The sequence below is a fragment of the Thalassophryne amazonica genome, chromosome 8, assembly GCF_902500255.1.
Source record: "Thalassophryne amazonica chromosome 8, fThaAma1.1, whole genome shotgun sequence".
Taxonomy (NCBI): Eukaryota; Metazoa; Chordata; class Actinopteri; order Batrachoidiformes; family Batrachoididae; genus Thalassophryne; species Thalassophryne amazonica.
Genome location: NC_047110.1, coordinates 26,517,406 through 26,661,584, shown reverse-complemented (window position 1 = coordinate 26,661,584; position 144,179 = coordinate 26,517,406). Strand labels below are relative to the sequence as shown.

General features: G+C 41.4%; 1 protein-coding gene and 1 non-coding gene across 2 annotated transcripts; both read left to right on the top strand.

Moving 5' to 3' along the window:
* The first annotated feature begins 67,735 nt into the window (after positions 1–67,735).
* eif4g2b (eukaryotic translation initiation factor 4, gamma 2b) lies at positions 67,736–143,659 on the top strand. The gene is given in 20 exon segments (XM_034175901.1): positions 67,736–67,843; positions 79,405–79,530; positions 82,604–82,706; positions 83,207–83,338; positions 89,939–90,005; positions 90,110–90,261; positions 90,460–90,570; positions 101,271–101,453; positions 101,845–101,986; positions 107,360–107,523; positions 111,218–111,331; positions 111,755–111,883; positions 111,997–112,086; positions 112,088–112,102; positions 117,203–117,418; positions 138,343–138,601; positions 140,821–141,025; positions 141,151–141,359; positions 141,517–141,638; positions 142,039–143,659. Coding segments are annotated over 15 exon segments (2,109 nt in total). The 5' UTR covers positions 67,736–67,843; positions 79,405–79,530; positions 82,604–82,706; positions 83,207–83,338; positions 89,939–90,005; positions 90,110–90,177; the 3' UTR covers positions 142,105–143,659.
* LOC117516437 lies at positions 111,484–111,665 on the top strand. The gene has a single exon (XR_004562414.1). It is a non-coding gene; the product is annotated as a small nucleolar RNA SNORD97 (small nucleolar RNA).
* Positions 143,660–144,179: the final 520 nt, after the last annotated feature.

Genomic DNA, 144,179 nt, shown 5'->3' with positions numbered 1-144,179 from the left:
AGACTGAAGTGCACAGTGTGCATTTGCCAGAGACTCGACCTTGTGACCAGACGGGTGAGATCGTCGTCTTGGGAGCCATCTCATCAGCAGCGGACGCTGAGAATGTCCAGGTTTGATGCACGGTCTGTGAAAGAGGAGAGGGTGAGGTCTCACGCTCGTCAGCACACTTCCTGAGGTACGTTGGATTTTGTGACTAACAGTTATACAGTCAGTAAATGTGGTGTCCCTCACACCTTATTGTATTGAGCTGTATGTTAGTCATGTATCAGCTTCCACTGCGGTGGTGATTTGTGAACAGGATGTTCCATGCCTGCAGGTTGGAAGCTGATCAGTAATCAAGCCAGGAAGTGTTTGCTGTTTGTACACCTTTAAGTGTTCTGTGTGTAGAGTGTGGACTCACATAATGGTTCCTTCTTTCACAGACTCGGTTGTTGCGGCCACCTGGGGGGTGTCGGCGGGGTCCTTGGGTCCGAAACAGCTTCTGGCTCCGGACCATTAGCGCTGCTGGGAGCGCACCACGCCAGACCGCACCTTTTATTATTATTATGATCACTGTTATGTATTAAATTCAGTTAGCCTTTGTACCGTGCTCTGCTTATTTCATACTGGGTCCTTCAAACGCTGGTCGGTTCTCCGAGCTGCGTCCGACACATAACAGTGTAACTTTCTCCAGTGGACAGATGCCACATGGTTTGACAGGACTTTTTGTGACAACTTTTGGCTGAGTGGAAGTAGAATCTCTCTCTCTCACACACACACATATACAGTGGGGCCAAAAAATGTTTAGTCAGCCCCTGATTGTGCAAGTTCTCCTACTTAGAAAGATGAGAGAGGTCTGTCATTTTCATCATAGGTACACTTCAACTATGAGAGACGAAATGAGAAAAAAAAATCCAGGAAATCACACTGTAGGATTTTTAAAGAATTTATTTGTAAATTATGGTGGAAAATAAGTATTTGGTCACCCACAAACAAGCAAGATTTCTGGCTCTCACAGACCTGTAACTTCTTCTTCAAGAAGCTCTTCTGTCCTCCACCTGTTACCTGTATTAATGGCACCTGTTGGAACTCGTTATCTGTATAAAAGACACCTATCCACAGCCTCAAACAGTCAGACTCCAAACTCAACCATGGCCAAGACCAAAGAGCTGTCAAAGGACACCAGGAAGAAAAATGTAGATGTGCACCAGGCTGGGAAGAGTGAATCTACAATAGTCAAGCAGGTTGGTGTGAATAAATCAAATTTGGGAGCAATTGTAAGAAAATGGAAGACATACAAGACCATTGATAATCTCCCTCGACCTGGGGCTCCATGCAAGATGTCATCCCGTGGGGTCAAAATGATCATGAGAACAGTGAACAAAAATCCCAGAACTACACGGAGGGACCTGATGCTGCAGCTTCTCTCCCCCTGCCATCCCCTCATCAAGTCCCAAAAAACAGTTTTATTTGTTATTATCTATCGTCCTCCTGGTCGTTACTGTGAGTTTCTCTGTGAATTTTCAGACCTTTTGTCTGACTTAGTGCTTAGCTCAGATAAGATAATTATAGTGGGCAATTTTAACATCCACACAGATGCTGAGAATGACAGCCTCAACACTGCATTTAATCTATTAATAGACTCTATTGGCTTTGCTCAAAAAGTAAATGAGTCCACCCACCACTTTAATCATATCTTAGATCTTGTTCTGACTTATGGTATGGAAATAGAAGACTTAACAGTATTCCCTGAAAACTCCCTTCTGTCTGATCATTTTTTAATAACATTTACATTTACTCTGATGGACTACCCAGCAGTGGGGAATAAGTTTCATTACACTAGAAGTCTTTCAGAAAGCACTGTAACTAGGTTTAAGGATATGATTCCTTCTTTATGTTCTCTAATGCCATATACCAACACAGTGCAGAGTAGCTACCTAAACTCTGTAAGGGAGATAGAGTATCTCGTCAATAGTTTTACATCCTCATTGAAGACAACTTTGGATGCTGTAGCTCCTCTGAAAAAGAGAGCTTTAAATCAGAAGTGTCTGACTCCGTGGTATAACTCACAAACTCGTAGCTTAAAGCAGATAACCCGTAAGTTGGAGAGGAAATGGCGTCTCACTAATTTAGAAGATCTTCACTTAGCCTGGAAAAAGAGTCTGTTGCTCTATAAAAAAGCCCTCCGTAAAGCTAGGACATCTTTCTACTCATCACTAATTGAAGAAAATAAGAACAACCCCAGGTTTCTTTTCAGCACTGTAGCCAGGCTGACAAAGAGTCAGAGCTCTATTGAGCTGAGTATTCCATTAACTTTAACTAGTAATGACTTCATGACTTTCTTTGCTAACAAAATTTTAACTATTAGAGAAAAAATTACTCATAACCATCCCAAAGACGTATCGTTATCTTTGGCTGCTTTCAGTGATGCCGGTATTTGGGTAGACTCTTTCTCTCCGATTGTTCTGTCTGAGTTATTTTCATTAGTTACTTCATCCAAACCATCAACATGTTTATTAGACCCCATTCCTACCAGGCTGCTCAAGGAAGCCCTACCATTATTTAATGCTTCGATCTTAAATATGATCAATCTATCTTTGTTAGTTGGCTATGTACCACAGGCTTTTAAGGTGGCAGCAATTAAACCATTACTTAAAAAGCCATCACTTGACCCAGCTATCTTAGCTAATTATAGGCCAATCTCCAACCTTCCTTTTCTCTCAAAAATTCTTGAAAGGGTAGTTGTAAAACAGCTAACTGATCATCTGCAGAGGAATGGTCTATTTGAAGAGTTTCAGTCAGGTTTTAGAATTCATCATAGTACAGAAACAGCATTAGTGAAGGTTACAAATTATCTTCTTATGGCCTCGGACAGTGGACTCATCTCTGTGCTTGTTCTGTTAGACCTCAGTGCTGCTTTTGATACTGTTGACCATAAAATTTTATTACAGAGATTAGAGCATGCCATAGGTATTAAAGGCACTGCGCTGCGGTGGTTTGAATCATATTTGTCTAATAGATTACAATTTGTTCATGTAAATGGGGAATCTTCTTCACAGACTAAAGTTAATTATGGAGTTCCACAAGGTTCTGTGCTAGGACCAATTTTATTCACTTTATACATGCTTCCCTTAGGCAGTATTATTAGATGGTATTGCTTAAATTTTCATTGTTACACAGATGATACCCAGCTTTATCTATCCATGAAGCCGGAGGACACACACCAATTAGCTAAACTGCAGGATTGTCTTACAGACATAAAGACATGGATGACCTCTAATTTCCTGCTTTTAAACTCAGATAAAACTGAAGTTATTGTACTTGGCCCCACAAATCTTAGAAACATGGTGTCTAACCAGATCCTTACTCTGGATAGCATTACCCTGACCTCTAGTAATACTGTGAGAAATCTTGGAGTCATTTTTGATCAGGATATGTCATTCAAAGTGCATATTAAACAAATATGTAGGACTGCTTTTTTGCATTTACGCAATATCTTTAAAATCAGAAAGGTCTTGTCTCAGAGTGATGCTGAAAAACTAATTCATGCATTTATTTCCTCTAGGCTGGACTATTGTAATTCATTATTATCAGGTTGTCCTAAAAGTTCCCTAAAAAGCCTTCAGTTAATTCAAAATGCTGCAGCTAGAGTACTGACGGGGACTAGAAGGAGAGAGCATATCTCACCCATATTGGCCTCTCTTCATTGGCTTCCTGTTAATTCTAGAATAGAATTTAAAATTCTTCTTCTTACTTATAAGGTTTTGAATAATCAGGTCCCATCTTATCTTATGGACCTCGTAGTACCATATCACCCCAATAGAGCGCTTCGCTCTCAGACTGCAGGCTTACTTGTAGTTCCTAGGGTTTGTAAGAGTAGAATGGGAGGCAGAGCCTTCAGCTTTCAGGCTCCTCTCCTCTCCCAATTCAGATCAGGGAGACAGACACCCTCTCTACTTTTAAGATTAGGCTTAAAACTTTCCTTTTTGCTAAAGCTTATAGTTAGGGCTGGATCAGGTGACCCTGAACCATCCCTTAGTTATGCTGCTATAGACGTAGACTGCTAGGGGGTTCCCATGATGCACTGTTTCTTTCTCTTTTTGCTCTGTATGCACCACTCTGCATTTAATCATTAGTGATCGATCTCTGCTCCCCTCCACAGCATGTCTTTTTCCTGGTTCTCTCCCTCAGCCCCAACCAGTCCCAGCAGAAGACTGCCCCTCCCTGAGCCTGGTTCTGCTGGAGGTTTCTTCCTGTTAAAAGGGAGTTTTTCCTTCCCACTGTAGCCAAGTGCTTGCTCACAGGGGGTCGTTTTGACCGTTGGGGTTTTACATAATTATTGTATGGCCTTGCCTTACAATATAAAGCGCCTTGGGGCAACTGTTTGTTGTGATTTGGCGCTATATAAAAAAATTGATTGATTGATTGATTGATTGATGAAGGACCTGCAGAGAGCTGGGACCAAAGTAACACAGGCTACAGACTACTCAGAGAGGGACTCAAATCCTGCAGTACCAGGCGTGTCCCCATGCTTAAGCCAGTACGTGTCCAGGCCCGTCTGAAGTTTGCCAGAGAACATATGGATGATCCAGAAGAGGATTGGGAGAATATCATGTGGTCAGATGAAACCAAAATAGAACTTTTTGGTAAAAACTCATATCGTCGTGTTTGGAGGAAGAAGAATGCTGAGTTGCATCCAAATAACACCATATCTACTGTGAAGCATGGGGGTGGAAACATCATGGGGCTGTTTTTCTGCAAAGGGGACAGGACGGCTGATCAGTGTTAAGGGAAGAATGAACGGGGCCATGTATCATGAGATTTTAAGCCAAAACCTCCTTCCATCAGTGAGAGCATTGAAGATGCAACATGGTTGGGTCTTCCAGCATGACAATGATCCCAAACACAACGCCCGGGCAACGAAGGAGCATTTCAATGCCGTGGAGTGGCCTAGCCAGTCTCCAGACGTCAACCCCATGGAAAATTTGTTGAGGGAGTTGAAAGTCCGTCTTGCCCAGCGACAGCCCCAAAACATCACTGCTCTAGAGGAGATCTGCATGGAGGAATGGGCCAAAATACCAGCTACAGTGTGTGCAAACCTGGTGAAGACCTACAGGAAATGTCTGACATCTGTCATTGCCAACAAAGATTATTTTACAAAGTAGTGAGTTGAACTTTTGTTATTGACCAAATACTTATTTTCCACCATAATTTACAAATAAATTCTTTAAAAATCCTACAATGTGATTTCCTGGATTTTTTTTTTTCCTCATTTTGTCTCTCAAAGTGTACCTATGATGAAAATTACAGACCTCTCTCATCTTTCTAAGTAGGAGAACTTGCACAATCAGGAGTTGACTAAATACTTTTTGGCCCCACTGTACGTATATATAAATCTCCCTCTTAGGCGCTTCTATGTTGTGGAGAGATTGGCCGGTAGTTTGAAGGTTTCATACCCTTGTGGGTGTTCTGCATGATCAGGATTGTCCGGTCCTGTGTTTGTAGTTTGTGTGTGTGTGTGTGTGTGTGTGTGTGTGTGTGTGTGTATATATATATATATATATATATATATATATATATATATATATATATATATATATATATATATATATATATATATATATATATATATATATATATATATATATGATACGTTTCCCCCTTTTCTCTTTGGTTCATCTGATAAAAAACATATTAAAATATTCTACTTAGTTTTCGTTGTCAAGAAAGTGTTTTATGACTTTATTTAATAGGTAAACTTTTAATTTTCAAAACCTCAGACCAGACAAAACCTTGGGTGCCCCCTGTGATCGGAAACCAGGTTGGAAACCACCATTTGTCAACACTTCAAAATAATCATCAGGTACTTTGATAAATCACTAATCAAGCCATTTAATGAATTTAAAAAAATGGTAATCATGAACTTTGACTTGTTCTCGTTTCTGAAATATGATGATTTGTTTGTATTTCAGCTCTTTATTTGTTTTGGCTGGTTTGAAACTAAACTACGAGGTCTGTTAGAAAAGTAACGGACCTTTTTATTTTTTGCAAAAACTATATGGATTTGAATCATGTGTGATTGCATCAGCCAAGCTTGAACCTTCGTGTGCATGCATGAGTTTTTTCACGCCTGTCGGTTGCGTCATTCACCTGTGAGCACGCCTTGTGGGAGGAGTGGTCCTTGCCCCCTCGTCGGATTTTCATTGTCAGGAAATTGGCTGATCGACTGCCGCTTTGCTTCATCAAAATTTTTTCAGAAAGTGTGAGAGACAGCCAAGTGGAAACCATTTGGAAAATTCAGATGGCTTTCGGTGAAGACCTAATGGGGATCACACAGCTTAAGGACAATTACAACTGGATTAAAGACGGCCCACAGCGGCGGATGGCGCGCCATGCACTGAGCGGAGAAATTCGCCACGGAGCCACTCATGGTGTGGGATGAAAGCACCTTCATGTTGGTCTCACAGGACAAGCCCTAACATACCCAGCTCTTGCACCATTCGGAAGAATCATACAGCTTTCAGTGGCTTTTCAGTCGTGTGACTATCCGAGAAATTGTGGACGACCTGGATATGCCACAACATGTCCTGTGAGGCTTCATCACGGCGTTGCTTTTTGTTGTGTGCCCTGCGCCTCCGTCCCGACGCACAAAGTCCTCCGCACGTCTTTTCTTGACAAAAAACTCCTGTAACAGTGGAATGTGCCGTTCATTTCCAAAGTAAATGCTTTGTTGATCCGGGACGTCGTCTTACTACCACAGAAATGGCAGAAGAGTTTGACATCAGCACTTTTTCGGCATGAAAAGAGGTCCTGAGCGGCCCACAGCACCATCCGCCGCTGTGGGCCGTCTTTAATCCAGTTGTAATTGTTGTGTGGGCCGCTGAAGAGGAGGTACTGCTGGCCCACCACCACCAGAGGGCGCTGCCGCCTCACGTGAGCAGCCAGGGTGACAGCTGTCACCCATCACTGGACACAGCTGTTCCACTCAGCACGGAGGTATATCAGCAGGACAGCATCTCCACCTCAGTGCCGAGATATCGCCTTGAGATAGAGGTAACCTTCTCTGCAGCATATTCTGTGTTATCTGATAATACTTGTTAAACCTTTCAGGACAGCTGACTACCGAAAGCCGATTGCTTGGATAAGTACTCACCTTCCTGCTTTATTGTGACGAGAGGTGGAGGCAGCTTCTCCCCTCTCCGTGTTACTGGGTGCAGCCGCATCCACACCTGTGTGTTTGTTGCTCTCTCTTGCCAGCAGTACCGGATCCGACGAGCGGAGGCAGTGGCCACCTGGGAATTCGGGACTTGGCGGTTCCAGTACTTCCAGGGTTCGGTGGCAGAGGAGATCTGGGTGGTTCCGGTTCGACTTGGACGGACGTCTCCTACCTTCGAGCCTGCCCACACGACACCAGCAGAATTCGGCTTAACCCCAAATTGTTGATTGTTGTATTGGTTGTGCTCGTTTCACAACAGTAAAACTTGTTATTTACCTTCTCCATTGTCCGTTCATTTGCGCCCCCTGTTGTGGGTCCGTGTTCCTACACTTTCACAACAGTAATTGTCCTTAATCTGTGTGATCCCCATTAGATCTTTACCGAAAGCCATCTGAATTTTCCAAATGGTTTCCACTTGGCTGTCTCTCACACTTTCTGAAAAATTTTGATGAAGCAAAGCGGCAGTCGATCAGCCAATTTCCTGACAATGAAAATCCGACGAGGGGGCTGGACCATTCCTCCCACAAGGCGTGCTCACAGGCGAATGATGCAACCAACAGGCGTGAAAGGTTCAAGCTTGGATGATGCAATCACACATGATTCAAATCCATATAGTTTTTGCAAAAAATAAAAAGGTCCGTTACTTTTCTAACAGACCTCGTATGCCAACAATGTAACAATGCATTTCTTAATGTCAATGGCACTATTAAACATTCAGACTCCAAAAGACACAAAAAGGAAAAACACGTCTTCACTTCTATAAAGTTGCTTTGTGTATGTCAGCATTACCTATTGGCCTCGTTTCCCACTAAACCCTTCAGTAACTATTACATCTGCAGTCTGCAGCTGTGTGGGTGGTGACAGATACAAAAGACCAGAGGTTTTACAGTCATATTTATTTTATCTTACATATCTTAACCAGTCTGAAGTTGCTGCAAAGTCCTTATGTAGTGACCATGTATAAAAATACCTCAAATGTGCTGAACAGACTATGTGCCAACTTACAGTAGTGTTCAGAATAATAGTAGTGCTATGTGACTAAAAAGATTAATCCAGGTTTTGAGTATATTTCTTAGTGTTACATGGGAAACAAGGTACCAGTAGATTCAGTAGATTCTCACAAATCCAACAAGGCCAAGCATTCATGATATGCACACTCTTAAGGCTATGAAATTGGGCTATTAGTTAAAAAAAGTAGGAAAGGGGGTGTTCACAATAATAGTAGCATCTGCTGTTGATGCTACAAACTCAAAACTATTATGCTTTTTTAGCAATCCTGTGAATCACTAAACTAGTATTTAGTTGTATAACCACAGTTTTTCATGATTTCTTCACATCTGCGAGACATTAATTTTGTTGGTTCTGAACCAAGATTTTGCTCGTTTACTAGTGTGCTTGGGGTCATTGTCTTGTTGAAACACCCATTTCAAGGGCATGTCCTCTTCAGCATAAGGCAACATGACCTCTTCAAGTATTTTGACATATCCAAACTGATCCATGATACCTGGTATGCAATATATAGGCCCAACACCATAGTAGGAGAAACATGCCCATATCATGATGTTTGCACCACCATGCTTCACTGTCTTCACTGTGAACTGTGGCTTGAATTCAGAGTTTGGGGGTCGTCTCACAAACTGTCTGTGGCCCTTGGACCCAAAAATAACAATTTTACTCTCATCAGTCCACAAACTATTCCTCCATTTCTCTTTTGGCCAGATGATGTGTTCTTTGGCAAATTGTAACCTCTTCTGCACGTCTTTTATTTAACAGAGGGACTTTGCGTGGGATTCTTGCAAATAAATTAGCTTTACACAGGCGTCTTCTAATTGTCACAGCACTTACAGGTAACTCCAGACTGTCTTTGATCATCCTGGAGCTGATCAATGGGTGAGCCTTTGCCATTCTGGTTATTCTTCTATCCATTTTGATGGCTGTTTTCCGTTTTCTTCCACGCATCTCAGGTTTTTTTGTCCATTTTAAAGCATTGGAGATCATTGTAGATTTATAGCCTATAATTTTTTGCACCTACGTATAAGTTTTCCCCTCTCCAATCAACTTTTTAATCAAACTATGCTGTTCTTCTGAACAATGTCTTGAACGTCCCATTTTCCTCAGGCTTTCAAAGAGAAAAGCATGTTCAACAGGTGCTGGCTTCATCCTTAAATAGGGGACACCTGATTCACACCTGTTTGTTCCACAAAATTTACGAACTCACTGACTGAATGCCACACTACTATTATTGTGAACACCCCCTTTTCTACTTTTTTTACTAATAGCCCAATTTCATAGCCTTAAGAGTGTGCATATCATGAATGCTTGGTCTTGTTGGATTTGTGAGAATCTACTGAATCTACTGGTACCTTGTTTCCCATGTAACAATAAGAAATATACTCAAAACTTGGATTAATCTTTTTAGTCACATAGCACTACTATTATTCTGAACACTACTGTAACTTTGGTGCTCGTTGTGATGCTCACCATCTGATAGAAAACTGGAGCTGCAGCAGGCATGTGAAGTTTGAATAAATATTTAGCCGAATAACAGGCAAGCATCCATAGGTGACCCTTCATGGATAAATGAAAGCTCTGAAACGCATGACAAAAGGTCTGACAGATCTCAGGAGGAGACTAAAAGAGTGTGCCATTCATATTTATTATTTTCTCTGAAGGCCGAGGATAATGCTGATAGGAAAGTGTGAGTGACCTTCATGTTTCTGAATTTTTCCCAAGATGTTTACACAACCACACATAATTCAGCTTCAGTTATCAGCAGTCGTCTTTTAGAAAGACATTTCTAAATTTTCCGAGTGATTTTATGAGTGAATATTGGAAAAAATATTCATTGTGAAAGAAGTTTGGATAAATGTTTGGAACACTGCAAGGTGGTCTTGGACAGCTCGATCTGGCAGAATGACCTCAAAGGGAAAAGTTTCCCAAAATGTTGCAGAATATTCCCTATTGTATAGAGTCACACCCAGATCACTAGGGGCGGGGGGTGCACATAATTATTGTTTAACGTACTTTGAGGAGATTTACAGTCAGTCAGCTTTTTAATTCTGTTCAAACTGGCGCAGCCAGCATTAAAGGGGAACTATGCAACATTTTTACCTCAATTTTACAGTACGGGAGTAATTATAATCAATAAATTACTTGTTACAGGGAGAATGGAGCCCCACCCACAAACCCAACACCAGGCGACTCATTGCAGAAAACCAGCCTTACAACTTCCTTTGAATGAGATCCTCAGAACCATGAATTTCTTTATGGTACTACAACACACTTGTCCCCATTCAAGACACCGACTAGCTAGCAGTAATAAGAACAAGCCAATGAAGACTTTATTTTTTTACATGTTCAATGTCGTGGCAGACCCAGCAAAAAAGAAAAAAATACACCATTGAAGGAAGCGAGGAAGAGAAAAAGAGCATGTAACCAAGCAAGGGGGCACACACAAGTCACCCTCGGTCAGGCTTTCTCTGAATGATGAGAGCTAAAAGAGAAAAGAGAAAAGTGTGAAACAGATGCAGACCTGTTCTTGCTGTTGAACTTGTAAGTGTATTGAGATAAACTATCTCTTCTCTGTTTGTTGTTGCATTCTTGACTGAACTCCACAGACAGTATTCGCTGACTCCATTAAAAACAAATGCATGCAGTTGTTTTAGACACTGTGCCCTTGTTTTACTAAATTGTGCATTAATTTTACATTGCTTAAAATGAGTGCACATTATCATAAAATGAGAACACAATATAGTAAATTGTGCACACATTATAGTAAATAGACCACAATTTCGTGAAACAGCACACAGTTAGCAAAATGGGTGCACATTTTATCAAAATGAGTGCACAGTGTAGGAAAAATGAGTGCACATTCTCTCAATATGCAAAACATTTTGCGATGACACTTCTAGGGCTCCATACAGAGTAATACATTCTGGTTTGATTTTTGCAGGCCATGTATTACAGTTTCTTTAAATTGCTAAAACACATTTCACAAAACTCTCCCCCATTTTCTCAAAACGCTAAACACAACACACTTTTCTAAAGCTACATACACAAAACCACACCTTCTCTTTTCAAAACACAAACTGTCACACCAAAACAGCTGCTCAAAGCCTGCAAACATGTAAACACTATATGCATCATTACACACTACAACAAAACAACTGAAAACACAATGTTCAGTGTGTGAGAATGTCCTTTTTACGTTTGTTCGCAACTGTCAAAGCATAGTATCTGTATCTGAACAGTATCTGTTCTCAAAATATACAGTTTTTTTAAATTACTAAAACACAAAACCCAATTCTCTAAACCAAATGACCAGTTCTCTAAACACATTTAATAAAACTAGACTCCATTTGCCAAAACCATAAACACATTTCACATGAAGACACAGTTCACAAAACGCAGTCCTCCTTTTCTCATAAATCTAAACACATTTTGCCTTGCTAAAACACAAGTTGCATAAAACTCTGCTCAGATTCTGAATTTAAAGCTCAAGTGATGCAAAATGCTTGCCACAGTCAGCAAAACCTGAACACAATGTACACACCTGGCTTCATTCATTAAACATAACGACCCAGAATTGTAGACACTTGTTGCAAATGATGTGACCACACCTATAGAAGCCAGTTCAGAGTGCACAGTTTGCTGAAGGTTCCAAATGTATACAGTACAGTACCACAATGGACAAAGGCAGAATCAGAGGAAGAGGAGTTAGAGTCAGAGGATGGAGAGGAGCAGGCCAAGGAGGGAGAGCAAGGCAAACTCGCACCATCATGCCTACGACGTAGATGAGGTCCTGTGGCCTGACCCAACTCAGTTAATATTACAGAAGTACTTTAATTTTGTGGACAAAGGACTCAGGTAAGGACTCATGTTTTATTTATTCCACATCATGCTGCTTTTGTGGAATAAATAAAACATAAAAGACAGCTGGTACCTGTGGAACCACACTGCGCCACTTATATGGAATAAATAAAACATAAATCCAGCTGGTACCTGTAGAATCACATTGCGCCGCTGATGTGGAATAAATTAATAAAAAAAAAACATACCACCCACGGGATTCATACCCGCACTAAACTTTACCACTGAGCTACCGTCGCTGGCCTGTAAATGATGCGGGGAAAATGCCTGAAATCAACAAAGAGATGGATGTATTAAAAAAATTAATAAAACCATACGCTATAAAAAAAAACACAGCATCTTATACTGAATCCCTCTTATCAAGCAGGCAATACAAATATGATCCGTCTGTTCCCATGACCCATGGTCACAGACATACAGTCATGAAATGACATGAATGAGAAGCAGTTCGCTCTTCTCATGTCCACATTTGCTGCAGCGTGTCCAGCTGGCCTGTGCGCGTGTCCTGCCTCTTGTGGACGGCGCACCAGAACTGACACCGTGTCATATGGAACAAAGCTCACGTGGGTGATGTGAAAGTCAGATCGCCCGCTGTGTGTTCTGATCTGATGGTCTGTTTCAGCCTGGGGGCAGCCTGACAATGGGCTGCAGCGAGGGAGCGCGTGCATGCTCGCTGCAGCCCACAGCTTATATCACTGTGGCGATATATGCTGTACATAAATAAAAACATATATCGCTGTGGCGATATATGTTTTTATTTATGTCCACATGATGACAGCAAACAGACACAAGTACGTCACAGTGGGCAGTTGTTGGTCCATGTCTGTCCAAACACACTATGTGTTTTCCAGCTGGGATGTCCAGATCAACAGATCTCCACAGCTGCTTCTGTCAATGCTCACACCTCCTGTCAGTTCAGCGCACACACCAAAGCCACACTCAAGGGGAACTTAGACAAATTTCACTGCCAGCATGACAGTGATTGTCTGCTGACTGTTGTCGTGCCAAGAGTGCGAATGGCCACACATTTTCTAAGTGCCAAATGAGTGGTGTTAGATGTTCGTGCGTGTCACTTGGAATTTGGCCAACACCTGCCGCGAGAGAGATTGATGGGTTTGCACAGCGCACACTGTGTCTTTCAGCCGCTGGTGGGCGCAAATACAACAAGCATATGAGGCGTTCAAGGCAGGTACGATTTTACATGTTTTGCACATGATTCCTGCTTTATGTACACTTCGTGTGCACTTCGACCAAACTTCGCACTATGTGTGAACAGGACTTTACCTGAGTCCTTTGTCCACAAAATTAAAATACTTCTGTAATATTAACTGAAAAATTTGTTTTCGCCAGGGGCATTGCTGCAGTATGGCAGGTTTTGTGACTAAACAAGGTAAATCAACACTCGAAACCAGCCCAAAGGCCAAAATAAATAAATAACCCACTACAAAATGCAGTTCAACATCAGAACTCAAATTATGCCCTCACACACACATACAAACAGAGGACATCAAACTTTCTCACTATTCTCGTGTGCCCACAGCGTCCTCTCCACCGTGGCAACACTCAGTGGCAGTGTAACAGCAAAGACATCAAATAACCTCCTTTCTCTGCACCACCTTCTTGCCAAGAAAATCCACTGGGTGCATTCCCTTCCACATGTCACACACGCCCGCGCTCCTCTGTCCAGAGCCACACACACACACACACACATTACCACACTCTTACTTCCAGACACATCACTTTGGCTCATGTCAGACTGAGTTTGGACACGTGTGTAGAATGAGCCAGATTTGAAAAACGGGTGTGAATGCTATCCAGATTGAGTCTGGCGTCAGTTGGACTGCGAATCCCAGTGTGAATGGGGCCTGTAACACAACGATATGGACGGACAGGAATTTGTAATCCCAGTCTGAAAGGGGTCGACAGAGTTTTTTTTAATTATTATTGTTTGTATTTTTTGTATTATTTTTAACTCACCTCTTAAAATGTACTTCCAGTTAATGGCAGCAGAGGAAGCTGAAGAGTCCATGAAAATGTCCTGTCTTCAGTCAAAATAATAATAATAACCTTTATTAAAAAGCCCACGGAGATCAAAACCTCTTTTTCAAGGATGACCTGGCCAAGAAAGGCAGCAGCACACATCATAATGGTCAGATTAACATCATCATGAGAACATTAATGACAAATAAAATACAAAAATACAATCATCTTGGTCATAGTAAATAGTAATGATGGATAATCCAACACAAATTAGAATTTTGTAACATGGGTGTTGTGCAAAAGAATTTCGTTTGCCATCTCTTAAGATGGAGAGGAAGGTGTTCAATGAAGTCAACCCAGTTTCAAATCGGATTGGAGAACATTCCAATCAGATGGAGCAGAAAAACTAAAAGGTTTCTTTCTCACTTCAGTGCGAACATGAGGTACACGAAAGCATAACATGTCACTCGAGCGCAGAGCATAATGGCTTTCAGATCTCTGAAGTAAACTAGATAAATACATCGGAACCAGTCCGATTAGAGTCTTGTAAACCAGAGGCATCCAATGTGTATACCGCCTAACAGTCAAAGAGGGCATGCCAGCTTTGGCATACAACTCACAGTGGTGGGTGAGGCGGTTACAACCAGTGATAAATTTCAAGACACAATGTTACAGCAGGGTCAAGGACAGGTAGACAACTGGTAGAAGCCCACATATACATGGCATTGCCATAGTCCAACAAGGGCAGGAAGGCGGCAGTTATTAGGAGCTTCAGAACTCAAGAAAAACCATGACTTATTTCTACAAGCCCAGCTTCATCCTTAATTTGGAGATCAAGTGTTTAAAGTGAACTTTGAAAGAAAGCTCTGTGTCAATAGTTAATTCCAAATACTTGTAACTGCTGACTAGTTTGAGAGTATTACCTCGAGTAGTTTTAATTGATCGTATATTCTCCAGGGAGCGGGTGATTTTGAGAAAAACATTATTTTGGATTTTTCTACATTCAAGACTAGTTTGAATTTCTCCTGACGGTTTTGCACTACATCAAAAGCAGACTGCAAAAATTCAAATGCCTGTGACACTGAGTTTGAACAGCAATAGATGACGATGTTGTCAGCATAAAGATGATAGAAGCCATTTGATAGGTTTGCACATGTCAGTAGTATAAATTGTGAACAACATAGGGCCTAAAACTGAGCCTTCAGAAACACCTTTTGTTATCTCAGTTAAGGTGGCATTAGCACCATTTGTATGCATTGTGATCTACTTGTCAAATAGTCTGCTAACCAAGAGAGCATGTGTAGAGACACCATTTTTGTAAAGAATTTCTAACAAGAGACCACAGTCCACAACACCACATTCACTTTCAAATTTACATATTGTGTTTTCCACCCCTAAAAATAGAAAATGCAAGTGTTGCAGCTTCACCAGAGGTTTGCTGAACTTTGTTTCATTCATGGTATCCCGAGCACTCACCTTGAATGTGTTGCAAGTGCACCTGTGTGACCTTCTCAGGTTTTCTCTTTAGTCAAATATCCACCTAGGGCTGAGCAAAAAAATCAGTTTTAAATAAAAATTGATTTTGATTTTAGAAAATCGATTTTATTAGATTTTTTTTCTGTACAACATTATATTTGCATTTGCCACCAGTCACTTTCCTCCACGCTTCCATAGTGACTGCTGCTCAGGCAGTCATTGGGGTACACTTAGATGATTGGACACGATTTGGAAAGGCGCACACCTGTCTACATATAAGGTCCCACAGTTGACAGTGCATGTCAGAACACAAACCAAGCATGAAGTCAAAGGAATTGTCTGTAGACCTCCGAGACAGGACTGTCTCGAGGCACAAATCTGGGGAAGGGTACAGAAACATTTCTGCTGCTTTGAAGGTCCCAATGAGCACAGTGGCCTCCATCATCCAAAAATGGAAGTAGTTCAGATCCACTAGGGCTCTTTCTAGAGCTGGCCGTCTGTCTAAACTGAGTGATCGGGGGAGAAGGGCCTTATTCAGGGAGATGTTCCTCTTTGGAGAGAGGATAACCTTCTATAAGTACAACCATCTCTGCATCTACCAATCAGGCATGTATGGTAGAGTGGCCAGACGGAATCCACTCCTTAGTAAAAGGCACATGGCAGCCCAGATGGAGTTTGCCAAAAGGCACCTGAAGGACCCTCAGAACATGAGAAACAAAATTCTTTGGTCTGATGAGAACGATTGAACTCTCTGGTGTGAATGTCAGGTGTCATGTTTAGAGGAAACCAGGCACCATCCCTACAGTGAAGCATGATGGTTGCAGCATCATGCTGTGGGGATGATTTTCATCAGCAGGAACTGGGAGACTAGTCAGGATTGAGGGAAAGATGAATGCAGCAATGTACAGAGAAATCCTGGATGAAAACCTGCTCCAGAGCAGTCTTGACCTCAGAGTGTGGCAACATTTCATTCTTCAGCAGGACAAAGACCTTAAACACACAGCCAAGATATCAAAGGAGTGGCTTCAGGACAACTCTATGAATGTTCTTCAGTGGTCCAGCCAGAGCCCAGACCTGAATCTGACTGAATATTGCTCCCCATCCAACCTTTTGGATCTTGAGAGGTGCTGTAAAGAGGAATGGGCAAAACTGCCCAAAGATAGATGCGCCAAGCTTGTGGCATCATTTTCAAGAATTGAGGCTGTAGTTGCTGCCAAAGATGCATCAATAAATTATTGAGCAAAGGGTGTGAATATTAATGTACATGTGATTTTTAATTTTATATATATATATATATATATATATATATATATATATATATATATATATATATATATATATATAAATTTGCAAAGATTTCAACAACAAAAAAACTTTTTCACATTGTCATTATGGGGTGTTGTGAATAAAATTTTGAGGGGAAATTAATTTACTACATTTTGGAATAAGGCCGTAACATAGAATGTGGAAAAAGTGAAGCACTGTGAATACACATCTAGAAGACAAAGTGCATTAAATCAGCTACTAATGAGTGAACACTACAAAATATCTGAACGCGTTTTTAATCGCCATGTCACTAAGAGCTGAAAAAGATGTGACTTTACTAATCAAACTGCCTCTTGGAGTGTTGAGGAGATTTGAAAATTGCCAAATTTTCAAGAAACAAAAACATTTGCCTAAAACATCTGGTATCTCTCTGACTGTGACAGCTCCCCCAGTCTCATATATTTGTTGTAACCAATGTACGTACATGTTTTTAAAAAAAAAAAAAAAAAAAAAAATATATATATATATATATATATATATATATATATTCTCATTCAGAGTAACTGAGTACTGACAATTTGTCAGAGTCTATGATATCATAAGAGGGACAAATAGGATATCCATCTGCCCCCACATAGAGCCATAGCGATGCCTTGAAATAGCAGACCATTCAGCAGTGTGGGAGTTGTAGTATGGGGTCGAAATTGTGAAGCCCCATTACCACATATGCAATTTTTTGAGTACAACAGCAAACCAATTACAACCCCAATTCCAATGAAGTTGGGACTTTGTGTTAAATGTAAATAAAAACAGAATACAATGATTTGCAAATCCTCTTCAACCTATATTCAATTGAATGTAACAAAGACAAGATATTTAATGTTCAAACTGATAAACTTTGTTGTTTTTGTGCAAATATTTGCTCATTTTGAAATAGATGCCTGCAATACGTTTCAAAAAAGTTGGGACGGGGCAACAAAAGACTGGGAAAATTGATGAATGCTCAAAGAACACCTAATTAGAAACAGGTGAGTGCCATGATTGGGTATAAAAGGAGCATCCCCAAAAGGCTCAGCCATTCACAAGCAAAGATGGGGTGAGGATCATCACTTTGTGAACAACTGCATGAAAAAAAATAGTCCAACAGTTTAAGAACAATGTTTCTCAACATTCAATTGCAAGGAATTTAGGGATTCCATCATCTACAGTCCATAATATAATCAGAAGATTCAGAGAATCTGGAGAACTTTCTACACATCAGCGGCAAGGCCGAAAACCAACATTGAATGCCCGTGACCTTCGATCCCTCAGGCGGCACTGCATTATCAAACATCATTGTGTAAAGGATATTACAGCGTGGGCTCAAGAACACTTCAGAAAACCATTGTCAGTTAACACAGTTCGTCGCTACATCTACAAGTGCAAGTTAAAACTCTACCATGCAAAGCGAAAGCCATACATCAACAACATCCAGAAACGTCGCCACCTTCTCTGGGCCCAAGCTCATTTGAAATGGACAGATGCAAAGTGTGCTGTGGTCTGATGATTCCACATTAAAAAATTGTTTTTGGAATTCATGGACGTTTTGTCCTCCGGACAAAAGAGGAAACAGACCATCCAGACTGTTACCAGCACAAAGTTCAAAAGCTAGCATCTGTGATGGTATGGGGGTGTGTTAGTGCCCATGGCATGGGCAACTTACACATCTGTGATGGCACCATCAATGCTGAAAGGTACATCCAGGTTTTGGAGCAACACATGCTGACATCCAAGCAACGTCTTTTTCAGGGACATCCCTGCTTATATCAGCAAGACAATGCCAAGCCACATTCTGCACTTGTTACAGCAGCGTGGCTTCGTAGTAAAAGAGTAAAAACTAGACTGGCCTGCATGCAGTCCAGACATGTTGCCCATTGAAAATGTGTGGCACATTATGAGGCGCAAAATACAACAACAGAGACCCCGGACTGCTGAACAACTGAAGTCGTACATCAAGCAAGAATGGGAAAGAATTCCATGTACAAAGCTTCAACAATTAGTTCCCAAATGCTTATTGAGTGTTGTTAGAAGGAAAAATGATGTAAGACAGTGGTAAACATACCACTGTCCCAGCTTTTTTTAAAAGTGTTGCAGGCATCCATTTCAAAATGAGCAAATATTTACACAAAAACAATAAAGTTTATCAGTTTGAACATTAAATATCTTGTCTTTGTGGTGTATTCCATTGAATATAGGTTGAAGAGGATTTGCAGATCATTGTATTCTGTTTTTATTTACATTTTTCACAACATCCCAACTTCATTGGAATTGGGGTTGTATCAAATTTTGGTGGATTTTTGGGGTAGTCTTGATAGAGAACTGATGTGTAAATATCACAGATCTACCATGTGGTTTGGTAGCATAATATGTTGGTATTGTACTATGGGATGTATACAAACACAATAGTACAACCCTAATAAAACTTGAGCACAGCTGTGGGCTCCACAAAAAAGACCTCCTGTTAATGTTATATTGTAATGAAAAAAATGAGGTGGGCTTCATAGATAATTGGCAAAGCTTCTGGGGAAAACCTGGTCTTGTTAGGAGAGACAAAGAGTCAACTTTAACTAGTAATGACTTCATGACTTTCTTTGCTAATAAAATTTTAACTATTAGAGAAAAAATTACTCAAAACCATCCCAAAGACGTATCGTTATCTTTGGCTGCTTTCAGTAATGCTGGTATTTGGTTAGACTCTTTCTCTCCGATTGTTCTGTCTGAGTTATTTTCATTAGTTACTTCCTCCAAACCATCAACATGTCTATTAGACCCCATTCCTACCAGGCTGCTCAAGGAAGCCCTACCATTATTTAATGCTTCGATCTTAAATATGATCAATCTATCTTTATTAGTTGGCTATGTACCACAGGCTTTTAAGGTGGCAGTAATTAAACCATTACTTAAAAAGCCATCACTTGACCCAGCTATCTTAGCTAATTATAGGCCAATCTCCAACCTTCCTTTTCTCTCAAAAATTCTTGAAAGGGTAGTTGTAAAACAGCTAACTGATCATCTGCAGAGGAATGGTCTATTTGAAGAGTTTCAGTCAGGTTTCAGAATTCATCATAGTACAGAAACAGCATTAGTGAAGGTTACAAATGATCTTCTTATGGCCTCAGACAGTGGACTCATCTCTGTGCTTGTCCTGTTAGACCTCAGTGCTGCTTTTGATACTGTTGACCATAAAATTTTATTACAGAGATTAGAGCACGCCATAGGTATTAAAGGCACTGCGCTGCGGTGGTTTGAATCATATTTATCTAATAGATTACAATTTTTTCATGTAAATGGGGAATCTTCTTCACAGACTAAGGTTAATTATGGAGTTCCACAAGGTTCTGTGCTAGGACCAATTTTATTCACTTTATACATGCTTCCCTTAGGCAGTATTATTAGAAAGCATTGCTTAAATTTTCATTGTTACGCAGATGATACCCAGCTTTATCTATCCATGAAGCCAGAGGACACACAACAACTGCAGGAATGTCTTACAGATGATGACCTCTAATTTCCTGCTTTTAAATTCAGATAAAACTGAAGTTATTGTACTTGGCCCCACAAATCTTAGAAACATGGTGTCTAACCAGATCCTTACTCTGGATGGCATTACCCTGACCTCTAGTAATACTGTGAGAAATCTTGGAGTAATTTTTGATCAGGATATGTCCTTCAATGCGCATATTAAGCAAATATGTAGGACTGCTTTTTTACATGTGCGCAATATCTCTAAAATTAGAAAGGTCTTGTCTCAGAGTGATGCTGAAAAACTAATTCATGCATTTATTTCCTCTAGGCTGGACTATTGTAATTCATTATTATCAGGTTGTCCTAAAAGTTCCCTGAAAAGCCTTCAGTTAATTCAAAATGCTGCAGCTAGAGTACTGACGGGGAGTACTGACGGGTCATTTTCCTGATTCTCTCCCCTCAGCACCAACCAGTCCCAGCAGAAGACTGCCCCTCCCTGAGCCTGGTTCTGCTGGAGGTTTCTTCCTGTTAAAAGGGAGTTTTTCCTTCCCACTGTCGCCAAGTGCTTGCTCATAGGGGGTCGTTTTGACTGTTGGTGTTTTTCTGTAATTATTGTATGGCTTTTGCCTTGCAATATAATGCACCTTGGGGCAACTGTTGTTGTGATTTGGCGCTATATAAATAAAATTGATTTGATTTGATTTATTGTTACAGACATTACAGACTCCGTGGTATTACCAAAGGATGTCAAAGATCACAACAAAGAAAAAAGTGTGGCATGAGACAGAATATTTTGTCTCACCACAAACAGCCTCCTAGACTGACTAAGGAAAAGTAATACAACTGTGCACTTGCAGGATGGACATACATGAACGCAACATGACTTCAGTCATGATGGTACCATGCCGGTTGTAAATTGTTTAAAACTGTGTCAAATAATCTTAGAAATTTTACAAATCCTCTTGCTGTTGTTCAGCAGTCATTTGTTGCTGCCACCTTCAAGACAGTCTTGGATATTCTTAGATATGCATGTCAAGTCTGAGTTCTGGACCCACTGAAATGCTACCTCTATACCAAAGCATGTGGCATTTTGAACATTCTTATATGAAACATGGCAGTGGTTGTGCCATATCTTGGGCTGGCTTGGCTACTTCTGGAATAGGCTCACAAATCTTTATTGATGATGCAACTCATGACGGTAGTAACAGAATGAATTTGGAAACCTGTAACAGATGAATACAAGTGTGACCCCAGTGGAGAGAACAAACTAGATGGTTTAATTACAAAGTTCTTCAATTCAGAAACGCAGGGACAGTCTAAGGTCATTCACAGGTAATCAGTCCACAAGCAGGTGTCCGAGAGGCATCAGGCTGATGGACAAACACAGAACGATGGCAGTTCCATTAGCACAGAGATCAGTCCAACCAAGTTGTCCTGTCCCCCAAAATTGATGTTTCCACCCCCATGATTCAGGGTTAGGACGGTGTTCTTGGGGTTGTTGTCATCCTCCAAACACGGTGAGTGGAGCTGATACCAGAAAGCTCTATTTTGGTCTCATCTGACCACATGAACTTCTCCCATGCCTCCTCTGGATCATCCACATGGTCACTGGCGAATGTCAAACGGGCCTGGACATGTGCTGGCTTAAGCATGGGAACCTTGCATGCCCTGCAGGATTTTAAACCATGACAGCGTAGTGTGTTACTAATGTAATCTTTGCAACTGTAGTCCCAGCTCTCTTCAGGTCATTGACCAGGTCCTCCCATGTAGTTCTGGGCTTTCTCAGAATCATCCTTACCCCATGAAGTGAGATCTTGCATGGACAGGGCCGGCCCAAGCCTTTATGGGGCCTTAAGCAGAATTTCATTTGGGGGCCCCCCTACCATCACCTCAGCACCAGATGTCTCATTATTCCATAGGCTACACTGTTATGCGTGTAACGTACCCACAGTCATTAGCATTATTTGTAATTATCTTACATCATACAGGTGTCATTCTTGTTTTTAACCTTAAAGGGGTAGCAAACTCATAAATATGTTTTAATTAACTTCTACATACAGAGTGATGTATAAATATGGCTCATTCATTTAACTATTTGAAAGTAACATCAGCAGGCAGGAGACTGCATTTATAGTAAACACGTTAAATATTTTAATTTCTTTCAGATGTGCAATGGTGTGCAAAATGTTCAATATCCAAATACAAAATAGAATCAAATGACATTCACATTACCTTACAGAAAAATAAAGTTGTAATCAAAATTAAATACTTAAATAATAAATACAATACTCAAATAATCTCCAAAATGAACATAGAAATCCACAACATAACAGCAGTCAAAAATTTAGAATTAACAATGAAAACTATTTACAAAGTGCAAAATACACTGCCTCCACTGACATAACAGTCAGAATCTTTGTTTCCTTGCTTTCTTAGAGGCGAAGTCATTTATGACATCATCGTAATTGATGTCTTGGCCAATTTTGTGGTTGACACTTATAAGTGCAACCCCACTGAGTCTTTCCTGTGCCATGGTAGATCTCAAATAGCTTTTTATCAATTTAAGTTTGGAAAAGCTCCGTTCTGCTGAAGCAACTGTTACAGGAAGCGTGCAGACTATCCTGAGAGCTATCCAAAGATTTGGGAACAGCTCGCAAATGTCATTTTGAGAGAGGTAAGTAAGAAGCTCAAATACTGTCATCTTTGCTTGGGGAAGATCTGGAAGACTCCCAATCTCTGCAGCCAGTGCATTACCATCTATATCTGACTCTCCTCCACAGGTAAGTTTGTCCTCAAGCACATTACACTGGTCCCTCAATGTCTGTGCATCAAGATCTCTGAAGTTATGAAGCACACCAAAGTTGTCTCTAACTTCCCCTAGAGACTGAAAGCGGTCCTCCAAAGACTGAATGCCACAGTCTACCATTACATTGAAAAATGACACTTCCAGTCTCTTCATTGTATCGGCTATTGGCTCATCTGGTGCCTCATAGGCAAAGTGCCTTTTTGTGGACCTTAACCTCTTCTCCTTCAGCACTGGCTCCGTATTCATTTGTTCACAAATCTCTTTTGCAGAGACCTCTGCGTCATTGAAGCCAGTGGTCCTGTAAGTGATTAAATTATCCTTACTTTTCTGGATGAGGCTAACTGCAACATCAAGTTGCATGTTTACTGACTGAAGAAGCTTGCTTGTAATGTTAATTCTGGAAAGAATGTCATACCAGACCACACAGCATATTTGAAATCTAAATGACCCTACTTCTTCAGCAAGAGAATGGGCCGCAACTTCCACCATGGGGTCATTAGCATTTTCCCTGACTTCCAACAAGGCTTCTCTCACTTTGTCTGCCTGATGGCGTAAAGGTTCCACATTCTTGATGCGACTTTCCCATCGTGTCTCACTCCAGGACTTTAGGGTGATGTGAACATATTTTTGTAAAATGGCCCACCGTTGGGTAGAACCTGAGAAGAGATTATACAGCTTCTCAACATTGCCAAAAAACAGGTGGCATCTTTTGATGCTTTAGCTGCATCTGAAACTGTCAGATTTAGGGTATGTGCGATGCAAGGCACATAAAAAGCTTGTGGATTCTTTGCCAATAACCTAGCCTGCACACCTTTGTTCTTTCCTTTTATGTTTGCTCCGTTATCATAGGCCTGTCCCCTGCAGTCCTGAAAAGGGATGTTCAATTCCTCAAGCCTGTTAAGGATGAGGGTTGACAAACCCAGGCCTGTAGATTGAGGAGCTATCAAAAATCCCAAGAAGTACTCCTTTATCTCAAGTGTCCTAAGACTCACTGTACGCACAATCACAGACATCTGTTGTTTGTGGCTAATGTCGGAGTGCAATCCAATATTATCGCATAATATTTAGACTCCTTAATTTCTGCTACCATTTTCTCCAAAATCTTATCACTGATACAAGCTATCAGTTCATTTTGGATGGTTTTCCCCAAATATGTAACATGTTGTGCTCCACTCTCTATTCGTCTTATGTGTTCTTTCAAAATTGGGTCAAATTTTCCCATCAATTCCACTTCTTTCAAAAAGTTTCCATTATTATTCTCATGCAATGTGTCTACAGACCCCCTGAATGCCAGATTCCTCTCTGCCAGAGACTGAATGATGCTGATTAAACGGGTGAGAACATCTCTCCACCGATTTTTTTCAGCCTCTAAGAGGGCCATTTCTGACACATCAATCGTCTTTCCCTTAGAAAGACACAGTGCAAATTCTTTCCATTTCACCATATTATTACAGTGGTCAGAGGCATTCTCATATTGTTTGAGAAGTGCACCTATATTGACCCAGTCACATTGTCCCTCCATTGCCAGTTTTGATGATTTTCTGGAGAACAGTTTACAACAGAAGCAGTAGACTGCATCCTTTTGTCTGGAATAGATCAGCCAACTTCGTTTAATTTTTTTCCCCATTTACCAACTGCCTATAGGTGTAGTGGTAGTGAAAAGTCTAGAGAAACATGATTTATCCACGGAAGTAATTTCTTGTCAGTACTCATTTGCTCCGTCATCATCAATTGAAGAGGCACTGGCACTTGGTTGGGCAGAGGGAGTATTTTTGGCACCAAAATACTTCAACAGTGCTCCTGCAAATGTTTACACAAGTACATAGATCTAGTTGATCAATGATTTTAATATTCTTTACTTTACTCATTCTTGCAGGGAGCTGCACACCTTTCTGGTGACCAACAATTGAGTTATATTAGCCTATCCTATCAGGTGCAATATGCCTGCCTCATTTACACAATATTGATTACAGTGTTATATTTACAAATTTATAAGTACAAAGTAACAAACCATCAACTCGTGTCCTATAACTAGTAGTAAACTCATATCAGACATGCTTGAACCCTTGTGCGCATGCGTGAGTTTTTCCACGCCTGTCGGTGACGTCATTCGCCTGTGAGCACTCCTTGTGGGAGGAGTCGTCCAGCCCCTCGTCGGAATTCCTTTGTCTGAGAAGTTGCTGAGAGACTGGCGCTTTGTTTGATCAAAATTTTTTCTAAACCTGTGAGGCACATCGAAGTGGACACGGTTCGAAAAATTAAGCTGGTTTTCGGTGAAACTTTTAACGGCTGATGAGAGATTTTGAGGTGATACTGTCGCTTTAAGGACTTCCCACGCTGTGAGACGTCGCGCAGTGCTCCCAGGCGCCGTCGTCAGCCTGTTTCAAGCTGAAAACCTCCACATTTCAGGCTCTATTGATCCAGGACGTCGTGAGAGAACAGAGAAGTTTCAGAAGAAGTCGGTTTCAGCATTTTATCCGGATATTCCACTGTTAAAGGAGATTTTTTTTATTAAAAGACGTGCGGACGGATTGCAGCGTAGGCTCGCAGCCGTTGCGACGCTCCGCCACAGGATAAACACCTCTGTTGGAAGCCTTAAGGACAAGTTGGAACATGCCCAACTGTTAAACAATTTCTCAGATACTCACTCCATGTCTGAAAGCCATCAAAAGCCGCCTGGATTTTACAAATGGTTATCAACACGGAGGTGTTTTTCCTGTGCCGTCCACACGTCTTTGATGAACTCAAAGATCTAAAACTTTTTCCACATACAAAATATCACCATTTCCCTCAAATATTGTTCACAAACCAGTCGAAATCTGTGATAGTGAGCACTTCTCCTTTGCTGAGATAATCCATCCCACCTCACAGGTGTGCCATATCAAGATGCTGATTAGATACCATGATTAGTGCACAGGTGTGCCTTAGACTGCCAACAATAAAAGGCCACTCTGAAAGGTGCAGTTTTGTTTTATTGGGGGGGGATACCAGTCAGTATCTGGTGTGACCACCATTTGCCTCATGCAGTGCAACACATCTCCTTCGCATCATCCGTGAAGAGAACACCTCTCCAACGTGCCAAACACCAGCAAATGTGAGCATTTGCCCACTCAAGTCGGTTACGACGACGAACTGGAGTCAGGTCGAGACCCCGATGAGGACGATGAGCATGCAGATGAGCTTCCCTGAGACGGTTTCTGACAGTTTGTGCAGAAATTCTTTGGTTATGCAAACCGATTGTTCCAGCAGCTGTCCGAGTGGCTGGTCTCAGACGATCTTGGAGGTAAACATGCTGGATGTGGAGGTCCTGGGCTGGTGTGGTTACACGTGGTCTGCGGTTGTGAGGCTGGTTGGATGTACTGCCAAATTCTCTGAAACGCCTTTGGAGACGGCTTATGGTAGAGACATGAACATTCAATACAAGAGCAACAGCTCTGGTCGACATTCCTGCTGTCAGTATGCCAACTGCACGCTCCCTCAAATCTTGCAACATCTGTGGCATTGTGCTGTGTGATAAAACTGCACCTTTCAGAGTGGCCTTTTATTGTGGGCAGTCTAAGGCACACCTGTGCACTAATCATGGTGTCTAATCAGCATCTTGGTATGGCACACCTGTGAGGTGGGATGGATTATCTCAGCAAAGGAGAAGTGCTCACTATCACAGATTTAGACTGGTTTGTGAACAATATTTGAGGGAAATGGTGATATTGTGTATCTGGAAAAAGTTTTAGATCTTTGAGTTCATCTCATACAAAATGGGAGCAAAATCAAAAGTGTTGCGTTTATATTTTTGTTGAGTGTATTTTAGGCTACAACTTTACATTTCTACAGCACTTTAAGACATCTAAAGCACTTTACACTAGAGGTGCACCGATCAGGATTTTTTAGGCCGATCCCCGATCACTGAAATTTTGATCTGCCGATACCGATCAAGTACATATTTGGATCATGCCCAAAATAAGAATATAGGTCTAATGTATAGGACTATTTTTGCATTAAAACTTAATGATGAAAACAAAAAACATGCATTCAAATAAAGACACTAGAATAAACTGCCAACTTTTGTTTTATTACACTGACTTTGTTCTACCAGCAAGCTTTTTTTTTCCATGTTTCATGTTGCTCAGGTTACAGCCTACAGAGAATACATTGAGAATGTAAAATGCAGCCCTCATTCTATGGGGTTAAAATGGTCTCATTAATATTTATAAATGCACACAGGGTGATCTACAAATAATCATTAATTTGCAAATGTGTTCAGATATCCACAAATGCAAATTTCATATTTATAAATTGTAAATTGGTCTTTGCAAATATAAAACTTAATTTGTAAAAAAAAAAAAAAATTGACATTTGTAAAACTGGAAATTGTATTTGTGAATTGAGTTTCAGCATTTGTGGATCACCAATTACTTGCATTCATCGCTTTCCTCTGTGAAGTAATTTTGAGACATTCTTTTCGCGAAATCCACAGATCCACAAGCAAATCAATCAGTCAATTCAATCAATTTTTTTTTTATTTCGAACTTAGTTGTCAACTCCAGTATCATGGCAGTTCACAATATAAGCAAATCAAATAAACAAAGCTTCTTTGTACTCTCTGTACCTCTACATTCATATGAAAAAATAAAATCAAAATGCCTACTGATTCACAAATACACACTCGCGCACACTGGATATCCACTAGATGGCAGTGTGGTTCCATTCATTACACAGCAGTCGATTTAGATCTCTCAGAGCCATTTGACTCATTTTGACTTCTGATATGAGCTGGACGGACATGGACTACATTAGATGATGGTGACTGCTCTCCTTGTCCATCCAGCTCATATCAGAAGTCAATATTAGTTTACGTCACAGAGGAAAGCGTGTCATGACAGGACCAAGCGCTCCCTGCGCTACTGCCTGCACTGTTGTGATCGCGGTCCTTTTGATCGGCGCATTTTGCCAATCACCGATCAAGGTGTGATCGGCCGATAATGATCGGTGCCCGATCGATCGGTGCACCTCTACTTTACACTAAACGAACGGAGCATTTCGCCAATAATGACAACAAAAATTGTAATATTGGACACGTAAACTTACCTTTGTCTTGTTGTTTTTTCTCATCTTCCAACTTCTTTTTTCTTTTCTCCGCTCCAGAGGGATAATTTCTTTTCTGAGACATGACTTGCACTCACTTCATTTCTCACGATTAGTCATCGACCACCTGACCCAAGCGGTGCATCTAAATTTGCCCAACGGTGGCAGCAGCCAACAGGAGGCATCAGTTAACCTAGTATTGGTATTTTGTCAAAATTAATTCATTTTTTTCGGGTGTAATACAATTTCATTTAAATTATTCAATATTATTTTAATTTCATGTATATATTTACTTTTTTATCACAAAGTCTCGGTGCTCTCAGGGCCCCTTGGTGGCGTGGAGGCCCTAAGCGACCGCGTAGTTGGCGTATGCCTTGGGCCGGCTCTATGCATGGAGCCCCAGACCGAGGAAGACTGACAGTCACCTTGTGTTTCTTCCACTTTCTAATAAATATGTTGTGTGGGCCGCCAGAAGAGGAGGTACTGCTGGCCCACCACCAGAGGGCGCCCTGCCTGAAGTGCGGGCTTCAGGCACGAGAGGGCGCAGCCGCCTCACAGGAGCAGCCAGGGTGACAGCTGTCACGCATCACCTGCAACAGCTGTTACCCATCATCTGATCAACAGGGGAATATCAGCAGGACGACGCCTCCACCTCATTGCCGAGATATCGTTCTACCTGGAAGGTAACGTACCTCAGCTGACTGTTTTGACAGTATTTTTTGTGACTTGTGCGTTGTTAGTGTGGACTACTTTTCCAATGAGAGGTGGAGGTAGCTTTCCTGCTATACGGATTCCTGGGTGCAAACGCGCCCTCATTTAATTGCTTTTTGTTCCTCGCCAGCAGTACCAGGTCCGACACGCGGAGGCAGTGGCCACCTGGGAGTTCGGGACTTGGCGGTTCCAGTATTCCTGGGGTCTGGTGGCGGAGGAAATCGTGTGGTTCCGGTTCTGCTTTGGACAGGCGTCTCCTATCTTCGAGCCTGCCCACACGACACCTTTGTGAATTGACTTTTGTCCATTGTTGTAATCTGTTGTATTTGTTGTGCACATTCACAACAGTAAAGTGTTGTTATTTGACCTACTCCATTGTCCGTTCATTTGCGCCCCCTGTTGTGGGTCCGTGTACCTACACTTTCCCAACAAAATAATCATAACAGTTGTTGTCTTCTACCAAGCTGCTTGCCTGTTGTCCTGTAGTCCATCCCAGCCTTGTGCAGGTCTACAGTTTTGTCCCTGGTGTCCTTAGACAGCTCTTTGGTCTTGGCTATGGTGGACAGGTTGGAGTGTGATTGACTGAGTGTGTGAACAGGTGTCTTTTATACAGGTAACAAGTTCAAATAGGTGCAATTAACACAGGTAATGAGTGCAGAATAGGAAGGCTTCTTAAAGAAAAATTAACAGGTCTGTGTGAGCCAGAATTCTTGCTGGTTGGTAGGGGGTCAAATACTTATTTCATGCATTAAAATGCAAATTAATAATTTAAAAATCATATATGATTTTTTTTTTTCTCACAGTTGAAGTGCACCTACGATAAAAATTACAGACCTCTACATTCTTTGTAGGTAGAAAAACTTTCAAAATCGACTGGATCAAATACTTATTTTCCCCATTGTAAATAAACAGATGATTTTATTACATCCTTGGCGGTCATAATAAGTTATGGCTGCCATCCTATATCTCCAGTTGTCACATAAGCACATGGCAGGTTACCCTTGACATGGTTAAAAGACACCACTATGGTTGATAAAGTGTGACAATTTTTTTTCTCCAGTTATTTATGGGACCAGAAACATTTCTGTATTGACAACAAGGATCAAATATCATCCAAACAGTGATTGCGGCCATGCCTGTGCATAATGCTTTGGCATCATCTGGCATTAGATAGATTAGATTGTGAAAATCAAACAGGAGGGGCTGAAAGTTCGATTGCAAGTTCTTTTTTTTACAGCATCGCTGCACCATTTCAGCCTTAAGCTGTCATTACACAGTGGAGCCTTTATGTCTGAGCTTCACACAAATAAACACACGGAAGGTCTTCAGCTAATTATTCATGTAATCACTGTGCATTTTAAAAACATAAAAGAAGCTGTTCAGGCTGAGTCAAGGGGATAGTGAGTGGTTTCAGCTGAGGATAGTGGGAGTGAGTTTTAATAATGTTGGCTAATTGGGTCAGAGATCGTTACGTTCATCAAGCCCTGCAGGCCTGCAAGATGAAAGTTAAAGTGATCCTGGAGGAAGACTGAAGAAAAATAACGAGAGATTAGAGAGAGAATAATACAACAGTGCTGTCAAACATGCAGGTATTTTATTTTGTCTGTGGGGTTTGAAATCAGTTGAGAAAGTAACAGGACTTGGAAGAGAGCCACAGTGAAAGTGCATCCTTATGGAGGATGGAGTCAGAGCAACACAATTGGTTTCATCTCAATTAGAGGGCTGAGTCTACCCTCTAGTGGGCAAGATAGTGCACTGACTTTCAAAACTTGATTTTACAAGCATCTCTGCATGGATCGGCATCAGCACAGTGCTGAGCAAAAAGAAATGTTTCATCTACTGAAGTACACCAATTGGACTTCATTCCCATCCTATGTAATAAAACATCTACATTTTACAGGTTTTTTTTTGTTTGTTTGTTTGTTTGTTTTTGCCTCCTTCCACCAGGTTACATCTATTATTTTAAACAACGTATGCACTTAAAAACAAATGGCAAAGAATCACATTTTTCACTTGTGTTGTGTAATACTCCAAAGAAGTCTGTGGCTGATGCAGATACACACACACACACACACACACTGACCCAAAATAATTATGGTATTGTTTTATGCTCTGATGGTGTATGCACATCTGGACTTGCATCGGGAAGTGCATCTGGGGTATAGAAGGTCTGTTAGAAAAGTATCCGACCTTTTTTTTTTTTTTTTTTGCAAAAACCTGATAGATTTGAATCACGTGTGCTTGCATGAGCAAACCTTGAACCTTCATGCGCATGCGTGAATTTTTTCACGCCTGTTGATTGCGTCATTTGCTGGCAAGCAGCCTTTGTGTGAGGTCGTGTGTAGTGCTCTCGGCGGATTTTCATTGCAAGGAAAATGACGGAACGACTGGAGCAGCGCCGCATCAAATTTTGCCAGAAACTGGGCGACAGCCAGGTGGAAACCATTCGGAAGATTCAGACGGCTTTCAGTGGCTTTTCAGTCGTGTGACTATCCGAGAAATTGTGGAAGAGGTGGGCATGTCACAGCATGTCCTGTGAGACTTCAACACGAAGGTGCTTTTGCTCCGCCGTCAGCAGCTTCGGCATGAATTTCGCCACCACTCTTTTCATGGCCAAATCTCCTGTCACAATGGAATGTGCCGAAAAAGTGTATGTCCACCTCTTCTACAATTTCTTGGATAGTCACACAACGGTCCCGCATCACCACAGCGTTCACTTTGCAAATGATCTGGTCATTTCAGCATGTTGATGGCTGACCAGAGCGTAGCTCGCTCTCCACCGCTGTGCGGACGTCTTTAAACCGGTTGTACCGCTCCTTAACCTGTGTGATGCCCAAAGCATCGTCACCGAAAGACGTCTGAATCTTCCAAATGGTTTCCACCTGGCTGTCGCCCAGTTTCTGGCAAAATTTGATGCAGTAGCGCTGCTGCAGTCATTCTACCATTTTCCTTGCAATGAAAATCTGCCGAGAGCACTACACACGTTCTCACACAAAGGCTGCTTGCCAGCAAATGACGCAATCGACAGGCGTGAATAAATTCACGCATGTGCACGAAGGTTCAAGGTTGGCTCATGCAAGCATGCCTGATTCAAATCTATCAGGTTTTTGCAAAAAAAAAAAAAAGGTCGGATACTTTTCTAACAGACCTCGTATACTAGGGGAGCTACGGCCACTACCTTTGCACCCCTAAATCAAACCAACTGTTTTAGGTTCCTTAGATGACCCCAAACACAATCAGGATGTTCCCAAAAATAAAAACTGGCCTCAAGCCAGTTATCCAAGATGGCCGCCAAAATAGGGTTTTTCACTAAAACACCTTTAAACAACATATAAACAACTAAAATATCACAAAGATTCAATGGGAAGACCATTACAGGTCACAGCAAACTCATTTGTGCCTAAACTAAATTCATTCATGGGTTTAAGATTCATTCCTTCACATCTGCAGTGACAATGCCAATCAAAGAGGGAGAAGCCAAAAGAAGTTAGTAATGTTTTTGCCACTCTGGTCTGCAACATATAAGTACTAGAAATCTTCAAATGGTTCAAATTACTTCTATTAGAGTTCAACCCAGTGGTGTAATGAGCCAACACTGGGCCCTAATGCAAGATTGTCACAGTAGGCCGAACTAACCGGAGCACATGGTGTCATAATCTCAGTAGTGATCACAGGCATCACACCAAATAAAACATCATAAACATTGTGTTGAAAAGTAAAAAGCATGTGTGAGCAGTGATCTGACAACTTATGTTTTAAAATGTGAGGCATAAATAATCATTTTGATCTAGTGTAGTGTAGAGAAATTTTTAAATGCCACAAATCAGATGCAGTATTTGATTGAGATGTATGTAGAGTTGATAAGTCCTTCTTATCCTTTAATGACTTGATTGATGTGTTACAATTATGGGTAGCAGGTACATTTGTGATGCTGCTTCAGGGCGTGCCGACCCTGCCCACGTGAGACCCAGGCTCAGCTGGCAATGGCTGCCAGTACCGGGTTTGGGCCCCTACTCAGGGACACGAGTGCCACTGTCTTGTAGCTTGCCATTGGTTTGGGAAAGGTTAAGGGAGACAATCCTAAGGGCCCCATCACACTTAGAAAGAATGAGCAGGAATCAAGCAGAATCAGCCGGAATCGGGGGAAAAAAAAGCCTACCATCATTTGGGACAACTCTTGGAAATGATGGAGAGGGAATGACAAAATTTTAAATAATGGCTTGACTCTAATAAATTGTCACTTCATTTTGGTAAGACAAAGTGTATTATAGAAGATGTTACAAAGTATTGAGTTGAACTTTTGTTATTGACCAAATACTTATTTTCTTATTTTCTACCATAATTTACAAATAAATTCTTTAAAAATCCTACAATGTGATTTCCTGGATTTTTTTTTTTTTTTTCTCATTTTGTCTCTCACAGTTGAAGTGTACCTATGATGAAAATTACAGACCTCTCTCATCTTTCTAAGTAGGAGAACTTGCACAATCAGGGACTGACTAAATACTTTTTATCCCACTGTAAGTCACAGCTCAACTGAGAGCTGAGAGCTCGGTGTCAGGGGTCGTTCCTGACAGTGGGAGAAGTTCTACAGCTTCAGTGGACAGCTACCACCCGCCTTAAGTTGAGCAGCCCTCAGTCAGTAAGGTGCTGTCCCTCTGGCCATCTGCTCTACCTGGTGCGTAGGGCTTAGGATTCCTCCAACAACTGGACAGAATCATCTTCACCAAAGATAATGTTCAGAAAAACCAAGAAACCAGCACTTATGCTCAGATGCTGAATGTTAGGACTATGCTGACCGGCTTATGGAACAACATCCAATCCAACTCAGAGATACACAACACTGCAGTTATCAACAAAGAGCTACTATGCCTTCAAGTAGACACTGCAGCATTACAAGAGACTTGTCTTGCTGATTCAGGGAGTCTTAAAGAGTGTAACTATACTTTCTTCTGGCAAGGCAAGAAAGAAGACAAACCACGTGAGTATGGTGTGGGTTTTTCCATACATAACACACTTTTGGACAAAGTGCAGCTGGGTCATACAGCAACAGACCGCTTCATGTCTCTAATTATCAACACCACAGATGGACCAATCAACCTACTTTGTGTCTATGCACCAACCCTCACAGCTTCTGAAGAAACAAAAGATGCTTTCTATAGCAAGCTAGAATCACTTATTCAAGGTTTCAAAAGTCAAGAAAACCTCATAATCCTCAGTGGTTTCGCCACACAGGTTGACAATAACAATAAATTATGGCCAAACTGCTTTGGTCACTTTGGAGTGGGGAAATGTAATGACAACGTTCAAATGCTACTGGAGCTATTTTCATTTCACAAACTGTGTTATAAACACTTTCTTCTGCACCAGGCAACATCAGTGAGTGTCATGGAGACATCCAAGCTTAAAACATTGGCATCATCTCGACCTCATACTCATCAGGTGTAGGATTTTGCAAAACTTCATCATCACTGGAACTTACCACATTGCTGACTGTGAGACCGACCACTCACTCGTATGCTCCAGAGTCAAACTCCTGCCAAAGAGGTTCTGTTGTACCAAACAATCTGGTAAATCAAGGGTTGACATTCAGTAACACCAGACACCCAGACAGAATTGCAGACTTCAGCATTCACCTCAGCTTCATAGTTGAGTCGAGCGGAGAAAGACATTCTTTCAGGCTTGCATCTCAGATGTACCTTCTGGAAATTTGTGGCTAAACTTTCAGGTCTTCTTTTTAAGAAAATCCTCCTCTATACCAATTCATCATGAAGATGGATAACTAATACAAAATGTAAAAATTGCACTGTACACAGCCACATAAGCCTATAACTTCTTCTGGATTATCTGGGTGTCTTGGTGGCTTTCCTCACTCTTCTCCTTCTTGCACAGTCACTCACTTTTTGAGAACTGTCTGTTGTGGCCAGCCTTTTGGCCACAATAGACCGTTTTTGGCCCTTCCCTTTGTCTCCTCTTGTGTGTTGTCTATTTTTCTCCCAGATGGCGCACTCAAAGCTGAGGAACACCTGCTGCTCATCAGCTACTCGCACCTGAGGCTCATCTGCGGCTCATCAGGAGTGTGTTACTTAAACCCTGGCTTTGAGTTCAATCACTGCCAGATTCTACACATGTCTCTCCATGAGAAATCCATGAACTTGTCTATGCTGACACTTGCGCTCTGACATCTGTGCTTTCCACAGCTCATCTCAAGGTAACCTGATCACTCTCTGCACTACATTACTTTATAACTCTCTGGCTCTCAGCTACAGAGCACTTCGCTCTGCCACACTTCATTTAACTTCCTGCATATCTGTAAGATCCCGTTCTCAAGCTGCTCCTGTTTGTGACTGTGCAGAACTAAGAAGTGTTTACAAGAACTGTCTCAAGAACTGTTTCCAAGAACTAGTACCAAGAACTATTCCCAAGAACTGTTTTCCAAGAACTGTATGAACTCTGATATTGAACCACTAAGAATTTTCCAAGTCCTTTCTAAAAGTCAAGTCATGAACTGTGAACGATTCTTGAACAGCAAACCTCATTTCCAGAACTGATAACATTCCTGTTGTAAGTCTTCAGTGAACTGTCTTTTGTTAAAGGCTTCAGTGTTATGAGTGCAGTCTCTCACCTCTGCTCTCCTCCATTCTCCTAGTTCCTGTTCTCAGCTCTGTGCATCCCACCTGGCCCCGGCTCCAGTTCCATATACTCCAGGATTTCAGTTCTTTTATGAGACTGGCTTGGGAACCTGCAGCTCCCTAATTTCCATCACTAGAAGCGGGCTGATTCTCCACTCTTTTGTATTATCATTCCTATTCTCGTAAAAATGGCCAAAAAAATCTAAAATTCTGCCAGGGTATGTAAACGTTTGAGCACAACTGTACCTCAAGACATGAGGGATGTTACTGCATATATTGTTGCCATGAGGACATATGGCATGTTCAAAGGAACTAGCACATAATGGCGCCGGCACATATTGTCCCAAGCGACAATATATACTGACAATCAAGGTACCTATTGTCGCTGGTCATCAGAGCAAGAAGTAAAACTTGATGTTTCATTATGAATTTTTCTCTCTCTCTGTCTCATGCACATGCGCACACTCGTTTGCTCTCATTACATCCACCAAGAACGTAATGAAATCGTCGGCATTTATTTGTTTATTTATTTAATATGCTGCTTAAATTCAGCGGGTAGTGTCATCTGATCTGAGGTCGTAGCCCAAAGGTGTTTTTTTGTTTGTTTGTTTGTTTGTTTTTTGACAAATATCTTTATTACCTTTTTTTTTCAATTGCTACATTAAAGACATACAGAAACAACACATACAAGTACAACAGAACAAAAAGGCACATCCATTATTACTCTAAAGCACACAATATTACAAACTGGAAAGGAAACAATAAGTGACATGGTTTAATTATTTTAGCAGATGCTTATCATGAAAAACAACGTTCAAAAAGAGATGGGGGGAAAGCAGCAGACAGGCACAATGTGTATGCACAGAAACAGCAGACTACAGGGCTACAGTAAAATCACCACCTTCCAGAAATTCTATAAATGATCCCCAAATTGTCACAAAAGTCTCATATTTCCCCTTAACTATGTAAGTCAGTTTTTCCATAGCAACAAACTGCAATACCCCCTCAACCCAACTTTGCTTACTTGGTCTATGAACTGATTTCCATGACAGTGTAATTTTATGTTTGGCTTCAAGGAGACACAGGCTACATTTACATGCTGTTAATATTTGGGATAAGGTCAACATTCCGGTTTCTGAATCATTAGGAATAACCCATTTACATGCTTAAGCAGACAGAGTTACTCCTGTATACATGATCATTGGTATCATTTGGAATATCCCCATCTAAACAGCGACGCACGTCTTCCACTGGTGCTTGATTTGGTCTGCGTTCATGCAAATCCTGCTTCGCATAACTTTTCGGCCACCTTCTTGTAAATGTCGTTATCTCTGTACTTTCTACCGTCAATAAAAGACATTATATTCATGTCATGCGGAGAACACAAAATAATGTTCCTTTCTATGAAATGCGCGTTTATATGACCTGATATTCGGGTTAGAAAAGGAGTAACCCTGGGGTAATATTCGGGTTTTTAAAAAACGGAATATGAGCATATTCAGGTTTTTGCGGGCCGTGCGCAACCGGGTTATTGCTAATATTCCGGTTATGAAAGGGTTATTAGCTGCATGTAAACACAGTATGACCATCATTTTCCAAAACTTCCTAAGTGCACAGTTTTCTGGAAAAAGTCCAAATACTGTATACAGTTTAGGACACAGAGGAAGAGGTTCATTTGCTACCTTCGGTAGGATTGTAATAATCTCCTTCCAAAACTATTGAATGGTGGAACATTCCCAAATACAATGATATAAATTACCTTTATGAGTGCCACATTTGACATATGTATCGGGCGTGTTAGGGTAAATACGATGGAGTGCCTCAGGGGTAGTGTACATTCTCATCAACCATTTATACTGTAATAACTTGAACTGTGTGTTTATTGTTCGAACCTGATCTGTAAACATATATCCTTCCATTCCAGTAATTTCCTCATTAAGATCTACACACCATGCAAGTCTTTTATACTCTGAGGATTCTTTACTTTACAGCTACAACCCCTGGCAAAAATTATGGAATCACCGGCCTCGGAGGATGTTCATTCTGTTGTTTAATTTTGTAGAAAAAAAGCAGATCACAGACATGACACAAAACTAAAGTCATTTCAAATGGCAACTTTCTGGCTTTAAGAAACACTATAAGAAATCAAGAAAAAAAGATTGTGGCAGTCAGTAACGGTTACTTTTTTAGACCAAGCAGAGGAAAAAAATATGGAATCACTAAATTCTGAGGAATAAATTATGGAATCACCCTGTAAATTTCCATCCCCAAAACTAACACCTGCATCAAATCACATCTGCTCGTTGACATTGACCCTATGCCATGAAATTGACCCTATGTGTCTTTTTGCAAGGAATGTTTTCACAGTTTTTGCTCTATGGCAAGATGCATTATCTTCTTGAAAAATGATTTCATCATCCTCAAACATCAGAAAAGTGTCCAAAATATCAATGTAAACTTGTGCATTTATTGATGATGTAATGACAGCCATCTCCCCAGTGCCTTTACATGACATGCAGCCCCATATCATCAATGACTGTGGAAATTTACATGTTGTCTTCAGGCAGTCATCTTTATAAATCTCATTGGAACGGCACCAAACAAACGTTCCAGCATCATCACCTTGCCCAATGCAGATTCGAGATTCATCACTGAATATGACTTTCATCCAGTCATCCACAGTCCACGATTGCTTTTCTTTAGCCCATTGTAACCTTGTTTTTTTCTGTTTAGGTGTTAATGATGGCTTTCGTTTAGCTTTTCTGTATGTAAATCCCATTTCCTTTAGGCGGTTTCTTACAGTTCGGTCACAGACGTTGACTCCAGTTTCCTCCCATTCGTTCCTCATTTGTTTTGTTGTGCATTTTCGTTTTTTGAGACATATTGCTTTAAGTTTTCTGTCTTGACACTTTGATGTCTTCCTTGGTCTACCAGTATGTTTGCCTTTAACAACCTTCCCATGTTGTTTGTATTTGGTCCAGAGTTTAGACACAGCTGACTGTGAACAACCAGCATCTTTTGCAACATTGCATGATGATTTACCCTCTTTTAAGAGTTTGATAATCCTCTCCTTTGTTTCAATTGACATCTCTTGTGTTGGAGCCATGATTCATGTCAGTCCACTTGGTGCAACAGCTCTCCAAGGTGTGATCACTTCTTTTTAGATGCAGACTAACAAGCAGATGTGATTTGATGCAGGTGTTAGTTTTGGGGATGAAAATTTACAGGGTGATTCCATAATTTATTCCTCAGAATTGAGTGAGTCCATATTTTTTTCATCTGCTTGGTCTAAAAAGTAACCGTTACTGACTGCCACAATCTTTTTTTCTTGATTTCTTATAGTGTTTCTTAAAGCCAGAAAGTTGCCATTTGAAATTACTTTAGTTTTGTGTCATGTCTATGATCTGCTTTTTTCTACAAAATTAAACAACTGAATGAACATCCTCCGAGGCCGGTGATTCCATAATTTTTGCCAGGGGTTGTATAATGACTTGGTCAAATCTGGAGATAAGTCTTGCTGCTCCATATTCACAGCTGTCAATTCCAAAGAGTTCTGAGTGGGGAGAGCTAGGGAATTTTGAGTCTTTGATATATAGTTTCTTATCTGAAGAAATTTGAAAAAGTGTTTTGAGTTCATGTTAAACTTCTCCTTGGTTTCATTGAAACTTAAAAGAATGCCATTGTTGTATTGATCTGATGCTTTACTGATACCTTTATCCACCCATACTTAAATCCAAGATCATTGGTGCCTGGAGTAAAATTCCTATTCCCCCAAATAGGGGTGAATTTGTTGTGTGGGCCGCTGAAGAGGAGGTACTGCTGGCCCACCACCACCAGATGGCGCCCTGCTTGAAGTGCGGGCTTCATAGCAACCGGGAGTGACAGCTGTCACTCGTCATCAGCATCAGCTGTCACTCATCCACATCACATCACCATCACCATAAAGGCCGGACTGCAACTCCACCTCCCCGCCGAGAAATCAGCTACCTTAGAGGTAATTCTCTGCTGTACTGAAAACTGTGTCATAGTCTGAACTCTTTTTGCAGCCGCTTTCCTGTGGTGTGCCTTATCTGCTGGATTGGCGTTTGGTGTGAACAGCGACGGCTTCCCTTCACACCCCAACCAGATAAGTGGTTAGACAGGAGCTGCACGAGTGTGTTATTGGAGATGGAGGTGCTCCCTCCCTAAGGAACACAGACTGTGGGATTACTGAGTGTGCGTACTCACACTCACCTGTGCTGTTTTTGTTCTCTGCCAGCAGTGCCAGGTCTGACAGCTGGAGACGGTGGCCACCTGGGGACCCAGGACTTGGCGACTCCGGTGTTCTTCAGATCCGTTGGCGGTGAAGGCCTGTGGGATCCGGCTCGGTTCTGGACGGGCGTCTCCTATCCTCAAGCCTGCCCACACGTCACTCAACGTATAATTGACTGTAGTTCCAAACCTGTTATTGTCTGTATTCCGTTGTGCACAATTTACATTAAATTGTTACTGTTGGGCTTATCCATTGCCCGTTCATTTGCGCCCCCTGTTGTGGGTCCGTGTTCCAACTCTTTCACAACAGAATTGGGATAAAGAAGCACTTTCTTTGAGGTAATTTAACACCTCATGCCATATTATTACAGTATTTCTAACAAAAGTGTTTTGAGTGATTTTTTTATGGAAACATTTGCAGAGTAGAGATATAAATGTAAGGGAACTTTAGAGGTTGTTATTTCCTCTATTATCACCCACTGTAATGCTGTTTTAGGCCCAAACCAATATGAGGCTGCTCTTAATTGTACCAGTCATCCAGTCATGGATAATGGTAATGACTTCCATCTGTTAATAAATTCTACTACATAGTTCACCACAGGGTTATAATTAGCTGTTACCATAGCGTCTATTGTAGTTAAAAACAAGATATGTAAACCTTTCCAAAACATTTCAAAAAGGTGTATAGAGTGGTGGGGCTAATATTTCAGAATTTTTCAAGAACATGTTGCTAAATTTAGCTGAATTAATTTTATATCCTGAAAAACTGCCAAATATTCCTATTGTCTTTAATAAGGTAGGTATAAATCTTTTAAGATCAGTCAAAAAGAGAACATCGTCATCAGCGTATTATCCTATCCTAAACGCCCACATACACACACACACGCACCAGACTCAGATATTCACAGACTCACACACATAAACGGGACATCCATTGCAGACAGACGCTGGAGGAACCACACACACACGCATACAGACAATAGGATGACAGGTGCACCCACAGACAACAGAAGGAACACATACACACACAACTGAGAGGCGTGCCCACGCACATTTGCACGCAACAGACAGATGACACAGACCCAGATCGTAGAATGACAGGGGTGAACACATACATTCAGGGCCAACTGGACACATACCACAGACACTGGGGACAGACAGGACAGGTGACAGGACTCACATAAAAGACACAGAGGTCAATCAGTAACCCAAGCCCAAAACGAAACCCCAACACAGATTTCCCGTAGGAAACACACACAAGCTGCCCTAGTACACAAAAATAACAGAGATGATCTGAGAGAGAGACAGTGCTTCTGGAAGCGGCTGAGGGAGTAGCAGCAGCTCAACTGCAGACCCATGTGCATTACGGGCAGAAGGCTTGACACACCTGTCCACCTCAGCTAGGTTTTTCGTTAATATTTATATAGAGGGCCACATAAAGAGGTCTTCAGCACAGCAGTGCACGGGATAATGGTCATTCCCGAGAACCAAGGAGGCCATGTGTCCACAGGTGGACATCATGTGCTATCCACGTGTGATGGTGACAGCCATCTCTACCCTCAATGAAAGAATTATTCATCATTTCAAACAGACTTACAGATAAACATTTGCAAATAAGTTTTCACTTTTCACTTGATTATGCTGAACACACACACGGCTTGAATTTGGCTTAAGCCCCATTGAGTTTGGATACGTGTAGGATGAGCCGGATTCGGAAAAAAAAAGGTCTGAATGCTATCCAGCTAGAAAAGAATCCTGATTGAATCTGGGTTGAGTTGGATTAAATCATGGTATATCAATGCTATATTTCAGATATTGGCTATTTGTATGCTTGTTGTAGGTGAAAAATGGCTGCTAATAAATCCTTTGCAAGATCACAGGCCAAAAAGACACTTTGTGGTGTAGATTACATAGAGAAGGCTTCGTTTCCAAGTGGGATGCTGCTGCAATTGTTGTGATTCGGGCGTGAGTGGAAGACGAACCCAGAAGCAGAGAGCAGAAACTAAGTGGTAACAAAGGATTTATTGAACAGAATAAATGTGACTGGCTGCCTAGCCAAGTGGAGACCGGCCCACTGAGCGGTGGAACCAGGGAGTCCGCAGTCCAGAATGGTTTCAGTCCCAGCAGATGGATCCGGAGCCAGGTGGCTGCCACAAGCTGTCGAAGAGGCTGGAGAGAGAGATACAGATGGTGAATGCTGAGCCAGTCACTTCCAGAAGCGATTCACAGTCAATCAGTGACAACTTATCACAGCTGGTCCAGATAAGCAGGCAGTTAGGCAGAAAGATTCTGTTCAGTTTCTTCAAATCATTCTTAATCAGGAAAAGTTCTGTTCAGTTTGAATCTGTGATAATTGATCACAGCTGGTCCTGGTAAACAGGCAATTAGACAAAAAATGATTCAGTGCTGTTTCTTCCAGTTGCCCCTCTTCAGGAAAAGTTCACAGTTCAACTTGTATTACGTTTTAAGCAGAGTCCAGTATGCAGCAGCTTGTAAAAGCAAAAGAGAGCAAACACTTAACTTGGCTGATGTGGAGCGTGGGAGCTCCGTCACAGGCTGCAGGAAAGTCTTGGTTTGCTTCAGCGACAAGCTGCGTCAGTTCAGGCTGGTGTGTGGAAACACAGAGAGAAAAAATATTAGAGCAAGAAAAAAATGACCAGTCTTACCTTGGGAGGTTTTCAGAGTTTCTGGCGAGGATGGAGTGAAGAGCCAGGGTTCATATACTGTTGATGAGATGTGGAACAGGTGTGTCGATCAGCTTGCGGCGTGCCACCTGTGCAAAAAAAAAAGAGGAGCAGCAGACAGAGCAGGCAGCCCACAACAGTAATTAAAGAATATGTAGCTGCCACTGACATAGATGAACGCATCAAGGTAGGACATCTCTGCCTGGAGGTTCGCTATGCTCGAGATACCTCGCTTTCCCTCCCGAAATTGACTGACCTCTTTCGCCACATGAAGGACCACAAGAATGTTCCCATTAACACGGATGCAGTGACTCTGAAGCTCTACCTCAACAGCATTACCTCATATGCAGACGTCACTTTGGATAACTTTAGACAAGTCATGGATACAATTCCGACTGACCAATACTAGCTGTGGGCTGAGGGGCTCCTCTTTCCATGGACTATGACTGACATGTTCAGAAACAGACCATTATGGACATAACTGCTCACATTATTCAAACCTCAGAATATCTACAATATTCCTGTAATATTTTTGTGCGTGATAAAAGAAAATGCTATAAATAGCTTTCTTCATTGGTTTACAGGCTCTTTGTCATTGCCGAGCAGCATTTTGGAGTGAAAAATGTATAATTTGGGGGGTTTCAACTTGGGGGTATGCACAGGGGGGGTTAGACTCGATCATTTGGTCAATTATTTGCATTTTCTTGTTCATGATAACCGTCTCCATATTTTTAAGGTGGTATTTCAAAATATTTGTGCTAACACCAACCCCTACCATCTGTCATCCATGTTTTTCCTGGGCATAGCCTGTTACCAGCAATCAATACAGGTTAGAGTGTCAGTGTGGACACACAGATCAGATCTAGTCACTTGCTATAATGTGCACAGTCAATCACGGAGATCTGATTTGAATCAGATTTGCAACAAATCCAATTTGAACTGGCAGTGTAAACAAGGTCTAAATGACTCCTGTCTGAACTGATGAGACACCAGTTAGTAAGTTGGTTAGCTGCACAGAATATGTATCCATGGTAACTAATGCACCACTGTTTTCATTAATCTTAGTCATGGCTAAATTCAGACAGGATAACTAGAAAATCCTGGCTTAATCTGCTATCTAGGTTTGATTAAATAGCACTCAGAACACATTCCTGACACACCCCAAAATTCACTGTGAAGAAATCAGACAATGCCGCTACACACACACACACACACAGAGCACCTGTGTGTACTCCATGTTATGGTTAGGGGTTCGAGTGGAACCAAACTGTTTCAGGCTATGGACCCAAACGCAGGGAGCTGGACAGAGAAGAGTTCAAAAGGAAAATAATATTTATTATGAACAAAAAATTAGGAATGCTGTACTGGGGTTCTGCAGTATGGAGAGTGGCTGCAGTAGGTAGCCGCAGTTGAAGGAATAATGGCACAAAGATGTCAGTGACCAGGGCCAGGAGGGATGCTGCTTCAGCAGCCAGGAACTATGGAAGAAGACACACAGGGTGAGTGGAATGCACATGTAACGCTGAGCCCCAGTCTCTGTTCATAAAAGGGTTTAACAAAGGATGTCACACAGTTCATAAAAATAATGTTCTTTACTGTTCAGCAATTTTTCACAAGTGGTCTCCAAGGTCAAAGGTCAAGTGCTGCAGGTTGAAGCACAGCTGCAATCAAGCAGGACTTGATACAGCTGGGGGTTCTCAATTGTTTGATATCACAGTTTATGCAGGTCAAAAACAGAGTTCTTGAATAGTTCTTTATCAAAGCACAGCCACAAGCTGGGGTTAGTGAGAGTGGGATCCCACAAAGAAGGAGGAGAACTTAACTGGCGTATGGTCGAGGCGCGCTCCACGCCAGGAGTTGACGAGTTTCCAAAGTGACGTAGGGGTGTAGGTAGCCAGTACCAGGGTCCAGGTTCTGGAACGCAAGGAGAAGACAGTTTGTTCTAATGCGGGAACTAGAAGGCAAGGCCAGCGTTACCTCAGCTTAAGCTGCAGGGTGCTTCAGCGTCTGAGCGCACAGCTGGAGATGCGTTCAAGGTCACAGTGCACCAGTCAGGTAAAACCCTCTGATCTCCATCCGGAGCGTGGACAAGGCTTGGAGGCTGGCAAGGCAAACAGTTAAGCAAGGCAACAGAAAACAGATGTGGAAGTCTACAGTAGTATCTGGCCATTAAAGAACCTAAAGTCTGGGTTTAAATAGTCTCTCAATAATCAGTCACAATTCGAACCTGGTGTGCAGTACAACTTAAGGCTGCCATCTAGTGGAGAACAGAATATAATACCAGAACAGAACAAAGGCCACCATCTAGTGGAGAGAAAAATTCATTACACAGGTCCCGGCAGGGGAAATCCTGACACTCCATCTATGATGATTTGTGCATGCATGCATGCTGCTGTTCTGCATTCCTGAACAGCTGCCTCTGTGCTCCTTCTCACTGGCTTCCTTTCCATCGTGGCTTGCTAGCTTTATTTTTTCCCTGGCTTTAAACACAGTCATTTTCACACCCTGATCCCACTTTTAACTTTGTGTTCGTCCATTTATTTCTGCAAAATCGTTCTTTTGCGCGCATGCTGCCATTCTGCATACACAATGAGGTGGCCAATTTAATTATATACACCTGCTGCCGCAACTCATGTGGATCACTTTCAAAAAAAAAATTCTTTATTTCTTCCGCAGCTTACAAGTCACCGTGATACAACTTTTAACTTTGTGTTATGTCTTCAAAATCAGTCTTTTGTGCGTTCTCCTTCTGTGTTGCTGCACAGCTCTGTGCTGCTTCACTGGAGTTATTTCTTTTGTGGCTTTAAACACAGTCACTTCCACGCAGTCATCCAAATTTTAACTTTGTCTTCATCCATTATTGACTGAAAAAGCACTCTTTTGCGACCTGGCTTCTGCCTAAATACTCCTTTGAAGCGTGATGAATCACTGCCTCAGTGCACAGTGCGCACACACAGTGGAGCTCATGCGATCCATTAACAAGATATGAAAATCAACCATAGACATACTTTTATAGCTAGAAACTGTTTTATCAAGCTATAAAAACATTAAAAATAGTTACCATAAGCTGCTCAAAATACATTCCACATGGAGCAAGAAAGAGAGGAAAAAAAGCATCCAGATGAAACACTCCTCTGTGATTCCAGAAGCGATTAGAGGTGTTTTCAGCATCCAAGATTTGGCAAAAAATGATTAATCCACTACAAAATAATTATTTTACATACAGCATCCAGCGCACAGAGCAGGTGGAATTGTGTGCGCAAGAGGGCAGCCGCTCCTAAAATAGCCTATCAGGTCCTGCGCAGCTGCCAAGCGCATGGATAATAGGCTTTTAGCAGCCTTGTAAGCACCATGCACATGGCTCTAAGTTGCCGTAGTAACTCGTACACAAACTGCCCCACGCTGTTGTTGCTCAATTTTGAACATCTTCAAATTAGCGCCACGCTCAGAAAGGAGCCTCGTTAACTGAAGAAAATGCCTCTAAGAGCCACTCAAAGCCACCATTCTCTGACGATAGTAGAAGAAACCCTCTCGTAGCAAAGAAAACATGTTGCGTGGCTCATTATTCATCCTTCATTATTTGGTGGGACCAGGGCTTAAGTCATACATATCTCTTCCCATCTCAGGAAATCAGCACTTCAAAGTTTGTGCAGATCTGAATAAGGAGGGACTCTTTTATAGTTAAATGCACTTTGAGACAGAGGTATAGTTACAGTGGTATGTAAAAGTTTGGGCACCCATCATGATTTCCATGATTTTCCTTTATAAATCATTGGTTGTTTAGATCAGCAATTTCAGTTAAATATATCATATAGCAGACAAACACACTGATATTTGAGAAGTGAAATTAAGTTTCTAGTATTTACAGAAAGTGTGCAATAATTATTTAAACAGAATTAAGTAGGTGCATAAATTTGGGCACCCTTTTCATTTTATTGATTTGAATACATTTAGCACTAATTACTGGAACACAAACTTGGTTTGGTAAGCTCAATGACCCGTGACCTCCCTACACAGGTGAATCCAATCATAAGAAAGGGTATTTAACGTGGCCATTTGCAAATGTTTACCCTCCTTGCATCTCTTCTAATGAGTGGCAATATGGGAGCCTCTAAACAACTCTCAAATGACCTGAAAACAAAGATTGCTCAACATCATGGCTTAGGGGAAGGATACAAAAAGCTATCTCAGAGATTTCAGCTGTCAGTTTCCACTGTGATGAACATAGTGAGGAAATGGAAGACCGCAGGCACAGTACTAGTTAAGGCCCAAAGTGGCAGGCCAAGAAAAGTCTCAGATAAGCTGAAGCGAAGGATGGTGAGAACAGTCACAGTCAACCCACAGACCTGTTCCAAAGACCTACAACATGATCTTGCTGCAGATAATGTCTCTGTGCATTGTTCAACTATACAGCGCACTTTGCACAAGGAAATGCTGTATGGGAGAGTAATACAGAGAAAGCCTTTTCTGCGTACATGCCACAAACAGAGTCACTTCAGGTATTTTAACGCACATTTGGACAAGCCAGATTAATTTTGGAATTAGATGTTGTGGACTGATGAAACTAAAACTGAGGTAATTGGACATAACAAGGGGCAGAAAAAGAGCACAGCATTCTAAGAAAAACACTTGCTACCTACAGTAAAATTTAGAGGTGGTTCCATCATGCTGTGTGGCTGTGTGGCCAGTGCAGGTACTGGGAATCTTGTTAAAGTTGAGGGTCATATGGATTCCAGTCAATATCAGCAGATTCTTGGGAACAATGTTCAAGAATCATTGACAAAGTTGAAGTTGTGCCTGAGCTGGATCTTTCAACAAGACAATGACTCTAAACACTGCTCAAAATCTACTAAGGCATTCATGCAGAGGAACAAGCACAATGTTCTGGAAGGGCCATCTCAGTCCCCAGACCTGAATATTATTGAAAATATGTGGTGTGATTTTAAGTGGGCTGTCCATGCTCAGAAAACAACGAACCTGACTGAAATGGAGATGTTTTGTAAAGAAGAATGGTCCAAAATACCTTCAACCAGAATTCAGATTATATAGGAAGCATTTATAGGCTGTTATTTCTGCAAAAGAAGGATCTACTAAATATTGATGTATTTGTTCTGTTGGGGTGTCCAAATTTATGCACCTGCCTAATTTTGTTTAAATAATTATTGCACACTTTCTGTAAATACTAGAAACTTCATTTCACTTCTCAAATATCACTGTGTTTGTCTGGTATATGATATATTTAACTGAAATTGCTGATCCAAAGAACCAATGATTTATAAAGGAAAATCATGGAAAACATCAGGGGTGGCCAAACTTTTACATACCACTGTATGTATATTACAACAATGTACAATGCTTCAAATTCATTTAATCTGCATCCTTATCCAGGACCAGGTTACGGTGGCAGGAGACCAAGAAGCTCATCTCTCACGTCCCTGTCCTTGGCTAAATTCTATAACTTTTCCTGAATAATCCCAAAGTGGTCCCTAGGCATCTGGAAAATATAATCCACCCAGCATGTCCTGGGTCTTCTCTGGGGCCTCGTTCCAATTGGATATGCCCAGAAGACCTGCCCAGGGAGATTACCATAGGGGCTATCCTCACTAGAAGCCTCAACCACCTCAGGGGCACTACTTAGAGTCTCTCTTGGATATACAACCTTCTCACCCCTTCCTGGAGGATAAGCCCCAGATACCCAAATGTGGAATCTCATGACTGAAAAAAGTTGCACATTAAAAAAAAAAGATATATTTTTTAAAATAATTCTGATGTTGTTTACATCCACAGTCTTCACATTTTTCTTAATGTCTGTTTTACCCTCACAGTGTTTTTCTTTTCATGCTGACTTTCTTTCATGCTGTCAGTTTCTCTTCAGTGTTGTGGTTTTCAATTTCAATTCTCCATCGCCATTTTAGCATGGAGGAGAGGGCTTGAGGGGAGGTGCTGCAAAACCCAATTTCCATATGATCTGCATGTAATTTGCATGATGTGATGCCCCATTCACTTGAATCCACTGACTTCGAACATGACCGTAACACCTCGGCAATGGCTTTGTGGCAGCCATTTGTGGAAGTAGCCTAAAGCGTTAGGCCGATCAGGAAAAGGGTTAAAATGTTCATTCAAACTCAGTGCAGCAGCAGTGAGGGGTTAGAAGTAGAATAGTTCAAATTTACAACATAGTGCGAAAAACATAATAATACATTATAGTGGAGCGGAATAGCTAAAGTTAAAGTTGCTCCAGTTTTGGTACAAAGTGATCCAAATTATTGGTTTTAATAAAAGGATTAATAAATGGAATAGTTTTGACTGTTTTGAATGCTTGGTCTCCAAAGTAAAGGTAAAAAAAGGTCAATGTCCATTGGATTCTATGACATATGTCACCTCATAACATAATAACTAAGCATGACAGACGGTGCAAACTATTCCTTTTTAAAATGCCATTAAGTCAACCAATAATTTGCATATTTTTTAACAAAATTAGAGCAACTTTAACTTTTGACCCCTCTACAAACTGAAACTGGCCTGGAATTGTTATGATCAGACAAAAAACATGCTCCAATCATGTTGAAAACTATATGAAGAATTCAGATGCAAAACCCAGTATCTCCAACACCATAAATTTTTAGTTGAGGCCAACATGTACTTGGCTGTCAAGGGGATGCCAATGAATTATGTCTTTATTTCACAATAAAAATGAATTGTTTTAAGGATTTTTAATAACCTTTTTTTAATGAGCTGCTTATTTTAAAATTAAATGAACTATATTAAATGAACTATATTAAAAGAAGGGTTTTAATATTACAGAGATGTCATTTTTACACCTGGGCTACACTTGTATAGAAAATGAATGAATGAATAAATAATAACAAACTATATCTATGAAAATATATTACCTGCAACAGTAATATAACTCCTCCTCCTGGCATCCATCTGTCTGTGGGAGACAATGGTGTAGCTTCCTGTTTTTTTTTTTTTGTTTTTTTTTGTTTGTTTGTTTTTTACACCTTTTCAATTCAATTTTAATTTATTTTATTTATATAGTGCCAAGTCAGAACAGCTGCCACAAGTAAGGTGTAACCTTATCAACCTATTAAAGCAAGCACACAGGAAAAACTGCTAAGGAAAAACTCCGTCTGAAGATTTGAGGAAGAAACCTCAAGCAGACCAAATTCAGAGGGGTGACCCTCTGCTTGGGTATTGCTACCAACACAGTTGACAGTACAAATATACAGGAAATTTTTGTCTTTTGTTTAAATCTGCACCTGCACAAATGACTTATCAGTCAAATGCATGAGTGACAATCTCTGATGCATTTGTTGCACATGTACTGTAATGCCTGCTGAGGCTGCTGCTGTCGCTCCTTCCTCCTAGCTCATTGTTCAGCAAGATCTTGGTTCCTCTCCTGCTCAACCCTCTGTGCACCTGTTCTGACACAGCTACACGGTCCTCTGTACACTGATATTGTACATGATATTATATATATATGTCGGGTTTAGAATACTGTATCTTTGATAAGAGGAAGAGACAACCAGGCAATAAAACAAGTGAGAGATAGAATTCAATTTAAGCTCGCGAGGAGTGCAGTCAGGCTGTACACCAAAGCTACACTAAAGTCTGGCCTGCGCTCCCGCTCTTTTTATTTAGGACTTCCCTACATACATGGGCGGTACAGCTCCTGAGGGGAAGAGTGATAGCGCGTGAGCTGTTGCCGCAGAACTGCTGATTGCACAATACATTCAGGATGTTCAGAACCTTTTTAATCTTGGGCTCGATTAAGATGTGTTTAAGACATCTAACGATTAATCACACTTCTTCTGACAAAAGGACTGATGTATCACAATCACACTGTGGTTGGAACATTCAATTCTCTATTCTTTATCTCACTGCTCAGCTTCGGCTGCATCCTGCATGAGTCATCTTCACATGTCCTAAAAAAGAGCTTAGCGTGCACACAGAAATACCACAACTTGCAGAAACACGTCATGTCACATATCTTAAGTAACCTTCACCCATCACATCAGTACAATACACTTTATCAGAGCAGAGAGAACACAAAACATGCATGATAAAATAAAACAGTGTATCCACAGAATAACTCCAACAATATATATATACAGTATATAGTGCTGTGAAAACGTTATTGCCCCCTTGAGCTTTTACACGTTTGAATTTTTTTTTTTAAGGACATCAAAAAAACAAAACAAAAATTCAAGCTTGTTATCTTAAAATTTCTAAAATTTGCCCTTTAAATAGGTACGTGATCTAAAAAAAAATTAAAGTTAAAGGAATGGTGTGGTTGGAAAGAGCCTATAGAGACCTTCAAAATGGTGTTTAAATATTTGTTCTATGTCACATATGAAGAAAGGTATGAGCATATGAAGGTCAGAAGATCTTGGTAACTTATGTCAGTGTGCTTAAGGGAAAAATACTAGAAAGCTGTGACCAGTGTCTCATTGTTTACATTTCAGAATGATGGTACTCTGTCAAACCTAATTATTATCACATTTACATGTGTGATTTGAATGAACGAATGAATGAATTTATTCGGCACACAGAATAGCAACACAGACAATAACTCACTCATTAAAAAAAACAACATGCAATAAACTCATGTGGCTGAAAGGGTGACGGCAGAAGCAAAGCTTATAGATAACCTCCCCTTACCATAAAAAATGAAGAAAGTAAAAAATGTATACATATATAAATATACAGTAGTGTCCAGAATAATAGTAGTGTTCACAATAATAGTAGCATCTGCTGTTGATGCTACAAACTCAAAACTATTATGTTCAAACTGCTTTTTTAGCAATCCTGTGAATCACTAAACTAGTATTTAGTTGTATAAAAAGTAGAAAAGGGGGTGTTCATAATAATAGTAGTGTGGCATTCAGTCAGTGAGTTCGTCAATTTTGTGGAACAAACAGGTGTGAATCAGGTGTCCCCAATTTAAGGATGAAGCCAGCACCTGTTGAACATGCTTTTCTCTTTGAAAGCCTGAGAAAAATTGAACATTCAAGACATTGTACAGAAGAACAGCGTAGTTTGATTAAAAAGTTGATTGGAGAGGGGAAAACGTATACACAGGTGCAAAAAATTATAGGCTGTTCATCTACAATGATCTCCAAAGCTTTAAAATGGACAAAAAAAAAAACAGAGATGCGTGGAAGAAAACAGAAAACAACCATCAAAATGGATAGAATAACCAGAATGGCTCAGAACGGCTGATGAGAGATTATGGGGTGGTTCTGTCGCTGTAAGGACTTCCCACGGACCGGGACGTCGTGCAGCGCTTCCAGGCGCCGCCGTCGGCCTGTTTCGACCTGAAAACATCCTAATTTAAGGCTTAATTCACCCAGGACGTCGTGAGAGAACAAAGAAGATTCAGAAGAGGCCGGCATGAGGACTTTATGCGGACATTTCACTGTTTAAGGACATTTTTTAATGAAAGACGTGCGCGCAAATTCGCCAAGTCGTTTCCGTGACGACTCGGCAAATCTGTGTGCGCTGCGACAGGAAAAACACCTCCGTGTTGAAAACCATTTGTGAAATTCAGGCGGCTTTTGATGGCTTTCAACAAGTGAGTAACTGAGAAATTGTTTAACAGCTTGGGCATGTTCCAACTTGCCCGTTAATGTTTCCAACGGAGGTGTTTTTCCTGTCGCGACCCCCCGCGGTCGGGTCTGGCCCGACATGCGACTCTGCCCGCACGTTCTTTCATTACAAAATGTCCGTTAACAATGGAATGTCCGAATAAACTCCTCATGCTGACTTCTTCTGAAAGTTCTCTGTTCTCTGATGACTTACTGGGTCAACAGAGCCTGAAATGTGGAAGTTTTCAACTTGAAACAGCGAGACGCTGCCGCCTCGAAGCGCAGATTGCCGTCAGGCGCCGTGGGCCGTCCTTACGGCGACACTACCAGACCAAAATTTCTCATCAGCCGTTAAAATTTTTACCGAAAACCAGCTGAATTTATCGAATGGTGTCCACTCAGTTGTGCCTTACAGTTTTTGAAAAAAATTTTATCAAACAAAGCAGCAGTCTCTGAGCCATTCCTAAACAATGAAAAAATCGACGAGAGGGTGGGCCACTCCTCACTCAAAGACTGCCCACAGGCGGATGACGTAACCGACAGGCGTGAAAAAACTCTTGCATGCCCACGAGGGTTCAAGCATGTCTGATGTAATCACACGTGATTCAAATCCATATGGTTTTTGAAAAAATAATAAGGTTGGATACTTTTCTAATAGACCTCGTATATCATTAATGTACAAAAGAAATGATAATGGCCCAAGGATTGAACCCTGGGGTACCCCACATGTAATCCTCAAAAAACTCAGAATTTGTCCCATCAATGTGGACACACTGATACCTGTTGTGCAAGTAGCTCGCTCGATTTGCAATGATCCACTGTATAAACACTGTTTTCTGATAACATTTTGATTATTGGTGACTTTAACATTCATATAAATAAGCCCCCTGATCCCCTTTGCAAATCATTTGTGGAACATGTGGATGCATTAGGATACCAGCAAGGCAAAAGCTATTCACCCAACCCTTGGGCAGATAAGTAATACATTGAACATTACACACCCAACCGTTGGGCAGATAAATATAATGTCTCACCTTATTCGTCCAACCGTTGGGCAGATAAGTCATACACTGAACATTACACGCCCAACCGTTAGGCAGATAAATATAATCTCTTACCTTATTCGCCAACTGTTGGGCAGATAAGTCATACACTGAACATTACACGCCCAACCGTTAGGCAGATAAATATAATCTCTTACCTTATTCGCCAACTGTTGGGCAGATAAGTCATACATTGAACATTACATGCCCAACCGCAACTGTGCAACGTGGGGCGATCGCTCCATGCCAGGCTCTGCTATACTCTGGAGGACACCCACATGCAGCCACAAATAGCTTGGAAGGTGGTCAGAAGTCACCCGCAACACTAACTTGATAGAATAGTAAATATTTTATTCTTTAATTACCAGGTATTTGCAGGTCGGTCCGAGTCAGCCAAAGGGCCGGATACGGCCCGCAGGCTGTAAAATGCCCAGGTGTGGCCTAGATAAATGAGTTTGAAGACATTCAGGTTAAAAAAAAACACTCATGATTTTATATGTACAGTAGGTCTTACACACATGAATTCTGAGCCCAAAACGTTCCATACACACAGGAGAGATGCACAGCAGTGCACTTTCCATTCACAAGCACCAGGCTCATTGGCTATAAATCAAGATTTTTAGGATTTACCTCTGATTCAGCCAATGTCCCCTCCCTGTTCTCCAGGCTGTTCCAGAGTGCTTGCAGACTTAGTGCACAAATGCGTATTTGTATTTGGCATCATAGCGAGGTGCCGTTTGGCAAATTTTCTTATTTGTGGTATCTATGGTTTTGCCGTTCTTCAGAACAAATAACAAGTTGTTGGCTGTACTGTATTCCTGGAGGGCATACTCAAAATCATCAAAATCGTCAAACGTTGCCCCTTACACAATCATTTTACTTTAACGAGGAGAAAATACATATTTCTCCGCATTGAAACTGGAAGTGAACTTACAAGCGCGCTCATTGGTCAGTTGTGGTTGCGTATATATGCTCACGTATTTACTTTATTGAACCAGCGGTTGGGCGTATAGCCGCTCCGTACCGGCAATGCACTCAGGACTCGATGGACATTAGTGGAAATACCCTGGATTTGGTTCTCGCACGTGGCCTTGATGTCACAAACATCGACATCTTGTCTCTTGCATCAGTGGTCTCTGACCACTCCCTTATTAGGTTTACATTTGCGTTGCTGCATTTAGTGGAGCAACAACCAGGTCTACTGCTACGGCTATGCATTAAACCTTCAACTGTGACTGAACTCGAAGCTAGACTGCCTGAAATTTTAACTTCAAGTTTGGAGAATGCTCAATCAGTAGACAGTCTTGTGGATAGCTTAAATTCAGCCCTCAAAACTACACTTGATAAGATTGCGCCTCCTCTATTAAAGCCATGCCTTCCCAAGGCACAGTCGCCTTGGTTCAACAGTTACTTGTGTGAGGCTAGAGGTTTGGAACAGAAATGGCATAGTTCCAAATTAGAGGTGTTCCATCTTGCGTGGCATGATGCTATTTTAGATTATAAGCATGCAGTACTGGCATGCTAATAATAAGTGTGCCTATTCTGATTTGATCAATAAAAACATGCATAACTCGAAGTTTTTATTTGACACGGTAGCATTTGTCATTCATGGACAGCCCCTTTAGTTGTTCTCCTTTTTCAGCACAGGACTTCTTGGTTGAGCATATCTCAGCACGCCTTGGCCCAGCCATTAAACCCTGCTATGGAACTGGGTGCTACCACTGAGGTGTTAACTAGATTTACAGAATTTAATAGTATTTCACTAGGCGCACTGACGAAACTCGTGATGCCTACAAAAAGCACAACCTCTTCATTTGATCCTATACCAACAAAACTGTTTAAGGACCTGTGGCCTATTCTTGGGCCGACTGTGCTGGAAATTGTTAATCTCTCACTAACTTCTGGAACTGTTCCTACATGTTTTAAATCTGCAGTGATTAAACCATTACTTAAGAAATCTAATCTTGACCCTAGTATGTTGAAAAATTATAGGCCGATATCAAATCTATCATTCTGTTCCAAAATTCTGGAAAAAGTGGTTTCATAGCAGCTTGTGGACCACCTCACTGAGAATGATCTTTTTGAGCCGTTGCAGTCTGCTTTTAGAAAATATCACTCCACAGAGACAGTGCTCACTAAAGTAGTGAATGACCTTCTGCGAGCAATGGACTCAAACACTACTACAGTTTTGGTGCTGTTAGATCTTAGTGCTGTGTTTAATACCGTGGATCATCATATTTTGCTCAAAAGGCTGGAGAATCTTTTTGGGATTACTGGAAGTGCCCTTGTGTGGTTGATGTCATACCTGTAAAGTCGTCTCAATGTGTTTCGTATAAAAACACTACCTCTAACCTAAGTCACATGAAATTTGGGGTTCCACAGGGATACGTTTTAGGCCCCCTTCTTTTCTCCCTTTATGTACCACCCCATGGGCATATACTGTGGTGTTTTGGGATTGCCTTTCACTGTTATGCTGATGATACTCAGTTGTACATGCCGATAACTGCAGGAAATCTCATTCCCATAAAATCTCTGGAGGACTGTCTTGCATCACTGAGAGGCTGGATGTCTAGTAACTTCTTACTTTTAAACTCTGGCAAGACCGAAGTGATGGTTCTCGGTCCAGCAAGACATCGGCATCAAGTTGACCAGCTGGCGCTCAGCCTGGGTTCGTGTGTCATACAGAATATGGACAAAGTAAGGAACCTTGGGGTAATTTTTGATCCCACATTGTCCTTTGACCTCTATTTTAGGGATATTGCTAGGATCTGGTTCTTTCCGTCTCCGAAATATAGTGAGGATTCTCCCTGTCCTGTCTATGGCTGATACTGAGACCCTGATTCATGCTTTTGTTTCTTCTCGATTGGTTTATTGTAATGTCCTATTTTCAGGGTTACTGTTGTCCAACATTAGGGGTCTCCAGCTGGTTCAGAACGCTGCTACCAGACTTTTTACACGAAGGAGAAGGTTTAAACATATTACACCCATTCTGGCTTCTTTGCACTGGCTTCCTGTCTCTGTAAGAGCAGTTTTCAAGGTCTTGCTGTTAACCTATAAAATTGTTAATGGACTCATGCCTTCTTACCTGGCCGATTTGGTGAAGCCCTACGTATCAGCCCAGGTTCTGCGGTCACAGGATGCAGGACTACTGTGTGTTCCTAGGGTGAAGAAGAAGTCAATGGGTTAAAGAGCCTTCTTTTACTCTGCACCCACTCTATGGAACAGTCTCCTTAGGACCGTGAGGCACTCAGATTTTGTGGACATTTTTATGTCAAGACTAAAAACATATTTTTACTCCCTTTCTTATGAATAGTTTTTATTTTTTGTATCTGTTTTATTCTTTTACTTGTGTCTTTTAATTGTGTATTTCAATCTTTTAATTTACATACTTATTTTAAATTTGATTTTGAACTGTTTTGTGTAAGGCACCTTGAGGCAACTTTTGTTGTGATTTGGCGCATTATAAATTGATTAAATTGAATTGAAAAATTGACTTGAGACTTGACTTGGGACTTGCTAGTTCATGACTTGAGAGTGACTTGATAGTGATTTTGTCCCACCTCTGGCGGACGTCATATTTAGGTCATACATGCATACCTACTTTTAAACTCACAGTGAAAAGTAATCACTACATCATGAATTAAAAAAGAGATAAAAAAATCTAAAAGCCAAAATGATGGTGTGAATAAATTAGTGTCCCCTTTACTATAACACATACAAACCATCACTTTTACATCCAATCTTCGTCAAACAAGTCAGGGGATGGATACTTCAACATTTGTAAGACACTAAATATGTCTTGGTTTTTATTTACATCAATTATATAGAAATACAAACAGTATGACACGCTATGGTAAATCTGTGGAGTAGACAGTTCTCAAAAACTAAGGGACTGTGCAAGAAGGAGATGAGTGAGCATAGTCATCAACACACTCAGATTATCCTGAGCAAGTTATAGGCTTCTGTGGCTGTGACAAGTGAAAATATAACACATATCTTTTAATTTAAAAATAATGCACTAATTCTGAAGGTTTAAATATTAAAACACAGATACCAAAAGGCATTATGGCAAAATCAGCCTCTGCTCATCACTGATTGGTTGATTTATTATATGTAAAAACCGACACACGTTACCGTAATGTGTAAGAAAACTGTTTTGTGTGAAAGCCTCAGGACGACCAAAAACAAAGCTCCAAGGCACTCTGTGAAAATTAAATTAAAAAGCCTTTATTGTGGCATGGCTATATAATTAAAATACGCACCAACGCGTTTCGGCCCAGCATGGCCTTCTTCAGGATGTCAAACAGGTTTTACACAGGTGTCACAAGCCTCCTTTAAAAAGGAGGGAGGAGGAAATCACTTGAGCGATTGTATTGCATATACTTTAATCCAGTGATTTTCAACCTTTTTTGAGCCGCGGCACCCTTTTTATATTTACAAAATCCAGCGGCACACCACCAACCAAAATAATATTATAATGCTATTACCTCTGGTTTTGCGCAAAACCCAAATATCATTATTATTATTATTATTAATAGAAAATCGATACAGAAAACACCGCATTTCGAAAATCCTCAAGCATTTTGCGCTCTGATCTCAAGTAGGGCTGTCACGATTAGGAATTTCTGGAGACGATTAATTGTCAGACAAATACTTGCAATTGACGATATTGTCTATTTTTTTTTCTTTTTTTCCCCTTCTTTATATTCTACTATTGTAGTATAATTACACAACTCTGGAAGAACGTTTGGCTTCTGTGAGTGGAGAAACTGGGAATGGTGCAACATTTTTATTTTTATCTTCATTTTACATACAGTCCCAACTTTTTCTGAATTGTGGTTGTTTCTGCTGCATTTCTGAAATTGTTTCTCCTTATCAGTCACGTTTTGTGCTTAAACACTGCATTAAGCTCAAGATTGAACAAATAAATACCTTTGGAAAATAACAGCTGTTAAAGTTCAGAGTTCTCACCTGCTTTTTGTGATCTGTGCGTCTGAGCATTGTTTTTTTTTTTGTTTTTTTGTGGCTCAGTTCATTCATATATTCTCATTTTTTAAATATGTTTTTAAAGCTATTTTACCATTTATTTCATCTCATGATCTCATAAATTCAGCATACGACGCGCACATGGTGTGAACAGGACGGTAACGGCAGAATCACACCTTTAGAGAAAGTTCAGAGAGAAGTAAAGGCAGCTTCACGTTTCCGTTTTGTTAACGTTCACTCGGGTTAAAATCCTCTCTCTGCTCCGCGCTCGCTGCGCACTGAACCTGCATTCAGGAATCTCCCTCACCCCCCCCCCCTCCCTCACAGTCTGTAGCCTGTTAACTCTGCGCGCGCGCACACACAGGCACAGACACACACACCAACAGCTCCGCATTTTAGACGGCTTTTGAAGAAGACGGCACTGTTTTAATTGGCTGTCAGCCTCCTTGTTATTGTCCCGCCTTAAGACGAGAGCGAGCCTGCAGCACGTTTGACGTCAGATTCTGTCGTTTTATGCTTTGTGGATAAAATAAATAATTCACGGTAATCGCGAATATGAAAAATAATCACGAATATGAAAAATACCCACGGCACCCCTGACGATCGATCATGGCACCCTAGGGTGCCGCGGCACCCCGGTTGAGAATCACTGCTTTAATCAACTGTATTATATTGTACATAGACTATACTGTGTTTTTTGTGTGTGTGTGTTTTGTCTTTCCATTGTTCGTTGTTCTAAAAATGCACTTCTAATGTCAATCTCCTTCAGTTATTTGAGTGCAGGCATGTACTAATTTCCTCCTTTTTAAAGGAGGCTTGTGACACCTGTGTAAAACCTGTTTGACATCCTGAAGAAGGCCATGCTGGGCCGAAACGCGTTGGTGCATATTTTAATTATATAGCCATGCCACAATAAAGGCTTTTTAATTTAGCACCCCCACCTCCAATTGAGCACCTGTGTATTAAGATTTTTTAAATATTTTTTGATTTACAATTTGTGGACCCACGTAGCACTCCTTTTTCAATTTTATCTTTATCGTAATGTGTGTTAGTTTTTACAAATAATTGTGTATTTGTAAAATATGTCAATTTTTTCATTTATAAAAAAAGGCATTTGCAAAACTGAACATTCTGTTTGTAGTGTGATTCAGGTCAACGGCCGTGTGATATTTGTCCGGGTGTGATTCACACTGCCATCCAGTAGACTGCAGTGTTCTATGCATTTTGACCCATCTACTGGATGCCAGTGTGAATACCAGCTGCCACTTATGCGCTATACGTGCTGAATCACACTTAACAAACAGAATTTTCAGTTTTCAAACTGCCTTTTTTTACAAATGAAAAAAAATGACACATTTACAAATACAGATTTACTTGTAAAAAACCAACACACACGTTACAGTAACTTATGTGTTGGTTTTTACAAATAAATAAACCATCCAACCACCGATTGGACATGGCTCATTTTCCCATAATGCCTTTTGGCATGTGTGTCTGTAAAAGCTCAAATGTTCAGAATGAGTCCATTACTTTAAAACTAAAACATATAGCTGATATCTTCACTTTCTAAAAATAACAGAGGTGATTATGGTGATTGAGGTTAATTTCGATAACCTGTGCAGAATGAGTTTGTTTAAGATTTTAACCATAAGTCAAAACTGCCTTGCTTTGGATGTCTTCTGTGAGATGTCTGCAAGACTGTATAGCTGGGAAAATAAATTATCTTTTTTCCTTCTTTCTCTTCTTTGCTTTCTCTCTGGTTGCCAGGTATCCTTTGCTGAGAGAAGGCTGATCTCAGACAGAAGCACTGGCTCATTGTTGTTTGTGAATGCTTTTGCTTGTACTCAGAAGTATCTGTAGCTGCCAGTGTATTTGTGTCAATACTTGCGCAAACTTTTTTAGAGGTTTATTGCTTTAGCTTTATAAAATTAACTTTTCAGTTAGTGTATTAACAGTTGTCAAAGCTAACTTTTTGGTTAGCTGTGCCCACCACTGCACATAGAGCATCTGAACAATTATGATGAAATGTTACATCTATAATAAATATAACTTTACAGATACAACATCTAACTCATGATAAGGCATGAAAATGCAACTGTTTTACCAATCCAAGCAGGACAAAGTGGGACACATTGGCATGACTAATTGTGTGGCAGTGTGGGGATCAAAGTCATGCAAGTGTCATGGTGCAATGCAGCCACTCTTGCCTGCCCCGCTCCAGCTGAATTTCAGACCATTCTGCAACGTGCACAAATTTGATCCCCACACTGCTGCACAATTCATTGTGCCAGTACTTCCCACTTTGTCCCGCTTGATACCATGTTATATAAAACAAATTTTTACAAATTGTGATCATGGTAGCCTGCGATTTTTTTATTATTATATTTTATTTGTGCTTGGCAGGTGACTGACAGTCTCGTTCATCCAGGGCGGACCCAACTGACTCTGAGGGTGGGCAAGGCACCCTAAGGCCCACCCATGATACCGGGTATGGCTCGGCCCTGACAATGAACCTCACGGGACTCCTGCCAGGAAAAGCACTAAAGAGGGGTGCATTCCAAATTGGCAGGCCGGTTTGGAATGTACTGAGAGATGTTCCTGTGGATTGGAATGTAACAATCCAATGAATAAAAAGGAAAGGAAAGATGAAGGATGTAGGTTTTTCACCATAACTAACTGTGTGGCTTGGACAGACTTCATGTACCACGTTACACTGAAAGGAGGGATCAGAGAATTCTGATTAAAGTTGAGCAATTTCTGATGCAAACAAAAGTGATAGTAAAGTGATAATAATATTGAATAACTAATATTTAGCTATATTTTCCAGTATTTCTTCTTCTTTCTTTTTATTTTTATTTCTTTGATAACTCTCACATCTGAGGGGGCGGGATTGATGATGTGAGGGGGCGTCGCCCCCAAACGCCCCCTCGTGGCACCAGGTCCAGGTACACACACATTTCAACATCAAATTTATGGCAAATAATGGGTTAATCATCACTTATCACTACCAAATATATCCATTGCAGAATGTGATTGGCATTTATTGCTTTCTTTCATCATTTGTCATGAAAATCTAATTTGATGTGGTAAATGACATTTTCTGTCATTTTTGTATTTTCAACTGCTCTGGAAGGAAAATGGTTAATACACCCTTCTAATAGTAGATTTCACAAGTATATGTCAGGACTCGAGGATGCATGGCACAGAATATGGGAGGGTACAAAATGCAGACTCTAGGACAAGGTGTTATAAGCAGTGAAGTAGAGGTACAGATAAGTGCTAGGCAAAAATGTGGTCGAGAGACAGGCTGGGTTCAAAAACATTGTGAGATACTGTATCATAGGCTGAGGCAAAAACTGGGTCCGGTAAACAAAGCAAGGTCAAAATACACTGAGGCAGAAACAAGACAAAATCAAGAGGCTGGAATGTGGATACTTGGATCGCGATGAACTGGCAGGGGAGTGGAGAAAGTGAAGGCCTTAAATACATAGGTGGGGTAATTAGGTGCACATGTGGAAGAAAGTTCTAGAAGGGAGGTGTGGTCGGGTGAATCCAAGAGGAGGGAAGAGATGCAAGAGAGTGAGGGAGTGATCAAGGCAGACAGACAAAGATGATACAGGCAGGTGCAACAGTGTAAGTGAACACACGGGGAAAACAGACACAAATGAAACAGGTAGGGTGCAAGAGTGTGAGTGAACACATGGGGGAAAATAGACAAAGATGAAACAGTCAGGTGCAAGAGTGTAAGTGAAAGACATACAAACTGAGAACAAAATCAGTGACTACTAAGGTAACAAACTAAACACATGGCTGAAGTCTAAAAGATAATAAGCATAACAAAGTAACCTATAGATAAACAGCATAATTGCGTAACAGAAAACAAAACCCAAGATAACTGTTACTTAATTCGCCGTACTGAGATATTCCATAATCCCTTGCACGCCAGACAGTCACTGTAGTCTAAACAACATAGAGAATCTGTTGGGAAAGTGTCAGTACACGGACCCACAACAGGGGGCGCAAATGAACGGACAATGAAGAAAGTCAAATAACAAAGCTTTACTGTTGTGAACACGCACAACAAACACAACAAATTACAATTTTGGTCACAACTCGAATTCCAACGGTGTCGTGTGGGCAGGCTCGACGATAGGAGACGTCTGTCCAAGTCGAACCGGAACCACCCGATTTCCTCTGCCACCGAACCCCGGGAATACTGGAGCCGCCAAGTCCCGAACTCCCAGGTGATCACTGCCTCCGCTCGTCGGATCCGGTACTGCTGGCGAGGAACAGAAAACAGTCAGATTTGGGTGCGGCTGCACCCAACAACACGTGGGGTGGAAAACACCACCTCCACCTCTACTCAGAAACAACGCTGTAATGTGGGAATAAGAGTATTTATCCAATTACGTCCTTTTCAGTCTTCAGTCGTTTTACACACAAGCAACAATGGATTAATCCGTATGGCTGGCTGAGTTCGTTACCTCCTTGGTAGAGTGATATCTCGGCAATGAGGTGGAGATGCCGTCCTGCTGATATACCTCCCTGTTGAGTGATATCAGCTGTCTCAGGTGATGGGTGACAGCTGTCACCCTGGCTGCTCCTGTGAGGCGGCAGCGCCCTCCGGTGCCTGGAGCCCGCACTCCAGGCAGGGGCGCCCTCTGGTGGTGGTGGGCCAGCAGTACCTCCTCTTCAGCGGCCCACACAACAGAATCCACATGACGGCAACTGCAAATGAACATTATACTACGGAAATGTAAATTTTTTTTTTATGCTTTTCATCACGTTAATAAGACACTGCATTCATGAGACTGAAAACTTGCTAAAACAAATATTCCAAATAATCCGTGTCTGCTACATTTAATTTGCGTGGATCTTCATAAATGCAAACTGAATTTCAGACATTGTATATGTATTACTCTGGAACAAACAGGACAAACAGTGTTGTAAAGGACAATAACAGGACGTTAAAGAGCAAACTTCACTTTCCCCCAGAATGACATGAGCAGGAAGCATTCTCAGCTCACAGCGATTCCCATTGAAAATAATGGATGGTCAACCTTAGCGTCTCTCATGTTTACATAAAACAAACACAATAACAACGTCTATAAACCCAGATAATATATTCACAAGAGTTTTATGCACAGTATACAAAGAGGTTTATGTTGCGATGTTTATGCTGTTGTCCGTGTGCAGCCGTTAAAGTGAAGCCTGATCAGAGCGTCTCAATGCAATTCTCAGTGTTAATGACATCTCGCAGAGTGGCGACCTCTTCAAAGTTTTACGAGATTTTGCGGGATTTGAAACCTCAATAGTGCAAATAGAAATCAACAGTTGTGTAGCTGGGGCAGTACGGTGGCTTAGTGGTTAGCAATGTTGCCTCACAGAAAGAACGTTCATGGGACTGATTCCCACCTGGGGCCTTTCTGTGTTAAGTTTGCATGTTCTCCCCATGTTTGCGTGGCTTCCTCTCACATCCAAACACATGCAGGTTTAGTGAACTAGAAACTTTAAATTATGCGTGCGGCTGTGAATGTGTTTGTCTATATGTGGCCCTGCAATAGACTCACGTCTTGTCCAGGGTGTACCTCGCCTCATGCTCTATGACTGCTGGGATAGGCTCCAGCCTCCCCATGGCCCTTAATCTGAGTAAGGGCCCGGTCCCACTGGGGAGAGGATTAATTGCGCATGAATTGAGTATACAAATTTCGGGCGTTCGTTGTCATCCGCAACAAAGTTGGCCTGAATTGACAAATCCTCAGTATGCAATACGGATATATTAATAATGTACGAGGCCTATTAGACAATAAACCGACCCTTTTATTTTTTTTTAACTATATGGATTTGAATGACGTGCGATTCCACCAATCATGCTTGAACCCTCGTGCGCATGCGTGAGTTTTTTCACGCGTGTCGGTGATGTCATTTCCCTGTGGGCAGGCCTTGAGTGAGATGTGGTCCCGCCCTCTCGGCTGAATTCCTTTGTTTCACACGCTGCTCGAGACGGCGCGCGTTGCTTTATCAAAAAATTTTCTGGACCAGTGAGGAATATCCGAGTGGATACTATTCGAGAAATTAAGCTGGTTTTCGGTGAAAAGTTTAACGGCTGATGAGAGATTATGGGGTGTTTCTGTCAGTGTAAGGACTTCCCACAAAGCGGGACGTCCTGCAGCGCTTCCAGGCGCCGTTGTTGGCCTGTTTTGACCTGAAAACATCCTAATTTAAGGCTTAATTCACCCAGGACGTCGTGAGAGAACAGAGAAGATTCAGAAGAGGCCGGCATGAGGACTTTATGCGGACATTCCACTGTTTAAGGACATTTTTTAATGAAAGGCGTACGCGCAAATTCGCCGAGTCGTTTCCGTGATGACTCGGCGAATCTGTGTGCGCCGCGACAGGAAAAACACCTCCGTGTTGAAAACCATTTGTAAAATTCAGGTGGCTTTTGATGGCTTTCAACAAGTGAGTAACTGAGAAATTGTTTAACAGCTTGGGCATGTTCCAACTTGCCCGTTAAGGTTTCCAACGGAGGTGATTTTCCTGTCACGACCCCCCGCGGTCGGGTCCGGCCTGACATGCGACTCTGCCCGCACGTTCTTTCATTACAAAATGTCCGTTAACAATGGAATGTCCGAATAAACTCCTCATGCTGACTTCTTCTGAAAGTTCTCTGTTCTCTGACGACTTACTGGGTCAACAGAGCCTGAAATGTGGAAGTTTTCAATTTGAAATGGCAAGACGCTGCCGCCTCGAAGCGCAGATCACCGTCCGGCACCGTGGGCCGTCCTTACGGCGACACTACCAGACCAAAATCTCTCATCAGCCGTTAAAATGTTTACCGAAAACCAGCTGAATTTATGGAATGGTGTCCACTCAGTTGTGCCTTACAGCTTTGAAAAATTTTTTATCAAACAAAGCAGCAGTCTCTGAGCCATTCCTAAACAATGAAAAAATTGACAAGAGGGTGGGCGACTCCTCACTCAAAGACTGCCCACAGGCGAATGACGTAACCGACAGGCGTGAAAAAACTCTTGCATGCCCACGAGGGTTCAAGCATGTCTGACGTAATCACACGTGATTCAAATCCATATGGTTTTTGAAAAAAATAATAAGGTTGGATACTTTTCTAATAGACCTCATATAGCGAATATATAACGAACAATCACGGATGTGTAATGCATGTATTGAGGAAATGGATCGGACGCATTGCGATTATCACTGAAGCATTACAGATATATTGTGAAGGCATTGCACACGTGATGCGGAAACAGCGGTTGTATTGTGCATGCAATTGCTGGAACAATTGCTGGAATTGGACAAGTTGATTGGTATTGTAATGATCATAGAGTTGATGTTCATGTTGTCATGCAAGGGTTAACTGTTCATGAGTTTGGGGAGCAGGAGAGGGGAAGCTGCTCAGGGTTGTGAGATGGTGTTTTTTTTTTTTTTTCAAAAAGAGAGAGTTCTGTGTGAGTTGCGGCTGTAACAGCATCTCTTCCTTTTGTTGGAGTTAAATAAATGTTCTGAAAGAGAACCGAGGTCCACGACTGACTTCTCTGCAGCTGGAGTTTTACAGTATGTTGCTGGATGGCAGCAGCTATCACACTATGTTTTTGGGGATCCATAACTACATCTGTACATCTCCACAGCTGGACTGGCACTGACTGGCTGCCACATATAGTACTTTGGGTTAACGTGAGGTGTTTGTTATGCATTCGCAAATTGTCCGCAAATCAGATGGAAAGGAGACGTAATACAAATGCTTTATCCGTATCTGGATGTATTCGCTACAAGGCACGCTATATATCCGTTTTACACACTGTCCCAGTCCGCTGCCAAGCCGCAATACCCCGTCAGTTGCGGATATCAGTGGATAACGGCGGATATACAGCGCATAGATTGAGTATGTATTGTGTATGTATTAAGTATGTATGTATGGAGTATGTAAGGCGGATGTCATCCGCAACCAAAATTTTGTGCAGCTCAAAAATCCTGACAATGGAAAAACGTGCCTCTGCGGATAATTGCGGACGTGCGGATGTTGGCCGACTCATACAAGCATGTTTCACGGATATTGCGGATGTTTAGCGAATAGGAGCCAATTTTGTGCGCAATCCATACGCAAATCTTCCTAAACGCCAGTGGGACTGGGCACTAACCTGTTGAAAATGAATGAGAGTGTAGCTGCCCCCCATAGTGTGTATTTATTGTTTTGTTTTGGGGGTTTTTTCCTGGCAAATGTCCTGAATTTAATACTGCTATAGCATATATCACTTGCTTTCCATGAAGAATTTGGGAAGTTTTTGAATCTGTGGAATGATTCGTTTTTGTTTAATCTTAATTTATAGCCAATATATTGACCTGCATTGCAGATGTTAAATCGCCCAATCAGAAGAAGCAGCCTCTGTCTTTTGTTTCAGCTTGCATCTCATTGGCTGATTTGCGCCACAAGACACGCCTTAAACATTCTACTCGCCTTGCTATTGGCCAGTGCTGACATGGCAACAAAATACGTCGACAATGCAAATGGAGGCTTTTCCTGCCCCCGCGAGGCATCTCTGAGCGCTCCACAGCTAAACTAACGCAAAGCGGTCCTGCAGCAGACGTTCGTGTTTGCATCTGTGCGGGCTCTCAGCGTTTAGCTCTCCTGTGATATGCCATAATACCCCTCCCTTCTCTTGTATAACTGTCTTATTTCTGCTTTGGTACCCTCACAATAACAGAAAACTGAAGGTGCCTTGGTAAAGGTAAGACTGCTCTTTCTACTCTTCAAACCGCACCGGTTTATCCAAAATGGCTTCCACATTCTTGCAGGCTGTGATGCTACAGCCGGTACTTAGCCTAGCCTAGTTTAGCCTAGGAGTTGACGGATAATGGCGTCGTCTGGTCTCTGTAGGCTTTGTGTGTGGACCGGAAAAAGCAGTACAGCGTTTGCATCTCACCAAACGTGCCATGCACTTAATAAAATGGGCGTTGTGATGAACTCGTTGTAAACACTGCCTTTCAAAAATTCTGTTAACCATTAAAATAGCCGGGAGAATCGTTAGCGGCTAAGCACGCTGCCCTGCCCCATTTCGCTGCAGAAGCTCCTGGTTAGCTTCACCTTTTTTGTCACCATAAACAACCGGTCAACCTTAAACAACACTTTTTCCCCCACCAGTATTTGAGCTTCTTTCCCCCTTACGTTATTCAACCTGCCGAATCATTTTCGTAAACTAACGTGACAAACCTCCTACAGTGTCTGCGTTTGGTAATTTGTCTATATATTTAGCATTCCGACTAGCTAATTAGTTAGCGGGTGGCGTTGGCCTTCTAGCTTTGCTTTGTTTAAGACAAAGCACAGATTTTCACTTTGTTTTGACTTTTCATGCCCCATATACTGAACATGATGATCAATACGCAGTTACTACATTATTACGTGCTTTGCAGTGTTTATAATTTACAGGAATGTTACGTTTATTATTTCATAACTAGGCCTGTAACAAAGACCTGTTTACTGAACTGAGTAACTAGTCAAGCTGGTTAGTTGGTAGCGTTTTAGTTAGGCAGCTCAGTGCCATTATATGGCTTTGATTAGTAAGGTAATCTGTAGTCTTGGCTGTCTTCTGTCCCCTTGGTTTTAACCCCAGCATTAATGGTATCACCTATCTCTTCCAGCACGGGTTTCCCCCCATCCCTTCCTATTATTCTTATTCTTTGGAGTATTCTTCATTGTCAAGCCGCCAAAGTGGAGAGTGTGATTGCAGAAGGGGGTGCTTCTCGTTTCAGGTAATAAATCATTAGTTTATACTGAAAATGCCAACATGTGTCCTCCACCACCACATACATGCACACACATTTTGTAGCATTTTGAGCAGGAGCTTCCGGCCTTTTGAACAAAGCAGGATGTGGGAAGGATTAAAATGGCAGTCAGGCAAGTCTCTTTGTGATAGCTTAAAAAAAAAAGGAAACATGGAGGTTGGGGAGAGAGTGTAAAAGGACTCTCACATTCTGTAGTAAGATTCAGGTAATCTGAAACAATAGTTTAGACACTGAAATACAGTTAAACATCTCTAAATTGGGCCATTAGTAATTTAGGCACACCATTTTAATTTAGAATTATTGTTTGGAAAAAGGTTTCTTAATGTTAGCCAAATTGTAGTCTCACCATTTGTTTTAGTAGATGAAAATTACTTATACTTCCTGGAAACAAAGGTTTGGGTGGAGTGTATAGGAAGTATTCTGCCTGTCCATGACTCTTTTAAGCACAACTCTAACTAAACCAGTTGGTGGATTTCAATTAAACCTGGCACAGTGGTATCACAATAGGGGTGTAATGGATTCCAAAATTTGTGGTTTGGATTGAGTCGTGGTTGAAAGTGGATTAACTAACTAGGATTCCCTCAGCCGCTGCGAGAGAAGAGCAAAATTCCTGTCTGACGGGCAGGCATAAGAAAGGTGGTGACTTATTGTGAACATTACTTTGAGTTATGCCTATTTGAAAAGTATTTTAACAGGTCTGTGACTCACTAAAACATGGGGTGGCAGGAATGATATGGGTCACACAGACCACTTCTGCCTGTGGTGCTGATCAGAACTGTGTCAAAAATTTTTTTATTGATTTCAAAATTAATGAATGTTTTTTATGATTTTGTCTTATTTTTCTCGGTGTATTTGAAACAAAAATGGCTCTCGTGTTCTGTATTATCACGGTGTTGATGGCATTATACAGTTCATATCACGGCACGCTGTCACACCAGTGATGACTTACACCAGTGTACTGTGCCTATGGAGCTAAATCAAGGCCAAAAGTTTTGTAATCTAAAAATAAAAAAAGATTGAAAAAATAAATTTTGAAACTGAAAATTAAAGTGTTGTAATCTGAAAATAAAAAAGATTGAAAAAATTAATTTTGAAACTGAAAATTCAGTGTTTGTTCTTGAATTTTATAATCATTTAAAAAGTATTATCAAAATAAAAATAAGTGTAAGATATATTTTTTCAGTTTAAATAAATTTTTGATTGCGCTCTAATTTTTTTGATCAAATTTATTTTCATATTTCTTTTTTTCACCTTCAGATCTTATTTTTTCAGTTTCAAACTTTTGGCCCTATTCTGGCGTGGGAGGGCGTGCCTTCGATTGAGAGGGGCGTGGAATTGTGAGTGACAGGAGAGCAATCAGTCCTCACATGATGTTGCATTCAGGAAACGTGGGTACTTTGATAGATAATGACTCTGCTCCCGTCTCCATCGTTTATTTACTACGCGGCTGACGTGTGAAAGAAAATAGAGAGAATTAAAGCTTATTACGAGGCTTTAAACCCTCGAGATAAAGCTGTTTATTGTGATCAATGTGTAGCAGTTGGTTCAGTGGATCTGTATGTTGTACCGGATAGTGAATTTAATGACGATGTAACAAAGTTGACCGCCCGTAAATCCAAAGCCGCGCGGAAGAGCGCTCCGGCTACCCGCTGTGTTTAGAAGCCCCACAGTTACAGGCCCGGCACTGAGAGAGATCCACCTAGCTGCTGATCCACAAGCTGCCGACCAGGTCAGCCTCCGACCTCCTGCAGAGCATCACAGCAGAGCTTTGAAAGCGGAGGTCGGTCTTGAAGTCCTGAGCGATTTCTCACCAGGGTCTGGAAGGGCAGCTTGTGGATCAGCAGCTGGATGGATTTCTGGTAGCGGCGGATCTCTCAGTGCCACAGTGCCGTGCCTGTAACGGCGAGGCTTCTTCACATCGCCGGTAGCCAGAGCACTCTTCTGGACAGCTTTGGATTTCCGGGCGGTCTGCTTGGTTGTGTCCGTATTAAAGCTTTCTTCAGATCTGCTGAGCCAGGTCTCTGTCACTTAGAAAGCTCGTAACACTCCACTGCAGCCTGTAAAATGAGCGACCTGCTTCATTTTTATGTGGCGATGCTGCGCTGCGTTCTTGTGTGCATTTGGGACACATCGGTTTTTTAGGTATAGGTGTTAAACTTTACAATCCTGCATATTTTCCAGTTTTTAAACATCAAAAATGACCAAGAGTGGTCTAGAATTACTTGTAATAGACATCTTTAGCATCACTTTATTTACAGGTATCAAGACAACACAGTGGAGAGAAAGTGTTAAGTCATTATCTATCAAAGTACCCACGTTTCCTGAAAGCACCATCATGTGAGGACTGATTGCTCTATTGTCACTCACAATTCCACGCCCCTCTCAATTGAAGCCACGCCCTCCCACGCCAGAACGAGGCCAAAAGTTTGAAACTGAAAAAATAAGATCTGAAAGTGAAAAAAGATCTGAAGGTGAAAAAAAGAAATATGAATGAAAATAAATTAGAGCTGAATCAAAAATTTATTTAAACTGAAAAATATGTATCTTACACTTATTTTTATTTTGATAATACTTTTTAAATTATTATAAAATTTAAGAACAAAACTTTAATTTTCAGTTTCAAAATTTATTTTTTCAATCTTTTTTTATTTTCAGATTACAAAACGTTTGGCCATGATTTAGCTCCATATGTGCCCCCTAATCAAATTAAACTGCTTATCGGCAGTGGACAGGCAAAAATGGAAGTGTGTGTGTTTGTACAAATAATTTCCCTGTGGTAAATGTGCATGATTACCTTACTAAATGTAAATGATAGCCAAATAGCAGCTAATAATAAAAGTCATCTCAAAACCCTATATATAAGAAGACTCATTACATATAAATGGAAATGTTTCAAGCATTTATTTATTTATTTATTTTTGTTGTTGTTGTTACTAGTAATTACAAACTATAGCTCCAGAAAAGTAGAAACAAACAAAACTCTACAAATTCTGACATTCTTTAAATATTATAATTCATAAGGCCAGGATTTTTATATGAACAGGTATTAAATGTGAACATAAGCCGTGTAATGAATGCGATGCATTCAATAATAAGTTGGGGGTCTGGGGCCCACCCAAAGAGAAAAGACGCAAACAAGTGGAGTCTGGTGTAGTGTGATTTCATGCAGTAAAAATGCATGTGGGTCTCAGGGGCTAGTTGCTGGATCCTGGTTTCAGTGTCCAGATGTAAAACACTAGACATGGTATCCTAATATCGGCAGTGTTGCCAAGTAGAATAACCATGTCCTTGTGGGGAAACGCTTGAGAATTCTGCTCAACTGTAGGGTCAGCAGAAGTCCCCAGTTCATGAATTCTGACTGCAGAGTTGTTGTGGCTTCTCTGAGGTTTCACTTGAAATGCCGCAGGCTCTTGTCTGCTCAATTCCAAAGAGTAAATTTGGCCAGATTTCAATATCAGGCTGTATCCTGGGAATTTCTGCACCATCTGACTGGAGGACTTGCAGACATGGACAAAACTGGTGATCTGAATGTATTGTGAGTTCTTCTGCAACCACACCTTGCAAGTTGTTGAGGATTGTACTTGAGCCACCAGTGTCCATAAGAAGAGGCCTTTTGTATCTGAGGGTATTCTAAAAATCATATCAATAGGAGGGTCCTAGTGCACAGATTGATGAAAATTCTGGGCTGTGTAGGGAGCTGAGAAGGAAAGAAAAATGAACTTGTTTGAGGAATCTGTGATTAGGTGACAATCCGTTTTGTAGTAACCCTCGACCTGCTTACAGAGGAATCAAAGCTCTTTGTTGTTACAGAACAGCACCTCATGCTGCTGCATATGACTCTGCTATACTCTCATTGGGCCGGCTACATTAAGCACTCGTATAAGGCTGATCGTCCTGCTGGGATTTTGGACATTTAAAGTTTGAGGGCTCTTGTGGCTGATTCTCTATAGCCCACATCACAATAACCGTTTTTGCTTAATGATACGGTGCATCCAGAAAGTATTCACAGCGCTTCACTTTTTCCATATTTTATGTTACAGCTTTATGATTAAGTTGCTGAAATTTATTTTCCTCAAAATTCTACTCACAACACCCCGTAATGATGACAAGAAATTTTTTTTTTTTTGTCATTTTTGTGTATTTATTAAAAATATTAAGAAATCATATGTACATAAGCATGCACACAAGCATCATCCTTTGCCATGAAGCTCAAAATTGAGCTTAGGTGCATCTTGTTTCCACTGATCCTAACCTCCGCCAGCGAAGTTGCGCGAAGGTTATGTTTTCAACCATTTGTTTGTTTGTCTGTTAGTGAACAGCCTGTAACCCATAGGTTTTCATTAGTGATGCACCGATACCACTTTTTTCCAGACTGAGTACGAGTACATACATTTGGATGCTCATCAATACCAAGTACCGATACAGAAACTTAATGATACCGTTGCAGTTTTATGATGACTTTAAAAACGTTTTCATCAGTTGTTCAGAACGTTTTAACTTTAACTGCTGCCAATATCATTAGCTTTGTTTTTATTTACAAACATTTCAACAAAATTTTATTTACAAACATTTCATTTAAAGCGGCGATTCGTTTTGAAGTTATTAATTCCGACCGACTGTCTCAGCAGAGAGCCGCGCAGCATTTGAAGCTGTGACAAAACGGAACGATTCTTGTTTCTCGACTGCAACAAGACAAGAGTCCCAGTTAGTGACTTTAATCCACACAAAAGTGACTCAGGATATTTTAATGGCTTTCAGAGGGGTTAAGATGCGGACTTACCGCTTCTTAAGTGCAACAAATCAAAGAGCCACGAGCCATAGAATCGAAACATTGGTTCGATTCCCGCTTCAAACTGAAGACGCGCTGCAGAAACGGTTGATTACAGACCCTGTATTGAAAAGCGTAACGGTCCAAAATTATAGCGTAGCGGGCCGTAACGCAAGTTTGCTCAAGCTAGAACCCTGAAGTGCATGAACTAAATACATTGTCCTGACATTTGATCACATCTAATTTAGCTTATGAAAAGCCACTTCTAACAGGACTTAAATTGTTTTTCTAAGTAAAAACTTGTAGAATTGGAAACTAGTGTTGGCGGAGACTTGCACTTTACCAGCGCAGTGCTCTAGTCCTTGAGATGTTTCGACAGCTTAATTCAGTTCAATTTCGCACTCGGTACCCTAGTAAACCTACGAACTGCGAAAGATGAAGGCGGTTGGGTGTGTCCTTCAGTGGCAGCTCAAGGCCTCTGGATTGACTGTTCACAAATAGGCATACAGCAGAGGTCTCAAACTGATTCCCGAAAGGGCCAAGAGGGTGCAGGTTTTCTTTGCAACCACCCACTCCACCAGGTGATTTCACTGATTGATATCACTTTGAGCAGATGGAATTTGTTAATCCAGTGGTGTCCAAAGACATTCCAGAAAGGGCCAAGAGGGTGCAGGTTTTCTTGGTAGCCACTGACTCCAGCAGGTGATTTCACTGACAAACCCATGCCATCTTTTTTCAAACAGTGAATAACATCCGCTCACACCTTTCCACCACTGCTGTCCTGCTACCCCCCCCCCCCCCCCCCCCAAACTGACGACCCAGTGTAAGAAGTTTCAGTCTGGTTTCTTCCCTGGCCATAGCACAGAAACCGTCTTGATCAGGGTCACCAATGACCTTCAGATGGCAGCAGATACTGGCTTTCCATCTATACTCATCCTCCCAGTCCTAACAGCTGCTTTTGAAACAGTAGAGCCTGTCTGCAGTACATTATTGGACTCTTAGAAAATGTTCACAAATGCTTGATCTCACATCTGACCAGTAGAACCAAGCACGTTGCCCTGGGCAAAGCCGAATCTCACACCCACAGCGTCAATTGCAGCGTCCCTCAGTGCTGGGCCCCACCCTATTCACCATCTACATCCTCCCCAGTGGAAATGTCATTAGCAGATATGGAATATCATTCCACTGTTATGCAGATGACACACAGCTTTACCTCAGGACAACCCCCGCTTCTTCTGCTCCCTGCTAACATCCACACTGATTACCTGCCTGGAGGAGATCCAGAGGTGATAATACATCCAGAACAGCACTGCCAGGATCCTGATGAGGGTGCGCAAGCATAATCACATCACCCCCATCCTGAAATCCCTTCACTGGCTCCTTGTCCCACTCAGAATTGATTACAAGTTCTCCCTCGTCACCCACCAGTGCATTCATGGACATGCCCTGCTTTAGCTCCAGGACTCCCTCCAAGACTGCTTCACCACCTCCGTTCTGTAAGCACAAACACCCTCTATGCCCCCAGAACCAAGCTTCACAGCATGGATGATCGAGCCTTTTCCTCTGCAGCTCCGAGGCTGTTGAATGCCCTGCTTGACCATGTGAGGACCCTTCAGACTATAGCTTTTTTTTTTTTTTTTTTTTAATGAAACTTTAAAGCCTTTTTAAGAAAGCATTTTGCTAAATATATTTTATGGGTTCTCCTTGATCTTGATAAATTTTTTTTTCTAACATTGATTTTGTTTTTGTTTTTTTGTTGTTGTTTTTTTTCCTATTACGTAGCACTTTGCTGAAATATAAAGTGCAATACAAATAAAAAATGTATTAATTGGAGTCCACCTGGGGCAGACACATTTGATTGGACATGATTTGGAAAAACACACACCTGTCTACATATAAGGTCCCACAATTGACAGTGCGTATCAGAGCACAAACCAAAGTCAAATTAATTGAATGTAGGCCTCTGAGATAAGGTTGTCTCAAGGCATAAATCTGGGGAAGGGTACAGAAACATTTCTGCTGCTTTGAAGGTCCCAATGACCATAGTGGCCTTCATCATCCGTAAATGGAAGAAGTTTGGATCCACCAGAATGCTTCCTAGAGCTGGCTGCCCATCGAAATTGGGCGATCATGGGAGAAGGGCCTCAGTCAGGGAGGTGGCCAAAAACCCAGTGGTCACTCTGTCAGAGCTCCAGCATTCGTCTGTGGAGTGAGGAAAACCTTCCAGGAGGACAACCATCTCTGCAGCAATCCACCAATCAGGCCTAATGGTAGAGTGGGCAGATGGAAGCCACTCCTTAGTAAAAGGCACATGGCAGCCCTTCTAGAGTTTGCCAGAAGGCACCCGAAGGACTCTTAGACCATGAGAAACAAAATTTTGGTCTGATGAGCTAAAGATAGAACTCTTTGGTGTAAATGACAGGCATCATGTTTGGAAGAAACGAGACACCATCCCTACAGTGAAGCATGGTGGTGGCAGCATCATGCTGTGGGGATAATTTTCAGTGGCAGGAACTGGGAGACTAGTCATGATTAAGGGAAAGATGAATGCAGCAATGTATAGAGACATCCTGGATGAAAACCTGCTCCAGAGCACTCCTGACCTCAGATGGATCATCTTTCAGCTGAACAATGACCCTAAGCACACAGCCATGATATCAAAGGAGTGGCTTCAGGACAGCTCTGTGAATGTCCTGGAGTGACCCAGCCAGAACCCAGACCTGAATCTAATTGAACATCTCTGGAGAGATCTGAAAATGGCTGTGCACCGACGCTCCCAATCAAACCTAGTGGACCTTGAGAGACGCTGCAGAGAAGAATGGGCACACTGCCCAAGAATAGGTGCACCAAGCTTGTGGCATCATATTCAAGAAGACCTAAAGCTGTAATTGCTGCCAAAGGTGCTGCAACACAGTATTGTGCAAAGGGTGTAAATACTCATGTACATATTTTTTATTTTTCATAAATTTGAAAAAAAAAAACTTTTTCATCTTGTCATTATGGGGTGTTGTGAGTAGAATTTTGAGGGGAAATAGGGAATTTGCTCTATTTTGGAATAAGTCTAACAAAATGTGGAAAAGTGAAGTGCTGTCAATACTTTCTGTATGCTCTGTATAACGACACGTCTGTCTGTGTCAACGAGGAAAAAAGTTGTTCCTGTTGAAATTACTATCTGATTAGCAGATAAGGGTATATTAACTGCACAGTTTATCAGAAACAAACTTGGTGCACATTTGATGTGAAAGAGAGAGAGATGTTTTTAAAAACATGCACTGCAACAGTACTGAGTGTGACAGTAAGTGATTAATAGATCCTGGCTACTCCCTCCACTGGCACTGTGTATATGAAGTGAAGCAAGAGGGAGCATGCACTGGTAACTCTGCTTTTAATTTGTCATATACTGAACAATCAAAATATGCCTTCAGCGGATCCAATTGCTAACTATTTGATTTTTTTTTTTTTTCTGTTCCCAATGGAGAAGGGAAGACGAGGCAGATGGTAGAGGTTGTAGCGAGATTTAATATGAACAATGATAATGGGGCTATCCTCAGAAGTACATTTATGAATCATATGCTCTTTCATTTAACTACTTTATCGCCCACCCTCAAATGACACTGCGATTTTTTTCATAGGGTGGAACTTGGCGAGGTATAGCCGCGCAACGAGTGTTGCAGGCGCGAGCATTACAGGAGCGTCTGGGGGCATTCACCTCCACCCCCTGAGAAAATTTTGAAATTTAGAACCCTTTGAAACACTATTTCCTGCATTTTGATGGCCACTTTGTGCTGCTAACTTGGATGTTAAATGTGTGACATGTCTTTAAAAAAGAAGAAAATAAAACAGAAAAGCCCCCTATGCTGGTTAAATCACAGCATGGGGGTTCCAATCCACAACATAGGGGCCCCCAATGTTCAACTGCCCTGGCGAGAAGCCTGGTAAGTCCCTTTGGCATCTCCCTCATTTCACTATGGGTCAGCAGATCTGAGGTGGCTCTGCATTTTGATTTGGCACATTTTGCATCAGTCACCCTGACTGACATAACTCCACATTACATGGGGAATGGGGTGGCCTTGAACCGGGATCCTTCTGCACTGTAAATTTAACTATGGGATTGTAAGAGTCCTTGTTATGTTGACATTGTGACTAAACTGAGTAGCTTGTTCTCCATGTGTTACTATTGTAGGCATCTTGTACATCACTGCATGTATTCAATGTTACACTCATTGTATTTTCTTCTGCAGTGCTTCTTCGGGGGGAGGAGGTGGTAGGGGTGCACCTCAGCACTATCCCAAGACTGTCGGCAACAGGTATGCAGAAGTGGTGGTCAGTACAACAGACTGAGGAGATTAGAGCTTCGTATTCCTGTAACATTTGACCCAATTACGCAGAATTCCTGCTATAATATGACTTGAAACTGTGCATAGCATGTGCACGTTCACTGTCAGAGGCAGTCTGTAATCGATTTTTGACATGGTTTAAAAAAGGTGCTAAATGTTAGAAGTCAGAACACTAGTTTGCTCTTGCTATATATAAAAAAATTGATTGATTGATTTGATTGTGCTGATACTGAAGATCTAATTTTATGGAAGCTATTTTATATCTTTTTTTTGTAACAGATTGTCATATAAGAACAGTCCATTCAGACATATTTAATTTCAAATTATAAAGAGAAACCAAATTTGGGGGGAGGGGGGGATCCTGGAGTCCCCTCATTGAGGAGAGTAATGTCAACTTACAACCCCTGGCCATAATTATGGAATCACCGGCCTCGGAGGATGTTCATTTAGTTTTGTGTCATGTCTGATCTGCTTTTTTTCTGCAAAATTAAACAACTGAATGAACATCCTCCGTGGCTGTTGATTCCATAATTTTTGCCAGGGGTTGTAGAATTTGGTGCCATTTTGGTTCCAGCTGTGTTGAACTACTGAAAAAACGTTTTATATTTTCAACATTTTTAAATCATTTAACCACATACAGCAACACATCCAGGTGCAAGTACTATCATAATAAATCTAAAAATAGTTAAAGCTATCAAATTTACATAAATTAATATTAATTTGATTTATTTAATTAATTTAACGCTTGATTGATGCTTCTGTAGCTCTGTAACTCCTTGTCATGCAGTGGCGTGTGTGACAGTTTTAAAGTTCTCCCTCTGGATTATGCTTTATTATGGATTATTAGACCCTCAACAAGCTTTTCTTTCTACAATCATCACCTCCAATTCAAAGGAAAGATGTACAATTTCATCTTTTTCAGACTCCATGTTGTAAGCTTGCCGACTTTTCTGATCCATTTGTAGTCAGTGTGTGCACTGCAGAAACTATTAAAATTTGAAAAAGTGAAAGCAGAAAAGTGTCAAATCACAGCCTTTTGTTTCTGATTTAACAGGTGCACATCAGACTGCGGGTCAAAGTCTGAGCACGGTGTGAAAAAATAAACGGTCTGGCATTTAATCACAGAAATGACTCCGGTCCCACTTGCGACGAGTGTCAGCGCAGAATTTTAATTTGTACCTCTGTTGCTGTGCGCGTCCAGACTACTTGGGGTTTTTAATGGAAATACATTGCGATCGAACAGGACATTTATCCGATATGAACGAAAATCTGTTATACAAAATCTGTTATATTACGGTGTTTATTACATGGAAAACAATACAAAGACTTTGGGACTTTTTGTCCAGTGACTGCGAATATCTGGTTTATACGATGACGGTTTAGGTGAGTTTTACTGTACGTGGGACTGAACAATAATAAATTTACCTCTCTAAGCTTTGACGATGAAGTCGCTTCCATCCCACACGGCTGAGTTTTTCCCCAATTTTTCTTCTGTTTGGATCTGAGGGGAATCTACATTTTGAAGCCCTTGTTGTATCTGTTTGTGCCTCTAAATGCACAGAAACCTGGCATTTTCTGCAAATAAATTAATAAAATAGCTGGATTTGCATGCAGACAGCTTAACAGCGAACTCTGTTTTGGACCCAAGATGGCACCATGAGTCATGTGACCTTTTTTTTTTTTTTTTTTTTTTTTTTTTTTTTTTGATTCGTCATGTCGTTACTCTCTCAATCAAGGGACTGTAGTGGTTCCCCTCCACAGCACCACTATGTCAGCAACTTCTGTATTGCAAGTGTATGAAAACTAGGGATGGGTATTGATAAGATTTTATTTATCGATTCCGCTTATCGATCAGATTCCCTTATCAATACCTTTTCTGAATTTTCAGTGTACTGAAAGTAGGCTTTACAGGTTTTCTATGTCAACATTTTATTTAGTCTTAGTGACTTTAATCCGCACAAAAGTGACTCATGATTGACATCTGTAAATGGCTTTGAGAAGGGTTAAGAAGCAGACTTGCTGCTTCTGAAAAGCAGCGAAGCAGAGAACCGACGTAGCAGTGGATCGGAGCACTGCTTCGTTGGTTCAAGCTTCTAGCGGAGTCACGCTGCAGAAGCAGTTGATTGCAGACCCGCTGCGGGGTCTGCAGTCAGTGTAGAGAAACGATCATTTTCCCAAAAAAAACGCCCTCAAAAACAACGACCGCTCTGAAGGACCAATAAGGGAATTGTTAAGCAAAAAGGCTATTGATGTCGGTTTCTCGGAAAAAAAAAAAACAGTTCTCTGTATCTATCCCTAATGAAGACTTGCCCAGAGATTGTTAGAGCAGTCAAGGAGTTTTACAAGGAGTATATGTGTACCAGCTGTATTTTTCATCAGGTACTATCACTTCGACAATCTGTTGTCTTTTTGTACATCGGCAGCGAGTTCCTGGGGAAAGCCCCAGGGCAAAGCGTTCAGAGATGGGTTCCTTCACGAAGCACTAGACGAGATGTCAACTCCAGTAATGAAAAAGAGCGACATGATGCAATCTTCAGGAAAGTGAGGGGGTAAGAGTCCATGCTTGACACATTTGAAGATCCCCACTAAGAGTTTGTACCTGCACATGTGCTGTACCAGAATATGAATTTCTGCCACTTCTGTTGTGTTGAGATTGATAGGCTGTGTCTTCATAGTTATAGTTGAAAAGAAATTAAGTGAAACTTGAGTGATATCCTTTCTGGTGACTGAGTCTATAAAAATACAGGAATCTATGCATAACAAATTCAGTTTAGCAATCTCAGCATGACCTGTAATTTTTTTTTTTTTTTTTGGCCTAAAATGCACTGTCGTCACAAATAACTAGATCCAGTATTTGTTAAAAAGCTGTACTTCTCAGTACAAATGAAAACTGGGAAATGTGTAAATAAAATAGAAATATAATATGCAGTCTCATATGGGCAGGATGATGGCTTAGTGATTAGCACTGTTGCCTCACAGCAAGAAGGTCATGGGATTGATTCCCATCTATGGCCTTTCTGTGTGGACTTAGCATGTTCTCCCTGTGTGACATGCTGATTTGGTGAATTGAAAACTTTAATTGTCCAGGTTTCCCTTGTAAAAGAGATCTCTATCTCAGTGGGACTAACCTGGTTAAATAAAAGTCAAACTGTAGGGCTCTCCCTAATCAGTGGAATAAAGGTGCTGCGCCATCACGCACATTTTCTTATTTAGGGTGGTTCCTCTTTGTTTTCCAGGGTGATTATTTATTTTTCTCGTCAAATTTCAAAGCTGTCCCAAACCTTAAGCACCAGCAGTCTGCAAAATCATCACTCAAATGGGAGGAGCGCGTGCATGGTGAATGCAACGTGATGAACGGGGCTGTGGAGTGCAGCTTTTCTGCAAAAGCTGCATTGATAAATTCGCTGCACACTCTGTTGATGAATACTAGAAGAAAACTGATCGAATCTGATAAGAATCAGCCCGATAAATGCGTGTTCTTTCCTTCATAGATAAACTTGATTCATTTACAGTACATCTCCTTTTGCTTCATCTGCAGGGTGGAGAGCACACAGTGCCTTTTTTTTTATGTGTACATGAACCCACTGCTTCACATTAATATACAATAAGTCTTTTTCAAGTCTGTGTTGCTGTTTTGATCATGAGGAATTGGTAAGAACAGCCAGCGCTTTCTCTTAAAAGGCTTTATTTTACTTAGTCTGCCACGTTGTAAAGTTCTAGCTTCTGCTGCTACATTGATAAGCTCCTTGAATTTTTGAATTTATTAGACACCCATGCAACAAAATTTCACTCATAAAACTAAAGACAGTAAGAAAAAAAAACTGTACACGGTGCCTAAAGGCGTAGGCAGAAGCAAAGCTTATCAACGCCTACACCCCTCCATGAAATAAAATCAAACAAGGCGTATGTGCCAGTTCATAAACTTCATTTCGAAACAGAATCTGAACAACAGTAGCTCATAATTACAATTAAAAGAAAAATGAATATTTCCCAACAGCTCCCAATGCAAGCTGGTTACCACCTACATATTTCAGTAGAAAAGGTTCAGATATAACACCTTCATACAATACAACTCAAGCCCTTTCCTCTAATACATATTTGGAGAATACCATTTCTTTCTATAAATATTTGAACCGTTGATAGCTGGACATCGCTTGAGTTTCTCAAGTAGGTTATTCCATATACGGGTTATCCACATGCACCTTGTCTGCTGTTTTTTTTTTTGTCGAAGCATTACAGCACCACATACAGGCCTGGTGTATATACCACAGCGTTTTCAGTGGATATTTCTTGAAATGGTGCCGTGCTTACAGAGCACTTTGAAAACAATAAAAGATTACATCACTTTCTGTGTGGATAAGGTCTTTGTAATTTTAGATAAGACTTAAAACTGAAGTTGCAGGAAATAGCTTCCAGTGGTATTTGAAAAAGTATAAATGCTTTGCATGTATAACACTAGACAATACTAACTGTTGGTTGTATTGTCTGCTTTAACTCATTGAGATTGCATGTCTTCTTTGTCTTTCGGCTGTTCCCGTTAGGGGTCGCCACAGCAGATCAATCGTTTCCATCTCACCCTGTCCTCTGTATCTTCCTCTGTCACACCAACCACCTGCATGTCCTCTCTCAGCACATCCATGAACCTCCTCTTTGGTCTCCCTCTTCTCCTCCTGCCTGGTGGCTCCATCCTCTGCATCCTTCTCCCTATATACCCTGGGTCCCTCCTCTGCACATGTCCAAACCATCTCAAACTCGCCTCTCTGACTTTGTCTCCAAGCCGTCCCACCTGAGCTGTCCCTCTGATATGTTCATTCCTAATCTTGTCCATTCTTGTCACTCCCAAAGAGAATCTCAACATCTTCAGCTCTGCCACCTCCAGCTCTGCCTCCTGTCTTTTTGTTAGTGCCACTGTCTCTAAACCATACAACATAGCTGGTCTCACTACTGTTTTGTAAACTTTCCCCTTCACTCTTGCTGATATTCTTCAGTCACAAATCACTCCTGCCACCTTTCTCCACCCACTCCACCCTGCCTGCACTCTCTTTTTCACCTCTACCACACTCTGCATTACTTTGAACAGTTGACCCCAAATATTTAAACTAATCTACTTTCACCACTTCTACTCCTTGTAACTGCACTATTCCACTGGGCTCCCTCTCATTCACACACATGTACTCAGTCTTGCTTCTACTGACTTTCATTCCCCTTCTCTCCAAAGCATATCTCCACTTCTCCAGACTAGACTCAACTTGCTCTCTACTCTCACTACAGATCACAATGTCATCTGCAAACATCATAGTCCATGGGACTCCTGTCTGATCTCATCTGTCAACCTGTCCATCACCACTGCATGTGCCTTGCTAAAAGCACTTGGCTCTCTTCACTGCTGTCAGATTGTGTTCACAAACACAAAATGCAGCAATAGGCCAAGCTTTAGACTCTACAGTCACCACAGGCTTTCAGCTCACACCTCGGAATATAAATATTTGTTAATGTGTACGTATGACTTAAAAATCAGATTTCGCCACGTGTGTTCTCAAACTATCTGGATCCAAAAATATTGTGAAATTTCACAGGTAATACTGTTCTTGCTGCCAAATCTGATTCAGCTTTCTTCTCCAGCATACTCAACAAACTCACGCCTGAGAAGTTTGACAAGCTATGCCTTGAGCTCCTGAACGTGGGCGTAGATTCAAAACTCGTCCTTAAAGGAATCATCTTGCTGGTGAGTGGGGTTTTTAGCTTTATTATTTATTTATTTTATGAAATTACTTATTAGAGTTGCATAGTTTAAATCAATCTTGGTCATAATGTTCTATTAATTCTCAAATATGTGACCAGAATCAGCCCGTGTATTTGTGCATTTATAAACAATGATCACTGTCATTGCAGTATTGTTCTAGGTAGTAATCACAGGTGAGGGTTTGTGAGTACTTGCGATAATGTGATATTGTACTTTTGGCTGCTGGTATTGTTAGTCTTTCCCCCCTTTTTGTGTCTGCCTTTACTGCAGACTGGCACTGAGTGTGCATCAGCTGGCAACTTTTTTGACATTTCTAAAATGGCAGTACTCTTGCACATGTTTGAACTTATAGGTGGTTACCTGAGCCACTCAACTTGAGCGTATTTATAGTTTATGTGCCTTGCCTAATTGCAGGCTTTTTGCCTCACATTTGAGAGGGTTGTAATGACTTGAGTTGCTGCACTTGTATTTCTTTCTTTCAGATTGTAGACAAAGCCCTAGAAGAGCCGAAGTATAGCTCGCTCTATGCTCAGCTATGTCTGCGCTTGGCAGAGGACGCACCAAACTTTGATGGCCCTTCATCTGAGATCCAACCATCCCAAAAGCAGAGCACAGTAAGTGTTGCTCTTCACATTGTAATGGACTTTTTTTAATAGCCGCAGTCGAAGATGCTAGGGCCGCTGCGGTAGGCCGCTTGTGTGCATTCGCCCCCAACCTAGCAACACACCTGGCCTGGCACAACAAGCCGTGACACCATTTTGAATCTGAGTTTAGGTAATTGGAGTAATGCCATGGCTGAGAAATGAATGATTAAAAGCATCAGAGAGTATTAAAAAAAAATAGGAATGTTTCGACCACGGGTTACAAAAAGCAGGAGTTGTTAGCGTTGATGCAGAGAGCAGATGAGATTGGCCTACTGGTGAGAGAAGATAGCGATCAGGAATGGGAATACCAACGACCTAGACTGGACATTGTTTCGTTGGACCAACACACCAGTAAAATATAATGAGCAGATTCTAGAATTGTAAGTTGCCTCTTTTTTTTTCTCTTTTTTCTCCCCTATGACACATCTTCACCCATTGAGACTTTAATTTAGCTTGACGAGGTTTGTGTGGAAATGGGTGAAAAGTAATGCCTTGAAGCCATTCGTGCTTTGGGAGGCCTTTTTTTTTTTTTTCTTGCCAATCATTTTGTTTCCTTGTGTCCAGTTTGTTGTCAGATGCCCTACAGTTAAACCCAGACATGTCTATAGTCTAATTCTTTCGAAAGATTTATTCAATTTAAGCATGATCAATCATTTCTGCAGCAGAAATGTCCCATAGCAACAACCTGGACTTCTGAGCTCTGTATAGCCAAAAACTGCCCGGGTCTCAACTTGTACATCCAGGTATCGCAAGGCGACCTACCGCAGCGCCCCTAGCATCTTTGAATACAGTTATTGCTTAAACTTTCACAATAAATACTCTAGTTGGACATTATCTTTTCCCAGAAATAATGACACCTCTGCAAACACACATTGGCGTCGTACATAGTAATCACCCTGTCTGTTTGATCATAAGTCTTGTAAGTCTGCTGAAGCAGACCAGAGAGCAAGTACTACTGTATGTATCTGGTCTCCAAATGCTTCGGCTGCAAAGTCCACTCTGCAGAATCTGATGTGCGTTTTCAGCTCATTTACAGGGCATCCAGAAAGTATTCACAGTGCCACACATTTTCCACTTTTTTTTGTTGTTGTTACAGCCTTATTCCAGAATGAAATAAATTAATCTTATCCTCAAAATTCTACACACAATACCCCATAATGACGATGTGAAAAAAGTTTGTAAATGGAAGAAGTTCAGATCCACCAGGACTCATCCTAAAGCTGGCCGCCCGTCTAAATTGAGCAGTCAGGAGAGAAGGGCCTTAATCAGGGAAGTAACCAAGAACCAAACAGTCAGAAGGACTATCAGACCATATCAGACCACCAAAATTGTTTGGTGTAATGAGACAAAACTTTAACTCTTTAAAGTGAATGCCAGGCATCATGTATGGAGGAAATCAGGCACCATCCCTACAGTGAAGCATGTTGGTGGCAGCATCGAGCTGTGTGGTTGTTTTTCAGAACAACTCTGAATGTCCTCGAGTGGACCAGCCAGAGGCCAGACCTGAATCCAGTTGAACATCTCTGGAGAGATCTGAAAATAGCCGACGCTCCCCATCCAACCTGATGTGTGTTGTTAAATCTATTGAAAAAGATCAAAAATACGCCAGCTGAATTAATAGCATTACATGTCTCTCAAGTCCAAACCAAGAGGGGAAAAATCAGCACAACCCCATGTTAAAAAAAAAAAGAAAAAAGACATGCCCACCCAAGCAGCTGGTGGTATGTTTGTTTTTGTTGTTGTTTTTAAAGATAAAGTAATGAGTCCTACATACACACTCACTCACTCACTCATCTTCAACCGCTTACTCCAATTAAGGGTTGTGGGAGGCTGGAGCCTATCCATAAGTTATAATGAAAATCTGAGAAATTTACTTTCATATTTGATTCAGTTTACTATTATTGATTAAAATATGATTTTATAGAAAAACTCTGAACACTGAGTAGATATTGAATATGATAGTGATATGAAGTTAGATAATCTCAAATTCATGTAGTATCCATTTTGTTAATTGTTTTTAATTTAAATTCACAAAGAAACGGAATCATCTGCAGTAATGCTAAATGAAGTTGGCAAGAAAGCATGCATCATTGGCAGAAAAAGGAAAATGTGTACAAATCATAGTTAACTTTTATTTGAAATCATATTTTGATGCAGAGAATGATTATTGATCTCAAGCTTTTATTATTTCATATAAAAGTTAACATTATTTGGATGGTGTTTTTTTTTTTAATTGGAAAGTGTCACTGTGTACAACTTTTCTTGCAGTCAAAGATACAGTTTTTGCTTAGAAAAACTCCACTTTCTATATGGTTATACAGTAGTGTTCAGAATAATAGTGCTATGTGACTAAAAAGAGTAATCCAGGTTTTGAGTATATTTCTTATTTTTTACATGCGAAACAAGGTACCAGTAGATTCAGTAGATTCTCACAAATCCAACAAGACCAAGCATTCATGATATGCACACTGTTAAGGCTATGAAATTGGGCTATTAGTAAAAAAAAAAAAAAAAAAACGTAGAAAAGGGGGTGTTCACAATAATAGTAGTGTGGCATTCAGTCAGTGAGTTCGTAAATTTTGTGGAACAAACAGGTGTGAATCAGGTGTCCCCTATTTAAGGATGATGCCAGCACCTGTTGAACATGCTTTTCTCTTTGAAAGCCTGAGGAAAATGGGACGTTCAAGACATTGTTCAGAAGAACAGCGTAGTTTGATTAAAAAGTTGGAGAGGGGAAAACTTATACGCAGGTGCAAAAAATTATAGGCTGTACATCTACAATGATCTCCAATGCTTTAAAATAGACAAAAAAAAAAAAACAGACACGTGGAAGAAAACAGAAAACAACCATCAAAGTGGATAGAGGAATAACCAGAATGGCAAAGGCTCACCCATTGATCAGCTCCAGGATGATCAAAGACAGTCTGGAGTTACCTGTAAGTGCTGTGACAGTTACAAGACGCCTGTGTGAAGCTAATTTATTTGCAAGAATCCCCCGCAAAGTCCCTCTGTTAAATAAAAGACGTGCAGAAGAGGTTACAGTTTGCCAAAGAACACATCAACTGGCCTAAAGAGAAATGGAGGAATATTTTGTGGACTGAGAGTAAAATTGTTCTTTTTGGGTCCAAGGGCCGCAGACAGTTTGTGAGACAACCCCCAAATTCTGAATTCAAGCCACAGTTCACAGTGAAGACAGTGAAGCATGGTGGTGCAAGCATCATGATATGGGCGTGTTTCTCCTACTATGGTGTTGGGCCTATATATCGCATACCAGGTATCATGGATCAGTTTGGATATGTCAGAATGGTCATGTTGCCTTTTGCTGAAGAGGACATGCCCTTGAAATGGGTGTTTCAACAAGACAATGACCCTCAAGCACACTAGTAAACAAGCAAAATCTTGGTTCCAAACCAACAAAATTAATGCCTCCCAGATGTGAAGAAATCATGAAAAACTGTGCTTATACAACTAAATATTAGTTTAGTGATTCACAGGATTGCTAAAAAAAGCAGTTTGAACATAATAGTTTTGAGTTTGTAGCGTCAACAGCAGATGTTACTATTATTGTGAACACCCCCTTTTCTACGTTTTTTTTTTTTAACTAATAGCCCAATTTCATAGCCTTAAAAGTGTGCATATCATGAATGCTTGGTCTTGTTGGATTTGTGAGAATCTACTGAATCTACTGGTACCTTGTTTCCCATGTAACAATAAGAAATATACTCAAAACCTGGAATAATCTTTTTAGTCACATAGCACTACTACTATTCTGAACACTACTGTATCTTAATCAGATATAAATGAGAACACTTTTGTTTTTGTTTTGTTTTTTTTAAGAATTGTGTGTCAAGAATCTACCAGAATGCACCAAAGTGCAGCATTAAAAAAAAAAAAAAAATTCTGGATGGCATGCCCCCAGTTCCCCCTAGAGGACTTTGCACCTGTGGTGCTTGTGTTATACAACTTTGCCGCACAATTAGTCAAACAGCAAAACGCTTCAGTCAAATAAAAAAAAAAAATTCTCACCAGCACCCATATTTATTGGAATAACAAATTCCACAAATTCTATAAAAGTATATTTTCCCCATTTAAGTGCTGTAGTACAACCAGAGGGAGTTCACTGATGTGAGTTTGGTTGCACTACAAGCAATAAATAAAATGTTGTTGAGATTTTATTCATATTTGGTACAATTTATATAAAAAAAAAAATCCCTGAAATTATATGATTGTATCTTCTTCCAGTCTAAGTGCTGTAGTATAACCAGAGGGAGTTCATTGATGTGTTTGGTGGCACTACAAGCCATAAATGTGATGCTATTGGGTGTTTTTTTACCTCCGCCAAGGAGGTTATGTTTTCGGTCGCTTTTGTTTGTTTGTTTGTCTGTCTGTTTGTCTCAAAGTTTTGAACAGATTTTGATGAAATTTTGAAAAATTGTTTTTAAACAATAACTTTTGAACTAAAGACATAAAGGTGATTCCAAGTTCTAATGGTATGTTTTCATGGTCAAGGATGTGAAATATAAAGGAAAGAAAAGTATGTATCATTTTGGTTGTAACACTGAATTGTTGAATAGATCACTGTGCCAAGGAGGGAATCTCTTTAGGGTCAGTGACCCTATGGCCTTGTTTAGAGAAGTGTTTCATAAATGTTAAAAAATTCATATTTGCAGTTTAGTTGAATAATAAATTGAATTTTGTCTATTTGTTTTTGTCTATAAGCACATGCAATATCAATATCAGTGCTCAGATGACAGTAGCTTCTGGGAAAGGTGCAAGTTGCAATAAACTGATGCCAAGCGCTAACGATACATGCTTGGGTTGTTTTGGTCAGTTGTAGTTTGTTGTCTGTATTACAACATTTGGAGGTGTCATTTGATTTAATACAGTGATTCGCTTTGAAGTTATTGATTTTGGAATGATCTGTTTTTCCAATTTGAGTCAGCAGACAGCCGCAGCAAATCCCACAACACACACAGAGCAGAGAATATTGTTACTATTATTACTAGCATGTTGTCCGGAGGGATCCACAGGCTCTAGATTGGGTAGTGTTTATAAAATAATAGCTGATATTTTTCAAGGATGGTAATAAATTAAGCCAAGAGTTGGAATAGCGTGTGAGTCTAGAATGTTCTTAGAACCTCAACTTTTAGAATTTTTAGAAGAGGAACTCAACCCTTTTATTTCTTGTTAATTATGGATTTTTTAATGTTAGTTTACAGTCTTAATGTATTTATAAGTTTAGGTTGTTTTTATCATATACACACTACTATTATTATTATTATTCTATTTTGTCATGTGATTTAATTTTTTTAAATGGACCACAATGGAAATAAGTGTTTCACTTTCTTGTTACGTATTTTACCGTATTTCTTACATTCAGGCTTTTAATATAAAGATGATTTACTGCCCCCTGCTGGAAAGAAGTGTGAGTCTAAAATGTAATTAGCTATGTTTGTTAATATTTTATAGCTTCTCCAAAACTATTTGACCTATTAGCGTTCCGTTTTGGTGGCATTTATCCTTGACCCAAAATACATAAGCATACCAAACAGCTAATGTCAGCTGTGCTCTGTTTGTCCTTGCTCGAAGTTGCACGCACAGCTGTTTGTCTTTACCACATGCAGGTGCTTCTAATTTGAGACACAAACAGGGTGGAGATCAAACACAATAGATGTTTCACTCATGGTGTCAGCAACATGAGACTGAACTCATTCATGGTCACGGTAACATAATTTAAACTAAAGTGACTAAACCTACAAACTACAAAATCACAAATCAATAACACTAACAACACTGTTAAACTAAACACTAACATTTAAAACCCTTTAAAACCATTTAAAAATGGTGCATTACAGCACAGCAGCCATTGTTTATTGGTTAGCAAAAACATGCTAATTTCTCCAAAAATATTAGTCCTATCAACTTTCTGTTTTCACAGCATTCATCCTTGACTCAAAATAAATAAGCATACCAAATGGTAAATGCCAGCTCTCCCCGGTTTTTGCGTGATCGAAGCCAAGCGCGTGCACACACACACACACGTACACAGAGGCCACTTGGCTATTGTAATATAGATTTTCCTTTATATAAGGGACATTAACTTCAGTTTGCAACCCGGGAGATATTAATCATCCAGTCGAGCAAGAGAACTGCATCATGGGCTGCCCCATAAACAAGGCACATTAATGATAAACGTATAAAAACTGTCCGGTGTGAAACTGTGGACAATTCTCGCTTCTGCCCATAATAATAGAAAAGTGTCCCGTTTAGTGACTTTAATCAGCAGAAAGGGCAGTCACAATGTGCTATGATGAGAGTATAACGGTGCGGCACCATTATTAATTTGTCTGTGAAGAACCTTGGTAGTGAAACCCCTTTTTTATTCTGTCATCATGTACCTGGGTTAGTGATGATTAACACAATAGGCAATGCTGAGCTCAGCAAATATTATATATTATACATCAAGCTAGTATTGTATTTCACTGCTATGAAGTTGTCTTGCAGTGTTATGACACTGCCGCCGGTTTGTTCTTTCACATAATTAATAAATATTTCATTCTATTATTACAGACCTTCAGAAGACTGCTGATTTCCAAGCTTCAAGATGAATTTGAAAACCGCACCAGAAATGTTGACAGTAAGTCTCCCTGTTACAGTAGTTTGTTTGTGTTTTTTCTTATAAATGTGATGTTTTCCTTTTCTACATAGGCTGATGACTCTGCCTTTCCTCTCTCTGTTTAGTCTATGACAAACATGACAATCCTCTTACTTCTGAGGAGGAGGAGCAGCGTGCCATTGCCAAGATCAAGATGCTTGGCAACATTAAATTCATTGGGGAACTTGGCAAACTTGACCTCATCCATGAATCTATCCTTCATAAGTGCATCAAAACAGTATGTCAACACTGAGTTGATTTTTAATATTTGAATTACTTTTTATGGTTCGTTGGTAAAGTTAAATAGGAATTTGTTCCCAGCATGTAAGACATTGTAAATGCTACTTTTCGTCCATATCTTGTGTAGTAAAGCACAAGTTAAGAAGCCAGACACCATTGTTTGACTGGCATTTTCTCACTTTTTTCTACTGTGAAGCTTCTGGAAAAGAAGAAGAGAGTCCAGCTCAAGGATATGGGGGAGGATCTGGAGTGCCTCTGTCAGATAATGAGAACCGTGGGGCCGAGACTCGACCATGAGAAAGCGAAGGTAACTACTCTAGCCCTCTTGTCTCCCCCATAAATAACAGCCATAGGCTGAAGGTAATGATTGATTGGAATGAGTTACAGTGCACACAATTGGTCAGGGCATTTCCTGTGTACATCCATATTTTACAGGACATAGATAAAACCTGTTCAGAATAAATTAGAAATTATCTGTCAAAATTTCATAATATATCTAGGTTCGGACCCGAGCAGTGGGCCGCCTATAGAGGGTATGCACTTATGGTATGTCATCAAACCACGCCCGGAGACAGGTATACCTCCATGTTGGGTGGAGAATGGCAGAAAGAAAACAATTGTTTACAGCAGCTAGATGTTTGAAATTCCGCAACCTAACAATAAAATCATTCTCTGTGGCAAAGTCAGCAAAGAATCGGTATACGACGAAAATTGTGTTTATTTATTACCAATGATTTCGGCGTTGCTAGCATGCATTTCCATCCCCGATAACCAGAAATTAGACATCTACAACCATCTCATTTGTCAGGCAAGCAAAACGCTTTGTTGTGGAGACAGTGAGCGAGATCATCATACAACCCCTGGCAAAAATTATGGAATCACCGGCCTCGGAGGATGTTCATTCAGTTGTTTAATTTTGTAGAAAAAAAGCAGATCACAGACATGACACAAAACTAAAGTAATTTCAAATGGCAACTTTCTGGCTTTAAGAAACACTAAGAAATCAGGAAAAAAAATTGTGGCAGTCAGTAACGGTTACTTTTTTAGACCAAGCAAAGGGAAAAAAATATGGAATCACTCAATTCTGAGGAAAAAATTATGGAATCATGAAAAACAAAACACTCCAACACATCACTAGTATTTTGTTGCACCACCTCTGGCTTTTATAACAGCTTGCAGTCTCTGAGGCATGGACTTAATGAGTGATAAACAGTACTCTTCATCAATCTGGCTCCAACTTTCTCTGATTGCTGTTGCCAGATCAGCTTTGCAGGTTGGAGCCTTGTCATGGACCATTTTCTTCAACTTCCACCAAAGATTTTCAATTGGATTAAAATCCGGACTATTTGCAGTCCATAACATTGACCCTATGTGTCTTTTTGCAAGGAATGTTTTCATGGGGTGTGCAGCCAGTACATTCTGAGTGCCGGTCCCAAGCCCGGATAAATGAGAAGGGTTGCGTCAGGAAGGGCATCCGGCATAAAACAAGCCAACCCAACTATGCAGACTCAGAATCGAATTCCCATACCGGATCGGTCGCGGCCCGGGTTAACAACGTCTGCCACTGGTGCTATTGCCCAACAGGGTGCTGGTGGAAATTGGGCTACTGCTGGGCGAAGACGAGGAACTAGAGGGGGAAAACGTTGCCACGAACAGCGGGAGAAGAAGAAAACTAGAAGGGTGGAAATGAGAGTGGGGACTTTGAATGTTGGTAGTATGACTGGTAAAGGGAGAGAGCTGGCTGATATGATGGAGAGGAGAAAGGTAGACATATTGTGTGTGCAAGAGACCAAGTGGAAGGGAAGTAAGAGCAGGAGCATCGGCGGTGGGTACAAGTTGTTGTACCATGGTGAGGACAGGAAGAGAAATGGTGTTGGGGTCATTTTAAAGGAAGCGTATGTTAAAAGTGTGTTGGAGGTTAAGCGAGTGTCTGACAGGGTGATGAGTGTGAAGTTGGAAATTGAAGGGGTGATGACGAATATCATCAGTGCATATGCCTTACAGGTAGGTTGTGAGATGAAGGAGAAAGAAGATTTCTGGAGTGTGTTAGATGAGGTGGTGGAGAGTGTGCCCAAGCATGAAAGAGTGGTGATAGGAGCAGACTTCAGTGGGCATGTTGGTGAAGGGAACAGAGGTAATGAGGAAGTAATGGGTAGATATGGTATCAAGGATAGGAATGGGGAAGGACAGATGGTAGTTGATTTTGCAAAAAGGATGGAAATGCCTGTGGTGAATACCTACTTTAAGAAAATGGAGGAGCACAGGGTAACATATAAGAGTGGAGGAAGGTGCACACAGGTGGACTACATTCTTTATAGGAGATGCAAGCTAAAAGAAATCAGACTGTAAGGTGGTAGCAGGCGAGAGTGTCACTAGACAGCATAGGATGGTTGTTTGTAGGATGACTTTAGAGGTAAAGAAGAAGAGAGTGAGAGCTCAACAAAGGATCAGATGGTGGAAGCTGAAGGAGGAAGACTGTTGTGTGAAATTTAGCGAGCAGGTGAGAGAAGCACTAGTTGGAGGGGAAGCAATTTTGGACAACTGGAAAAGTACTGCAGATGTGGTGAGGGAGACAGCTAGGGCAGTACTGGGTATGACATCTGGACAGTGGAAGGAAGACAAGGAGACTTGGTGGTGGAATGAAGAGGTCCAGGAAAGCATAAGGAGAAAGGTTGGCGAAAAAGTTTGGGATAGTCGGAGAGATGAAGAAAGTAGACAGGAGTACAAGGAGATGCGGCGTAAGGTGAGAAGAGAAGTGGCAAAAGCAAAGGAAAAGGCATATTGCGAGCTGTACAAGAAGTTGAATAGTAAGGAAGGAGAAAAGGACTTGTACCGATTGGCCAGACAAAGGGACAGCTGGAAAGGATGTGCAGCAGGTTAGGGTGGTAAAAGATGCACATGGTAATGTGCTGAGAAGGTGGAGGGAATATTTTGAAGAGTTGATGAATAAAGAAAATGAGCGAGAGAAAAGGCTGGATGATGTGGTGAGAGTAAATCAGGAAGTAAGAGATTAGCAAGGAAGAAGTGAGGGCTGCTATGAAGAGTGGAAAGGCAGTTGGTCCAGATGACATTCCAATGGAGGCATGGAAATATCTAGGAGAGATGGCAGAGTTTCTAACCATCTTGGAAAGTGAGAGGATGCCTGAGGAGTGGAGACGAAGTGTGCTGGTTCCTATTTTCAAGAACAAGGTGATGTGCAGAGCTGCAGTAACTACAGAGGCATAAAGCTGATCAGCCACAGCATGAAGTTATGGGAAAGAGTAGTAGAAGCTAGGCTTAGAAAACAGGCGAAGATCTGTGAGCAGCAATATGGTTTCATGCCGAGAAAGAACACTACAGATGCAATCTTTGCTCTGAGAATACTGTTGGAAAAGTACAGAGAAGGACAGAAAGTTACATTGTGTGTTTGTGGACTTAGATAAAGCTTATGATAGGGTGCCAAGAGAAGAGTTGTGGCATTGTATGAGGAAGTCTGGAGTGGCAGAGAAGTATGTTAGGGTAGTGCAGGACATGTACAAGAATAGTGTGACAGCGGTGAGATGCGCAGTCGGAATGACACTCATTCAAGGTGGAGGTGGGATTACACCAAGGATCAGCTCTGAGTCCTTTCTTGTTTGCAGTGGTGATGGACAGGTTGACAGATGAGATCAGACAGGAGTCCCCATGGACTATGATGTTTGCAGATGACATTGTGATCTGTAGTGAGAGTAGAGAGCAAGTTGAGTCTAGTCTGGAGAAGTGGAGATATGCTTTGGAGAGAAGGGGAATGAAAGTCAGTAGAAGCAAGACTGAGTACATGTGTGTGAATGAGAGGGAGCCCAGTGGAATAGTGCAGTTACAAGGAGTAGAAGTGGTGAAAGTAGATGAGTTTAAATATTTGGGGTCAACTGTTCAAAGTAATGGAGAGTGTGGTAGAGAGGTGAAGAAGAGAGTGCAGGCAGGGTGGAGTGGGTGGAGAAAGATGGCAGGTGTGATTTGTGACTGAAGAATATCAGCAAGAGTGAAGGGGAAAGTTTACAAAACAGTAGTGAGACCAGCTATGTTGTATGGTTTAGAGACAGTGGCACTAATAAAAAGACAGGAGGCAGAGCTGAAGATGTTGAGATTCTCTTTGGGAGTGACAAGAATGGACAAGATTAGGAATGAACATATCAGAGGGACAGCTCAGGTGGGACGGTTTGGAGACAAAGTCAGAGAGGCGAGATTGAGATGGTTTGGACATGTGCAGAGGAGGGACCCAGGGTATATAGGGAGAAGGATGCTGAGGATGGAGCCACCAGGCAGGAGGAGAAGAGGGAGACCAAAGAGGAGGTTCATGGATGTGCTGAGAGAGGACATGCAGGTGGTTGGTGTGACAGAGGAAGATACAGAGGACAGGGTGAGATGGAAACGATTGATCTGCTGTGGCGACCCCTAACGGGAACAGCCGAAAGACGAAGAAGTTTTCACTGTTTTTGCTCTATGGCAAGATGCATTATCATCTTGAAAAATGATTTCATCATCCCCAAACATCCTTTCAATTGATGGGATAAGAAAATTGTCCAAAATATCAACGTAAACTTGTGCATTTATTGATGATGTAATGACAGCCATCTCCCCAGTGCCTTTACCTGACATGCATCCCCATATCATCAATGACTGTGGAAATTTACATGTTCTCTTCAGGCAGTCATCTTTATAAATCTCATTGGAACGGCACCAAACAAAAGTTCCAGCATCATCACCTTGCCAATGCAGATTCGAGATTCATCACTGAATATGACTTTCATCCAGTCATCCACAGTCCACAATTGCTTTTCCTTAGCCCATTGTAACCTTGTTTTTTTTCTGTTTAGGTGTTAATGATGGCTTTCGTTTAGCTTTTCTGTATGTAAATCCCATTTCCTTTGGGCGGTTTCTTACTATTCTGTCACAGACGTTGACTCCAGTTTCCTCCCATTCATTCCTCATTTGTTTTGTTGTGCATTTTCGATTTTTGAGACATATTGCTTTAAGTTTTCTGTCTTGACGCTTTGATGTCTTCCTTGGTCTACCAGTATATTTGCCTTTAACAACCTTCCCATGTTTGTATTCGGTCCAGAGTTTAGACACATCTGACTGTGAACCAACAACATCTTTTGCAACATTGCGTGATGATTTACCCTCTTGTAAGAGTTTGATAATCCTCTCCTTTGTTTCAATTGACATCTCTCGTGTTGGAGCCATGATTCATGTCAGTCCACTTGGTGCAACAGCTCTCCAAAGTGTGATCACTCCTTTTTAGATGCAGACCTACGAGCAGATCTGATCTGATGCAGGTGTTAGTTTTGGGGATGAAAATTTACAGGGTGATTCCATAATTTATTCCTCAGAATTGAGTGAGTCCATATTATTTTCCCTCTGCTTGGTCTAAAAAAGTAACCGTTACTGACTGCCACAATTTTTTTTTTTTCTTGATTTCTTATAGTGTTTCTTAAAGCCAGAAAGTTGCCATTTGAAATGACTTTAGTTTTGTGTCATGTCTGTGATCTGCTTTTTTTTCTACAAAATTAAACAACTGAATGAACATCCTCCAAGGCCGGTGATTCCATAATTTTTGCCAGGGGTTGTAGAACGAGTCTCAGATCATCAACTCATTACAGCAAAGGTGAGTTGCTTTGTGTACCTTTTTTAAATGGCAGCAAGTAAAATCGTGCTGTTGGCACATCCACTGAGCACGGCTTATTTTAAGTTGTTCTTCCTGCTAAGTGAGACATACAGGTTGTTGTCAGCTCAGCTGCTCCCGATAATGTTTGGGGTTGCCACAGCGGATACAACCAGATCCGCATTGGTATTTGGCACAAGTTTTATGCCAAGGCTCCCTTCCTGACACATCTCCAGTTTCACCTGGAGAAACACACACAGCTGCTGGTGTTCTGAAGAGGTCTTCCATCCAAGTACTAACCAGATGTTGCACTGCGTAACTTCTGAGATCTGGCAGGATCCGGCTTACACAGAGCAGACTGGCTGTAAGTGAGACGTGCAAGTAAAATACGTTTAACACTTTTCATATCAAAATAACTTGCTTTAATAAATGTCAATGTTTTATCATAAAAGTGAGCGTTTGTGCTTTTACCGACGTTAATTTACAAAACACTAGTTTGGCTTTCACAATTGTTAATAAAACCGGAGCTCCAACAAACTTAAAACAGTCAAACTTCGATTCTAAAACTGTTCAGTTCATGATGTCACATGTGGACCGTCCTGTCATGCACATTGTGAGATTAGACAACACGGTTCGGCTTTGACGATCTTTAATAAAATTGGAGCGTCAACAGGCTTAAAACATCTGGTTCAAATTTTTCTGTTTTAAGTCTACAGCAGTTTGATTAATTTTGTCACAATGTGGACTGTCCTGTTGTCCACCTTGTGACATCAGACAGTGCAGTTCACGGACGAGCCAACACAGTTATGATGATGAATACTTTTATTTGAGCAAGTTAAAAACATTTATACATTGCGCACATTCATCTTTGAAAATCCGTACATTACTCAAAGGGAGTAGAATGAAGTAAAACTTATATTTTCTACCCCCTTTCACATGTTTTATTTTCGACTACGCAGACGAGAAAAAATAAAAAAAAAATTGAGATCATATATACCTATATAAACACACACCTTGCATTATACATATCAACATGTATTTACATAAATACACTACCTCTATACACAAATACCATTGCATACACCAATACACACACTAGATTCAATGAGATTTGACAATATAACACTTCTAACCCACATACATGCACCCATGGGCACCCAAGCCCATGCATGCATGCATGCACATTTACCTATATTCGATTAAACTTGATGATAAAATAATTTTTTCTTTTTTTTTCCCCCCCTTTTTTTTTCCACATACATGCACCCATTTCCACATACATACACCCATGCAACCCATGACCATGGATGCATGCACGTTTCCCTGTACTCAACATGACATAATAATATAACAGTTTTTTTTTCTTTTTTTCTTCCTTTTTCCCCACACACATGTATCATGGGCAACTCATGTGCATTCATATTTCCCATACATTTGTCATGACCAAATAATATCACAGTTTAGATCCACAAACATGCACACCTGTATGTATACTAAGAATTATGTTATTCAGTTTCATATTTTTTTAATATTTTGAGTTTTAAATTTCTTTTGAATTGATGTACTGTAGTACATACTTTGATGTCCTCAGTTAGGTTATTCCATAAATCCTACCCCATGTCTCGTAAGGCACATTTGTTTCATTGTTGTACGAGCACACTGTTTTTTAAATTATATTTCCTTCTTAGATTGTAATCTCCCTCTCTTTCACTAAACAATTTTTGGAGGTTATCTGATAGTCGGTTTTGTTTCACTTGAAAAAATAATTTGTAAAGTTTTAAATTCTGCAAGATCTCTAAATTTTAGTATTTTGGATTGTAAAAACAGTGTACTCATATGATCTCTGAATCCTACATTATGGATGATTCTTATTGCCATTTTCTGTAACTTAAAAAGTGTGTCTACATTACTTTTATATGTATTACCCCATACCTCAATGCCATAGCTAATATATGGTAATATTAATGTGCAATAAATAATATATAAGGACTCCTGATCTAAGAAATGTTTGGCTTTCCCCATTATGGAAATACTTCTGGCCATTTTGGATTGTATGCTAGCAATGTGGGGTTTCCAGCACATCCTGTGATCGATTATTATTCCTAAAAATCTATGTTGGTTAACCCTTTCAATAGGAACCATGTCAATTTTAAGATTTACTTTTGTTTTCATTTCTCGGTTTCCAGAGAGCATTAATTTTGTCTTTGAAATATTAAGTGACAATTTATTACTATCAAACCAATTTTTTAATTTAATAATTTCTATTTGCATTTCGAGCACAAGTTGTTCCAGGTTTTCCCCAGAACATACTATTGTTGTGTCATCAGCAAAGAGGATAAATTTCAGTTTTTCAGAGATGAATTGCAAGTCATTAATATAAATTTAAAAAAAGTTTAGGTCCTAAAACGGACCCTTGTGGAACTCCACAATGTATCTGTTTAAACAAAGATTTATATTCTCCTATTTGTACATATTGTTGCCTGTTGTTTAAATAAGATTGGAGCCAATTTACTGCAATACCCCTTATGCCAATTTTTTCCAATTTACATAATAATATGTTGTGGTTAATAGTATCAAACGCCTTTTTTAAGTCAGTGAAGATCGCCATTGTATGTTTCTTTTTATCAATATTATTTATTTCTTCCACTAAATCAATTAAAGCTAAAGTTGTTGATCTGTTTTTTTTCTGAAACCATACTGGTTATCGTTTAATATCTTGAACTTTTCAATGTATTGATCTAACCGTACTGTATATAGTTTTTCTAAAATTTTTGAGAATTGAGATAACACAGATATAAGTCTATAATTTGAGAATAGATACTTATCTCCACTTTTATATATAGGTGTAATTTTGATAATCTTCATTTGACTTGGAAACTCTCCATTAATAAAAGATAAGTTATAGATATGACTTAGAGGTTTTGCAATTTCATTAATGACTTGTTTAATTATTGTAGTGTCCAACTTATTGCAATCTACTGATTTTTCTTTTTTTTTTGCCTTCAATTCATTAACAGTGTTTATTATTTCCATTTCGTCTGTTGTTGATAGAAAGAATGAATTTGAGTTTACTTGTTCAGTACCTATTTCTGATTCTAAATACGGCATTTTTATTTCAGCTGCCAATTCTGGCCCTATATTGACAAAATAATGATTAAATGCATTTACTAGCTCTTCGTTGTTATAGATCTTTTTATCACTGTCAATGAAATAGTCCGGCAAGGTACTACGGTTCTCCTTTTTCCTGATGACACTATTTATTACATTCCAGAGGCCTTTAATATTTCCTTTGTTTTGTTCTAGTTGTGTTTTATAATACATCTTTTTACAATTTCTTAATACACATGTCAACTTATTTTTATATATTTTATATTTATTTTCTGTTTCGATTGTTCTTTCTTTAATAAATACCCTGTATTTATTAAACGAGCTGTCTCGTTATTAAACGACAAAGCGACAGCTATTAAAGCATGGCTGTAAAATGCTGGCTTCTGGGTTTGACAGCATCACGTGCATACCCTCTATAGGTGACAACAGGTGTATGGGAACTCCTTTTTCTTGTTAAACACAGCAGAAATATTGCCAGTGTAAATACTAAGTGTTCAGACACAGGAGTGGCAAACATCTGGAGTACAACATGCAACATGAGTCTCTGTAGCTACGAGCTTGATGTGTGCATCGCATTCAGTGTGGACGTTGTAACCATTCAACATATGCTAAAATAAAAAGCTATTTGCCTTGCAGCCATCACACATGCAACACGTCTGATGTACAACAGGCTTAATGCATATTGTTACATGCAAGTTTCTGCCAAACATGACTTTATATTGGGGAATCAGTGATAGAGCAGTTTATCAGAAAACCTCTGAAGTACAAATTATTTGGGAGGGGGGGTTACTTTATTTATTGATGGGAGAAATGGGCAGGGATATGACTTTTGCTGTGGTGACGGGTATCAGATTCTACTGACTTCAGATACTGAACTCCTATGCATTCTACTGATTTTCCCACATACAAAGACTGGTGAGATCTGTAATTTTTATCGTAGGTACACTTTAACTTTGAGACAGACTAAAAGAATCTAAAACAAATTCACAAAATCACATTGTATGATTATTATTTTTTTTTTTTTTTATAATTCGCATTTTATTGCATGAAATAAGTATTTGATACAATAGAAAAACAATTACATTTTAATTTATTTAATTTATATAGCGCCAAATCACAACCAAATTGCCTCAAGGTGCTTCACACAACTTATGGTCTAACCTTACCAAATCAGACCTCAATATTTGGAACAGAAACCTTTGTTTGCAGTTACAAAGGTCAGATGTTTCCTGTAATCTTGACCAAGTTTGCACACACTGCAGCAGGGATTTTGTTGTACTCCTCCATACAGATCTTGTCCAGATCTTTCAGGTTTTGAGTTTCAGCACCCGCCAAAGATTTTCTTTTGAGTTCAGGTCAGGCACAGCCACTCCAGGACCTTAGTTTCCCTGGCTGTGTGTTTCGGGTCATTGTCCTGCCGGAAGACCCCGCCATGACCTATCTTCAATTTTCTGACTGAGGGAAGGAGGTTGTTTGCCCAAATATTGTGATACATGACCCCATCCATTCTCCCTTCAATACAGTGCAGTCGTCCTGTCCTTCTTGGTTGGGATGGTGTTGGAGAAACAGCGTTTCTCCACCAGAATTGGTGGCTCCCAGTAGCTTAGCTTAACTATTACTTTAGCTCATCTTGGCCAATAACAGTGCTGGAGACTGGTCCACGTCACGGCTCTCCTGTTAACCGCAGTCACTCGTCATGTTCTGTCCGACTCCGTGATAACACGTGGTTTCCTTGGCGAGACTGTCCCATATGTAACAGCAGTACATTAATATTTTCATTGTTCTTTATTTATTTTGAATTGTCAACTCATTTGACATTTCATTTACTGGTGATACGCATGTTAAACCCAAAGTTAACCTTAACGGGCTCACGCTGTCATTGGGCTTAGTTCAGATTGCAACTTGGAAACAGATCTTTGGTACTCTTTCTTGTAAACTTTTTCTTTGGAATTAAGTAGTCATTTAAGAAAAGCACATTTGTTGATTTGTTGTTTTCACTTGAGTCGTCATCACTTTGTCTTGCGTGTATGGTAGACTTGTCAAGCCTCATTTGACGCTGTGAGTGGAAACGATGGAAGGAGCACAATCATAAATGACATAAAAATGAATCTCACCATTATTTCTTTTGTCATTTCTGGTTCTGATCACACCTTATGGTTGTATTGTGTGTCACATGATGTTCAATTTGCTTTGCAGCTCACAGCAATTTAAATCCTAATCATTGTTTGCAAGGTCTGTCAGTCTTCATTGTCCCCCTTCTACTTTTCCGTTTCTAGTCTTTAATGGATCAGTACTTTGGCCGTATGCGATCCTTAATGAACAACAAGGAGTTGCCCGCGAGGATCCGCTTCCTGCTACAAGACACAGTGGAACTGAGAGAAAACAACTGGGTCCCACGCAAGGCTTTCATCGACAATGGGCCAAAGACGATTAACCAGATCCGTCAGGATGCAGTGAAAGTGAGTCAAGTCAAACTAAAACAGTTACTGTACTGCGCTGTGAAAATATATCGTCCTGTCCAGATTTAAGTCTTACCTTAAACTGATGCATAACATAACATTTATCCCACACATTTACAAATTCTGCTCGGGTATGAAAAAATAAATAATAAATTATAACCCTGAAATTAAGATTTATGGTTAAATTTTAAAATTTATTTACCCTGAACTGCCCACCACATGAGCTTTTTGTTCTTTTTATCAACCTGGACAGCAAAAACCTGTTTTTTGCTGTCCAGCAGATAATCCAGTGTATCTTTCATGTGAGATTCAGTATAATAATGTTCTTGTTGTGACTATGCTTGAGAATTTGGTTGTTTTGTTTTGAATGACATTCTGTGTGTTTGTCTAGGATTTGGGTGTTTTCATTCCAGCGCCCATGTCACAGGGGATGAGGATGGACTTCTTCTTGGAAAGTCCTTTCATGCCCAACCGAATGAAACTGGACAGGGAGACTCTTGGAGGATTAGCTGACATGTTTGGACAAATGCCAGGTACAGATCATGAACTTTTTGAGCATTTTTATTTATTTATTTTGTACTTTTCAATAAACAGATATACCATTAAAACTAAAATGTTTCCTTTTTCCCAATTTTAGATTGCTGATTAGTTTAAGGAGCCTATTGGGTTAATTATTTTAGCACATAAAGGAGCATAATGCTCCATAGGCTGCTTTCCATGGAGCTAGGGACTAGTAAACCTAGACGTCTGTTGTGGAAAACTCAAAGAATGCCACCAGAGTAAAGCACACAGCAAACTCTCAGAACAAGAGCCAGTCGAAATCGCAAAGGCAGATGTCCAGCATCAAGTCTCAGACATAAAGCGCTAGATAGCACCAGAACCTGATATGATTATAAACAGTGTAATGTGCATCTCTGCTTATTAACACATGAATACTCTATAATCTCTGTTATAATAGCCAAGTGACGTGTGTGTGTGTGTGGTTTCAGTCATGCAAAAACCTGGGAGAGCTGACATTTGTCGTTTGGCATGCTTATGTATTTTCCATCAAGGATGATTGCTGCGAAAACAGACATTTGATAGGACAAAGATATTTGGAGAAATTAGCAATTTTAGCTAACCAAATTGATGCTGTGGTGCAATGCACCATGGGAGTTCAGGGTTTAGAGGTTTTAAATGTTGTTGTGGTTAGTTTAACAGTACTGTTAGTGTTATTGATTTATTGTGTTTTTGTATCTCAGTGTTGCTCTTTCCATGACTGACGGAAGTTTCATATTGGTACCACGATAGTAGAGAAGCTTGAATCTTCGACTGGACTGGGTTGCTTGACGCAAGGACGTTTCGCTTCAAATCGCAGAAGCTTCCTCATCTAAAATTCTTGCTCTGGTGGACTGACTTCTGTCTTGACTCTTGTAGAGAAGAATAATCAAGAAGTCACAAAAGCTGGAGTTTTAAACCTAACCAGACCCCTCCTACCGAGAGGCAGACTGCTATAGGCTAGTGACTAAACAATAGCTCTAATTAGCAGCTGTTGTGCTGTAGTTAGCACCCTCCTAATGACAGGGCAGCTGTCCCTCCTAATGATGGGACGGACCCTCTCATGATGGCTCCCTTGAAGACTCTGCTGATGACGTGAATGACTCATTACCATGAACAAAAGACTGAAACTGCTTTGACCTGAGTACCCCATTGTAAACAGGGGATAAAGCGTGTCTCAGACCCCCTCCCCGGTTAAGGCTGGGTTTCAAACGTTTCACAAAGAATGCCTCCTTGGCCCCTCTCTCAAACCATTTCTTCTCTGGCTAATATTTTAACTTCCTTGTCCTCAAACGTGTGGTTAGTGTCTTTAAGGTGGAGATGAACTGCAGACTGAGGTCCACTGGCGCCCTCTCTGCGGTGCTGGTATAGCCTTTTGTGTAAAGGTTGCTTAGTCTCACCTATGTAGTGTTCGTTACAGTTCAGCTCAAACCACCCCCTTGAACACAAGCTCGGGGTGATCAGGACGCTTCAACACAGAGCCCTACAGGTGCCCACAACTGCAGAGGGAAGGGCTAAAGAACAACTTGTCCGGAAAGCCCTCACAGTATGTGGGTACCCACGATGGTCTCTGGACAAAGTGCAGAAGTCCCAGAGAACTAAGAGACCAGATAGACAGGAGACAGAGACAAGAAGAGGAGTGTCTCTCCCTTATTTAGCAGGAGTAGGGGAAAAACTACAGAGGATCTTCAGACAGCACAAAATCCCAGTTTACTTTAAACCGGTTAAGACCTTGAGACAGAAATTAGTTCACCCTAAGGACAGGATCCCTAGTTACAAACAGAGCCATCCATCCATTTCCATCCATTTTCTTCCGCCTTATCCGGAGTCGGGCAGCAGCTCAAGCAAAGCCGCCCAGACCTCCCGATCCACACACACCTCTCCCAGCTCCTCCGGGGGAACCCCAAGGCATTCCCAAGCCAGCTGAGAGATGTAATCCTTCCAGCATGTCCTGGGTCTTCCCCGGGGCCTCCTCCCAATGGGACGTGCCCGGAACACCTCTCCAGCGAGGCGTCCAGGGGGCATCCGGAAAAGATGCCCCCTGGCCTTTTTACAAACAGAGCAGTGTAGTGTATTCTATCAGATTTCAGGAAAACTGTAAAGAACACTACATAGGTGAGACTAAGCAACCTTTACACAAAAGGCTATACCAGCACCGCAGAGAGGGCGCCAGTGGACCTCAGTCTGCAGTTCATCTCCACCTTAAAGACACTAACCACACATTTGAGGACAAGGAAGTTAAAATATTAGCCAGAGAGAAGAAATGGTTTGAGACAGGGGTCAAGGAGGCATTCTTTGTGAAACGTTTGAAACCCAGCCTTAAACGGGGAGGGGGTCTGAGACACGCTTTATCCCCTGTTTACAATGGGGTACTCAGGTCAAAGCAGTTTCAGTCTTTTGTTCATGGTAATGAGTCATTCACATCATCAGCAGAGTCATCAAGGGAGCCAGTATGAGAGGGTCTGTCCCATCATTAGGAGGGACAGCTGCCCTGTCATTAGGAGGGTGCTAACTAGAGCACAATAGGTGCTAATTAGAGCTATTGTTTAGTCACTAGCCTATAGCAGTCTGCCTCTCGGTAGGAGGGGTCTGGTTAGGTTTAAAACTGCAGTTTTTGTGACTTTTGTGACTTCTTGTTTATTCTTCTCTACAAGAGTCAAGACAGAAGTCAGACTACCAGAGCAAGAATTTTAGCTGAGGAAGCTTCTGCGATTTGAAGCGAAACGTCCTTGCGTCAAGCAACCCAGTACAGTCAAAGATTCAAGCTTCTCTACTATGGAAACCACCTGGACAACTGACAGCCTACACAGAAACATCGGTACCATGAGTAAAATGTTTAGTGGTTTTAATGTCTTCAGCCACTGTCTTTGTCAGATTCAGTGCACCTGCTTTCAGGCAGCTGTGCTTGCGTGCAACTTCAATCAGGGATAAACAGCACAGCCCACATTTACTGTTTAGTATGCTTATATATTTTGGGTCCAGGTTGAATGGTACCAAAATGGAACACTGATGGGACTAATAGTTTTGGAGAAGCTATGAATATTACCTAACGTTGCAAATTACATTTGGGACTTGCACGCCTTTCCAGCAGGGGGCAGTAAATCATCTTTATATCAGTGCTATATTGAACTCAATAGAAATGTTTGGAGGGAGCTGAAACTCCAAACCTGAAAGATTTGGAGAAGATCTGTATGGAGGAGTGGACTAAAATCCCTGCTGCAGTGTGTGCAAACCTGGTGAAAAACTACAGGAAACGTTTGACCTCTGTAATTGCAAACAAAGGCTACTGTACCAAATATTAACATTGATTTTCACAGGTGCTCAAATACTTATTTGCAGCAGTAACATACAAATAAATCATTTTAAAAAATCATACATGGTGACTTACGGAATTTTTTTTTTTTTTCGTCTCTCACAGTGGACATGCACCTAAGATGAAAAATTCAGATCCCTCCATGATTTCTAAGTGTGAGAACTTGCAAAATTGCAGGGTGCCCAAGTCATGCCTTTATTCATATGTGTAACTACTGTATAGTGTTTAGAGTAAGAGATGCAAACACAATGCTCTATTGTCAGGATGTAAAACATCTGATATTGCATACACAGAACCTCTGTCTATTAAAAGCTATTGTCAATATAATAATCTGTATTTACATGGCAGCCATTTGTTGATAAATGCTTTTCATTTGAATGGTTTTGTCATTTATAAAGTGATCAGAACAGCAGTAATAAAAAGTTTATACCAGAATTCACCTAAATAGGCTTATTTGTGATATAATAATAGTTTACTGTAAAAAAGCAGAATGGGGGTGTGGTTTGCATATTGGCTGTAAATGTGTCAAAATACATCACAGGAAAGTCATTAATGGCTTAAATTGTTCCCAAGACATTGTACTCAAGACCTAAAGTCAATAAAATCCCAAATTGTAGGTACAAGTAGCTGCCAAAAAACTTTTGGGTTATATTTTTGTCAAAACTGCAACTATAAGTTAACGAATAGACAGTATTTTGTAAAACAGCTACTGTGTCTTAAGCAGATGAGATTTTTAAATTTAGTTTGTTGTTTTGAACATCCAAAAGGTGTCCACATAGAGGCAAATCAACATTTTTTTTTCCTGCTGTTAACAATAAAGGTATGAGGAAGCTACAATGTTAGGTTAAAAAAAACACATTTTTGCATTTTTAGATAATCTCTTGAGGGTTACTCTAGAATTTCTATCAGACGGGTGGTTGCATCCCCAAATTTTCACTGTTAACATCTTGAGTGTTTTTATATACCCTAGAGCATCAAAAAACACCAGTGGTGATGAGTCCTGGGGGGGGATGCACGGTAACCCACCCTAGCCCACGGACTAATTTTAATGGCTTTGAGAGGGGTTAAGAAGTGGACTTACCGCTTCTGAAGAGCAGCGAATCAAAGAGCCACGAGCCATTGAATCGAAGCATTGCTTTGATTCACTCTCGTTTTAGTCATGAAAAAAATTGCTGTTGATGAATATATCTTGTCTGACAAAATTAACACTACTCTCTGCAACATGGAAACTCCTCTCAGGTATATTTGCAACCAAATTAAGTATGGTAGGCTCAGAAGGGCATTGGAAACGATGCTAGAGGGTCAAAGCACCAGCTACTAGTTGACAGAGCAGTACAACAGGACTCCAAGCAGACAAATGTGAGCAAGGCCTGGACTAACTACAAGAAAGCCTACGACTCTGTGTCCGACACACGAGTATGGGAGTGCTTGGAACTATACAAGGCTAACTCTGCATTGATAACCTTCATCATACTTGTGTAAATAGTTAACTATATCTGTAAATCAAATGCTGATTTGTTGGAAGTCATTTCTCCATATCACAATAACCTGTAGCTTGTTTTAGGGTTTGTAGCTGCTCATGGCTCACTGACTGAACTGTATGGAATGACATGTTTATTTTGGAGAACATGCCGTTGAATGGGAAATGTTTTGTTTTGGAATTGTGTACTATGAAAAGGAAAAGCTAGCTCATGCCTAGTTACATGCATTGAGGCAGATGGCTTGATGCACCAAATTATATTATTGACGTCAATACCATTATTGATGTAATTACAACTTTAAAATAAATAAATACATCTTAATGTCAAGAGTTGATGGGGAATAAGGTTTTTCTTGCTGGTGTCTAAAGGTCTTTTAAAACAGTGTGCATAATATGGGGGGGGGGGGGGGGTGCGCACTGTAAAGTTCTGATCTGCAAAATAAGCTTAAATTATTAGCAGTCATTTTCTTCTTCTTAACTAAGAGTAGATATTTAAAGTATCATGTCATGTTTCCCTTAATCTGTATGAGTACTTTATGCACATCTCAGCCAACACCTCTATCCCATTTTCTGCAGGGAGTGGAATTGGAACTGGCCCAGGGGTTATTCAAGATAGGTACTCGCCCACTATGGGACGCCATCGCACCAACCCACTCTTCAATGGCCATGGGGGTCACATTGCCCCTCCACCGCCGTCACAGTTTGACATGGGGCCCAAGTCATTTGTGAAGTCCAACCAGGTAATCTCACAACTGCCGTGTTCATACTGAACTTTTTTTTTTTTTTTTTTTTTTTTTTTTTTTTTAGAAGTGTGACAGAAGGACTGAAACGCAATTACCACGTGTGTCACTGGTGCAGTCGGGTGTCAAGATCAGTCAGGCAAGCAAACTTTACCAAACATGGTAGAAATATTATATAATAATAGTTAAAAATTGGTAAGATTAGATTACTGATATCTGGCTTATTATATAGTTAAGTAAAGTTAAGTAAACTGCTTGCAGGTCCTGAAGACCTCTATAAGCAGATCCTTTAATATCACTAAGTAGGTGCTCTAATGTTACATGCATTGTATGTGCACAGCAGGAGATAAATGTGTTGAAAAAATCAAACTAGTAGTTATGTTTGCAAAGTTAAAAAAAAAAAAACATTTTTACAATATGTACAAACTTTGCTTAATTAGACTGGCTGTTACCACAGCCAAGGTAACCAGTCACTGATACTAAAATTGAATTGAATTTGGGTGTAGGTCACTACCGTAACCTAAGTAAGATACAGGAGTAGTTAGGATCTAGGCCGGTACCCCAACCCAGATCAATTACACACGGTCCTCCCTATACCCCCTATAAAAAAAAAATTACAGGAATCTTGCCAAGTCTTTTAAGTGTAACACCTCCTTATCCACCTAATGGATTTCTGTTAAACTTCATATGACCGTAACACTCTTATAGACTAAATCAACCCAGAATGCATTGTCATCAACATCTTTTTTTTTTTTTCTTTGTTCCCAGTCAGCTGGAGTTCCAGTCACTAAAATAGTAAATAATTTCACTGAACAGCACTCGTCAAGTCTGTTTTATTTTGATGTGTCTGATAGAACACCAGAAGTTTAGGGCTTGGAGAAAGCCACAACAGGTGACGACAACAAACGGCTCTCAGTAGGACAGCTAACAATTAGCACTGCCAAGTGCTGTGGTGTGCTAGCTTACCTAATTATTTCCTGTGTTTGGGCAAATGAAAGTGGCTATCAGATGTTTAATGACCGTCATGTGAAACCTGTGGAACCTTGAAATACAGACACATATGAAGTCAAAAGTGCATCAGACAACAGGATGATATTCTGCATGCCTGCTGTGTGCCAGTTCTGAAGTGGATGGCTCTGTGTAGTGATGGGATGATGATACCTCAAGGAGTGTTGACACACTACACAAACTGTGTCAGCACTGTATTGATACTGTGTTGGTCACTCAATAGTCACCCCTGCAGTAGTTATACGAGGTCTACTAGAAAAGTATCCTACCTTTTTATTTTTTTCAAAAACTATATGGATTTGAATCACATGCGATTACATCAACCAACCTTGAACCCTCGTGCGCATGCGTGAGTTTTTTCACGCCTGTCGGGTGCGTCATTCGCCTGTGGGCAGGCTTTGAGTGAGGAGTGGTCCACCCCTCTCGTCGGATTTCTTTTGTCTGAGAACTTCCTGAGAGACTGGCGCTTTGCTTGGTCAAAATTTTTTATCAACACCTCCGTGTTGATAACCATTTGTAAAAACCAGGCGGATTTTGATGGCTTTCAATTGAGTATCTGAGAAATTGTTTAACAGCTGGACATGTTCCAACTTGTCCTTAAGGCTTCCAACGGAGGTGTTTTTCCTGTGGTGTTTTTCCAATCCGTCCGCACATCTTTCATTACAAAATCTCCTTTAACAGTGGAATGTCCGGATAAACTGCTGATTCCGACCTCTTCTGAAAGTTCTCTGTTCTCTCACGACGTCCTGGGTCAACAGAGGTTTAAATTTGGAGGTTTTCAGCTCGAAACAGGCTGACGACGGCGCCTGGGAGCGCTGCGCGACGTCCCACTCCGTGGGAAGTCCTTAAAGCGATAGTAACACTCCATAATCTCTCATCAGCCGTTAAAATTTTAACCGAAAACCAGCTGAATTTCTCAAATGGTGCCTCACAGGTTCTGAAAAAATTTTGATCAAGCAATGCGCCAGTCTCTCAGGAAGTTCCCAGACAAATGAAATCCGACGAGAGGGGTGGACCACTCCTCACTCAAAGCCAGCCCACAGGCGAATGACGCAACCGACAGGCGTGAAAAAAACTCACGCATGCGCACGAGCGTTCAAGAAGGTTGGCTGATGTAATCGCATGTGATTCAAATCCATATAGTTTTTGAAAAAAATAAAAAGGTCGGATACTTTTCTAATAGACCTCGTAAAATCATTGCAGGTAAATAAAATGGAAATAAGATGGAAAAGCTAACATGCTTTAAACCCAGCATCAGCCTGTGAAATATTCAATTGCCAGTCCTTTATTTAAAATATGATCTCATCATTGCATAATTTCATGTGCTCAATTTGTGTCGAGTTAAGCTGTTCATGAGAAGAGTTTAAACTTTGCTTAAAACCTTGTTTGTGTAAATGCTAAACTGAGTTGGTATGTAAAATATAGCAGATTTGTCTGTAATAAAATTCAGAGGTAAAATTTACATAGAGTACTCACACGAGTATATGCCAATTCCTCATTGCTATGCCGAGCTCTATAATGCCACAGCATTGATGAAGTGCTCTTATTGATGTAAGATAGCTCTGTGGAACAGAGCTGACACTTCACCTACAATAAAATAAAAAGTGAATTTATCTGACAAAATTCAAACCTCTTACCAGAAAGGAGTACATACATATGTAATTGAAAAAATAACAGTAAACAATGCCCAAAGGAGAAAAAAATTTACCTTATTTGGCGTCAAAAGATCAGAATTATTCCAGACTGGGGAAAACCTCTTTGAACGATCCATGAAGTCAGTGGAACAAGGTGAGGGCAAGCAAAACTCCATCCAACAAATCAATCAGTCAGTCAACATTTATTTATAAAGCACTTTACAGCACCGGTCTGGTGTCCAAAGTGCTTAACATTAAAAACACAAATTCACAAAAATAAAACACATATAGAATAAAATTTTAAAACAACACATAAAAATAACAGAACATGTCACCTCCCGACTAAGTGTTAAAAGCCAGTTTAAATATCTAAGTCTTTAACTTAGATTTAAAAAGTGCTAGGTCAGGAATAGTATGTAACTCAAGAGGTAGCTCATTCCACAGTCTGGGGCCAGCTACCGCGAAAGCATGATTACCCCAGCGTTTATATCTTGACCTTGGAACATCTAAGTAAAGCTGGCCAGATGCCCTTAATGCCCTTAAAATCTACAACATGACGATACAGTTTGTTTCCTAATAAACACAATTTGGCGAGGCGCATCCGAACGACACAGTTCCTGTATCGGTCACATGATTTTTTTTTTTTTTTTTCTTCTTCCTTAAAGCGATACACGTACCAATGCGGGGTTTCACTCGTGTTGGCACAGTGCTGATGCACCAGTGTTGTTCGTCCCATCACTAGCTCTCTGTGTGATCTCAAGGGAAACAAGTGAAAGAATCAAGAAACACAAATATGATGGTGACAAGGTTGTGTTGGAAAGTATGTATTTCTTAGATTGTCCAGTCTAGTTTACATTTACTGGATGTATTTTTAACACCCATGTTATCAACACTATCAGTTACAATGGGGCTCTGTGATATTACCCCAATATTGTGAAATGACTGACACTACCTTACAGCACAGTAGACTATGCACACAGGATATGCATTGCTCCAATGCATTAAATTTTGTGTTTGCCTGTTATCTTATGTGCTCACGTGGCTCCTGACAGGTTCAGAACCAGCATTTTGTCAACCAGAACCAGAACCACATGACCCAGCAGCAGGTCCAGTCCAAGGACATGCCTCCACGGTTCAGTAAGAAAGGCCAGCTTAATGCAGATGAGGTAATTATTAGCTCAAATGTGGTTATTTATGTATTGCGCTTTAGTTTGGAACAAAAATAAGCATTTTATGAAGCAATCTCCAAGTTGAAAATTTTCCAAATAACAGCTTAAGTAAATACATATGTTGTGGTGTTACCACTTTAGCAGCTTTCATGCCCAGTGATTATAAAAAAGACGCGTTATTCTGAGGGACACAACCTGCTGCCAGACTTTCACCTACCTTGTGCTCCTCTGTCCATCTCTTCAATCTTTTCATTCTTTCTCCTTTCCTCCAGCTCTCCTTTTTCATTCTGGCAGCTGGTCCACTGATTGCGATTATGAGATATGAGGGCATGAATTTAAATTTCATGCAAATAAAAATGCTCTTTAAGAGAAACATTGCTAATCCACATATGTGGTGGTTGTAACTTTGTTATCCTATAGATCAGCCTCAGGCCAGCTCAGTCATTCCTCCTCAATAAGAACCAGGTACCCAAGCTCCAGCCCCAGATTCCCACCATGATGCCACCGAGTGCCCAGCCTCCACGCACTCAGACACCGCCACTGGGACAGGTTAGAGGCAGAGTTCTTTCTTGCACACATGAATCTTTACCAAGTTTTGAAACATTGCATTGCTGTTTTCCTGGTTGAGGTGTGGCTGCGTAGTAATTGTCTTTTGACCCCAGCCTCCACAACTTGGGTTGAAGACCAATCCCCCTCCCATACAAGAGAAACCTCCGAAGATGAGCAAGAAACCACCTCCTGCAAAGGAGGAAACTGCTTAAGATGACGGTATGTAAAGGTATTGTTCTTGGGAAAATGTGTACGGTGCCTCGAATTTTTTTCCAATGAGAATATTGAGGAGCAGGAGGAGGATTCAGGAGGAACAGTGTGGTTTTCGTCCTGGTCGTGGCACACTGGACCAGCTCTACACGCTCCATCGGGTGCTCGAGGGTTCATGGGAGTTTGCCCAACCAGTCCACATGGGTTTGTGGATCTGGAGAAGGCATTCGACCCTCGGGGCACCCTGTGGGGAGTGCTCCGGGAGTACGGGGTCCGGGGTCCTTTGCTAAGGGCTATCCGGTCCCTGTACGACCGCAGCAGGAGCTTGGTTCGCATTGCCGGTAGTAAGTCAAACCTGTTTCCAGTGCACGTTGGCCTCCGCCAGGGCTGCCCTTTGTCACCGGTTCTGTTCATTATTTTTATGGACAGAATTTCTAGGCGCAGCCAGGGTGTAGAGGGGGTCTGGTTTGGGAACCACAGAATCTCGTCTCTGCTGTTTGCGGACGATGTGGTTCTGTTGGCTTCGTCAAATCAGGACCTTCAGCGTGCACTGGGGCGGTTTGCAGCCGGGTGTGAAGCGTCCGGGATGAAAATCAGCACCTCCAAATCCGAGGCCATGGTTCTCGACCGGAAAAAGGTGCTTTGCCCTCTTCAGGTCGGTGGAGTGTCCTTGCCTCAAGTGGAGGAGTTTAAGTATCTCAGGGTCTTGTTCACGAGTGAGGGATGGATGGGATCGATAGACGGATCGGTGCAGCATCTGCAGTGATGCAGTCGCTGTATCGGACCATCGTGGTGAAGAGAGCGCTGAGTAGGGGGGCAAAGCTCTCGATTTACCAATCGATCTACGTTCCGATCCTCACCTATGGTCATGAGATTTGGCTCATGACCGAAAGAACGAGATCGCGAGTACAAGCGGCCGAGATGAGTTTCCTCCGCAGGGTGGCTGGGCGCTCCCTTAGAGATAAGGTGAGAAGCTCGGTCACTCAGGAGGAGCTCGGAGTTGAGCCGCTGCTCCTCCACGTCGAAAGGAGTCAGTTGAGGTGGCTCGGGCATCTTTTCTGGATGCCCCCTGGATGCCTCGCTGGAGAGGTGTTCCGGGCACATCCCACTGGGAGGAGGCCCTGGGGAAGACCCAGGACACGCTGGAGGGACTACATCTCTCGGCTGGTTTGGGAACGCCTTGGGGTTCCCCCGGAGGAGCTGGGGGAGGTGTGTGTGGATCGGGAGGTCTGGGCAGCTTTGCTTGAGCTGCTGCTCCCGCGACCCGACTCCGGATAAAGATGAAGAAAATGGATGGATGGATGGAGAATATTGAGCATGAAAAAAAAAATTACTAAACATTTGTAAATCCTCTTTATGCTCCCAGTCATGCCTCTAAGCACATCACATTCACCGAAATGCACTCATTATAGCTTGCAGGTAACCAATAAAATGTAATTTTTAAAGCGTACAGGAATGCAACTTGCCCTGAACCGTTTGAATTTCACTGCAACTTTACACCTAAATAGTGCACATATAAAGGTATGCATGAAGGCAAATAGTTTTTCTTTTATTCTTTGTGTCAAAACATTGTGTCCGCCACAATATGGCGCAACACCCTACAATACATGTTATCTCCACACTGTTAACTTACTTGCTCAAGTCAGCACGATAACTCGTGCAAATAAACTGCCAAGCATTTGAGCGAAGTGGAAGACCTGTCCGATTACCAAAACGAGAATTTTTGTTAGATATTGGGATTTATGGCTTCCTTATCATTTAGATGCTGGAAAAATGTTTGAAACAAAGGTGTTTTTGAAAAGGCTTTAAAAATGCTGCTTTGAGTCATTTTCAGTAATGAGGAAACAATAGACAGTCCATCGTCCACAGCACCACATTCTAACGATTCATTAATTCTGTCGGCAAAACAAGGTCTCTTTTGGATTGATCTGGTGCTTCACCGTAGTTTGGTTGCAGTGACATGCAGCATGACCTCTTGCTGCCAAACCCGACCTGATCAAAGTTCACCACAAACCAATCATTTCATCCTCATTGTGTGCTCTTTTTAATTTTGTTTGTTACAAGATGAGCACATAAATTGATTTGGAATTTTTGTCTACACAAGCTGACTGGGTAAGCTGTTAAGAGTGCAAGAAAAATCCATCAAATGAAGTTTTGACTAATTAGCTAATGGCTTCCATCATATAAAACAACACTTTAATTTTAGGGGTTAGCCACAACCAAAGTGATAAGTTGGTGTTGTGTATTTGACAACATTGTTAGAGTTAAGCTGTAAGTGGTTGAGGGAGGTTGCTCCATCATTGTAGGAGAGGTAGTGACATTAATCTCCCACAGTCCAAAACAAGGTGGATCCAGTATGTGAATATTTATTCCTATCTCTCCATGCTTACTAATTACTGCCACTTTGTTTTTGTCCAGTCATATCACTAATAACATGAAGTACTGTGTACAGTCTTTATGTCAGGGAACTGGACTGCTTCTGAAGAACTGCCTTGCATATTTTTCTGTCAACCTGCTCTACTCACAAGGGTTTTTTTTGTTTTTACACAAGTGTTTTACAGATCTTGATTGTGTTAACATGCCTGAGTTAATAGACCGTTGTTGCATTGTTTGGCGCATGCGTACTGAATACTCCACAAGTCACTCATGTAGAGCATTGGGGGAAGCAGAGCTTTTTAATGCTGATATAATTGCTCCGTGTCAATACACGGACATGACTGAATCTATGAATTCAGTCACGCAACAAATGCAAATGAAACAAAAGTCCCTTAAACGTGTCTCAGATGTGACATCAGAACAATGGAGAACTGGACTCAGAATAAAAATACAAGCTCCTGATTTTTGTTATTTTTCCAAGTTATTAAGCTGCAGCTATGTTTTATTCATTTCAAAGTGAGTTACCTCTTATTTTATTGTGATTTATTTATACAAAAAATACGGAGAGTCTAATCAGCCTGCATTGTTCTGTTCAGTTTATATCAACATTTTCTTGCACATCCATGTATTTTTTCCTTCTTTATAAGAGTTTGATGTTTGCATTTGCTCCACAAACTTTTAAAACACAATAAAATGGTTATACTTTTCTTTATACCAATTCTGTAATTTCAGAAATGCAACAGAAACAACCACAAATCAGAAAAGGTTGGGACTGTATGTAAAATGAAGATAAAAATAAAAATGTTGCACTATTCCCAGTTTCTCCACTCAGAATCCAAACGTTCTTCCAGAGTTGTCTTGGTGGCTTCCTTCACTTGTCTCCTTCCAGCATGGACATTTAGTTTTTGAGAACTGCCTACCTGACACAGATTTACTATAAAGTACCACACTGTTTGTATTTTTGAATGATTGATGTAAATGAAGTCTAAGAAATAGTCGCTGATTTGGAAATGTTCATGTTTTCATCCCCTGATGTTTCTCGGAAAATGCTGCAGGTCTTAAATTTAGGAAATTACATTTGATCCGACTAGTCGATTAATCGCAAAAATAATCATTGACTAGTCGACTATTAAAATAATCGTTTGTGGCAGCCCTACTTAGACATTACTCTTTAAAAAAAAAAATGATTGGCCATTTGAATTTTCAGTAGGCAGCCAGGTAGGGGTCAGTTGAAGAATTACACAGGGGTCAAAATTAAAAGATGCTCCAGTCATATTGAAAACTATACCATATTATTTGTGTGATCACAAAGATTCCAAAAAGGTATAGTTTGGACTATCTGTGACTGAATGTTATGGGGTAAAAACCGCAAGAATGGGGACAAAGGCAAATTTCAGTTTGTACAGGGGTCAGAATTTAAAGTTGCTCTAATTTTGGTAAAAAGTGATCCAAATTATTGGGTTTTAAAAAGGAATAGTTTGCACTATGGGTCATGCTTAGTTATCATGTTACAGGTTAAGATATGTCACATCATGGAATCCAGTGGACGTTGACATTCTTTGACCTTTACTTTGCAGACCAAACATTCAGTATAGTCAAAACTATTCCATTTATTAATCCTATTAGCTCAACGATTAATTTGCACCATGTTTTACTAAAATTGGAGCACGTGTAGCTTTTGACCCCTGTGCAAACTGAAATTCACCTTTGTCACCATTCTTCATGTTTTTACCCCATAACTCTATAACGTTCAGTCACAGGTAGTAACTATACCTTTTTGGAAGCTCTATGCTCAGACAAATAATGTGGTGTAGTTTTCAATATGATTGGAGCATCTTTAAAGTTTGACCCCTGTGTACGAGGGTAGGCTGAAAAGTTCTAAGGCTCACTATAATGCAGTTAATGCATTACTCCTTCATGGGGAGCCTTAGAACTTTTCAGCCTACCCTCGTAATTCTTCAGTTGACCCCTACCTGGCTGTCTATTGCACATTCAAATGGGCAATCAGTTTTTTCAAGAGAGTAAAGTCTCAGAGGTATTTGTCCTGAATTTGTTGCTTATATCACCATTTGCAGTATTGTTTCAGTTATCTGCTGCAAGGAAAGCTGGAAAAACAGCAGACTTTTCTTTCACAAAGCCATGTCAGATTGCAGAATGCTGTAAAAGCATAATGTTCCATACATTCCAAGGAAACAAAGTATACTGCTTTAGTCGTTATGAAAAGAAAACACCAACACAGTATTTAAAATTTTAGAAACCGTAAAACGTGCACTGTAAGCTGTGGAACCTCTAGTAGAAGGGCGCCTTTCTTTACTTTCGTTTTCAGGTTGCCAGGTCAGCATTTTATAAACCAGCCGGTTTTAGCCGTTTCATCCTGTTCTAGCACTTCTTTTACATTGTGGGCAATCATAGTAGAACAGCGCCCTATGGAATATGCTGCGAGAGGCAACCCTCGTACACAAATAGGCACTTAATCCTCCCCCCCCATGACAACAGTGGAGATGGGAGCTCACCCTTAGTCACTACTGAGCATGTGCATTGAGAATGTAACAGCGGTCTAGTGGCTGTGGGTAGAGCAGGCAAAGGCAGAAAACAAGCAGGACAGTTGCTCTCCAGGAGTACTGTTGGAGGATCCTGCTGACATGTAGTTTGTGTCTTATCGAGCACTGAATGTTATGTTCAGTGATCAAACAAGTAGCTGCTCATCTCTATGCAACTCAAATCTCACTTCAGGAGGCAATCATGACTGAGTACTTGAACAGCAAGAACCTGACCGAGGCTGTGAATGGCGTTCGTGAGATGAAGGCACCAAAGCATTTCCTGCCTGAGATGCTGAGTAAGATCGTTGTATGTTCTCTGGACCGCCCAGATGAGGATAAGGAGCATGCCAGCACTTTGGTCCACATGCTTCGCACGGAGGGCCTCATCACGGGTGAAAACTTCATGCAGGTACAAGATTTTCAAAAAACATGTAACATTTCTTGTGTTTAATGTACTGGGTGACACTCTTCTGTTAAATGCACAGGGATGTACTAATGCTGACACATGGCCAGAAGTAAAATATTCTTTATTCTGCCCTGAGAATCCTTGACGATTACTGCAATAATAACTTTGTGTGAAACTAAGCTTAACTTGAGGACAACTCAGTAAGGCACATTATTATGTGGCTGCGATGCTACATAATGCGATGCTCTGATTGGCTAATTTCCGGCCTGATATTTTCCCATATTAGACCGGTTACCATGACAATCAGTCCGGAGCGCATATCATATTCGTTACACACCAGAAAGCTGAAAACATGATTAGACAAACCAAGTCGGACATGAAAATACTCCATAAATATCTAAATGGCAGAGAGAAAAACACACCAATTGGAAAGTTTACCAGCTAACGACTGGACCATCAGTTACCAAGTTTTTCACAGAGGTGAAGCGAACAGGTCTGACAATGAGCCGTCAGCAGCTTTCATATTTGGATATATATACGAGGTCTGTTAGAAAAGTTTCCGACCTTTTTATTTTTTTCAAAAACTATATGGATTTGAATCGTGCGCTTGCATCAGCCAAGCTTGAACCTTCGTGCGCATGCGTGAGTTTTTTCACGCCTGTCGGTTGTGTCATTCGCCTGTGGGCAGGCTTTGAGTGAGCACTGGTCCAGCCCCCTCGTCGGATTTTCATTGTCAGGGAAATGGCTGAGCGACTGCCGCTTTGCTGCATGAAAATTTTTTCAGAAACTGTGTGAGACAGCCAGGTGGAAACCATTCGGAAAATTCAGGTGGCTTTCCGTGAAGATTCTATCGGCGTCACACAGATTAAGGAGGATTACAACCGGTTTAAAGGCAGCGCACAATGGCGGAGGGTGCGCCGCGCTCCGAGCGGCCATCGACAGGCTGAAATGACCAGATCATTTCCAAAGTGAAGACTGTGTTGATCCGGGACGTCGTGTGACTACCAGAGAAATCGCAGAAAATGTGGACATCAGCACTTTTGCAGCACATTCCGCTGTTACAGGAGATTTTGCAATGAAAGACGTGCGGAGGAATTTGCGCGTCGGGACGGAGCCGCTCATGGCGCACAACAAAAAACACCTCCGTGTTGGAAGTCTCACAGGACATGTTGTGGCATGCCCAGCTGTTACACAATTTCTCGGATACTCGCTTGACTGAAAAGCCACCGAAAGCTGTCTGAATCTTCCGAATGGTGTCCAACACGGAGGTGTTTTTTGTTGTGCGCCATGAGCGGCTCCATCCCTACGCGCGAATTCCTCCACACGTCTTTCATTACAAAATCTCCTGTAACAGCAGAATGTGCCGCAAAAGTGCTGATGTCCACATTTTCTGCAATTTCTCTGGTAGTCAGACAACGTCCCGGATCAACACAGCCTTCACTTTGGAAATGATCTGGTCGCTTCAGCCTGTCGATGGCCGCTTGGAGTGCGGCGCGTCCTCCGCCATTGTGCGCTGTCTTTAAACCGGTTGTAATCCTCCTTAATCTGTGTGACGCCGATAAAATCTTCACCGAAAGCCATCTGAATTTTCCGAATGGTTTCCACCTGGCTCTCGCACAGTTTCTGAAAAATTTTTTATAGAGCAAAGCGGCAGTCGCTCAGCCATTTCCCTGACAATGAAAATCAGGCGAGGGGGCTGGACCAGTGCTCACTCAAAGCCTGCCCAGAGGCGAATGACGCAACCGACAGGCGTGAAAAAACTCACGCATGCGCACGAAGGTTCAAGCTTGGCTGATGCAAGCGCACATGATTCAAATCCATATATATGTATGTGTGTGTGTGTGTATTTCCCTGAGCATGATCTAGCTTGGAAGTGCCTCATTGCTAATGACTAGGGCTGTACCATTTGAAGAAAGTTATATTGCAGTTATTATGGAAAATATTGTGACTGTACAACTGACTACATGGTTTTTGAAATCTTTGGTCTGTAAGTGTTCATGTAGGTTGAGTCAGGTCAGTTGGACTTTAGTTCTTGGTAATCTGGTGTAAGCTGTTCAGTGCAGCAACAGGTTCATTAAGTTCTACATCAGAGAAACCAGACAGGCATTCATACAAATAGTTCATTGGAGGGCCAATTTCATTAGTTAGGACTCTGCCATCAACTAGCATCTGATGGAAAAGGGGGCCACATTTGAAATTAATTTCAATATTTTAGAGAAGATTGTTGGTTTAAAAGAGGCCTCAAGGAACCCACGTTTGCTTACATTGATGGAACCTTCTTTAAATGTGGGGGATGAACAGCTTTCATATTTACCCATGGTTCTCAACTGTGGTCTTCTAGGGCTAATTAAGCTACATATTTACCATCTATGTTGCCACAAGTTGATTAACTCATTCAGGTGTGCAGCCAGTTAATTTGGGGGCATACAATGTTTTGTAGGTAAATTGCTGAAATAAATAAAAAATATATACACAATTGATTTGAGGGGAAAAAAAATTCTACAGTGCAGTCATTTTCTGATGTTTTGTTGTAAAGGATACTCATGACAAGAGTTTTATTTGTGCCACTATCACTTTCATATCTGCTCCTTGATATTTAAAACCTAGGTAAGATACCTCCTAAGTTATCATGTTTCACAATTTCATATTTTCCACTAGTACTTGGCTGTGCATGCAAGTGTGTATGCTTGCTTAACCCTCTGAAGTCGAATGATGCACATACGTGTCAAAAGTCACATGACAAAATTCAGCGGTCCTTCCATTAAATTCACAACACATTCAGATTCAGTTTGAATGTTTGTTGAAAGCGGAGACTTCAACCTACATACCAGATTTTAAATTTTGTTGATCGGCTCAGGAAAACCTGAATGATTAGTAATTTTTGCCAGGATTTTTGATGAATTATTATGTTTATATGTGAAGCGCTGCTCTCTGTGATTGCTTCAGCCAGCACGCGCTTGTGTGCAAACGAGAGGGTTTCTCACTCTTTTTCTCCCTGCTCGTAACAATTACAGTCTCAAACAAAACCATGATTATGATTTTCCCTTTGGCTTTGGTGGCAAAGAAAGCCACAGCCTTTTGGTGCCAAACACACAGCCAATGTGTGAAGTGACTCGTGTGGTCGCTGTGTGCAGCGCGCACGAACAAGAGATTTTCGCCCTCTGTCTTCTCTCTTATCTAATACAATTACAGTCTCAAAGAAAACACCAGCCGTTTGGTGCAAAATGCACAGCCAATTTTATTTTTATTTTATTTGTATTTTATTGCCAATTATCCCTCTTTCTTGGCAATTCAGCAGGTGCATTTCCGCTGGCGATTTAACAGGTCTCACAGTCAGTGTTTGTGAAGCGTCGTGTGTTCCTGCAAAAAGCGAAATATTAAAAAGCAAAGCACTCAGTCTGTGAGTCATAACCACAAGATTAATGAACAAAAAGCAGAAGAATGAGTGACGGGCATCACCCTGTTGGGAGGAGTTTTTTTTTTTTTCTCAAAGGCTGTTGGTCAGTGAGGCCGGACGGAGCTGTGGCTTACCCTGCCATAGAGCCACACCAGTCAGTCAGGCAGAGAGCCAGGGTGATCGAGCAGATAAACTCTGTCTGAAATTCCTCACTTTTGGGTATATATACACAGTTTGAGCAGCGGCGCTTCTGCAGATTTGTCTGAGGTGAGAGTATTTTAATAATACGTGACATTAGTGCACCGCTGAAGTTTTATCCTTCAATGTTAGCTTAGCCTTTAGCTGCAGGATGTTGAATCAATCACGACTGAGCTCAGTGAATGTTTTACATTTGTAAATTGTTAGATGTGTTTTTTTTTTTACCAAATAAAGCAACAGCTTTTAATGGTTACTGCTCTGACTACAAGAAAAGTCTCAACTTGAAATAACTTAGATTTTTTTTTTTAACTCGAGTTATCAGACAAAGAAAATAGCACAGCTCTGTTTCGTGTTTCTTTATATTTTAAGAAACCTATTTCTTGCCTTGTCGCACATCAGGAGCATTTCAACATTTGCTGTGCAGAGAAACTTGTAAGTAGAGATGTACTTCAAAAACTTAGTGATTAGCTGAACACCAAAACCTGAAGACCAGAAGGAAGAAGAGAATATCTCTGCTCTTCAAAATGTGAGGAAAGTGGCTCCAAAACCTCCACCAAGAGGTCGAAGCTGTGGAGGAGAGCTTCATCTGGTTAAATGTCTTGAAAGTCCAGCTGTCTTCTCTGAAAACAATACCTGCTGCTACGCTTCTACATAATGCAAAGGTCTTTAAAGAGCAACTATTATGTTGTTTGAAAAAGCTGTTCCATTTTATATTATAACATTAAGTGAATGAATCATTAAACATGTCCATGAAGTCAAAGTTCAGTCAAAAACACACTTGCACAGGTAGAAGCCCCGCCCCATTGTGTATAATTTCAAAACATTCACAATCACTAAAATAGTCATTCATATTTTACATTAAAAGCAATTACACAATCAACAAGGATGTAATTAAATGTTGAAATGGCTAAATTAAAAAATTTTGTGAGATTTGTCACATTTAGAAATTGTAATTAATTGACGCTGGACTCATGTTTATAATAAATATTTAACTTTACAGTGTTTTTTTTCCTGGTTGAAATGCAGATGTGAATGAATCTGCCAGACTTAAAAATGTACACATTACTTTTCATGCTGTTTTATTTGTCTAAAAATAAGTGCCTAAGGCTCATTATCATGTTAATCAAGAAATCATTTTGTCTGAAACAGGTAAGCTATGGTTTTAATTTACAGATGAACATCAAAAGTTTCCAAAGATATTTTTTTTTTATTTTTTTACTTGGGCCCAATCTCGATTTTCTTTTGTGCCCCTTCCCCTTGGCCCTACCCCTACGCCTACCCCTTTAAAACAAGGGGTAAGGCAAAGGAGTATGCCTCTAGCCCAGGGGTGGGCAATTAATTTTTACAAGGGACCACATAGGGAACTTGAATTATGTCCGAGGGCCACACCATCGATAACTCGGCTGTCTCCCATTATACAAAAAAATTACCTATTTAATAGCTCTTATAGGTATTTTTTATTATTGTAATAATATGTAAATATTTAAATAAACCCAAATAAACCTCTCTAATTATTGCAACACACAAGCTTGACATTTTTTAATACAACCCCTGGCAATAATTATGGAATCACCGGCCTCGGAGGATGTTCATTCAGTTGTTTAATTTTGTAGAAAAAAAGCAGATCACAGACATGACACAAAACTAAAGTCATTTCAAATGGCAACTTTCTGGCTTTAAGAAACACTAAGAAATCAGGAAAAATAATTGTGGCAGTCAGTAACGGTTACTTTATTAGACCAAGCAGAGAGAAAAAAATATGGACTCACTCAATTCTGAGGAATAAATTATGGAATCACCCTGTAAATGTTCATCCCCAAAACTAACACCTGCATCAAATCAGATCTGCTCGTTAGTCTGCATCTAAAAAGGAGTGATCACACCTTGGAGAGCTGTTGCACCAAATGGACTGACATGAATCATGGCTCCAACACGAGAGATGTCAATTGAAACAAAGGAGAGGATTATCAAACTCTTAAGAGGGTAAATCATCACAATGTTGCAAAAGATGTTGGTTGTTCAGTCAGCTGTGTCTAAACTCTGGACCAAATACAAACATGGGAAGGTTGTTAAAGGCAAACATACTGGTAGACCAAGGAAGACATCAAAGCGTCAAGACAGAAAACTTAAAGCAATATGTCTCAAAAATCGAAAATGCACAACAAAACAAATGAGGAACGAATGGGAGGAAACTGGAGTCAACGTCTGTGACCGAACTGTAAGAAACTGCCTAAAGGAAATGGGATTTACATACAGAAAAGCTAAATGAAAGCCATCATTAACACCTAAACAGAAAAAAACAAGGTTACAATGGGCTAAGGAAAAGCAATCGTGGACTGTGGATGACTGGATGAAAGTCATATTCAGTGATGAATCTCGAATCTGCATTGGGCAAGGTGATGATGCTGGAACTTTTGTTTAGTGCTGTTCCAATGAGCTTTATAAAGATGACTGCCTGAAGAGAACATGTAAATTTCCACAGTCATTGATATGTTATCTCAGATTTCAGCTGTCAATTTCCTTTTTTTTTCTCTTCCCCTGTCTGCATATATAGTAATGGTAAATGCCACACTGGCAGAATCATTTATGAACATTAATACCCATATATGCAATTTATTCTTGCAAGACAGAAGGTATGTAGTGCGTGAGTGAATGTGGTGTGTGTGACCCCCATCCGCCCTTCCCGATCAGCCGACAACATCCTACTCAAAGCCAACCGACAACTTCTCTCAAGTAGTGCCGACCATCAAAACAACACAAAGACAAGAATGAGAGACGAGTGGTGAAGACAATACCTGTGATGTGAGACACCGAGGAGACGGGGGCCCCAACCATACAACATACCATGACAAATAACCACACATGAACAAACAGTGACAGCAACAGTCTGTTGTCTAATTAGTGACCATCCATACCCTCTTCTAGAACACCATAGTGTTAATCCCCTTATGAGCACCCAAAAACCATATTGTGGTGATGGCCACAAACACGCAACCATCCACACACAGAGACCCAGATCACAGCGAAATATCTGGTCACTACTGTGGCTGGTGTGTTGGGCCAACACAAGAGTACAGAACCTTACCATATGACATGGACCACTCCGGCACGTCAGAAGCCGCGCAGCCAGCCGCGAGCATCAACGGAAATGTGTCCAGGACGCAGGGCCCCGGGGGAACCAGGAGAGAAAGGGCAGCGGAAGGGCATAGGGGCCAGGAAAGGCAGCCCCCAGAGCCACTGGGCAGCACGGCAAACCAACAGGGCAGCTGCCCGATGGCGCCGGAACACCCCCCCGACACAACCCCTCCCCACAGAGGCACAGGGGGCAGCCCCATACCCAAGGGAAGCACACAGGGCGCTGGCATAGGCTCACCAATCGGGGGGAACCCCAGAACCACACCACCAGGGCCACGGCCCCCGAAGGCGGGAGCGAGCGACGGCCAGGACGGGGAGCAAAGGAGCCACCTCAACCTAATCCAAAGCACAAGGTAGGAACCATCGAGACATACGGGGGTAGGGCCCGGCCCCCAGACAAGAGGCGAGGCCCAACCCCAGGGCCAGGAAGAGCACAAGGCCCCCAGACAGCCAGGAGCAGCCAGCAGGGCCCCCCAAACCCTCCCCACCCCAAACACCAAAGCTGTCAGTTTCCACTGTGAGGAACATAGTGAGGAAATGGAAGACTGCAGGCACAGTACTAGTTAAGGCCTGAAGTGGCAGGCCAAGAAAAATCTTAGATAAGCTGAAGCGAAGGATGGTAAAAACAGTCATAGTCAATCCACAGACCTGCTCCAAAGACCTACAACATGATCTTGCTGGAGATCTTGTCCTTGTGCATCGTTCAACTGTACAGCGCACTTTGCACAAAGAGATGCTATAATGCGGAGGAAGCCTTTTCTGTGTACACACCACAGTCACTTGAGGTATGCTAAAGCACATTTGGACAAACCAGCTTCATTTTGGAATAAGGTGCTGTGGACTGATGAAACTAAAATTGAGTTATTGGACAAAGGGGGTGGTATGCATGGTTGAAAAAGAACACACCATTCCAAGAAAAACACGTGCTACCAACAGTACAATTTGGAGGTGGTTCCATCATGCTGTGTGGCTAGGGCAGGTTCTAGGAATCTTGTTAAAGTTGAGGTCACATGGATTCCAGTCAATATCATCAGATTCTTGAGAACAGTGGTCATGAATCAGTGACAAAGTCCAAGTTGCATCAGGACTGGATCCTGAAGAAGACGACAACTTGCGTAAGCCTCGGTCCCACCGAATAATGAAGGCTGAAGAAGGAGCCACCCATGGTTATGGGGTGATTATTTGAAGAATGACCCACGTTTTGATCTATCACGTATCCACTATGAAGGTGCCACTATGTGCCTCTCTGTACCCCGCATATGCCGCGTAGCAGCCTCTAGTGAGCCACGACCGACCTGCCATTACAGCCTCGAATGGCTCGCATCAGCCACACTAATCCACGTAGTGCCATGATAACGCCATGTTGGCGCACGTTTAGGCATGAGTTTGGTCCAAACCTCCAGCCCTCCCACACCTGGTCGCTTCAAAGTGTGGGTTTTCAATTCAGATTCACAGCAGCATTTAAAGATGTCGCTTCTTTCTTTCTTTTTTAAACGCAGTCCAAAAATAGACATTTCAGCACAGTTCCGCAGTTCTATTTCATTCCTCCTGACCGCCAGAGGGCGGTGCTTTAGCACCTGGATAACTACATGTGCGCAGCACAGAGGTCGAGAATATATACCAACAAAGTCACACCATTGAATGTGACCTGGGTGACGTCACTGGTTGTCTTTATATACCAGACGCACCCAGCGCTCTCTTTTCTACATTCTCGCATTCTTAGAGGTTCAGAACGCATTTAGCTGCGATTGCCGCTCTCGCTTGTAGCCTCGCAACACACCTTCGGTTGGAGCTACGTGCACTGCACACGTCCTCCAGAGCCTGCGAGACACAGCTTCACCGTTTTTTGTATTCTGTGACGCCTGTCGTGAGTACACCTTCCTAAACGCCGGGTGCGCGCCTTGCCGCTGCCCTGCTGGATATTTTCCTCTGTGCACATTAGCTGTGTTGTTTCGATGAAAGCTGGCTATTTGTTTAGTTGTGTCGCTAACCCCGTTAACTACGTGGTATTGTGTGTGTCAGAACCAGTATAGTGTACTGTGTTGGGCTTGCCGTGAGTTTTTTCCACTCCTTGAAGTACTTTGTCTGCACTGCCGCCATTTGCCAAGTTTAACAGCTCCGCTAGCAGCTAGTGTTGTTGTCGTTGCTCTAAGTGACTTAGCACTTGGGCTGTGAGTTTTTTCGGTTATTACTGTTATTGTGGCTGTGAGTGTTTCAAGCTCCGTGCCGAGTCTGCGGCTGTGAGTGCTTCACGCTCCGTGCCTCGTGTCGAGTCTGCGGCTGTCAGTGCTTCACGCTCCGTGCCTCGTGTCGAGTCTGCGGCTGTCAGTGCTTCACGCTCCGTGCCTCGTGTCGAGTCTGCGACTGTCAGTGCTTCACGCTCCGTGCCTCGTGTTACTATTTACACTGCGTGTGATTCACGCTTTCTTTCCATTTGTAACCATCAGGGCTTGCGTTAGCCATCTGCACGCAGTCCACAATGTTGACAGGGCCTTTGTTGCATGGCTGTAGTACCTGTTTGGCTCCCTTGAGCCCAGATGATGGACATATGTTTTGCCCCTCCTGTCTTGGGATCGGATGGGATTGGAAAGTGGAATATCTAGTGCGACTTTGGCCTCCAGCCCCAGGAAGGACCCAAAGCGCCGTAAACGCCCACATGCAGGAGCCCCTTATGCGAAGAAGGTTACTCATGACCATGCTTTGGCTGAAAAGGTCGAAACGTTGACTTCTGTGTTTGCTCAGATTAAGTCCTTGCTTCTGAATCTACAGCCTAAGGATGCAGTGACAGTTCCTGCTGTCCCTAATGAGGCTGATCAGACCAATGTAGTTACTCAGCAGGAGGACGATGTCGTGTCTATTGCTGCAACTGATTCCTTGTACATGACAAGTGATATAAACTGTGTGGAGGATGAGGATGAGAGGAGTCTTTCTCCAAGCCATTCATTAGTGGGCTGTCATACCTCAGAGGCAGAGTCCATGCCGCAAACCGAACCTGGACTATCCTTTGTCAAGCAAGCTGTTCAGTTGGCTTTATCCAGGCTTGGGGTCGATAATCCCCCTGCGGAAACCACCGCTTCAAGTGCCTTTTTCAAAGTCACTCAGAAGCCTGAGTTCAACGTTCCAGTTTCACAACCATATATCGAGGAGCTCCACCGATGTTGGGCGGACCCCAAATCATTGACCCATCTATCACAGGACTGCAGAGCCCTTAGCTCTGTGTGATTCAGCGCAGTATGGTCTGAATCGTATGCCCGCCGTTGACAGCATTATTGCGAACCTGGTTGTGGCTCCAGCTGATGCTACTCGGCCGGATGCCCGCTGCCCACGCCCTCAGTGTAGGGTCACTGATGACCTCCTCACCAAAAGCTATGGCATAGCTGCTCGCATCGGTCGCCTAGGCAACTCGGTGTCCCATTTAGCCCTTGCCCTCTCAAAGTCTTTGAGGGAGGCAGAGGTTGATGATGCTACGCAAAGTCTTAGTGATGCCTCACTCCAAACCTTTGCTTATATGTCCAGAGAGCTTGGCAGACTGATGTCAACCCTTACCATCACTAGACGTCAGGTGTGGCTTGCGCAGTCCCCCCTTTCCGAATCCTGCAGAGGCACACTCCGTTCGCTGCCGGTTCTTCCAGGCCAAGTATTTGGACCTGCGGCCCAACAAACTTTAGAGCGTGCTGTCGAGGCTAGTAAATCTCGGCAACAGTTTGTTGACCTACACCGGTCTTCCAGACCTCAGCCAGTCAGACGTGCTACAGCTTTTCACTCTACATCCAGGCTTCTGCCGACTCCCAGAGCTGCACGTGCTTTTGCAGTTGAGGGCCAGCTCTCCCAGCAGCCTGCCTTTCGTGAGCCTACGGGCAGACCCTCGAGAACTGAACGGTTTCGCAGAGCTTCCAGTAATCGCACCCAGAGGTCCTCAGGGATGCGAGGCAGAGGTGGTCAAGTCTGCCTGCCAATGTTTGGCCCCCAGCCTTTTTTCACGAAATCAACTCAGCCACTGGGAGGCTCAAGTTCAAGACCCATGGGTCATTTCAACCTTGTTCGAAGGTTACAGAATTCAGTTCGGATGTCATCCTCCAAAGTTCAATTGGGTGAGGATGACTGTTGTTTCCAACTCGGTGCAGTCTGCTGCCCTACAACGGGAGATTTTGGAATCAGACCAGCTCAGGGGGTTCTATTCAATTTACTTCCTTGTTCCAAAGAAGGATGGCGGCTTTCGTCCTATCCTCGATCTCCAATGTCTGAATCGTTATATCAAAGTGCTGCAGTTTCACATGCTCCGCACAGTAGACGTCCTTCAAACTATCACACCAGGAGACTGGTTCACAAGTGTCGACTTAAAAGACGCCTATTTTCATGTGCCAGTGGCGCCTCATCACAGGCAGTTTCTCCGCTTTGCTTTCGAAGGTCAGGCATACCAGTTCAGCGTGCTTCCTTTCGGCCTCTCTCTTGCCCCTCGTACATTTACCAGATGTATGGCTGCAGCACTAGCCCCACTGCAAGCTCTTGGATTAAGAATCCTACCCTACTTAGACGATTGGCTTGTCTGCGCTCCGACTCAGGAGCAGGCGCACAACGACACAGCTCTTCTACTGAACCATGTCTCTCATTTAGGACTCACAGTGAACTTTGCAAAGAGTTCTCTTGTTCCCAGTCAACAAACGACCTTCATCGGCATTGCCATCAACTCCCTGACTATGACTGCATCGCCATCCCCGCAGAGAGTGGACGATGTAATTCGTCTCGTCTCACACATTCAACGGGCTGTGACGCTGCCTTTTGGTTTGCTGCTCCGGTTGATGGGCAAATTGACTGCAGTGTCGCTAGTGGTACCTTTGGGACTTCTGTTCTTACGTCCCCTACAGATTTGTATCAACAACCTAGGCCTCAACTCAACAGGCTTGTACGACTCTCCAACCAGTGCCTTCTGCACCTCAAACCCTGGGGGAACGTGGACTTCATCTGCAAGGGTGTCCCTCTAGGCTCTGTTCCTTCTCGCCGAGAGGTGGTTGCTACAGATGCATCACTCAAAGGTTGGGGGGCTGTGTGGAATCACAGGATGGTGAGGGGTGTCTGGAGTCCCCAGGAGAGACTCCAACACATAAATGTGCTGGAGCTTCGCGCTGTGCGACTGGCTCTCAAGCATTTCCTCCCAGCCCTGAGAGGAAGACATGTTCTTGTCCGGTCGGACAACACGTCAACAGTCTATCACGTAAACCATCAGGGGGGCACCAGGTCCAATCACTCATTGGCAGAAACTCGGAAGCTTCTCTTATGGGCGTTGCCTCGCCTTCAGAGTGTCAGAGCAGTTCATCTGCCCGGTGTACAGAACAGCGCAGTGGATTTACTCTCCAGACAGAAACCACCACCGGGAGAGTGGAGACTGAACCCGATTGTGGTCCAAATGATCTGGCAGAAATATGGTGCAGCGGAAGTGGACCTTTTCGCTTCAAGCACCTTGACACATTGCCCACGATGGTACTCCCTCTTGGAACCAGACAGCCCGCTGGGGCAGGATGCATTGGCTCACCTGTGGCCGGATTGCCTCCTTTATGCCTTCCCTCCTCTCCCGCTGCTGATGTTGACACTGCACAGGATAGATCAGAGCAGCCACAGGGTGCTGCTGGTTGCTCCATTCTGGCCTGGGAGGATTTGGTTTCCCATGATTTACAAACTCCTCGAGGGAGAACCTTGGGCTCTCCCGGAGAGGAAGGATTTGTTGTCACAGCTACAGGGGAGGATTTGGCACTCTCACCCAGAACGCCTTCAACTGTATGTGTGGCCGTTGAGGGGCCAGACTCTTTGTTAAGTTCTTGTGACCAGGCTGTTGTTCAGACTATCCTTAATTCACGTGCTGCTTCTACCAGGGCTTTGTATGACAACAGATGGAAGCTGTTTGCGCGGTGGTGTGAGAAACAAAATTAGACCCGGAGCATTGCCCTGTGCCTATTCTCCTCACATATTTACAAGAACTGCTGGAGAAAGGACTTTCTGTCGCTACCTTGAAGGTTTATGTTGCTGCAATCTCTGCCCGGCACGTCTACGTTGATGGCCGGTCAGTGGGTTCACACCTCTTAGTGTGTCGTTTTTTGAAAGGTGCTCTACGTTTGTGGCCTCCAAGGCTTGCACGCATACCTTCATGGGACCGTCCTCTAGTCCTGGAAGGTTTAAGCTTATCCCCTTTCGAACCAGTTGAAAGTGCTGATCTTAAATGGGTGTCAGTGAAGACTGCCTTTCTACTTGCACTGTCTTCGGCTAAGCGGGTGGGAGAGCTCCATGCCCTCCCAGTCGCTGGGGACTGTTTGTGATGGAATTCTGACGGATCTGGGGTTACGCTGTGGCCTAATCCGTCCTTTTTACCCAAGAGAATTTCAACTTTTCATGTTAACCAGCCAGTTTCCTTGGCTGTGTATGTCCCGCATTCTGATGCAGGATTATCTGTTTCAGGTTCCCTGTGTCCTGTCCGAATGTTGAAGCAGTACATTAGTGCGACTGCCGGGATCCGGAAAACGGATGCCGTGTTTGTGTGTTACGGTGATCACAAAAGAGGCTGTGCTGTCTCAAAGCAGCGACTCTCGCATTGGGTCGTGGATGCCATTTTACAAGTATACAGGTCCAGAGGTCTTCAGCCTCCTAAGGTTACGTGCCATTCCACCAGAGGGGTGTCCACCTCCTGGGCTGCACTGAGAGGTGTCCCTTTGAGTGATATTTGTGCTGCTGCTACGTGGGCTTCGTCCTGTACCTTCGCCCGCTATTACAGACTGAATGTGGCCGCTCCTCCTGCGGTGACTTCGGCGGTGTTGTCTGCCTCCACTCCCCACTGCTGATGCGAGGTGAGTGTGACTCTTCGTGACCTTGTTGGTATTAAGTCATCCAGGTGCTAAAGCACCGCCCTCTGGCGGTCAGGAGGAATGAAATAGAACGAGAGTTACGAATGTAACTACGGTTCTATGAATTCCGGATGACCGCCAGAGTTGCTTGTCACTCAGTCTTGCGAGTTCATTCCGAAAAGAAGCGAGCGCTGGGTGCGTCTGGTATATAAAGACAACCAGTGACGTCACCCAGGTCACATTCAATGGTGTGAATTTGTTGATATATATTCTCGACCTCTGTGCTGCGCACATGTAGTTATCCAGGTGCTAAAGCACCGCCCTCTGGCGGTCATCCGGAATTCATAGAACCATAGTTACATTCGTAACTCTCGTTATGTGCTGTGCGCCAGGCTGCTGTCCACCTGTAATGCACCAGACCAGCTAGACCCGAACCACGGGTTCCTGGAGAGCCGCCTCTGTGCTCCTTGCTGGCTCCGCGGCTCTCTGGCTTTTCTTCTGCACTTTAAACACACAAAACTTTGTCTGTTTATTTCTGCAAAATCACTCTTTTGCACGTGCACTGCTGTTGTTCTTTCATGGACAGCCGCCGCTGTGCCCTTTCTAAGTGGCTTCCTTTCCATCCGTGGCTTGCTGGCTTTATTTTTTCCTTGGCTTTAAGCACAATCATTTTTACAACGTGAATCCACTTTTAACTTTGTGTTCGTCCGTTTATTTCTGCAAAAGCGCACTTTTGTGCACGCGCGCTGCTGTTGTCCTTTCATGGACAGCTGCCTTTGTGCTCTTTCTAAGTGGCTTTCTTTCCATCTGTGGCTTGCTGGCTTTATTTCTTCCCTGGCTTTAAACACAATCATTTTTACAACGTGAATCCACTTTTAACTTTGTGTTCGTCCGTTTATTGCGCGTGGTGCCGTTCTGCATACAGAATGAGGTGCCGTTTTATTATATACACCTGTGGATCATTTTCCAAAAAAAAAAAAAAATATATATATATATATATATATATATATATATATATATATATACACACTCAACAAAAATATAAACGCAACACTTTTGGTTTTGCTCCCATTTTGTATGAGATGAACTCAAAGATCTAAAACTTTTTCCACATACACAGTATCACCATTTCCCTCAAATATTGTTCACAAACCAGTCGAAATCTGTGATAGTGAGCACTTCGCCTTTGCTGAGATAATCCATCCCACCTCACAGGTGTGCCATACCAAGATGCTGATTAGACACCATGATTAGTGCACAGGTGTGCCTTAGACTGTCCACAATAAAAGGCCACTCTGAAAGGTGCAGTTTTGTTTTATTGGGGGGGGATACCAGTCAGTATCTGGTGTGACCACCATTTGCCTCATGCAGTGCAACACATCTCCTTCGCATCATCCGTGAAGAGAACACCTCTCCAACGTGCCAAACGCCAGCGAATGTGAGCATTTGCCCACTCAAGTCGGTTACGACGACGAACTGGAGTCAGGTCGAGACCCCGATGAGGACGACGAGCATGCAGATGAGCTTCCCTGAGACAGTTTCTGACAGTTTGTGCAGAAATTCTTTGGTTATGCAAACCGATTGTTTCAGCAGCTGTCCGAGTGGCTGGTCACAGACGATCTTGGAGGTGAACATGCTGGATGCGGAGGTCCTGGGCTGGTTTGGTTACACGTGGTCTGCGGTTGTGAGGCTGGTTGGATGTACTGCCAAATTCTCTGAAACGCCTTTGGAGATGGCTTATGGTAGAGACATGAACATTCAATACACGAGCAACAGCTCTGGTTGACATTCCTGCTGTCAGCATGCCAATTGCACGCTCCCTCAAATCTTGCGACATCTGTGGCATTGTGCTGTGTGATAAAACTGCACCTTTCAGAGTGGCCTTTTATTGTGGGCAGTCTAAGGCACACCTGTGCACTAATCATGGTGTCTAATCAGCATCTTGATATGGCACACCTGTGAGGTGGGATGGATTATCTCAGCAAAGGAGAAGTGCTTACTATCACAGATTTAGACTGGTTTGTGAACAATATTTGACGGAAATGGTGATATTGTGTATGTGGAAAAAGTTTTAGATCTTTGAGTTCATCTCATACAAAATGGGAGCAAAACCAAAAGTGTTGCGTTTAAATTTTTGTTGAATATATATATATATATATATATATATATATATATATATATATATATATATATATATATATATATATATATATATATATATATAAAATCTTCTTTATTTCTTTTGCAGCTTACAAGTTATCATGATACAACTTTTAACTTTGTGTTATGTCTTCATAATCGGTCTTTCACGTGCTCTCCACCTGTGTTGCCGCACAGCTCCTGCTCTTAGCTGCTCCACTGGAGTTACTATCTTCCATGGCTTTAAACCCACATCCACTTTCACGCAGTCACCCAAATTGTAACTTTGTGTTCGTCCGATATTGACTGAAATATCACTCTTTTGTAAGCTGGCGTTCTGCCTAAATGCTCGTTTGAAGCGTGATGAGTCACTGCATCAGTGCGCACACACAGCGGAGCTCATGTGATCCATTAATTCCAGAAGTGATTAAAGGTGTTTTCAGCATCCAAGGTTTGACAGAAAATGATTAATCCGCTACAAAATCATTATTTTATATAGAGTCCAGCGCACAGAGCAGGTGGAATTGTGTGCGCAAGACAGCCGCTCCAAAAACAGCCTCTCGGGTCCTGCCTCAGTGCGCACACATGTGATCCATTAAGAAGATATTATATCAACATACTTTTACATACAACAGACATCAACATACAGACATACTTTTACAGCAAGGAACTGTTTTATCAAGCTATAAAAAAACATAAAAAATAATTACCTTAAGCTGTTCAAAATACATCCCACATGGAGCAGGAAAGAGAGGGAAAAAAAGCGTCCAGATGAAACAGTCAGCTGATTCTAGAAGAGGTGTTTTCAGCATCCAAGGTTTGGCAGAAAATGATTAATCCATTACAAAGTCATTATTTTATATAGTGTCCAGCGCACAGAGCAGGTGGAATTGTGTGTGCAAGAGGAGAGCTGTTCCAAAAATAGCCTCTCAGGTCCTGCGAAGGTGCCAGACGAACGGATAATGGACTTTTTGCAGACTCGTAAGCACCACGCAAATGCCTCTAAGCCGTCGCAGTAACTCGAACACAAACTGCGCCACGCTGTTGTTGCTAAATTTTGAACATCTTCACATTAGCACCACGCTCAGAGAGGAGCCTCGTTAGCTGAAGATAACGCCTCTAGGAGCCACTCTGAGCCACTATACTGCCACGATAGCTCACGAAACAAAAAAAACAGGGTGCGTGGCTCCTTCTTCATCCTTCATTATTCGGTGGGACCGCGGCTTAAGGCATTCATGCAAAGTAACAAGTAGTGTTCTAGAATGGTCATCTCAGTCCCCAGACCTGAATATTATTGAAAATCTGTGGTGTGATTTTTAAGCAGGCTGTCCATGCTTGGAAACCAACAAACCTGACTGAACTGGAGATGTTTTGTAAAGAAGAATGGTCCAAAATACCTTCAACCAGAATCCAGACTCTCATTGGAAGCTATAGGAAACATTTTGAGGCTGTTATTTCTGCAAAAGGAGGATCTATTAAATATTGATGTATTTTTTTTCTGTTGGGGTGCCCAAATTTATGCACCTGCCTAATGTTGTTTAAAGAATTATTGCACACTTTCTGTAAACCTGTAAACTTAATTTCACTTCTCAAATATCACTGTTTATCTGCTATGTGATATATTTGCTGATCCAAACAACCAATGATTTATAAAGGAAAATCATGAAAATTATCAGGGGTGCCTAAACCTTTATATAAAACTGTATATCATATTGTGGAGATTTCTTTTGGTTTAAGTTTAAAGTGGTCATAGGGCATGGAGCTGCGGCTCAGAGAGAGGATGGATACAATTGCAGACTCTCAGGTGGTAGTGTAGGAATAATCAAAAGGCTTTGTCAGGTAAATGTGCAGAGGTATGGTATACAGATAAAACAGTGAGGCAGAGGTGTGGTCAAAAAAACAAGCACAGTTAAAACACGGAGAAACTGGGTACATTGGGCTGAGACTAAAGTGGAATCCAAAAACAGAACAGGTCAAACGTCACTCACATATCACTGTTTGTCCTGTATATGATATATTTAACTGAAATTGCTGATCCAAACAACTGATTTATGAAGGAAAATCATGGAAATCAGGGGTGCCCAAACTTTTACAATACAACTGTATTTATTCTAAACACAACAGGAGATGATATAACAATGACTGCAGTGTGTGATTTCTAAATGTGACATAAACCTCATATCATTTTTTAAATTTAGTCAATGTTGTAATCAGGACAGAGTAATTTTGAAAATATGAATTTGACTATTCTAGTGATTGTGAATGTTTTGAAATTATGCACAATGCTGCGGGGCTTCTACCTGTGCAAGTGTCTTTTTGGCTGAACTTTGACTTCATTGACATTTTTAATGATTTGTTTAATGTTAAAATATAAAAGGAAACAGCTTTTTCAAATAATAAAATAGTTGCTCTTTAAAGAACCATTAGAAGCATAGCAGCGGGTGTTGGTTTGCAAAGACAGCAGGTGAGCTGGATTCTCAGGACATTTAACCTGATGGTCTCTTTCACAGCTTTGACCTTAGTGGAGTTTTTGGAGACACTTTACTCACATTCGGAAGAGCAGAGATGTTCTGTTCTAGCGTCTGAACTTCAGGTTTTGGTGTTCACCTCCATCACTGCAAGTTTTAAGTTGTTTTCCTTATAATCACAGCAGTAACAATGAAAAAAAAAAAGCTTTAATTGGTAAAAAATGATAGCTTGAACAATTTACAAATTAAAACTTTCACTCAGCTCAACTGAGTGATTCTGCTACTAACGGCTAAAAGGCTAAGCTAATGTTAGCCAATCATAAATCTTAGGCAGTGCAGTCACGTCATATTTTATTTTTAATTACTCTCACCTCAGACAAATTTGCAGAAGCTCTGTTGCTCAAACTGGGTGTTAGTATATATCCAAAAGTGAATAATTTCGGATTGAGTGGGTCTGCTCGATAACCCCATCTGCTCTGTCTCGCTCTCCCGGGTCTGTGGCCTAAATATAGACTGCTGTGTGTACCTTTGCCTGGGTCTGTGAGCTGAACAGTGGCTGCAGTGTGCACCTGTGGCCAGTGTTCCAGTGTAACTGGTCCTCATGTCTAATCAGTTCTCCATCGGCTCGCCATCGCTCCGAACAGTCACTGGAAAAAAAGCTCCCAGCCTGATGCGAGGTGCCGATTGTCCTGCTTGTTCACTGGGCTCTCGAAAAGCCAGATAGTGATGTAGAAATTGCTCCCTGCAGCATCCAACTCAAAAGGGGGGGGGGGGTGTCAAAATGATCAAATGACACATGCAGTGTGAAATGCCCTTTAGTCATACAGAGCTACCTGATTTACAAAAAAAAAAAATTAGTTCTAACATTGAAATCTGTGGATGCAGCCACCCACAGATTTTTGTTTTTGCTGAACTGAGTGTCACCAAATTGCTTGTTTCTTCTTTACCCCACATTCATTTCAAGTTTCATGGTATTGCTGATGGAATCATGCATACAGTGCATCCGGAAGGTATTGAGCATCATTTTTTCCACAGTTTATGTTGCAGCCTTATTCCAAAATGGATTAATTTTTTTTTTTCCCTCAAAATTCTACACACAATACTATATAATAGATGTGCTAATTTATAATAGAAATTTAAAAAAAAACCCTAAGGAACTATATGTACATAAGTATTCACCTCCTTTGCCATGAAGCTCAAAGTTGAGCTCAGGTGCATCCTGTTTCCACTGATCATCCTTGCTGTTTCTTCAGGTTAATGGGGGATTTTCAACATCCGCCACCATCTTGAAATTGAGACTTCCGGTTTGTGAGCCTCTTACTCGCATGTTTGACGTCGTTAGAAACACCTGCTCAGCTGTCAGATTTCCAGGGAGTGAAATGGCCACTGGAGGTGAATTCCACATCGTATTAGAAAGTAATTTTGCTGTCATTGTTAAACCACAAGGAATGAGAAGTGCTGCAGTGGTGTGACTATCGATCGATGAATCAACTAATCAGTGACGAGCAGACGCTCATTTTTCCCCATAATGCCTTTTGACATCTGTGTGTGTTAACGTAAAAAAAATCATAATTAGTGCATTATTTTAAAATTAAAAGATGTCATATTTTTACTTTGTAAAAATTATAGAGTTGACATTAATGTAGTTAAACTATCTGGATTGATTTGGTTTATAAATCAAAACCGTAAGTCAAACCTGCTTTCCTTTTCAGGACTTCTGCCTCATGTCTGGACCACTGTATGCTGTGAATGTAAATGACTCTTTTTTTTTTTTTTTTTTACAGCAGTGGGCAGGGTGCATAAAGACAGAAGCGCTCCTGACTTATTGGTTTTGTTGGGATTGTGATTGTCTTTGATTCTAATCAGAACCGTTGCCGGTGTTAAAACTCAAAACCAGCTTGTCAGTAGCTGAGAGTGTACCGGAGACAATACTGAAAGTTAGTGGTTAGCTGTGGCTTCTGCTAAATTTTATAGTGGTTCATCGGTTTTGTGTCATAAAAGTTAACTTTCCAGTTAGCGGATTTGCGGTTATCAAAGCTAACGTTTTGGTTCGCTGAGCCCACCACTGAGTATCACATTGCAAAGCGCTGTTTTCTGTACCCCTGTAGATGTTCAACAACCTGTCAAAATTTTGCATTTTTCTGGAGCCACTTCCGTTCCTAGTTCATATCAATCTACAATAAGTGAACCTGAGCAGTCATTGGTGCAGTAGGATTTCACTTTGACGAGCTAACATTTTTCTTCTTTCCTCCTTTTAAGCAATCCAATTTTAAGAAATTGTCCCTTCCAGGGTCTGTCAAAGAGTTTGGTTAATGGACATGATTTAAGATTTTTTTTCTCTCCACACAGGCCTTACACAAAAAATCTCATAAGTCCAAGGAGTCATATGTCATCCTTTCATAAAAATATGTCCAAATCGACAAAAACAAGCAAATCAGCACATAAATTATTTTAATGTTAAATTGATATCTGTCATTAACACTGATTTCGTGTGTTGGAATTGAAAATAGGATCAGTGTTTCCCTGTAATCTAAAAATAAATAAATAAATAAAAAGGAACACTTACTATATTGGTGGCTGTTGTTGGGTGGGGAGGGGTGTTAAATCAGTCACTCCATTGTGGTACTTCTAAAAATTGGTGACTGGCCCACAAAGGTTGCTCTCGTTTTCAAAAGGTATGTGTTGCCATTCATTCCATAAATGTACTGCCATCTTTTATGTGGGAGATCCTGACACTTTGTGCTCTGGTTGTTGTTGCAGGCTTTCCTCAATGTACTTGACCAGTGCCCCAAGATTGAGGTGGATGTGCCATTGGTCAAGTCTTACTTGGCCCAGTTTGCAGCAAGGGCTGTCATTGCTGAGCTGGTGAGCGTGGCAGAGCTAGCTCACCCTCTGGAGAACGGCACCCACTTTCCCCTCTTCCTGCTGTGCCTGCAGCAAACTGCCAAGCTCAAGGACAGAGAGTGGCTCACTGACCTCTTCCAGCAGAGCAAAGTCAACATGCAGAAGATGCTCCCAGGTAAGCCCCTCCTCAACATCAACAGTGGTCTTTAATGAATTCATATGAAGTTTGCAATGCTCAAGCTGACCCACTCAATCTCATGTGGACAGCTGATTCGATATTTCAATTTGTCATAAAAAAAAAAAATCAAATGACAGACATTGTAGGTTCACAGTATACTTTTGTTTTGTTTGTTCTTTTTGTTTGTTTTGTCAAAATTAAAATACAAAAATTCCAGAAACATTTTAGTTTGTATGTATTGAGTCTAGAACGTATACAATTTTCACTTTCTGAAATAAGTGACAAAAGTTTCCACAAACTTGCCCATTTATTTATTTATTTACTTACTTACTTACGTTTATTAGAAGTGGTTGTATTTTGTTTTGTTAATCACATGAGGAACGTCATTGTGCCCTGCTCAAAAATTAAAGGAACACTTGTTAATCAGAGTATAGCATCAAGTCAGTTTAACTTCTGGGATATTGATCTGGTCAGTTAACTAGCAGAGGGGTTTTTTAATCCATTTCATATGGCGTCAGATCAGTGACAAAATCCCACTCGCGTAAAATATGCGTTCTCACGTAGATATTAACTGCGCGCGCGTGGACCAGCGCTCCCCCCACCCGCTCGAATTTGATTTCTTTTTCACATTTTTAATTTGGGGTTTCAGCTTCTTTTTTTTTTTTCTTTTTTTTTTTTTCACCACTTTCATCCCTGTATTTGGTATCAGGATGAAATCCTTGGACCCGTTGTAGGACCCACTGCACCAGTGGGTCCCGAGTTTTCCTGGTGCAGGACAATGCTCGGCCTCATGTGGTGAGAGTATGCAGGTAGTTCCTGGAGAATAAAGGAATAGTTAACCACTGACTGGCTCCCACACTCACTTGACCTAAATCCAAAAAACACCTCTAGGACATTATGTTTTGGTCCATCTGATGCTGCCAGTTTGCACCTCACACCATCCAGGAGCTAAGTGCTGCCCTGGTTCAGATCTGGGAGGGGACCCCCAGGACGCTATTTGTCAACTCATTTAGGGCATGCTCCGATGTTGTCAGGCATGAATGCAAACACATAGGGGCCATACAAACTACTCAGCACTATTTTGAATTGCTGCAATGAAATTTTGGCAAACTGGACATGCTTGCAATAAAAAAATTTTTTTGCTTTGGTTTTTGGGGTGTCTTTGAATTCAGCCTTCTGTAGGTCAACAATTTTCATTTTCATCTAATGTGCATCCTTTCTTTCCTAACACATTACCCAGTCCATACCAGTAAAGATATCCAGCATGATCCCCCACGTAAATTTTTTTTGAGCAGTATTTTTAACTGACGAGACAATTACCGTAATTTCCGGACTAATAGCCGCTGCTTTTTCACACGCTTTGAACACTGCGGCTTTTACAATAGTAACTCCCTTCGGCTGCTCCCTTGTTTGCACTCAGGGTCACCACAGCAAATCCAAGGTGGGTCTGCATGTTGAATTGGCACAGGTTTATGCCGGATGCCCTTCCTGATGCAACTCCACATGGAGAAATGTGGTAGGGGTGGGATTTGAACCGGGAACCTTCTGCACTGAAATCAAGCGCACTAACCACTTGGCTACCACCCCAGCTGATTAAGTCCAAATACGTCAATTGATGCTGTCAGTTGATTTCCTGAAAGTTGCACTCCTCATGTGGTGTAAATTCACACACAGTATAAATATAGAGGTCTTACCTGTTTGTTTTAGTGAAGAAAAGTCCCTCTCCAACTCCACAGTTGCGCTGTAAGATCAGTGAGCGGAGCCTTCTCCCCCACCCTTCCACACCGGTTCTCTCTCTTGGCGCAAGAAGTCAAAGTCACAGCGCCTCATTAACGTCTCATTTATCACAGACTCCAACCGATCCTGGCTGACACGATGAAATCTCAAGAAAAAGTTAAAATTACTCAGTTCTCCGTGTGGAGCGGAGAACCCGTGCGTGCACTGGATGACATGCACATCAGTATTGACGTGTACCGCTTCAGGGGGGAAAAAAAAGCATTTACGGCACATATTTAATTTAAAAAAATCTTTCTCTCTAACATCTTTCTATGTAAATATCTCATGTTACAACATGGAGACTCATGGCTTATTTATGTACAATTTCTTTTTTCTTTTTAAAATTGGTGGGTGTGACTAATATTCAGGTGTGCTCTATAGTCCGGAAATTACGGTACTGTTTTGTAATCCCCACATTTGTTTTGTCTTGTTCCTGGCAGAAATTGATCAGAACAAAGACCGCATGTTGGAGATTCTGGAGGGGAAAGGCCTAAGCTTCTTGTTCCCCCTGCTGAAGCTGGAGAAGGAGCTGCTGAAGCAGATAAAGGCAGACCCCTCTCCACAGTCCATCTACAAGTGGATTAAAGACAACATCTCTCCCAAGCTCCACACTGATAAAGGTTTTGTCAACATCCTCATGACCAGGTACACAGGAGAACGTGCAGCGTGTGGTCTCGGTGACTTGCAGTTCTAACACTTTTTTTTTTTTTTATCCTAATGAAATTTGATATGGTCGAAATGACACTTAATGATATTCTTGTCCCTCTCAGTTTCCTCCAGTACATCTCTCAGGAGTTGTGTGTGGTGGAGGGTGATGAGCAACTGGCTGCCCCCTCCAAAGAGCAGCTGGAGCAGGAGAAACAGCTGTTACTTGCCTTCAAGCCCGTAATGCAAAAGTTCCTGCATGACCACACTGAGCTGCAAGTCAGCGCCCTCTATGCACTGCAAGTGCACTGCAACGCCAGCGGGTTCCCTAAAGGTACAGGAGTCACAAATATGACTGAGGACGTTTCAAAATTTAGTGATCACCTTCTCATGCTATTGTTCATGATTGAGTGGTCACATAAAACTCTACAAAAATGTTGAATCTGAGTAGGTTCGGATTGCTGTTCTGATCCCCCCCAATGCATCTGCAGGCATGCTGCTGCGTTACTTTGTTAACTTCTACGACATGGAGATCATTGAAGAAGAAGCCTTCCTTGCATGGAAAGAAGACATCACCCAAGAATTCCCTGGAAAAGGAAAAGCTTTATTCCAGGTGCAGTAACGTCCATGTGGTGGATTGTTGCTTGGATTGTAATTACACACTCAGCTCACACTTCAGTACATTTTGTTTTGGTGGCTTAAACAAGGTTAAATCATGGGAATGCACATTCATTTCAAGATGGTAAATACTATTACAGCCCAAAAAGACATTTGGGGTCAGACCAGAAATTGTCAAAATTTTTATGTGGGTTACAAAGTCAACAACGGTTAAAAGTCTGGATTTTCACTTTGGAGCTCGTGTCCATAGCATCTTCACTGCCCAAATAATCCCATAAGTAATTGTCTGAACAGACGAATTACACCTTGTGTTGAGAGTAATTCAGCTGTTATGGATGTTTGCTTCCTTTGATTAAACATTGAGGTTTAACATTTTGTCTTCCCACACCCGTTAGGTGAACCAGTGGCTAACCTGGCTGGAGACTGCAGAGGAGGAGGAGTCTGAAGATGAAGCAGATTGAGAAACCAAGCAGAGATGTATCATGGTGTGACTGACCTTATCTATTACGACACCCGCCTTTAACTCAACGCTTCAGTTAACCACTGCCATGTGGCACTCGGCTGCTCCTGTCTGGCAAATATAAATGAAAGCTTATACTTTGTAGGGCCTACAGCATCACCACCTGTACCTTGATGACTGGCTAAGAAGCATCATTTGTTCTTTTGCCTAACAGATGTTTGTGGGTCTGTGTGCTGTTCAGTCACACATGGTCCTGGAGAGTGTCATCAATTTCTCTCACTCTCTCCTCTAAGTTTAAGTTGTTTTTTTTTCCCCACTGCATTGCATGTTTTTATTTCTACTCTTAATTTTTCTTGTTTTAAAACTTTCCCACTGAGTTAACTGCTTTAAGAACCTGTAGGGTTTTGCCCTCAGTGTGTTGCTTTCAGTTTAGTAGTACCATCTGCTGTCGAGGGAATCTTAAAGCATATGGTCTTGTCAGCTGCTCTGCTTGACCTTCAGCTTGAGGTCAGATGCTAAACGTCTGCCTGTTTCCATCGTCTCGCTCACAGGTGACGCAATCAATCAGAGGGGAATTCACCACCAGACAGGCTGCAGGATGAAGTGTGGATGGATTCTTAGAGCAGTTGGATTATGATCCACATAATGAAAATCTTAAAATAACGCAACATCTTCAGTGTTTGTTTCACACGGTGTGACTGCTTGAAGGCCCGCTGACATGACGTCCAAGCTGGCAAAACATTTCATGGGTTAAGATGCGTGTTAGGTCAACCTGTGCTCAACTAAAAATTCTGAGGTTTTTTTTTTTTAACATACATATATATATATATATATATATATATATATAAAGTGCTCTTCGTAGTTGCTGACGAGCATCTCCCTCTGATGTTTTTCCACCTGGAGATTATCCTGTTTTTTTTTTTTGTTTTTTTTATTACGAGTGGTTGCAATACTTATCATCCTCCAAATGTTACAATATTTTAAAAACTGTAATCATTGGTGTGCTGCCGTAATTTTTCAGAGTTGCCTGTGTTTCTACCTCTTAGTTAGATGGGCTTTTCTTTGTTTTTGTGCTTGGATAAAAGAACCATTAGAACCTGGAACCCAAACAAATGCTGAAGTGTTTGATTTAGTCATGGCTTAATTGCACAATACACTTGGGGAGGCAGACTGTCCTGTGAAGCGTCCTGTGTCTTATAAATGTTAATATTTAAGAAGGAAAGAGAAGCATGCTTTGGGCAGTCTGTGCAAAATGTACCTAATGTCAGAGTTAATCATTTCAACAACTTAGGATGATTGTCTGATTGTGCTAACCGAGTTAAATTATGCAATGAAGTATTTCTTGGTTTAATTTGGGGAAGAAAAACAGCGGACCTTTCTGGATGAACTGTGTTTGACCTCTTTGAATCTCAGTAAGTAAATTGTCCAAGAATCATGTTCACAAGAGAAGTTGATGTAACAGGCAGTGGATTTGGATCATATTGTAAGGTATTCATAATTATTGTGCACCTCTATTGCTTTAATGTTAAATAAAATCCAGTACATGAGCACCAAAACAATGTTTTTCTTTCTGACTAGATTTTGGGGGTGGTGATAGAATGCAGGACCAGAGATTTTCACATGTATAGTAGTGTTATGTGACTAAAAAGATTAATCCAGGTTTTGAGTATATTTCTTATTGTTACATGGGAAACAAGGTACCAGTAGATTCTCACAAATCCAACAAGACCAAGCATTCATGATATGCACACTCTTAAGGCTATCATCTGCTGTTGACGCTACAAACTCACAACTATTATGTTCAAACTGCTTTTTTAGCAATCCTGTGAATCACTAAACTAGTATTTAGTTGTATAACCACAGTTTTTCATGATTTCTTCAAATCTGCGAGGCATGGAGTCAACCAACTTGTGGCACCTTTCAGCTGTTATTCCACTCCAAGATTCTTTAACAACATTCCACAATTCATTCACATTTTTTGGTTTTGCTTCAGAAACAGCTTTTTTGATGTCACCCCACAGGTTTTCAATTCGATTTAGGTCCGTGGATTGGGCAGGCCACTCCAAAACATTAATT